Source organism: Salmo salar, chromosome ssa15 (assembly GCF_905237065.1).
Source record: "Salmo salar chromosome ssa15, Ssal_v3.1, whole genome shotgun sequence".
Lineage (NCBI taxonomy): Eukaryota > Metazoa > Chordata > Actinopteri > Salmoniformes > Salmonidae > Salmo > Salmo salar.
Window position 1 is genome coordinate 102844580 of NC_059456.1, and position 123005 is coordinate 102967584.

The 123005-nt window shown below is 36.2% G+C and overlaps 1 protein-coding gene across 3 annotated transcripts; it reads left to right on the forward strand.

Moving 5' to 3' along the window:
* Positions 1-1176: 1176 nt before the first annotated feature.
* LOC106572896 (AMP deaminase 2) lies at positions 1177-115313 on the forward strand. 3 transcript variants are annotated; one of them, XR_006759363.1, is made up of 19 exons: positions 1177-1594; positions 35732-35856; positions 36017-36147; positions 36370-36438; positions 38147-38258; positions 38485-38671; positions 41685-41832; positions 42431-42520; positions 42961-43090; positions 43738-43932; positions 98244-98375; positions 98560-98723; positions 99296-99422; positions 99890-100053; positions 102116-102236; positions 102888-102934; positions 105615-105788; positions 107216-107326; positions 114824-115012. XR_006759363.1 is itself a non-coding variant. In XM_045696459.1 (19 exons), the coding sequence occupies exons 1-19, from the start codon at positions 1489-1491 to the stop codon at positions 115208-115210; spliced, it is 2628 nt and encodes an 875-aa protein (XP_045552415.1). In that variant the 5' UTR covers positions 1178-1488; the 3' UTR covers positions 115211-115253. The 3 variants fall into 3 exon arrangements, 2 of the variants coding, with proteins under 2 accessions (XP_045552415.1, XP_014002953.2); XM_045696459.1 differs by lacking the exon at positions 102888-102934 and adding an exon at positions 115049-115253 and having other exon boundaries at positions 1178-1594; positions 114824-115003; XM_014147478.2 differs by lacking the exon at positions 102888-102934 and having other exon boundaries at positions 1182-1594; positions 114824-115313.
* The last annotated feature ends 7692 nt before the right edge of the window (positions 115314-123005 follow it).

The window sequence follows — 123005 nt, forward strand, 5'->3', positions numbered from 1 at the left end:
ACCGAAAAATAGAAAACACATTGTTCAAAACATACAATTCTCAGGGAGAAGTACATTTTTAATCTAATGTGTATACTCATCTTCTTTTATTCGGTAGAAAGAAGGAAAAACAAAACAAAACACATGTATACAAAAATAACGAAGATAAACAGTCCTGTAAGGCATACAGCTACACAAGGAACAACTACCCACAAAATCCCACAGAAAAACACCCCTCTTAAATAGGACCTTCAATTAGAAGCAACTAGGAGCAGCTGCTTCCAATTGAAGGTCAACCCCATGAACTAAACATAGAACTAGACATACTAGATAAACATAGAAATATACTAACATAGAACATAGCCCAACAAACCCCGAAACACTCTAAACAAACACACCCCTGCCACGTCCTGACCAACCTACAATAACAAATAACCCCTTATACTGGTCAGGACGTGACAGGTATACTGTACGTGTTCTCTTCTCTGAATGTCCTTACTATGGTGGACACAGAAAATCGGCTCAAATTGGGTTGCACTCTAAGTCCTGCTTCCCTCATTGTCAGTCCATGGACAAGAACATGGTCTATAACTGTTGCTCGAATTTCATCAGATATTTCCACTCTTTGTCTTCCTCTTCCTCTTCGTCCTCCTCTTCCTCTTTCTTGCCCTCCTCCTCCTCGTTCTCCTCGTCGCCCACCTCGCATACGCACTCGTCCTCTCACACTGTTTCTCTTATCCATTCTCAGACTTTCTCCTTCCCACCTTCAACAACCTGTTTGCTCTCTGAACTGGCTTATATTGGTTGTGTCGCATCATTTGAAACAGGTTAAATCAATTTTGAGTGGTTGTGTTCAATCAATGACATGTGTTCTCTATTTGTATTTGATTGTTGCCACTTGTGTTTACCAGTATGGATGACATGTGCATTAGAGTGCAGAATGTGTTTTGAGAATGTGTTTAGAGTTTTGCTGAAAAGTCTAAGTGAGATCTGCAAATTGTGTTTTACCATGTGAAATGGTTTAAGGTATTGACAACAGACTGCATAATTAGCTAAACGAGTCCAGGCAACTGAGAACTTTGTTCAGCCAATGGGTTTTAGTGTTATTAACTGATATTATCAGTCAGTCCTCTGTGACCACTTCTCCTTTTGCACATGACAGGGTTGTGGTTGCCGGGGCAACAGAACAGTACAGAGCAGAATGGAACTGTCTGCAGCCGTGTTGTGTGTGTAACGTTGAGTAGCTCTGTCACGCCCCCAGCAGCACCGTCAACACTGCATTCAGGGAAGACACACACACAGCAGAAAACCCCCAGCTCTCTGCCTCTCTCAGCATCTGTGCTGCTTCTCTCGCTCTCGCTATCTCTCTCTCTTTCTCTCTATATCTCTCTCTCTACTTCTCCCCTCTTACTCGTGGCTCTCTAACTCTCCCTCTACAGTCTGCTCCAGCTCTGCCGTGCTGCTTATTGTGTTTTCTTTATCCAGTCTTGACTTAACCAGCCAGGGAAGATGTCCTCCAACCCGTCCCCAGGAGCAGGGTCTGGGCCTGGGGCCAAACCCAAACCCCAGTCCCCCTTGAGGAAGAGGGGTAGCCTGCAGTACTCAACCAGCCCAGGTAAGGAGAGGGACCAGGGATGGGGATAGAGGGGCAGGGGATAGTTTATATACCATGATATCTGTGACTGAGTGAGTGCTGAGTATGTATGACTGATGCAGTATGAAATGTATTATTTTTCATTTAACCTTTATTTATACAGGTTATTCTCATTGAGATAAAAAAATATATATTTTTCAAGAGGGACCTGCTAATTATATTAGTGATGCTACCGATGCAGACAGATGTTGCTGCACATGTTGTCAGTTACTCAATTACCTCACAGGATGAGTTACTCTGTTCTATAACTGGGATCATGTCCTGTTTAACATCAAAGCATTCAGTCCATGTGGTAGATGTACGGAATATGATGAATGAAGACAGAGACAGTCTGCGTGAGCAATGTTTGTCCTTTGACTAGTTTGGGGAGCTAGAGACCTGTTGATCGAGGGGAATTTTCGGGAGCAATGTTTTTAGTATCCCAAAAGAAGCACTCATTTCCTTGCGCTCATTGATTTTTGGCATGCCCTTTTTTTGGGGACAAATTGTTTTTGCTCGATGGTTGTTGAAAAGTAAATACAGAACTACCAGGAAACACTGTGTGACCCACTGCAGTAAAAAAATGAAAACACCCACAGGCATATTAGACTTTATTCATACCCATAGGTCTATATGTGCCTGAAAAAAAAATGAATTTAAGTTATTATTGAGCCATTATACAATACATAGCCTGCCACATATTACGCATGGCAGAAAAACATAAAGCAAAATGTATTTAAGATGTCTTTGGTACATAGTTGGTCTAGCCTATACTCCAAAACTAAACACATTTGAGTACCGTAATTTCCGGACTATTAAGCGCACCTGAATATAAGCCGCACCCACTGAATTTAAAAAATATTATTATTTTGAACATAAATAAGCCACACATGTCTATAAGCCGCAGGTGCCTACCGGTACATTGAAACAAATGAACTTTACACAGGCTTTAACGAAACACGGCTTGTAACAAAAATAAATAGGCTTTAACGAAACACGGCTTGTAACAAAAAGTAAAAAATTAGCCCTAAGCTTTAGTTGTCTTTTTGCACTGAGTCAATTCCTCACGCTGCTGTTTCCAACGTCTTATCATCGACTCATTAAGACCAAGCTCCCGTGCAGCAGCTCTATTTCCTTTTCCAACTGCCAGATCAATCACCTTCAACTTGAAAGCTGCATCATATGCATTTCTCTGTGTCTTTGCCATGATGAGGATGACAAAATGACTACCGTAATCAGAATGATGGGAAGTTTGAGCGCGTTCGATTTAATCTAAACAGTAAACAAAAAAGTTGTTTGACCTTAACCCGTTCGGCAATTTCATTGGTCTAACGAAAAATTCATGCCGCCAAAAAACTCAGCACGTCACAGAATGTGTTTTTTATGAGAAATATATTCATATATTAGCCGCGCCATTGTTTAAGCCGCGAGGTTCAAAGCCTGGGAAAAAAGTTGCGGCTTATAGTCTGGAATTTACGGTAATCACCCTTAAGTGTAGACTGTATTATTATGCATACTGGGTGGACTGGTTACCTTATGCTACACTCCAACATGTATATCCGTGAGTCTGGGGGAGAATGTATAGGCCTAGGCGATGCTGTTGGTTCATTGATTAGCAGGGCGGCTTACAGAGTTAGCTTACAATTATAGTGAATTTGTATTTGATTTTAAATAGCCTAGTAAACAAGAATTTGTTATATTTTCATAATTAATTGGGTGACACATTACATTTAGCTGTACAGAATATCTCACCACCGTGTGTTTCCATCTCCTCACCTCTCTGTCCTTAAAAAAATATTTCACACTGTGTAGCTCAAATGAAGCACTGTGTAGCTCAAATGAAGCACTGTGTAGCTCAAATGAAGCACTGTGTAGCTCAAATGAAGCACTGTGTAGCTCAAATGAAGCACTGTGTAGCTCAAATGAAGCACTGTGTAGCTCAAATGAAGCACTGTGTAGCTGCAGGAACAAGGTTGGAGAGCCCATGGAATACGGAGTTTGGGCGGAATATCACCTGTCGCACAGAGAGAGAATGCTCCTCAAACAGTGGTTGATGCTTGGAGTGGGAGTGGGGGACGGGGACGGGGGGGACATGCCCCTCCCCCATTCTGAAATTGCTGTTTTGTCCCCTCCCCCGCTTTTATAATTGGAATGTGATACAAAACGAGGCGACGGTGTTGCTTTAGGACCATGCAGACGCCTCTGAGCGGTCGGATACGCTGTTTGGAGTGTTTATCCAACCGGATAAAAAAATATTATAATAATTATGTCACCCCCCCACTTCTAAAACCAAAGTTGTGCCCAAGAAATACATGTTGTTATATTTATATTAAGCACAGCTCTGCTATAAAAAAGAAGTAGCCTACCTGTCATCATTGAAAAATAGACCTCCATTTGCTATTCCAGTGCATACAGATGACATGCATTTTTTTCTCCTGCTCCTGTTCCTGCCCATTTCATAATGGACCGTTCTAAATCAAAACTCATTTTACATATTAGTAAAGACCAGATTACATTGAGAATAGTCTGATGGGTGAAAATATGATCACTTGATGAGAGAACAGCTGTGCAGCCTGAGGGAAGGAACAGAGAGCAAGCTTTTTTTGAGACTTTCTCAAATCATCGACAGTCTATAGTTCCATCATGCAGCCCATATATGTGTTGATTTCTGATACATTCTAAGGTTTGTATCATTCACAACTAAAGTTGCCAAATAACTCTAAATCTATCTTATAGGACCTGTTTCAAATGATGACTTTAATGCTCAACGTAGCCACTTCATATGCTCGCTCACTCCGGAATGGGAAAAAATATCCTTTCCATTTTATTAAGCTAAGTTCAATTATATTCTCCTTACTATAAACTCATACAGTATAATATAAAATAATGGCACTTATAAGCATATATTGTCTGCTAAATGAACAAGTCTACAGCCTATATCATGGGGCATAGCCAGATAACATACAGTATCTAGTCTGATAAATGAACAAGTCTACAGCCTATAACATGGAACATAGCCAGATAACATACAGTATCTAGTCTGCTAAATGAACAAGTCTACAGTCAATATCATAGCCAGATAACATACAGTATCTAGTCTGATAAATGAACAAGTCTACAGTCTATATCATGGAACATAGACAGATAACATACAGTATCTAGTCTGCTAAATGAACAAGTCTACAGTCTATATCATAGACAGATAACATACAGTATCTAGTCTGATAAATGAACAAGTCTACAGTCTATATCATAGACAGATAACATACAGTATCTAGTCTGCTAAATGAACAAGTCTACAGTCTATATCATAGACAGATAACATACAGTATCTAGTCTGATAAATGAACAAGTCTACAGCCTATATCATGGAACATAGACAGATAACATACAGTATCTAGTCTGATAAATGAACAAGTCCACAGCCTATATCATGGAACATAGACAGATAACATACAGTATCTAGTCTGATAAATGAACAAGTCCACAGTCTATATCATGGAACATAGACAGATAACATACAGTATCTAGTCTGATAAATGAACAAGTCTACAGTCTATATCATGGAACATAGACAGATAACATACAGTATCTAGTCTGCTAAATGAACAAGTCTACAGTCTATAACATGGAACATAGACAGATAACATACAGTATCTAGTCTAATAAATGAACAAGTCTACAGTCTATATCATAGACAGATAACATACAGTATCTAGTCTGATAAATGAACAAGTCTGCAGTCTATATCATGGAGCATTCTCTATCTAGTGTCCCAAATGACACCTTATTCTCTATATAGTGCACTACTGTTGGACCAGGGCTCAATATATAGGGTATTTGGGACACACTGCACCACAATTGTCTCTGATTATCTGCAGAGATGTCAGCTGACAACACTTATTACTGTAATCACACTGCAGTACGTGTCAGACTGTCTGGGACACACAGTTACACACATCAGTGACGTGCAGGCAGGGTAGGCAGTAACTCATGTTTTTTGGTCAATGATTTTTGTGGGTTTTATACTCAATGTCCCCAAATGTGCTAAAACTGCTTTGAAAGCTCTGGTCGATCTGTGGCTACCTTCCTATCCTTTCAAATCGTTGACAGGCGCGGCCATTCATGACTCCATTCCCTGCTGATGGACAGTGGTAGGCATTGGCATCAAGGTTTATACTAGCTTTGTTCATTGCATTGAGCGGATGTATTATTTTTCAAATGCGTATTGCCTTTAAGGCTTAAACATGTTGTGTGGGAAAAGCTTGCTTATTTGGCCGTCTATATAATTTTGCACGGATCCCTTGAACTGAGTAAGGAAGCTAGCCAGTGGGCAAAAACAACCTGACAAAATGGCCACAATAAAGCACGTCAAATTATTTTCTCAAATTCTCCCATCTATTTCTTTCACAAAAGTTCTGAACTTATATACGTTTTACGGACACAGTATGTTTTACATTAGTTGTTATTAGTCTCATTATCTTGTTGTTATTAGTCTCAACCTTCAGCTCCATTCAACCAATCCCATCTATCTCTTAACACCATCCATATTGGATTTTTATTGGCCATATATTGTCAACTGTGCTGTGATGTTTCACAAAAACTTCTGAACCTTTCTATTCTCATAATTTCTAAAGATTGTAAATTAAAGGTAAGCATTTTTGCTAAAGGTATTATTATATTATTGATCGATTGACAATTACTTTTCTGTTCACCCAGTAATGCTATCTGCAGAGTTAGCTCCAGATAAATGTTGCAATTCTTCAACCATTCCTGGACCTGTGACCAAAAACAAGATACATATGGACAGGTTGTATGGAAGGTTGTATCCCCCATATATATAACATATATATATATAACATTCTATTGGTTGCAAGAATTTTGTATAATAATTGAAATTGAAAAATTCTATGTTTTGAATCCGGTGTAATTTTGCGTATCAGTTCATAAACCATGTGCCATGGAATCGGAACATCGAAAATCTCTTCCCAACTATTTTTCAATCAATATGGCACAGTTGTACATTTTTTGGTCCTTAAATGAAACTGGTATACTTTTTTATTTATCACAATTAACTTTAACCAATTGTGGTCTTTAATGCAGGGCCGACAGACAAGTTCCCTACTTTTTCTCTCGAGCCGCTCTCCACTACAGCCCCATCGATGTTAAGGGGGGCCTGTTCGGCCCTCTTTTTCCTGTAGTCCACGATCAGCTCCTTTGTCTTGTTCACATTTAGGGAGAGGTTGTTGTCCTGGCACCACACTGCCAGATTTCTGACCTCCTCTCTCTACGCTGTATCATCGTTGTCGGTAATCAGGCCTAACACTGTTGTGTCGTCAGCAAACTTAATGATGGTATTGGAGTCGTTCTTGGACACGCAGTCGTGGGTGAACAGGGAGTATAGGAGGTGACTAAGCAAGCACCCCTGAGGGGTGTTGAGGATCAGGGTGGCAGATGTGTTGTTGCCTACCCTTAGCACTTGGGGGCGGCCCGTCAGTAAGTCCAGGATCCAATTGCAGGAGGTGTTTAGACCCAGGGCCCTTAGCTTCATGATGAGCTTTGTGGGCACTATGGTGTTGAACGCTGAGCTGTAGTCAATGAATAGCATTCTCACATAGGTGTTTCTTTTGTCCAGGTGGGAAAGGGCAGTGTGGAGTGCAATTTAGATTGCGTAATCTGGGATCTGTTGGAGCGGTATGCGAATTGGAGTTGTTCTAGGGTTTCCGGGATGGTGGTGTTGATGTGAGTCATGACCAGCCTTTCAAAGCACTTCATGGCTACCGACGTGAGTGCTACGGGGCAGTAGTCATTTAGCCAGGTTACCTTCGCTTTCTTGGGCACAGGGACTATGCTGGTCTGCTTGAAACATGTAGGTATTACAGACTCAGGGAGAGGTTGAAAATGTCAGTGAAGACACTTGCCAGTACACGTCCTGGTAATCTGTCTGGCCCCGTGGCCTTGTGAATGTTAACCTCTTTATAGGTCTTCTTCACATCGGCTACGGAGAGCGTGATCACACAGTCATCCAGAACAACTGGTGCTTTCATGCATGCTTTGGTGTTGCTTGCCTCAAAGCGAGCTTAAAAGGCATTTCGCTTGTCTGGTAAGCTCACATCACTGAGCAGCTTGCGGCTGGGTTTCCCTTCGTAGTCTGTAATAGTTTGCAAGCCCTGCCACATCCAAAGAGCATCAGAGCCGGTGTAGTTGGATTCAATCTTAGTCCTGTATTGACGCTTTGCCTGTTTGATAGTTCGTCTGAGGGCATAGCGGGATTTCTTATAAGTGTCCGTATTAGTGTCCCGCTCATTGAAAGTGGCAGCTCTAGCCTTTAGTTCGGTACGGATGTTGCCTGTAATCCATGGCTTGTGGTTGGAATATGTATGTACGGTCACTGTGGGGACGACGTCGTCGATGCACTTATTGATGAAGCCAGTGACTGAGGTGATATACTCCACAATGCCATCGGATGAATCTCGGAACATATTCCAGTCTGTGTTAGCAAAACAGTCCTGTAGCGTAGCATCTGCGTCATATGACCACTTCCGTATTGATCGAGTCATCGGTACTTCCTGCTTTAGTTTTTGCTTGTAAGCAGGAATCAGGAGAATATAATTATGATCAGATTTGCCAAATGGAGGGCGAGGCAGAGCTTTGTATGCATCTCTGTGTGTGGAGTAAAGGTGGTCTTCCTCTGGTTGCACACATGAAATGCTGGTAGAAATGAGGTAAAACGGATTTAAGTTAGCCTTCATTAAAGTCCCCGGCCACTAGGTGCGCCACTTCTGGATGAGCATTTTCTTGTTTGCATATGGCCTTATACAGCTCGTTGAGTGTGGTCTTCATGCCAGCATTGGTTTTCGGTGGTAAATAGACGGCTACGAATAATATAGATAAACTCTCTTGGTAGATAGTGTGGTGAACAGCTTATCATGTTTTACTCCACCTCATATGAGCAATACCTCAAGATTTTTTCAATATTAGACATTGCGCACCAGCTGCTATTGACAAATGGACACACACTCCCACCCCTCGTCTTACCAGACGTAGCTGTTCTGTCCTTGTGATGCACGGAAAACCCAGCCAGCTATATATTATCCGTGTCGTTGTTCAGCCACTGCCTACGCCACTCCCTTGGACCTCCGTGTAGTCTTGCATTCTATGTTTTCTATTCTATGTTACTTTCCACCTTTTTCGCCATTGTTAGGTCGAGTTATTTGTTTTGTTACCTTGATAATGTAAGTAAATATCTCTGATTTATGCCCTTTATTTCAATGCATTTGTCACGACTCCCACCGAAGGTGGCGCTCCCTCCTGCTCGGGTGGCGCTCAGCGGTCGTCGTTACCGGCCTACTAGCTGCCACTGATTCCTTTTTTGTTTTCCCCCTTTCTGTTATTGTTTGCACCTGTCCTTAGTTGGGTTGATTAGCGGGGATATATGAGCTAGCTGGCCCGCCTGCTCTTTGTGCGGGATTGTTTCTCTGTTGTTTGCTTGTGTACACGCTGATTGTGTTTTTGCGCTAGTGCGTGGTTTTTGCGCCGACTGTGTTTTCCCCTGTGTTTGGGGCACTTTGTTTTGTGTGCGCTCTCATCGCTGTTTGGGGTGGCTTGTGTTTTCGCCATTTGGCTCATTAAAAGCCACTACCCTGTATCGCTGCTTCCTGCGTTTGATTCCTCTCCCGCTACGCCCGAGCATTACAGCATTATGTAGATTCAGCCGTTATTTAATTTCTGTCGTTATTTTCATTTGCTGGTCTGCTGTTTAGAGAGCGGCGCCCATGGCTTTGATTTTCATGTCGACGTTTGATTTATCAAGCTAGAATTTTAAGTTTTTATGAGACGTTTTCCAGTCATTTTGATTGTTGTTATGGAAAAACTTTGAACAATATTATTTATTATATATATATATGTGTGTGTGTGTAATAATATTTGACACCATAATAATATTGTGTGTGTTTGCGTGTGCGGTGCATTGGAAGAATTGTAAATCCATTGTGAAAGAAAATTCATTGCAAACTGTTTGGATGAAATGCGTACATATATTGGTATTTTAATGCCCAGATTAGTTGTAACTGTGGATGCTACATCTATGGCTGAGTTGATCAGTGTGTCATTTTGTCTGATGCTATGAAATATGCGGCCATCGGAGGCTATCGCTTGTGTATCTTGGCTACATTGGTATTTAAGCCTACGTTTGATTAAATCTTTTTTGTCAATTTCGGTTAACAGCCTATGTCAATCTGGCTGTTGGAGCTATCTGTTGTATGGTTAACTGGGCCTTCGTCAAGGTATTTGTGAGTAAATCTGGCTTTGATTAGGGAAAGGGAAAGGGGGATACCTAGTCAGTTGTCCAACTGAATGTATTCAACTGAAATGCGTCTTCCGCATTTAACACAACCCCTCTGAATCAGAGAGATGCAGGGGGGGGGGCTGCCTTAATCGACATCAACGTCTTCGGCGCCCATTATACCCATCCACTGACCTCACTGCACGTCACTGACACACACACACACGCACACACACACAAACAACTTTTAGGAGCTCCCATGAGTCCCATCTCTTATCTGTGACAAAAGAGTTCAGAGTTGTACTAGGTCTAAGATCAGAATGTGATTATTTGGTCGGGAGGCAAGACAGCACAATCTGACCTACGATCAGGCTAGCAGAGCTGTGGTCTAAAAAGGAAGGAGACTCCCTTTTAGATGGCTCTCCAGAGATCTGTCTGATGCCCTGGGGTGAGAATTGAACGGGCTCCGCTACTGTACAGCACAGTACAGACTAAGAACACACCACCATTATGGTCCTTATAGTTGTATTAATACAGCACAGTACAGACTGAGAACACACCACCATTAACTGCTTTCTTCTGGAAAATGTGAAGTCCAAGATGGACAAAGGGGGGCGTTGTTGGGGCTGTGATTCTGGACCTAAGGAAGGCTTTTGATAACTGTTAACCATGAGGTTCTCATCACAAAATTGTCCAAGTTCAACTTTTCCCCCAATGTTTTGAGATGGATGAAATCATACCTCGAAGGCAGAACTCAGTGTGTCAGAGTGAGCAATGAGCTGTCGCCCATAGTATGTTGTTATTTTCTATGGTAGAGTAGGTCAGGGCATGACAGGGGGTGTTTGTCTATGTTTTGTATTTCTATGTTCAGTTTCTAGTTTTGTATTTCTATGTTGGTGTTGTTTGGTATGATCTCCAATTACAGGCAGCTGGTCGTCGTTGTCTCTAATTGGAGGTCATATTTAAGCTGATGTTTGTCCCACCTGTTTTTGTGGGTGAACCTCCTGAGACGGACTACAGTCCGGAACCTCCTGAGACGGACTACAGTCCGGAACCTCCTGAGACGGCCTACAGTCCGGAACCTCCTGAGACGGCCTACAGTCCGGAACCTCCTGAGACGGCCTACAGTCCGGGAACTTCCTGAGACGGACTACAGTCCGGAACCTCCTGAGACGGCCTACAGTCCGGAACCTCCTGAGACGGCCTACAGTCCGGAACCTCCTGAGACGGACTACAGTCCGGAACCTCCTGAGAAGTTCCTCAGCCCAGAGTCTTCAGCGACAGCCTGCAGTCCAGAACCTCCAGCAATGATCTACAGTCCGGTTCCTCCTCCGACGATCCACGGTCCGGTGGTACTAGAGCGGAGGGATCAATGGGTGGAGCGAGGATTTCGCCCCGAATCAGAGCCGCCTCCTCAAATGGGGGATGCGCTGGATGAGAAGGTTCTGGGTACTGCACCTGAGCCGCCATAGACATTAGTCACCCACCCTACCCTCCCTTTGTGTTTTTGTTTTTGGGGGGGTTGTTGTTTGCGGGGGGTTTTGTTGTTTGTGTAGGTGCGTTCGGAGTCCGCACCTTTGGGGGGGTACTGTCACGTCCTGACCATAGTATGTTGTTATTTTCTATGGTAGAGTAGGTCAGGGGGTGTTTGTCTATGTTTTGTATGTCTATGTTCAATTTCTAGTTTTGTATTTCTATGTTGGTGTTGCTTGGTATGATCTCCAATTAGAGGCAGCTGGTCGTCGTTGTCTCTAATTGGAGGTCATATTTAAGCTGATGTTTGTCCCACCTGTTTTTGTGGGTGATTATATTTTGTGAGTAGTGTTTGTTTCTCCTCTGCGTCATGGTTTGTTGTTTTGTCCTTCAGTTTATTTTGTATTGCGTATAGTTTCACAGTCTAATAAATATGTGGAACGAAACACACGCTGCATTTTGGTCCGATCCTTTCGACAGCCGTGACAGTGGGCGTGCACCAAGGGTCAATACTGGGGCCCCTCCTGTTCAGCCTGTACATTAATGACCTGTCTTCTGTCTGTACTGGGTCTGAAGTTCAAATGTATGCAGATGATACAGTGATATATGTGCATGCAAAGAGCAAACAACAAGCTGCACAAGAACTCACTACTGTAATGGTCCAGGTCTCAGTGATTCGTGTTTGCATCTCAATGTGAAAAAAACTGTCTGCATGTTCTTCAGAAAGAGGGCAACAGATGTTACTGAGCCAGATGTCTATGTGTCAGGGGAGAAGCTCCAGGTGGTATCTGATGCTACTGAACCAGATGTCTATGTGTCAGGGGAGAAGCTCCAGGTGGTATCTGATTTTAAGTACCTTGGCATCATACTTGATTCCAACCTCTCTTTTAAAAAGCAGGTGAAAAAGGTAATTCAAATAACCAAATCCAACCTAGCTCATTTCCGATTTATACAAAATTGTTTGACTACAGAGGTAGCAAAACTGTACTTCAAATATATGATACTCCCCTACTTAACATACTGCTTTACTAGTTGGGCCCAAGCTTGTTGTACAACATTAAAACCTATTTAGTCTGCCTACAAACAGGCTCTCAAAGTGCTTGATAGGAAGCCCAATAGACATCATCACTGTTACATCCTCAGAAAGCATGAGCTCCTGAGTTGGGAAAATCTTGTGCAATACACCGACGCATGTCTTGTATTCAAGATCCTAAATGGCCTGGCTCCCCCTCCACTCAGTACTTTTGTTAAACAGACAGGGCAGCAGATCCACAAGGTCTGCCATGAGAGGTGACTGTATAGTTCCCTTAAGGAAAAGCACCTTTAGTAAATCTGCTTTCTCTGTGAGAGCTTCCCATGTCTGGAATACACTGCCATCAGACACACATAACTGCACCACCTATCACACTTTCACAAAAAACATGGAGACATGGCTAAAGGTCAATCAGACTTGTGAACATAATCCCTAGCTGTGTATTTCCACTTTCCATGTTGTCTGTTGTCTGTAGCTTATGAGGTGTGGAAACACTTTGTTGCTTTTATGGGTTTTGTCTTGTTGCTTTATGTGCTGTGTTGCTCTGTATGCATGCTATGTGTTGCCTGTCCTATGTTTCTCTGTCTGCATGCTATGTGTTGCTTGTCCTATGTTTCTCTGTCTGCATGCTATGTGTTGCCTGTCCTGTTTCTCTGTCTGCATGCTATGTGTTGCCTGTCCTATATTTCTCTGTCTGCATGCTATGTGTTGCCTGTCCTATGTTTCTCTGTCTGCATGCTATGTGTTGCTTGTCCTATGTTTCTCTGTCTGCATGCTATGTGTTGCTTGTCCTATGTTTCTCTGTCTGCATGCTGTGTCTTGCTTGTCCTATGTTGCTCTGCGTGTGCTCACTGCTCATTGATTGTCTGTATTGTAATTGTTTTTAATAACCTGCCCAGGGACTGCGGTTGAAAATTAGCCGGTTGGCTAAAACCGGCACTTTTACTGAAACGTTGATTAATGTGCACTGTCCCTGTAAAAATAAAAATAAACTTATAGTTGTATTAATACAGCACAGTACAGATTAAGTAAATACTAGAACACCCAGGTGAGTCTGCTTTAACTGTATCACAGTCTGTCTGCCTGTCTGCCTGTCTCCATTTAAATTAGAGATAGAACAATTTCATCATCCACTCAGTGTGGAAATTGTCTTTGGATTGAATGAGGCAGCAGGTTGGAATTGGAAGAAATCTGGTAGTTGGTGTGAAATGGATGAACTGTTAGAATAAATAATAACGGTTTAAGCAGTGAAACGGTTGGCCTATATATATATATATATATATATATATATATATAGAGAGAGAGAGAGAGAGAGAGAGAGAGAGAGAGAGAGAGAGAGAGAGAGAGAGAGAGAGAGAGAGAGAGAGAGAGAGAGAAAGAAACCACTGTGACTGACCCAAACTTAAGGAAAGCTTTGACTATGTACATACTCAGTGAGCATAGCCTTGCTATTGAGAAAACCCGTGGTAGGCAGACCTGGCTCTCAAGGGAAGACAGGCTGTGTGCACAGTGCCCACAAAATGAGGTGGAAACTGAGCTGCACTTCCTAACCTCCTGCCAAATGTATGAAAATATTAGAGAGAGATATTTCCCTCAGATTACACAAATCCAAATACATTTGAAATGTCTTTATTCTTTTGGAACTTCTATGAGTGTAATGTTTACTGTACATTTTTATTGTTTATTTCACTTTTGTTTATTATCTACCTTTGGCAATGTTAACAAATGTTGAGAGTGAGCCAATAGACTTACCTGACTTAATCCTTTGAGCTGTACCCATAGGCCGGCTATGAAAGATAAGCCTTGTGTTGAGGTCAAGGAGTGTGGACACTCCCATTTATTGTAAGGTTGAATAATAACAAGGTAATAGCAGGACCCCATTGGTCATTCAATTGGTTGTTGTCGAGCTCACACCGCCATAGAGTAGTACTATAGTACCTTCAATTAGGTTTAAGGATTGCCTAATAACTGTTAATAATAACTTGTTAATAACTATTAATAAAAACTAGAGGTCGACCGATTATGATTTTTCAATGCCGATACCGATTATTGGAGGGCCAAAAATGTCGCTACCGATTAATCGGCCGATTATTATTATGATTATTTTTCCCTGTATATATATATACACACACACACACACACACACACACACACACACACACACACACACACACACACACACACACACACACAGAGCTCTGAAGTGACAACGATACTGAAGAGTCTGCTTAGGAGACAAATACTCTCAACTGTTTGAATAATAAAAATAGAGTTTAAGTTACCTGTGATGAATGCTGAAAACAAAAACTGTAATTTCTATATGCAGGATATCCTATTTTAATAATGGGCATGGTAAGAATTGACTACCAAAGTGCGAGTCATAATTCCCATGACACCTTCTAGCAAAATCTGAAAAGCGGTTCCTTCATTTATTCCATAGGATATTTTTAGATTAATTTAAAATAAGGTCTGTGTTTGGTTTAGGCTTACACCACCTTGCCAATTTTATAACTGTGCAGATATCCATAGGATATAACTCTGATCAATATAAGCGAAGATACATTTTTTTGTAGAGTGAATTTATGAAAATATGTTGACAAACGTTACCTAGTGAGATTTACATGGGTATCAAAACGCCGAGGCGGTTTAAGCACAAAACACAGACCTTATTTGAAGTAGATCAAGACATTCTCTATGGAAGACATGAACGGTAAAATAACAAAGGAACCCCTTTCAAGTTCAGCCGCAAGTTATTACAGGAATTATGACGCGTCGACTATTTCTCTCTAAACCATATACCTTTGACTATTACGAGCCTGCTGCTGCCTACCACTGCTCAGTCAGACTGCTCTATCAAATATCAAATCATAGACTTAACTATAATATAATAAACCTTAGGTCATTAATATGGTCAAATCCGGAAACTATCATCTCGAAAACATTATTCTTTCAGAACCGTTCCGTATTTTATCTAACGGGTGGCATCCATAAGTCTAAATATTCCTGTTACATCACACAACCTACAATGTTATTTCATAGTTCTGTAAAATTCTGGCAAATTAGTTCGCAACGAGACAGATTCTGTATACCCTGATTCTGCGTGCAACAAACGCAAGAGAAGTGACACAATTTCACCTGGTTAATATTGCCTGCTAACCTGGATTTCTTTTAGCTAAATACGCAGGTTTAAAAATATATACTTCTGTGTATTGATTTTAAGAAAGGCATTGATGTTTATGGTTAGGTACAGTCGTGCAACGATTGTGCTTTTTTTCACAAATGCGCTTTTGTTAAATCATCCCCCGTTTGGCGAAGTCGGCTGTCTTTGTTAGGAAGAAATAGTCTTCACAGTTCGCAACAAGCCAGGCGGCCCAAACTGCTGCATATACCCTGACTCTGTTGCAAGAGAAGTGACACATTTTCCCTAGTTAAAAGAAATTCATGTTAGCAGGCAATATTAACTAAATATGCAGGTTTAAAAATATATACTTGTGTATTGATTTTAAGAAAGACATTGATGTTTATGGTTAGGTACACGTCGGAGCAAAGACAGTCCTTTTTCGCGAATGCGCACCACATCGATTATATGCAAAGCAGGACAGGCTAGATAAACTAGTAATATCATCAACCATGTGTAGTTAACTAGTGATTATGATTGATTGATTGTTTTTTATAAGATAAGTTTAATGCTAGCTAGCAACTTACCTTGGCAACGTAAAGCAGGTGGTTAGAGCGTTGGGCTAGTTAACGTAAGGTTGCATCCCCAAGCTGACTAGGTAAAAATCTGTCGTTCTGCCCCTGAACAAGGCAGTTAACCCACCGTTCCTAGGCCGTCATTGAAAATAAGAATGTGTTCTTTAACTGACTTGCCTAGTTAAATAAAGGTTTAAAAAATAAATAAATAATAAAACATATATATATATATTTTTTAAATCGGCAAATCGGTGGCCAAAAATACCAATTACCGATTGTTATGAAAACTTGAAATCGGCCCTAATTAATCGGCCATTCTGATTAATCAGTCGACCTCTAATAAAAACTATTGATAATAACAATTGATAACAACTATTGGTAATAACTATTGGTAATAACTATTGGTAATAACTATTGATAATAACTATTGGTAATAACTATTGGTAATAACTATTGATAATACCTATTGATAATAACTATTGATCGTTCCCACTAATTGTTTAGACATGTACTGTCTGTGTGTATGTGATATCTCAGAGAGGATTTCCTAATAACTATGAATCAATACGTATGGATCATAAACCGCCAGGGTTTAGGTGTGCATGTGATCATAAACCACTATGGAACTCAGCGTATTCCCTGTTATGTGGTGTCCTCTCAGTCAGACTGGGTGGGATGTAATCTGTACAGCACAGCTTCCAGTGGGTTTCAGCAGTGATCGACAGTGTGGGGCATGATAGCTCCCACACAACAAATGATTTGCAGATGCCTACGTACAGAATGTGCGATGACCCTTAATACCCAGTAACCTCTCCATTGAAACTACTGCTCTACGGATCTCTCTCTCTCTCTCTCTGGCCCCATGTTATTGCATGTGATTAACCTGCGGACTATTGCCCCATATTGTAGGCGGGGCAACAATGTCTGCTGTCCCTCAAACAGCAGTTAATGGGGTAGGATGGGGTGTAGAGATATAGAGATCCCTTGACGGTTCAGTTCCTCCATTTTACTGTCACTCCACCTCATGTCTTTGGGGCGGCAGGTAGCCTAGTGGTTAGAGCGTTGGGCCAATAACCGAAAGGTTGCTGGTTCAAATCCCCTGAGCTGACAGGGTAAAAATCTGTCGTTCTGCCCCTGAACAAGGCACTTAACCCACAGTTCCCCTGGTAGGCTGTCATTCTAAATAAGAATTTGTTCTTAACTGACTTGCCTAGTTAAATAAATGTCTAAAGACAGTCAAACGAAGTGCACTATTTAGGGAATAGGGTGCCTTTTGATAGCATCCATAAACTCTCACAGCTGGGATGCTTGTTAAGAACTGATTGCCTCTGATGTTTGAGAGAGCTTCTGCCTTTGATCTTCTGACAGGTGCTGCTATTGAAACTGGATCAGCCCCCGATTCAGACTCCTCTTTCAGAGGAGTTTTTTCTCTACCTTTATGCAAAGCCCTGAGGAGCTCTGATGTCTGTTCTGTAAACATTTACTGTTAGATAAAATCATGATCTGTACAACCTTATATAACACATGTCATTATTTTATTTATTTGTATTTATTTATTTTGGGAAGAGGAAACAATAGAAGAGATAGAGTAGGAACATTAATCTTAACTTCTCACTACGTTTTGTTTTGATAATATAAGGCCACAGGACGAGACCCAGATGCAGACACGGGAGGCAGATGGTTTGAGTCTCTGATATTTATTGTAATCCAAGTGGCAGGCAAGAGAATGGTCGTGGACAGGCAAAAAGATCATAACAAGGTCAGAGTCAGTGTCCAGCAGGTACAGAGGGGCAGGCAGGCTCGAGGTCAGGGCAGGCAGTATGGTCAGGCAGGCAGGTTCAGAGTCAAGGCAGGCAAGGGTCAACACTGGGAGGACTAGCAAAAAAAAACAGAGAAAAGGAAAAAGCAGGAGCACGGTGTAACATGCTGCTTGACTTGACAAAATAAGACGAACTGGTACAGACAGACAGAAAACACAGGTATAAATACCCAGGGGATAATGGGGAAGATGGGTAACACCTGGGGGGGGGGGAGGAGACAAGCACAAGGACAGGTGAAACAGATCAGGGCGTGACAGAAAAGTCTTCATGTGGTTGGGTTGAGAAGGGGGTTGTGAATAAAATGAGTATTCTTGCTGTTTTTGGAATTGCCACTAGCTGTTTGGGCTTTATACGTATATACACCTGTTCTAAAAGGCCCCAGAGTCTGCAACACCACTAAGCAAGGGGCAACACCATGCAAGTGGCACCATGAAGACCAAGGAGCTCTCCAAACAGGTCAAGGACAAAGTTGTGGAGAAGTACAGATCAGGGTTGGGTTATAAAAAAAATGCAGAAACTTTGAACATCCCACGGAGCACCATTAAATCCATTATTAAAATATGGAAAGAATATGGCACCACAACAAATCTGCCAAGAGAGAGCCACCCACCAAAACTCACAGACTAGGCACGGAGGGCATTAATCAGAGAGGCAACAAAGAGACCAAAGATAACCCTGAAGGAGCTGCAAAGCTCCACAGCGGAGATTGGAGTATCTGTCCATAGGACCACTTTAAGCCGTACACTCCACAGAGCTGGGCTTTACAGAAGAGTGGCCAGAAAAAAAGCCATTGCTTAAAGAAAAATAAGCAAACACGTTTGGTGTTCGCCAAAAGGCATATGGGAGACTCCCCAAACATATGGAAGAAGGTACTCTGGTCAGATGAGACTAAAATTGAGCTCTTTGGCCATCAAGGAAGACGCTATCTCTGGCGCAAACCCAACACCTCTCATCACCCCGAGAATACCATCCCCACAGTGAAGCATGGTGATGGCAGCATCATGCTGTGGGGATGTTTTTCATTGGCAGGGACTTGGAAACTGGTCAGAATGGACGGAATGATGGATGGCACTAAATACGGGGAAATGATTGAGGGAAACCTGTTTCAGTCTTCCAGAGATTTGAGACTGGGACAGAGGTTCACCTTCCAGCAGGACAATGACCCTAAGCCTAGTCCTGGACTAGAATGTACTTTCAATGGAGTCTACACTGAGTGTACAAAACATTAGGAACACCTGCTCTTTCCATGACATAGACTGACCAGGCGAATCCAGGTGAAAGCTATGATCCCTTATTGATGTCACCTGTTAAATCCACTTCAGTCGGTGTAGATGAAGGTGAAGAGACAGGTTAAAGAAGGATTTTTAAGCCTTGAGACAATTGAGACATGTATTGTGTGTGTGTGTGTGCCATTCAGAGGGTGAATGGGCAAGACAAAATATGTAAGTGCCTTTGAACAGGGTATGTTCCAGGCATTCCGGTTTGAGTGTGTCAAGAACTGCTGGGTTTTTTAAAAAGAGGACAAAGGAGGCTGATACAAATTGTGCAGAGCAACAGAAGGGCTACAGTTAGTCAACTGACAGTCCTGTACAAAATTGATGGCCAAAGACCTATAAAAGAATGCACAACTCATCGTACCTTGACACGAATGAGGTATGGCAGGCGACGACCTTAAGAGTTCCACTTCTTTCAGCATAAAACAAGAAACTGCGGTTGCAGCGAGCTAAGGAGAAAAAACACTGGACACTAGAGGATTGGAAGACGTTGTCTGGTCTGATGAATCCCAGGTCCCTGCTGTTTCACAGTGATGGGAGGACTAGGGTACGGAGAAAACTTCATGAGTACATCTAAGGTGTATGGCTACGGTGTATGTAAACTTCCAACTTCAACTGTATGTGCTGCATAATGGTATGCATATTGGATTCTTCTGTAAACAGCTTTGTAGACAGTAGGGGATGCAGTCCGATCACATCATGAGCAGTGTCAGACATGTTTACAGTGTTAGTCAGGAGTCAGACCACAAAGAGCTGTTTTACCATCAAGAGGGGTAGGATCATTATGAGATGGTACTAAGACAATATAAGGATTTTATAAATGCTCATAACAAGTCCTATAACTGCATTACATTGCCTTACACCTGTCAACATTGAGTAAAATGTTACCAAATTATTATGTGCCTATATATTTTACCTTAGCCATGACGCCAAGAGATCCGAACCTCTTGACGAGGTTGCTAGGTGGTTGGGGCTCAGGTCGCTACAGTCCAGCATGACTCATTGAGATGAAATTATCTTTAGAGGGGTTTTTGACTGTTTTGAGCAATAGTGTGTCCCCTAAATGGCACCCTATTTCCGATATAGTGCACTACTCCCTATGGGCCCTGGTACAAACGAAGTGCACTATGTAGGGAATAGGGTGCCTTTTGATAGCATCCATAAACTCTCACAGCTGGGATGCTTGTTAAGAACTGATTGCCTCTGATGCTTGAGAGAGCTTCTGGCTTTGTTCTTCTGACAGGGGCTGCTATTGAAACTGGATCAGCCACCGAATCGTTCTCCTCTTTCAGAGGAGTTTTTTCTCTACCTTTATGCAAAGCCCTGAGGAGCCCTGATGTCTGTTCTGTAAACATTTACTGTTAGATAAAATCATGATCTGTACAACCTTATATAACACATGTCATTACTGATATGACCAGCGTATATCTCTTTTAAAAAGGTCAACAATAGCCGCTGTCTAAGAAACATTGGTTCCTCCTGACGTTGTCAAATGTCTGAATTAATTCAGTTCTTGATTGTCTGATTGAAGGAAAGAAGGAAACGTATTTAACCTTCACTCATCGATGTAGCCTCATAGCCGCGGGAAGTAAGGGGTTCTGAGGGTGCTGAAAAATTGGAATAAAATGAATAAATAATAATGCTAGTCCTGTATTAGCGGACCAATATAGAGTACCACAGTATGAGTCATAATACCCATAAAACCTAGCGGTCAAACAGGGAAATGGTTCCAATTGTTTTTCCACCATTCATTTTCTCCATATGGGATTTTAGAAACACTTAAAATAAGGGTTGTGCTTTGTGTAGGCTTACCCTGACGTGACGTTTTGATAACCACATAAATGTTTATGGGACAAGGTGACTTTGATCAATATATTCCTCTTTATTACCCCCTCCCCCCCCAAAAAAAATGTAATGCTAATGTAACCCTCTCACCAGGCTCGAATATGACTCTCACAATATTATCTTATGCAGAGTATCTCAGCAGCATGGGATGTTAGGTGAGAAGGACATCTCCAACAAGAATTCCTATTGTAAACTATCTAGGGTTATGACAATAGGGTATTAACTTCAGATGAAATTATTATAGGTTTCTGTTATTGAATCAGGATAAACATGCATTAAATTAAATTGAAACAATCAATGACTCCACCAAGGCGATATACATAACGTTCCATATGTGTATTAAAACATTTTCAAACACGAATACATTTTCAGACACAACATCAAAAGAAATAAAAAAATAATCCCCAATGAGTCGTGCACAACCCGTGTCCAAATTATTTCAAGTTTGCTTAAATAAACCGTTGGCGCGCGTTGGAGCTCAAAAACAAAATGACGACACCCAAAAATATCCAGAAGCACCTCACATTGTGGTTACTCACTACTTGGTCGATATTCCCTCAGCGAAGTATGGCAGTTCCATGCAGGTTTCCTCACAAAGTCCAAGGCAAGCACAGCTACCCATGCAGACAGTACTCCTTAGCCGTAATCGATATCCCATGGGAACACGAAATCGTTAAGCTTCCCAAGCCATTATCTCCCGGTGTCACACGATGCTAGGCTAACCTCAAGGCTGGCAAATACCTCCACGACGAGACGGTAGCTTCAGTCTTTACTAAGTTTTAACAAAATTATAACAACTCTTTTATAAAATAAAACATGTATTTCCCTTCATATCCTAGTAGGTATGGGTTTTGTTCTAGTTCTGTCGTCTTCTTTTATAATTTCTTTACCAACCGTTCTAAGGTAAAAACGTCCATCCTTTCATCAACGTCTTTTTTCCTCTCTTTTTTCCCAGGCCTCCCGTTAACCAGGTCAACTCCCATTGGCCACAACTTAACAAGCGACCTTATTGGTCAAAACTTAAACTTCAAAGTAAAACACCCTATTCACTTATACATTAAATAAATATTTCTTCAAAAAGCATAATGCATTAACAACATTACAGTTTAGGAGCAATTCAATCATCTTTTAAATATATAACCAATTAATTATAACAAATAAACTCAATACTTGGTTCAAACAAGGGTATTACACTCTCCCCCCACCAAAATTAGGCATGTCCTCATGACTTGTAAACACACAGTTGAAAAGTAATAAGTAACCGTGTCAACTCTTAACTGTCTACAACCTACAACTGAGACAAATCTTGTTAGATAATTGAAAAGGAGATACATTTGTATTTCCCTTATCCAATCCACTTGTATAGTGTGGAACAATATCTGACAACTGGGGCTAGACTTGGAACTCCAGGTTTATCATAGGTAAGTAGTACAGGAGCTTTCTTTATTTTCTGAGATCTTCGCATCCCTGGTCCTTCTATTTCCTCCGAAGTTTCCACTTCTCCTTGAACTTCTGGTTCCTCTTCTTGAATCTCCTCCATTGAATTAGATGTCTCATTATCATCTGCTTCAACTCCAGTTGCGACCTTAGCTTCTTGACTGGACTCTATTGCTTCTCCAACTTGTTCTGTTCTTTCAGGTTCCCCTGTCATTTGATTCCAGACTATGTCTAGGTCCAAGCTAAATGGTTCCGACATCAGTTTGTATTAGGCACGTCATACCATACTCCGATGTCCTCATCTTCTGAGTCAAAATCCTTCTCATCTTCTGGATTCTTAACCTCTTCAACTTTCTCATCATTCCGAGGAGTACATTTTCCAGGCAACTTTTCATTTCCCTTTCTTTTCCTCCTTCTTTGCAGGGTCCTTCTACTAGGAGTTAGTTCTATGTTAACCACAGGTTCTACGCGCACTTTCTGCCCCAGTGGTAGCAGGTGATTCCGATGAAGAATCTTATTGGGTCCATCTCCACTTTCAGGCTTCAAACGAAACACAGGTAAGTTTGACATCTGACTTTCCACCACATATGGTGTAGAAACCCAGCGATCTGCCAGCTTATGTTTTCCATGCAGTCCTAGATTCCGTATAAGGACTCTGTCTCCAGGCATAAGTTGCGTGTAGCGAATCTTCTTATCATATCGCTGTTTGTTTTCATGGTTTTGCTTTCCAGCAGTGCTCTCAGCAACTTTGCAAGCAGCTTGTAACTGTTTCTTCATATCAGATACATACTTGAGGTATGTTCTCTCTGACGAGCTATCACTCAAGACTCCAAAACAGATATCAACGGGCAATCTAGCTTCACGTCCAAACATCAGAAAATAGGGCGAGTAGCCAGTCGCTTCATTCCGAGTACAGTTATACAAGTGCACTAGATGACCAATATACTGACTCCATTTTTTCTTTTGTGTAGGGTCAAGAGTTCCAAGCATGTTCAACAAGGTTCGGTTCAATCTCTCGGGTTGTGGATCTCCCTGAGGGTGATATGGTGTTGTCCTTGACTTCTCCACTCGAAGCATATTCAGTAGCTCACGGATGAGTCGACTTTCAAAATCTCTACCTTGATCGCTATGCATCTTCTTCGGTAGACCATAATGGATGAAGAACCTTTCCCACACTACTTTGGTGACAGTGGATGCTTTCTGATCCTTCGTTGGAAAAGCTTGAGCATATCTCGTGTTATGATCCGTAATGACCAGGACATTCTCTGTGTTACTTGAGTCAGGCTCAATGGACAGGAAATCCATACACACAAGGTCCATAGGTCCATCATCTTTGGAAGTGTTTTCCTCTGTACACAGCGAGCGCAGGACTTACAGTAGTCCTCTATTTCCATCTTCATGCGTGGCCAGTAGAACCGGTCTCTGACAAGTCCATACGTCTTGTCAAATCCTAAATGACCTGAGTCATCATGCAGCAACTTGAGAACCATAGTTCTGAACTTCTCTGGAAGTAGTAACTGAGCACGATGAGTTTCGTTTGGCGGATGCGTGATCCTGTACATAACTCCATCTTCCATCTTTAGCTTCTCCCACTCTCTCAGGAGCAAAGAGATTAATGGATGTTTGATCTTTGTCACCCTGGTAACATCATGTTTATTAAGAGCAACCCACATCTCTCTCAAACAAGGGTCTTCTTGTTGCGATGCAGAAAGTTCCATAGTGCTCAATCTGGGCATTTGAGACTTCAACATGCTCAGGTTACAGTATGCTTGAGGCACAGCATGCATAGAGGCTCCCAGCTGATCAATCACTCTACTAGATGATCCAGGAGTTACTCTAACAACATTAGACATCTGGCACATGGCTCGGACACCAGATGCAGGAATGTCTCTCCAATCTTGTTCCACTGCAGATTGCTGATGAGAGCGGCGAGATAAAGCATCGGCATCTATGTTCTGCCTGCCGGGCCTGTACTTGAGACTAAAGTCATAGGTAGACAACGCAGCTAGCCAACGATGACCAGTGGCATCCAATTTTGCGGATGTGAGGACATATGTCAATGGGTTGTTGTCTGTTCTAACCTCAAACTTGGCCCCATACAGGTAATCATGTAGTTTGTCAACCACGGCCCACTTCAACGCAAGAAACTCTAACTTGTGAGCTGGGTAGTTGCGTTCAGAAGCGGTCAGGCTTCGACTCACAAATGCCACGGGACGCAGACCCTCACCTTGATCTTGGTACAGTACTCCTCCTAACCCTTCGCGGCTAGCATCTACATGGAGAACGTATGGCAACTGAGGATCAGCAAAACCCAACACAGGAGCTTTTGTGAGGCTTTCCTTCAGTGCCTCGAATGCTAATTCATACTTCGCCTCCCACCTTGATCCAAATGGTTCTGAGGGGTTAAGGTAGGCTTTCTCTTCCTTAGACTTTCTTCCTTTCTTGGCAGAGGGAAGATATCCACATAAGAGCTGATTCAGGGGGTAACTGACTTTAGAATAGTCTTTCACAAATCTTCTGTAATATCCACAGAATCCTAGGAAAGAACGCAGAGCAGTCACAGTTTCAGGCCTTGGCCATGTGGTGACAGCTTCAACCTTTGAGGGGTCTGTAGCCACTCCATTCTGGGATATGATATGTCCAACATAGTTGACAGATGTGCGGCAAAACTGACACTTGTCAAGGGACAGTTTTAGACCTTCACTTTTCAAGCGGTCTAACACCTTGAGTAACCTCTGCTCGTGTTCTTCCAGCGTCCTTCCAAACACGATTAAGTCATCGAGGTACACAAGAACTTCGAGTAGGTTCATGTCTCCAACTATCTTTTCCATGACACGTTGAAATGTTGCAGGTGCTCCGGATACACCCTGTGGCATCCTCTCAAAATCCAACTGGACAGATAAATGCAGTCTTCTCTTTATCTGTATCGCCCATCGGAATCTGATAGTATCCACTTCTGAGATCTAACACACTGAACCATTTGCTCCCGCTCAAACATGTCAGAGCGTCCTCCACACGTGGGACTGTGTACTGATCTGGAACAGTGCGCTTGTTGAGAGTCCTATAATCAACACACATACGTATGGTGCCATTTTTTTTCCTCACCACCACAATAGGAGACGCTAGGGGCTTCTCGACTCAGATATGATCCCAATACTTTTCAAGTTATTAAGATGCTTCCTCACATCTTCAACATCAGCTGGGGCCAAGCGACGAGATCTCTCCCTAAATGGTTTGTCTTCAGTAACTCTGATGGTGTGGTGAGTACGCTTTGAACAACCCACATCAAACTCATGTGTTGAGAACACTTCTTTCCATTCCATCATCTTTTCACATAAACTCTTCTTCCATCCTTCAGGCACTGAAGAATCTCCAAAGTTGAATGAAGAAGACATCAGTCTCTCAGATGAATCCTGCTTACTTTTCAATGGGACAGATGAGCAATAGGCGTACCTCGTTTCAGCGTGATCTCCTTTGTCGAGACATTCCTGACAGTAAGAGTGATTCTTTTAGATGACACAACTGCAACCGTCTGGATTTCAGGCCTCACTAGAAGTTCGTCGGGGAACTGGGGTTCTTCAGGCCTCTCTACCAGAATGGCTTGAGTAGAAGGTATCACAGGAAACTTTGGAATTCCAGTAACTCTCATCTGGCCACCAGGTGGCAGGGTGACAGGTTTTGTCTGTGCGAACCAGACCGTTCCTCTCTTCTTGTCATCATCAGTTGAGCTTTCTATCAGCCTCTCATATGCCTCTTTGATAGCAGGATGAACTTGTAGTGTGCTAAGGAAACCTTCACCTTCCTTTTCTTTGCAAGCAGTCATAAGTCTCTTCACTACAGATGTATTGGTGCCGACCAGAATAGAAACGTTACCTTTCATGGCCGGATCTGGACATACCAACACAAGTGCTTCCATGGTCTCTGCTACACCCAAAACCGATCCTGAGAACTCAAGCTTGAGTGACAAATAGCCATCATATGGATACTGATCAGAGCTAAGGCCTCATATCTCTAAGTTTCCTATAGGAATCAATGGCAAATGCGTCAAGTACTTGTCATAAAAGGATCTGTAAAGTAGAGTAATCTGAGAACCACTATCTAGCAAAGCTTTAGTATAGATACCTTCAATCTGTACAGGAACGACAGAACTTGGACCAACTAAACCTGTAGGTAGCATGTCTTTCATGTCTTCATACTTGTGGCACTTGGTGGAACGTATCTTCTCCGGGACGTCAGGCCGCTCCTTTACTGGGTCCCTCTGTAGTTTCCCATAGACCGCTTTTGTTTGATTAGGCGTGTGTTGACTTTCCTCAAGTTCTCTTCACCTTCACAGTTTCTCTTGAAATGGCCATCTTCTCCACATCTATAACAAAACACTCCGGGGTTGCTGTCGGCTTGTGTCTGTTCTTGTGATGGATTTATTCTCTTCTTTTTGCTTTTAAATGCCACATCTGACCTTTGTATGTCAGATTGAGCTGCTGTGATGTTAGCAGACATGAGACGTGTCATTTCAGTTTTTAACCTCTATGGGCTAGGTGGGACGCTTGCGTCCCACCTACGTAAACAGCCACTGCCAGCCTGTGGCGCGATTTTCAAAACCTTAAAAATCCTATTACTTCAATTTCTCAAACATATGACTATTTTACAGCCATTTAAAGACACGACTCTCGTTAATCTAACCACACTGTCCGATTTCAAAAAGGCTTTACAACGAAAGCAAAACATTAGATTATGTCAGCAGAGTACCAAGCCAGAAATAATCAGACACCCATTTTTCAAGCCAGCATATAATGTCACCAAAACCCAGAAGACAGCTAAATGCAGCACTCACCTTTGATGATCTTCATCAGATGACAACCCTAGGACATTATGTTATACAATACATGCATGTTTTGTTCAATCAAGTTCATATTTATATCAAAAACCAGCTTTTTACATTAGCATGTGACGTTCAGAACTAGCATACCCCGCAAACTTCCGGGGAATTCGCTAACATTTTACTAAATTACTCACGATAAACGTTCACAAAAAGCATAACAATTATTTTAAGAATTATAGATACAGACCTCCTCTATGCACTCGATATGTCCGATTTTAAAATAGCTTTTTGGTGAAAGCACATTTTGCAATATTCTAAGTACATAGCCCAGGCATCACGGGCTCGCTATTTAGACACCCGGCAAGTTTAGCACTCACCATAATCATATTTACTATTATAAAAGTTTCATTACCTTTTGTTGTCTTCGTCAGAATGCACACCCAGGACTGCTACTTCAATAACAAATGTTGGTTTGGTCCAAAATAATCCATCGTTATATCCGAATAGCGGCGTTTTGTTCGTGCGTTCCAGACACTATCCGAAATAGTAAAGAAGTGTCGCGCGCATGGCGCAATTCGTGACAATAAAATTCTAAATATTCCATTACCGTACTTCGAAGCATGTCAACCGCTGTTTAAAATCAATTTTTACGACATTTTTCTCGTAGAAAAGCGATAATATTCCGACAGGGAATCTCCTTTTCGGCAAACAGAGGAAAAAAATCCCAAAGGCGGGGGCGGTCGGGGTCACGAGCATAAGCCCAGTGTCCCTTGATCGGCCACTTGAGAAAGGCGATAATGTGTTTCAGCCTGGGGCTGGAATGACGACATTCTGTTTTTTCCCGGGCTCTGAGCGCCTATGGACGACGTGGGAAGTGTCACGTTAGAGCAGAGATCCTTAGTAAATGATAGAGATGGAAAAGAAGTTCAAGAAATGGTCAGACAGGCCACTTCCTGTAAAGGAATCTCTCAGGTTTTGACCTGCCATTTGAGTTCTGTTATACTCACAGACACCATTCAAACAGTTTTAGAAAATGTAGGGTGTTTTCTATCCATATGTAATAAGTATATGCATATTCTAGTTACTGGGTAGGAGTGGTAACCAGATTAAATCGGGTATGTTTTTTATCCAGCCGTGTCAATACTGCCCCCTAGCCCTAACAGGTTAAACCATTCAGCTCTTTTCTCAGCACTTCTATCTCAGAATTAGCTTCTTTGCAAACTGTGGCAACAGGAGCAACAGCTGATGACTTCACAACGCTCTTCGTTGTGGTCCTGTCTTGAATCATGTCCTCCTTCTCCCTTACTTCTTGCAGTAGTTCAGTAAAGGTTGGTGGTTCACGCAGTTTATAGGGCATGCGAATACGAAGCGCAACCATGTCATGTGAGGAGGCACCTCTCACTATTTGACCAATGCGTGTGCGATTCATTTCTGACAGCTCAATGCCTCCTTTTCGATAAACAGCATGCAGCAATTTGTCATATATAAATACACGGTGGCCCTTTAATTTCATTCATACAATATGAGGAAAGGGGAAGGAGGAGAAAGAGGATGAGGGTGAGGTCTTTTTTTATTAAACAACAACAATCATCTCTTGGCTGACCTCTGGTTCTCTGCAAGCACGTCTCAAACCATACCAGATTCCTCTTTCATACACACACACACACACACACACACACACACACACACACACACACACACACACACACACACACACACACACACACACACACAAAACACACACACACAAAAACACACACACACACAAAAACACACACACACACACACACACACACACACAAATGCAGGCAACCTCGACCTTCCCCAGAGCAAAAGAAAACATGTGAGAAAGCAAACGATGAGATAGAGGGGGGTTGATGTGAGAGAAACAGAGACTCCAGCCTTTTTCCTGAGTGATGCAGCCTGTCATCCCCCCCCCTCCACCCTGCCCCGCTGCACCACATGGTATGGTCCAGACTGATGTCACAAGCATTTAAATGAGGCAGGAAGAGCGGCAGGGACTGCTAGACAGCTGGGCCAAACCAGTCAGAAACAGGGGTGGGGGGCAGACAGATACACAGACATCGGGACAGAAAGAGAGACAGAGGGAGAGTGGATTGATCTACAGGACCAGTTCTGTGTATGTATGACATGACAGAGATTAAAGAGGACAGGGGACGTACCTGTGTGTGTGTGTGTGTGTGTGTGTGTGTGTGTGTGTGTGTGTGTGTGTGTGTGTGTGTGTGTGTGTGTGTGTGTGTGTGTGTGTGTGTGTGTGTGTGTGTTATTGTTTTGTCTGAGTGTGTATCTCGCTCACTCTCTCTCCTTCCCACCATCCCTGTCTCTCTCTCTTCGTGTGAGCCTATCTGGAAAGAAAAACTGTGTTTGACATGTTCAGTCAGGGCACAGTTTTGTGTCTCATCAGTACACGCAGCTACAGGATATAACAGGCAGAGAGGAGAGAGGCACGTATCACTACCCTGATACCAGACAAACAAAACAATGCTAGCTAGATAGCGATCTCTCTCCTCTAAACACCTTGCCTGGTCTCAGATCTGTTTGTGCTCTATAGCCAGCTCCTATGGATGTGTTAAGACACCACAAACAGATCTTGGACCAGTCTAGCTAATGCTTCGATACCCTGATCCCAGACAAACAAAACAACGCTAGCTATCTGTTTCTCTCCTCCCCTCTTAAACACCTTCTCCCTGCTGGTTAACTATCTCTAGCTATCTCTCTCCTCTTTAGCTATCTCTCCTCTCTCCCTCACCCTCTCTCTCTCTCTCTCTCTCATCTCTCCCTCACCCTCTGCTTCCCTGTCGCCAGACAGTGACTTGTGTAATATTCCGGTAGTAATGTGTGTGTGTGAGTGTGCCCATTGACCCCCCCCCCATTGTGGTAGTCTTAGCTGCACAAGTCTATGGTATCAGTAATCTCTTTGCTATCATTACTGCTGATGGTTAATGGAAACATACTCGTTGATGAATACCCACAACCCATGGTGTTGCCTGTTCCACACTCTAACCCACTGAGACACTGGAGCCACAGCTGTACAGTTGTGGACTTGACACAACAATCGGAATGTTGTTGGGGACATCTAAAACTCAAAACAGGAAACCAGTAGTGTGGACGAGTTCAGAGATCAGCCCTCTCTTTGAGGAGATTGATTACACAGTGTTGGAATTCAATATTTTGAACATTGAGATATTAAAGACATTAAAGATCAAACGCATAGTATATTAAAGGAGTGAGATCTGTAGAAAGACAGAGTGGCTTTGGAATGTGTTGGGTGGACGGGAGGAGAGAACCGTGTTGATACAGGAAAGACAGATGGACATCTGTAGATTAGGTGAAGGAGGGGTTGAGGTCAGGAGGTGAAGTCAGATCCCCTTAAGGGAGTAATAAGGGTTTAATATCCTGTTACCCTTTTCCTGTTAAACCATAAGATGTAAGGATTGGAGAGGAGGAGGAGTGTCTTAAGGGGGATATATATATCTGTGATGTGAGAAATGTTTGGCTGTCTGAATTACAGCTGTACAGAACCTTTGGGAAGAATTAAACTTGGTTAAAGCTTCTCTAGTGTCCGTGAGTTACTTACTCTGAAAAATAAGAACCTATCAACAGGAAGCGACGACCTTTCACTTTTGACCTTTACTCTCCTTAGTATCAGATGGTTTTCATTTAATCGTCGTCCCTCCCTGAGGACTTTTGACGACAACAACAAGCAACAAGCTCCGGGTGAGATAAAACAGAGCGGTCAGGTTAGTTCTCAGGTGTGCTTTTGAAATGTGAGCTTTTGGCTTGAACCAGAGAACATCCCTGGTTCGAGGAGAAAGCCCAATGAAGGTTAGGGTTTGGACCGACTATGTTCTGTGTATTGCTATTATGCATTGGATGGGAAGTCAATTAGCAAAGGAATACCATTACACCTCCTTGTCAAGCCTCACCTACAATTGAATCCAAAAAGATAATGGAGAAGTGATCATGTGTTATATATAATATAGAAATGTTCTGTACTATTTTTCCCGTAGTCTCTCATGACAGACTGTGGAACTTTAATCTACCAAATGGACTTGTTGGCCAGAGCACATGCAATATATGTTTCTGGGCACCAATGTTATGTATTAACTGTATTACCTGAATACCCGGAGACATGATAGACTGATTGTCCTAGTCGATGATTTTGCAGGGGCATGTTGTGTTTCCGGGTCAAATCTAAGTCATTGGTAAATCTGAGATTAGGTTACCTGAGGTTCCATGCAGTACAAGCAGAATCTATGATCCGTACAGATTATTGTCATGATGCCATGTATCTCGTCGAACTGTGTCCCTGTAGAGCCATAATGGAAGCTACCCTGTAGAGCCAAGTACAAAATGTAGCACCGTGTGAAACGTGCCTGCTGGGGACTAGTTTCTCCTTGGTGTGTATTGTGTGGATGGGGAGTTACGTAACCATTAGATGATCTAAATATAGAAGCCATTAAGGGATCAGTTACATACAGGCCCATAAGGCTTAGCGCTGCTATTATTGCCACTGGAAGCATACTGCCCTCCACACACACACATACAGGTAACTTAATCAAAATAAAGGAAACACCAACATATAGTGTGTTAATAGGGCGTTGGGTCATCACAAACCAGAACAGCTTCAACGCACCTCGGCATAGATTCTACAAGTGTCTGGAACTCTATTGGAGGGATACGACACCATTCTTCCATGAGTAATTCCGCTCCAGAATCTCTCATAAGTGTTCAATTGGGTTGAGATCTGGTGACTGAGAGATATACACACACTTTAAACCCCCTATGTTCCTTTGAGACCTCTCTTTCAAAGTCACTGAGATCTCTTCTTCTAGCCATGGTAGCCTAAATAAAGGGCAGCTGGGCATTTTTATACATGACCCCTAAGCATAGACATTAAGCTAAATCTCTTGAGTCCTACAGTATCTGTCGTTCTGCCCCTGAACAAGGCTGTTAACCCATTGTTCCCCGGTAGGCTGCCATTGTAAATAAGAGTTTGTTCTTAACTGACTTGCCTCGTTAAATAAAGGATAAATATATATTTTTAAATGTTTGTGGTTGAGACTGATGTTTTTTTTTGGGGGGGGGCTATTTCTTCTGCATGCGTAGATACCAACCACTAGTCTGTGTGATTAACAGGGTGTCACGACTTCCGGCGAAGTCGGCCCCTCTCCTCGTTTGGGCGGCGTTCAGCGGTCGACGTCACCGGCTTACTAGACACCACCGATCTATGTTTCCCTGTTCGTTTTGTTTTGTCTTAATTAAACACACCTGTTTATGATTCCCTGATTATGTTCATCATTTAACCCTCTGGCTTCCCTGTTTGTCTTGTCCGTGATTGTTCATGTTTTGTGGTTGTTGGAGGAGTTTCTCCCAACCCTGTTATTTTGCTGTGGGAGAAGTTTTATTGTGGTTTTTGAGTAAACACGTTTTGTTTGCACTCATCCCTGTGTCCTGCGCCTGACTCCGATACTTCTCCAAACGAAAGCGTTACAGAATCACGGACAAGACAAACAGGGAAGCCAGAGGGTTAAATAATGAACCTAATCAGGGAATCATAAACAGGTGTGTTTAATTAAGACAAAACAAAACGAACAGGGAAACATAGATCGGTGGTGTCTAGTAAGCCGGTGACGTCGACCGCTGAACGCCGCCCGAACAAGGAGAGGGGCCGACTTCGGTGGAAGTCGTGACACAGGGGCGGAGCTAGAGTTGTGTTTCTGAGACAAGGGGCGGATCCCAAAAAGAAAATGAAAAAAATCTCCCCAAAACGTCTAAAGTTTGAACGGTTTGAGCTACAAAACTATTATGACCCATCTATGAAGATCTGAGACACTCACAAGCTACACAACAGTCGTTAGAAGGTAAAGGGTTCTTCGACATAGAATATCAAAGGAAATCCCAGGACATAGTGTCTATAATACTGTAAAAGGTTCTTCTACATAGACCATAGTAAATCCCAGGACATAGTGTCTATAATACTGTAAGGGGTCCTTCTACATAGATCATAGTAAATCCCAGGACATAGTGTCTATAATACTGTAAGGGGTTCTTCTACATAGATCATAGTAAATCTCAGGTTATAGTGTCTATAATACTGTAATAAACTCACATAGTTTCTGTCACAAACTCCACACCGTGTTCTCTGACTAGTTGGATATTAATTTCCCACTGAGCAAACCATTTCTATACTTAAAGCATTCATATGAATCATTTTTTAAATCAGTTTATCTTATTTTCTTATTAACATTTCTCAATAAAACTCACGAATTCAACTGTTTATGTCAAATAGTTTTGTGTCCTACTTGTAACCCTGGTTGTCCTGAACAGAACATGGTTAAACACTTCATTGTAACCCTGGTTGTTCTGAACAGAACATGGTTAAACACTTCATTGTAACCCTGGTTGTCCTGAACAGAACATGGTTAAACACTTCATTGTAACCCTGGTTGTCCTGAACAGAACATGGTTAAACACTTCATTGTAACCCTGGTTGTTCTGAACAGAACATGGTTAAACACTTCATTGTAACTCTGGTTGTCCTGAACAGAACATGGTTAAACACTTCATTGTAACCCTGGTTGTCCTGAACAGAACATGGTTAAACACTTCATTGTAACCCTGGTTGTCCTGAACAGAACATGGTTAAACACTTCATTGTAACCCTGGTTGTCCTGAACAGAACATGGTTAAACACTTCATTGTAACCCTGGTTGTCCTGAACAGAACATGGTTAAACACTTTATTGTGAGGCTAAATATGAGGGCAGAGCAAATAGATGAATGAAAGTACTGGTTCCAGTGGACTCCAGTAGCATGTGTGTCAGGCTGTATATAGTGCTGGACAACGATCCCTCTGACATTCTACCACTTTAGGTGTCTGAGGCCGGAATTAAATATTAAACAGGAACATTCATATTTTAGATCCTGGTCCGCTGTTTGAGGGAGCAGATTACTATTGTCGCACCAGCAGACACTGATGCTGATTCCTAAGTGCACTCTGGGGGACAGGAAGGTGAAGGACATACCATATCCATCTGTCTGGCTGTCTGTCTGGCTGTCTGGATGTCTGGTTGTCTGTCGGGCTGTCTGTCTGGCTGGCTGTCTGGCTGTCTGGCTGGATGTCTGGCTGTCTGGCTGTCGGGCTGTCTGTCTGGCTGTCTGTCTGGCTGTCTGTCTGGCTGTGTATCTGGCTGTGTATCTGGCTGTCTGTCAGGCTGGCTGTCTGGCTGTCTGGCTGTCTGGCTGTCTGGCTGTCTGTCGGGCTGGCTGGCTGGCTGTCTGGCTGGATGTCTGGCTGTCTGGCTGTCTGTCTGTCTGTCGGGCTGTCTGTTGGGCTGTCTGTCTGGCTGTCTGTCTGGCTGCTTGGCTGTCTGTCTGGCTGTCTGTCAGGCTGGCTGTCTGGCTGTCTATCTGGATGTCTGGCTGTGCTGTCTGTCTGTCTGTCTGTCTGTCTGTCTGTCTGTCGGTCGGTCGGTCGGTCAGGCTGGCTGGCTGTCTGGGTGTCTGTCTGGATGTCTGTCGGGCTGTCTGTTGGGCTGTCTGGCTGTCTGGATGTCTGAACTGTTTTCAACAATGTTGTGTTCACATGTTCCTACATCAGATGTCTTTCCATCCTAGCTTGTACTGTTCAATGAGCCCCTTGACCCTTGGCCCAGGTCTTGTAACTGTAGTTAGAATGTTATTGTTTTTCTTGCAACTGCATTTGCTTAATCAACATGGAGACATTGAATCCTGTGCTGGCAACAAGGCCAGTGTATTGTTGATGGGTTTTAGGCTCCACCTGAATGGTCCATTGTGTCTGGAGGCAGAAACAGCGGCTGAGTTCAGACCTCCAGCACTGGGCTGGGTTACTGTTTTGGCTCTGCTCTGTATATTGTCCTGACCGTGGTCAGGCTGAGAACAACAAGCGTATGTGGCTTCTGTGCTTCCGGTTTATGAACTGTGGAGTAGGTAGGCTAAGCTTCGTAAAAAGGGGAAAGAAACCTCATCTTGGAAACATCTGATTTGGCACGGTGCAGATCGGCATGACAATCTCTCTCGCTCTATCTCCTCTCTCTCTCTCTCGCTCTCTTTATCTCTCTTTATCACTCTCTCTTTATCACTCTCTAACTCTATCTCCTTCCTCTCTCTCTCTCTTTATCTCTCTTTATCACTCTCTCTCTCTCTCTTTATCTCTCTTTATCACTCTCTATCTCTCTCTCTTTATCACTCTCTCTCTCTCCTTCCTTCCTTCCTTCCTTCCTTCCTTCCTTCCTTCCTTCCTTCCTTCCTTCCTTCCTTCCTTCCTTCCTTCCTTCCTTCCTTCCTTCCTTCCTTCCTTCCTTCCTTCCTTCCTTCCTTCCTTCCTTCCTTCCTTCCTCTCTCTCTCTCTCACTCTCCCTCCCTCTCCCACTTTCTCCCTCCTCTCTCTCTCTCTAGTTGATCGCCGTGGTGCCCGCCACCTCCTGACTTCCCAGCATTCTTTGCCAGGGATCCCCGTGGTGCTGAAACAGACAATTGACCTACGCACCTCCATGGACGGCAAATACAAGGAGATCGCTGAGGTAAGTGAGATCGAAAGAATGGAATTTGTGATCGTTTAACAATACAATTCCAGCCACACAGGTGGATAAATTGAATTGAAAATCGTTAATAACAAAAACGTTTTACAACTCATTTCCAAGCAAGCTCTAAACAAGCTACTCTCTCTGTGTCTCCATGTAGGAGCTGTTCTCTCGCAGCTTAGCAGAGTGTGATATGCTCAGCACCCCTTATGAGTTCCCTGAAGACAGTCCCATAGAACAGCTGGAGGAGAGACGACAACGACTAGAGAGACAGATCAGCCAGGATGTCAAGTAAGAGAGGGAGGGAGGGAGGGAGGGAGGGAGGGAGGGAGGGAGGGAGGGAGGGAGGGAGGAAGGGCAGAGGAGGGAGACAGAGAGGAAGGGCAGGGGAGGGAGAGGGAGAGAAGAGAGAGAGAAAAGAGAGAGAATTAGTAGTCAGCAACAAGTCCTCATGAATCCCAATAGAATCATGTTGGAAGTCTCTAAAAAAGCTTTTTGTTATGTCTTCTACAGGTTTGAGCCAAATATCCTTCTGCGAGCCAAACAGGAGTTAATGAAGACTGACAGCGCTACTGACCTAGAGTGAGTACAGTAAGGAGACTCACATTAGCTCCGCTAGCTACTGACCTAGAGTGAGTACAGTAAGGAGACTCACATTAGCTCCACTAGCTACTGACCTAGAGGTAGAAATACAGTATGGAGACTCAAAATCAAATCAAATTTATTTGTCACATACACATGGTTAGCAGGTGTTAATGCAAGTGTAGCGAAATGCTTATGCTTCTAGTTCCGACCATGCAGTAATAATATCTAACAAGTAATCTACCAATGCCACAACAACTACCTTGTACACACAAGTGTAAAGGAATGAATACGAATATGTACATAAAAATATATAAATGAGTGATGGCCGAACGGCATAGGCAAGATGTAATAGATGGTATGGAGTACAGTATATACATATGAGATGAGTATTGTAGGGTATGAAAACATATAAAGCAGCATTGTTTAAGGTGGCTAGTGATACATTACATCAAGATGGCAAGATGCCGTAGATGGTATAGAGTACAGTATATTCATATGAGATGAATAATGTAGGTTATGTAAACATTATCTAATATAAATAATATAAACTGGCAAGTGATAAATTGATTACATCAATTTTCCCATTATTAAAGTGGCTTGAGGTGAGTCAGTATGTTGGCAGCAGCCACTCAATGTTAGTGATGGGTGTTTAACAGTCTGATGGCCTTGAGATAGAAGCTGTTTTTCAGTCTCTCGGTCCCAGCTTTGATGTATCTGTAATGACCTCGCCTTCTGGAAGATAGCGGGGTGAACAGGCAGTGGCTCGGGTGGTTGATGTCCTTGATGATCTTTTTGGCCTTCCTGTGACATCGGGTGGTGTAGGTCACATTAGCTCTGCTAGCTACTGACCTAGAGTGAGTACAGTAAGGACACTCACATTAGCTCCGCTAGCTACTGACCTAGAGTGAGTACAGTAAGGAGACTCACATTAGCTCTGCTAGCTACTGACCTAGAGGTAGAAATACAGTAAGGAGACTCACATTAGCTCCGCTAGCTACTGACCTAGAGGTAGAAATACAGTAAGGAGACTCACATTAGCTCCGCTAGCTACTGACCTAGAGGTAGAAATACAGTAAGGAGACTCACATTAGCTCCGCTAGCTACTGACCTAGAGTGAGTACAGTAAGGACACTCACATTAGCTCCACTAGCTACTGACCTAGAGTGAGTACAGTAAGGACACTCACATTAGCTCTGCTAGCTACTGACCTAGAGTGAGTACAGTAAGGACACTCACATTAACTCTGCTAGCTACTGACCTAGAGTGAGTACAGTAAGGACACTCACATTAGCTCTGCTAGCTACTGACCTAGAGTGAGTACAGTAAGGAGACTCGCATTAGCTCCGCTAGCTAATGCATTGGCTTTAGCTCAGCAGGCTAACACAGTCTTGTGGCATGCAGAGTACACTGGTCGGTCACATATAGTTTATCTCTCATATAGTTTAGCAGTCTAGGCTTTAGCTCAGCTGGCTAACACAGTCTTGTCTATGAACCGTTTCTCTTCCCCTATCAGCCTCATATTCAACTCTGGTCCTCGAAGACAGTCCACAGTTTTTTTTCTTCTTCATTCTAGCCCTCTAATCAGGGAATGATTTAGACCTGGGACACCAGGTGGGCGCAATTAATTATCAGGTAGAATGGAAATGCAGCGGACTCCAGACCTCGTGGGGTAACATACAACACCTGGCCTATCGTCTTGTGTTAGATACCTGAAGGAGCAGAGCCAGGCATTCATGGACCTGTACCCCAAGGAGAAAGAACGGGAAGGAGAGAAGGAGTACCAGCGGGTCTCCATCTCTGGAGAGGAGAAATGTGGGGTAGGTCACAGAAATATCCCCCAAAAACCCCTCCATACCATATCCTGCTGTAGGGCCTTTGAGCAAGGCACTTAGCTAACCTCTACAAACTGTTCCAGTGGCAGCTCATGGGTGTGGGTTGAAAAGGAAAAAGATGATTGAGAAATTACAATGTAAAATAAAGTATTATTTTTCTTCTAAGGTCCAATGGCTAACCTGTGCCCTCTCTCCCGCTCCCTCTCCCCAGGTTCCCTTCACAGACCTGCTGGATGCTGCTAAGTGTGTAGTGAAGGCCTTGTTCATCAGGGAGAAGTACATCGGCCTGTCCATGCAGAGCTTTTGTCGGACCACAGCCAGCTACCTGGAGGAGCTCAGTGACAGACCTCTAGATATGGGCATATACGAGGAGATCCCGGAGACCTCTGTTACTGCAGGTAGAGAAGACAGACAGAGAAACACAGACAGACAGACAGACATGCAGACAGACACACAGAAAAACACAGGCCGACAGACAGGCAGACAGGCACGCAGGCACGCAAACAACACCTAGCACAGACTGTGTGTAAACTGGGAGAATTTTCATCATTGAAATTCAACATTTGAAACCACACGCTGTCAAAGGTTAATCTGCTGTTAGCACAACTTCAAATGGCTCTCAGCCAATCATTATGCCTCTTCAGGACTAGCGGTTTCATAATCATCAATAGAAGTCATTTTCACACTCCATCTGCTCTACCACCTAGCAGCACAGACTGTCACGCAGTGTACAAACCAGTGGGAGAATTATCACCATTGAAATGGAGTGTGGTCATTGGTATGGAGCTGGCAACATGCTTGGCCCATTCTAACCCATCTGTAGGGATTAGGAGCACAGCAAGAAGAAGAAGAAGAAGTTCTGTGTCTGACGGTCTAGCTTTCCTGGCTCCCCAGTGGTTGAACCTGCCTCCCAATTGGGGGAGCCTATGCCCATCCATAGCTGTACCCCTGCCCAGTCATGTGAAATCCATAGATTAGGTCCTAATAAATGGATTTAAACTGATTTCCTTATATGAACTGTAACTCAGTAAAATCTTTGAAATTGTTGCATGTTGCGTTTTACAGTTGAAGTTGGAAGTTGGAGTCATTAAAACTCGTTTTTCAAACACTCCACAAATTTCTTGTTAACCAACTATAGTTTTAGCAAGTCGGTTAGGACATCTACTTTGTGCATGACACAAGTAATTTTTCCAACAATTGTTTCCAGACATATTATTTCACTTATTATTCATATTATTATTTCACTGTATCACAATTCCAGTGGGTCAGAAGTTTACATACACTAATTTGACTGTGCCTTTAAACAGCTTGGAAAAATCCAGAAAATTATGTCATGGCTTTAGAAGCTTCTGACAGGCTAATTGACATAGTTTGTGTAGCGGGGTGCGTACTGGCGGCAGAGAAGTCAGGCGCAGGAGAGCGAAAACTGTTTTACAAAGGTGTCGTTTAATAAACATAAAAACTACTGTAAACAAAACAATAAATGAATGGGTCAAACAAAACCCAGTATCCACCAGCATAACATACACAAGCACTACAAGAAACAATTCCGGACAAGGACATGGGGGGAACAGAGGGTTAAATACACAACATGTAATTGATGGAATTGAAACCAGGTGTGAGGGAAGACAAGACAAAACCAATGGAAAATGAAAGGTGGATCGGCGATGGCTAGAAGGCCGGTAACTTCGAACGCCGCCCGAACTAGGAGAGGAACCGACTTCGGCGGAAGTCGTGACAGTTTGAGTCAATTGGAGGTGTACCTGTGGATGTATTTCAAGGCCTACCTTCAAACTCAGTGCCTCTTTGCTTGACATGATGGGAAAATCAAAAGAAATCAGCCAAGACATCAGAAAAAAAATTGTAGACCTCCACAACTCTGGTTCATCCTTGGGAGCAATTTCCAAACGCCTGAGGGTAGCACGTTCATCTGTACAAACAATAGTACGCAAGTATAAACACCATGGGGCCACGCAGCCATCATACCGCTCAAGAAGGAGACACATTCTGTCTCCTAGAGATGAATGTACTTTGGTGCGAAAAGTGCAAATCAATCCCAGAACAACAGCACAGGACCTTGTGAAGATGCTGGAGGAAACAGGTACAAAAGTATCTATATCCACAGTAAAATGAGTCCTATATTGACATAACCATGAAAGGCCGCTCAGCAAGGAAGAAGCCACTGCTCCAAAACCGCCATAGAGGCTTGCAAGTCGAAGAACACCATCCCAACCGTGAAGCACGGGGGTGGCAGCATCATGTTGTGGGGGTGCTTTGCTGCAGGAGGGACTGGTGCACTTCACAAAATAGATTGCATCATGAGGGAGGAAAATTATGTGGATATATTGAAGCAACATCTCAAGACATCAGTCAGGAAGTTAAAGCTTGGTCACAAATGGGTCTTCCAAATGGACAATGACCCCAAGCAAGTTGTGGCAAAATGGCTTAAGGACAACAAAGTCAAGGTATTGGAGTGGCCATCACAGGCCCTGACCTTAATCCTATAGAAAATGTGTGGGCAGAACTGAAAAAACGTGTGTGAGCAAGGAGACCTACAAACCTGACTCAGTTACACCAGCTCTGTCAAGAGGAATGGGCCAAAATTCACCCAACTTATTGTGGGAAGCTTGTGGAAGGCTACCCGAAACATTTGACCCAAGTTAAACAATTTAAAGGCAATGCTACTGTCACGTCCTGACCATGGTAAGCTGTTATTTACTATGGTAGAGTAGGTCAGGGCATGACAGGAGGGTTTATTCTATGTGTTCTATTTCTATGTTCTTAGGTTCTAGTTTTTGTATTTCTATGTTGGTTTGTTTGGGATGATCTCCAATTAGAGGCAGCTGGTCCTTGTTGTCTCTAATTGGAGATCATACTTAAGTAGGGGTTTTTCTTCCTGGGTTTTGTGGGTAATTATTTTTGAGTAGTGTTTGTTTCTCCTCTGCGTCACAGTTTGTTGTTTTGTCTATTCAGTTATTTGATGTATTGCATAGTTTCACAGAGTAAATAAAATGTGGAACTACACACACGCTGCACCTTGGTCCTCTCCTTTTGACAGTCGTGACAGCTACCGAATACTAATTGAGTGTATGTAAACTTCTGACCCACTGGGAATGAGATGTAAGATATAAAAGCTGAAATAAATCCTTCTCTCTACTATTATTCTGACATTTCACATTCTTAAAATAAAGTGGTGATCCTAACTGACCTCAGACAGGGAATTTTTACTAGGATTAAATGTCAGGAATTGTGAAAAACTGAGTTTAAATGTATTTGGTTAAGGTAAGGTGTATGTAAACTTCCGACTTGTGTTTTTGTTCAGTATATTCTTTCTAAGCTATTCTATTTGATTCTATTCTATTTAATTCTATTCTATTTGATTATATTCTATTGTACTCTATTCTATTCTAGATTTAGACCAGACAGTCCATCCTCCCGTCTCCACCACTCACCCCTACGAGAACCAGGACCCTGCCTGTATGCCTCCTGATATAGGCTATGGCTGCAAGATGGTAAACGGTGTCGTCCATATCTACACTAATAAGGACACAATGGAGAAGTGAGACATTGGTTCCTTCCATTAAATCTTTCTTCCACTTGAATTACTTTGGTTTAAAGAATTATATTCTGTTCTGTGATACGTTATAAGACTTGTCATCAGCATGTAGCAAGGCCGATTCCGATTTTTAATTTGAAATTCTAATTCGATTATTGAATTTACATATGAAGTGGAGAATTTACATTGAATTAAATGTTTATTTAAAAAAATCTTCAAGTTGTGGAATAGGAATTTAATTGGAATTAGACTGTTTGGACTTTTTGAATTGGAATTTAATTGAAATTGTAAACACATTTTAATCTTTGGAATTGAATTTAATTGGAATATACGGTATTTCCCAGTTAATGGATTTAATACACATAGCATCCAAAATTGACGGTAGGATTTGTTTTTAATAATTTCAACCTGTATTCCTTTATTTCCAGTATAGCTAGCCTATCTGAACAGTGACATGATCAGCCTGAAAGCCTGCGGGGAACTGAATTCAAAATGGAATTTGTCAAATTGTTGGAAATAATATTGATTTGGGAGTTGAATTCTTGGCATGTACAATAGATCATCTTATAATGTCCCTTTAAAACATGCACTGTGATGTCAGGAGCACAGAGTTGGAGCTTCCTTATCCAGACCTACAGGATTACATCAATGACATGAACGTTATGATGGCTCTCATCATCAACGGACCTGTGTGAGTACAGTACACAGACAGACCATGTCTTTTATTGATTTACTTTTGTACTGTGTTTTGTTCTCTTGTACACTTTTATTCTTTGTTGTTTTTTGTCTTTAATGTGTCATTGTAAAGTATTGTTAATGTATTGTTTCACTGTAAAGTATTTGGTAATGTGTTGTGTCACTGTAAAGTATTGTTAATATATTGTGTCACTGTAAAGTTATTGTTTCATTGTAAAGTATTGGTAATGTATTGTTTCACTATAAAGTATTGTTTCACTGTAAAGTATTCATCATGCATTGTTTCACTGTAAAGTATTGGTCATGTATTGTTTCACTGTAAAGTATTGGTCATGTATTGTTTCACTGTAAAGTGTATAGAGATTTTTTTATGGACCTATAGGCATAACGTTTGATTTTATTTGACACAATGTCTGTGCTTATTCACTACCACAGGAAGTCGTTCTGTTACCGTCGGTTACAGTACCTGAGTTCTAAGTTCCAGATGCACATCTTGCTGAATGAGATGAAGGAGCTGGCAGCTCAGAAGAAAGTCCCTCATAGAGACTTCTACAACATACGCAAGGTAAGTCCCACGTAACCCTAAGTCTAACCCTAAACTTAACCCTAAACCTGTCACACCAAGAAGTCTGCAACATAGGTCTCTCAAAGAGACTTCTCCAATGTATGCAAGGTCCCTCCCTCTTAACCCTAAACTTAACCCTAACCCTGAAACACTGAAATGTCTGCAACATATGCAAGGTGAGCATATCACTAATCACTGACTGTGTCTAATGTGGTTCAACCTCATCCCCAGGCTCAATTGCGATCACCGGCTGGAGACCAGATTAATTTAGCCTTATTGCAGAGGTTAGGTTAGCCTCTAAGGTTAGGTCTACCTCTGATGGTACTGAATGCTCCTGGGGAATATTAATCAGAGCAGTAAAGAAGAAAACTTGAATGGAACCAATCTCCTCAGAGCAGGAAGGAAGAAACCTTGAATGGAACCACTCTCCTCAGAGCAGGAAGGAAGAAACCTCGAATGGAACCACTCTCCTCAGAGCAGGAAGGAAGAAACCTCGAATGGAACCACTCTCCTCAGAGCAGGAAGGAAGAATCCTTGAATAGAACCACTCTCCTCAGAGCAGGGTGCCCATCCTCTGGTTGTATCGGTTGCATCATGATAAAGTGCCCTAATCCATCTTCTATGTCTGTGATTCCTTGTAAACCCAGGTGGATACCCATATCCATGCCGCGTCCTGTATGAACCAGAAACACCTGCTGAGGTTTATCAAGAGGGCCATGAAGAAGTATCCAGGGGAGATAGTGCATGTGGAGAGAGGCAAGGGACAGACGCTCATGGAGGTGTTCCAAACCATGAACCTCACAGCCTTCGACTTGAGTGTGGACACACTGGATATGCACGCTGTAAGTGGTGGTGGGTGAGGGCAACATGGTCTCCGGGTAATTCGTATTATTCTGTACGTAAACCGGTGGTTCTTCATTTAGTATGATACAGTTGAAGTCGGAAGTTTTCATACACTTATGTTGGAGTCATTAAAACTCGTTTTTAAACCACTCCATAAATTTCTTGTTAACAAACTATAGTTTGGCAAGTCGGTTAGGAAATCCACTTTGTGCATGACGCAAGTCATTTTTCCAACAATTGTTTACAGACAGATTATTTCACTTATAATTCACTGTATCACAATTCCAGTGGGTCAGAAGTTTACATTCACTAAGTTGACTGTGCCTTTAAACAGCTTGGAAAATTCCAGAAAATGATGAGTTAAATTGGTGGTGTACCTGTGGATGTATTTCAAGGCCTACCTTCAAACTCAGTGCCTCTTTGCTTGACATCATGGGAAAATCAAAAGAAATCTGCCAAGACGTCAGAAAAAAAATTGTAGACCTCCACAAGTCTGGTTCATCCTTGGGAGCAATTTCCAAACGCCTGAAGGTACCACGTTCATCTGTACAAACTACAGTACGTAAGTATAAACACCATGGTACCACGCAGCCGTCATACCGCTCAAGAAGGAGACAAATCAATTCCAGAACAATAGCAAAGGACTTTGTGAAGATGCTGGAGGAAACAGGTACAAAAGTATCTATATCCACAGTAAAACGAGTCCTATATTGACATAGCCTGAAATGCCGCTCAGCAAGGAAGAAGCACTGCTCCAAAACCGCCATAAAAAAGCCAGACTACGGTTTGCAACTGCACATGGGGACAAAGATTGTACTTTTTGGAGAAATGTCCTCTGGTCTGATGAAACTAAAATAGAACTGTTTGGCCATAATGACCATCGTTATGTTTGGAGGAAAAAGGGGGAGGCTTGCAAGCCGAAGAACACCATCCCAACCGTGATGCACGGGGGTGGCAGCATCATGTTGTGGGGATGCTTTGCTGCAGTAGAGACTGGTGCACTTCACAAAATAGATGGCTTAATGAGGAAAGAAAATTATGTGGATATATTGAAGCAACATCTCAAGACATCAGTCAGGAAGTTAAAGCTTGGTCACAAATGGGTCTTCCAAATGGACAATGACCCCAAGCATACTTCCAAAGTTGTGGCAAAATGGCTTAAGGACAACAAATTCAAGGTATTGGAGTGGCTATCACAAAGCCCTGACCTCAATCCTATAGAAAATGTGTGGGCAGAACGGGAAAAAAAACATGTGAGCAAGGAGGCCTACAAACCTGACTCAGTTACACCAGCTCTGTCAGGAGGAATGGGCCAAAATTCACCCAACTTATTGTGGGAAGCTTGTGGAAGGCTACCCGAAACGTTTGACCCAAGTTAAACAATTTAAAGGCAATGCTACCAAATACTAATGAATGTATATAAACTTATGACCCACTGGGAATGTGATGGAAAAATAAAAGCTGACATAAATCATTCTCTCTACTATTATTCTGACATTTCACATTTCACACACAATAAAGTGGTGATCCTAACTGACCTAAGACAGGGAATTTTTACTAGGATTAAATATCAGGAATTGTGAAAAACTGAACTTATATGTATTTTGCTAAGGTGTATGTAAACTTCCGACTTCAACTGTATATAATGTTACATTAGGTTACATTTTGAATGGAATAGCGGTTGTACAGTGTCACACAAATTATAGGACGTATAGTCATACCCAGTCGTACAATTGCATACAAGTTCGATGAAGTGACTTCCATACATCTTGGAGGATGTACAGTATTATACGTCTTTCTCTGAGACCAGGTTGCTTGTTGCACTGTAACAACAAAGAAGAACTACGGGAAATTTACGTTGGCATTTAGGGGAACTAACAATAAAGGTTAGGATCATTTACGTGAAAGGTTAGGAGAACTATAGCAACAAATTTACGTAGCTGGTTAGGTGAATTGGGTTAAGTTTAGAATAAGGGTTAGGGGAAGGGTTAGCTAAAATGCTACAGTTGTCCTGCACGAAACTCGAACACGCAACATTTGGATTGCTAGACTGTTGCGGATTACGCCAACCCATCCTCCCCAACCAACCTTTCTATCTAAAGTAATTAAACTAGTAGTAGGTATCATACATATATATTATAAACTAGACTAGTAGGTATCATACTGATATGGAATTTTCGAATCCCAATGCTATTAATTACCAATCAATAAGCCATGACTAATCCCCAAGGTTTGTAAGACCCTGGGTTAATAATAATTAGTCAAGTACTCAGCTTTCTGCAAAGGATCTTTACAGTTTCATCAGAGAACGTTCTGCTGTCCATTTTACAGAACATCATTATAAGCCAGGCTCCTCATTTACGCACACACATTACACACTAACATCAAGAGTTAATTGTCCTCTTCCTCAGAACTCTCAACACCGTAACTCCTGATCCTGCCGACATTTTTAGTACTCTGAGATCAGGGAAACCTGGAGGGTTCGAGCTAGGTCAGGTCAACCACAGTTTAACAGTTCTTAATGTTTACTTAAACACACAGCCCCCAATTCCTCTCTCATCCTAGTCAATCTCCTGAGACTTATGCTTAACCCTATAGTTACTCATTCTACAGGCTATATAGACCATATCTCTAAATTCAGGGTAGAATTATTTAATAATTTACACTCAAGCAGAAATCTCCTGCAACACATACATATATAATATAAACTAGACTAGTAGGTATCATACATATATAATATAAACTAGACTAGTAGGTATCATACATATATAATATAAACTAGACTAGTAGGTATCATACATATATAATATAAACTAGACTAGTAGGTATCATACATATATATTATAAACTAGACTAGTAGGTATCATACATATATATATAAAATACTAGTAGGTATCATCATATATAATATAAACTAGACTTATCATCATATATATAATAAACTAGACTAGTAGGTATCATACATATATATTATAAACTAGACTAGTAGTAGGTATCATACATATATAATATAAACTAGACTAGTAGGTATCATACATATATATTATAAACTAGACTAGTAGGTATCATACATATATAATATAAACTATACTAGTAGGTATCATACATATATAATATAAACTAGACTGGTAGGTATCATACATATATATAATAAACTAGACTAGTAGGTATCATACATATATATTATAAACTAGACTAGTAGTAGGTATCATACATATATAATATAAACTAGACCAGTAGTAGGTATCTTACATATATATTATAAACTAGACTAGTAGGTATCATACATATATAATATAAACTAGACTAGTAGTAGGTATCACACATATATATTATAAACTAGACTAGTAGTAGGTATCATACAGATATATTATAAATTAGACTAGTAGGTATCATACATATATAATATAAACTAGACTAGTAGGTATCATACATATATATTATAAACTAGACTAGTAGGTATCATACATATACAGTGCATTCAGAAAGTATTCAGACCTCTTCAATTTTTCCACATTTTGTTATGTTACAACCTTATTCTAAAATGGATTGAATACTTTTTTCCCTCATCAATCAACACACAAAACCACATAATGTCAAAATGAAAAGATGCTTTTAGTCATTTTTCCAAATTTATACAAAATAAAAAACAGAAATACCTTATTTACATTTGGACACACCTACTCATTCAAGGGTTTTTCTTTATTGTCCCTATTTTCTACATTGTAGAATAATAGTGAATACATCAAAACTATGAAATAACACATGGAATCATGTAGTAACCAAAAAAAGTGTTAAACAAATCAAAATATATTTGATAACAGCTTTGCACACTCTTGGCATTCTCTCAACCAGCTTCACCTGGAATGCTTTTCCAACAGTCTTGAAGGAGTTCCCACATATGCTGAGCACTTGTTGGCTGCTTTTGCTTCACTCTGCGGTCCAACTCTTCCCAAACCATCTCAATTGGATTGGGGTTGGGTGATTGTGGAGGCCAGGTGTTCTGATGCAGCACTCCATCACTCTCCTTCTTGGTCAAATAGCCCTTACACAGCCTGGAGGTGTGTTGGTTCATTGTCCTGTTGAAAAACACATGATAGTCCCACTAAGCGCAAACCAGATGGAAAGACGTATCGCTGCAGAATGCTGTGGTAGCCATGCTGGTTAAGTGTGCCTTGAATTCTAAATAAATCACTGACAGTGTCACCAGTAAAGCACCCCCACGCCATCACACCTCCTCCTCCATGCTTCATGGTGGGAACCACACATGCGGAGATCATCCGTTCACCTACTCTGCGTCTCACAAAGACAGAGCGGTTGGAACCAAAAATCTCAAATTTGGACTCATCAGACCAAAGGACCGATTTCCACCGGTCTAATGTCCATTGTTTGTGTTTCTTGGCACAAGCAAGTCTCTTCTTCTTATTGGTGTCCTTAAGTAGTGGTATCTTTGCAGCAATTCGACCATAAAGACCTGATTCATGTAGTCTCCTCTGAACAGTTGATGTGGAGATGTGTCTGTTACTTGAACTCTGTGATTAAACTCAAAATGTAATTTGGTAATGGATATAGGTCAAGTATATAAGGATCAGTTTCACTCTCAGGATCATAGTTCACCCTCTCCATTCACCAGGGCATGCTGAGACGTGTCAACATCTTTAGTACACAACTTCTCTGGCCATGTCACAATTAGCATAACATCAATCAATACATAATACATGAATTACTTCACTCAAATTAATTGGTCAGTTTTCAAAAAAATCATTCAGTTTTCAAATCATAATCAAAATCCTATTAATTATCATTATCTTACCTATCTACCAATTATATGTAAATCTAATATCACTATTCAATAGTTGCTTCTCCTTATCAGTATCAATGCCTTCAAATCGTTTTACAATGCCAAACTCATCTCCAAATGGCTCCATAAAAACCACACTGGAAAGTCAGGACAGAGGTCAGAGGTCACACAAACCCTTCAACTAAGTCGTTCTTACTACGTTAGACTATTTTTTGAAAAACAGTCAAACATTACATACATTTCGTATCCCAGTAAGTTTACAGTACATTTCTTATCAAAAGAATGTGTTCAAGTAAAACTCCACAAATGTCATGCGTGTGCCCCTCTAAGATACCTCGGCATTAACCCGTGAAAACCCACTAACCCAAAGGAAATAATCCACTCAATAAGTCAAACACATGTTAACACCACTAATAAATATTCAGAACAAATGTGTTGTGAGTGGGTATTTGCAAACCATATGGCAAAAACAAGCAATAATGGCCAGGCCAGTTCCCTTTACAAATCTATTTCAGAATAAGACCACATAAATCTCTAACGAGATTAAAACACCCAACTCTCTGAGTTGGCAAGGACTATTTTTTATTTATTACCCTTTAGACTCCATTGTCCTTAATTCTTGCAAGGATTGTCCAACCCCAAAATCGGGCTCCATTTCCTCCCATGTCAAATTATCCTAGTGTCGTTACTGGACCAATGTCCAATGACATTGGTAATAGCTGTATCGCCTTAGATTGTGCCCCTTTCCAGTAATGTTATCATTTTAACCTGTTGCATTGATTTAGTAGAAATATAAACCTGTTGTTTAAAACTTCTTCGGGATTGGTGTCCCTTCCAAGGGACGGTTGAGCTAACGTAGGCTAATGCGATTAGCATGAGGTTGTAAGTAACAAGAACATTTCCCAGGACATAGACATATCTGATATTGGCAGAAAGCTTATATTCTTGTTAATCTAACTGCACTGTCCAATTTACAGTAGCTATTACAGTGAAAGAATACCATGCTATTGTTTGAGGAGAGTGCACAATTCTGAACCTGATAAGTTATTAATTAACAAATTAGGCACATTTGGGCAGTCTTGATACAAAATTTTTAACAGAAATGCAATGATTTATTGGATCAGTCTAAATCTTTGCACATACACTGATGCCATCTAGTGGCCAAAATCTAAATTGCACCTGGGCTGGAATAATACATTATGGCCTTTCTCTTGCATTTCAAAGATGATGGTGCAAAAAAATACAAAAGAATAGTTGTTTTTTTTCTTTGTATTATCTTTTACCAGATCTATTGTGTTATATTCTACTACATCCCTTTCACATTTCCGTAAACTTCAAAGTGTTTCCTTTCAAATGGTACCAAGAATATGCATGTCCTTGCTTCAGGTCCTGAGCTACAGGCAGTTAGATTTGTCATTTTAGGCAAAAAAAATCCAAAAAGGGGCTAATCCTTAAGTGGTTTAACAAAGCTAGAACCTTCAGAAAGTTTGTCCTGTCTTATCAGCGTAATAGTACAAAATAAAACATTTACCTGGATCTATTTTAATTTTAAAGAATGTTCCCCTCAATGGAAATAGATTATCGTTTGAGAATACATCAACTTCTTGCTCAAATTAAATGGTGTTACCTAAGCTATAAAACCCAGCAACAGTAATCAGAAACAATCAAAGAACGTTTCCGATTCAACTATTCAGACCTCTGCTGCAAATGTCCCACTGCGTCCCTTACAGCCCGATATAGCACAGCGAGCACAACTCGCTTTCACCAGCGGACTAAAATATGGCATTAGTATTCTATCCAAAAACCACCAATAACTAATAACATATTTCAATTAAAATTATTAGATGGCATTGTTTTCATTTCAGTCTATCCAAATAATATTACTCTATTTTTTTAATACCAACCTCTGCTTCACACTTATTAAACGTCCATGACTTTAAAATGTACATGTAATGCGCCAAATAAAATACATCCATTGCTGTTGTAGCCTTGTATTATAATGCAATAATTAATACCCATATTTAGTTATCAACTATGATCATGGTCACAGATCTATCGCAATTGCCTATCCGCTATTATGAGAATTCTTTAGATTTAGTAATTGTCTCTTCTGATCAGGCTACAGGTAATAAAACAAACACTTGCAGTTTTTAACAAGCATATATTCAGTTCATATCCATATCATTAATATTTGATTCAGTGATTTAAATTATGACATCATTCCTAGTAGCCTATTCTATCAGGCGATTAAAGAGTAGTTCAATTTGAACTAAGCAAGATGCAAAATCGTCCAGTTTATATCTTAAAACAAACACTGGCTGCTATAACTTTCTAAGAAAAAAACATGGCAAAAGTTCAAATTACAATCAGAAGCAGTCAGTAACGAAGACCCAATGCTATTGAAATGACAAATAAATCCTGCATATAACCAAATTATAATGGTCTGTAGTCTTAACATCTGGCACTTAATAATGACACATTTTTGCCAGAAAATAGCCTTAAAGTTCATTAAAGTGTTTCTCCGCAGAGATTTTCACATGCACAATGGGGATTTATTAGCATATATATATATATATATATATATATATATTACCCTCAGAGTATTGCCAAATCAATGGTCCCAGAACGGGATGTTGTCTCCACACGGGAATGTTACCTATTGCAACCGCTGTGGTACAACTCCTTTTATATGTTTACCCAAATATGCAAAACTGCCTATAGAGTACCCATATCTCCTATCTAACACGGTCCCAAAATCCAATAACAAAACATTCACAATAACATCTAACAATAGTAACCCAAGGCATGCCTGTTTACATCATTTACAACAAAACATTTTATAAATTACAAACACTTTATAAATTGAGCTTTACTGAGCCGAGTGGCCTCACCCTCCAGTCCCTCCACATTATAAATTGAACTTCACCAAGTCAAATGCCCTCGCAAGGAGTCACCTGGACTATGGTCCCTCGTTCAATGAGCTTCGCCAAGCCGAGTGCACTCGCGCTCTGGTCCCTCACTCCACATTAATCTCACCAGTCCTACTGTTGATCAACCCAGTACCATGGATCTGGAGTTTTTGTTGCCTGCAACTTGCTAATTAACCATTATGTCCAAGGATACCTCACTTAAACACTCTTATCAATTCAACTCAGTCCTGTTAGTTACCTCAGCTGTGGCCCTCTTAAGGAAGACCTCGCTCTGAGCGTACCCTCAACAGGGCCTTCATTTTATTTGATTTACTATTTTCTTGACCCTATTGATTTAAATTGACCAATTTCACCTCTCTTTTTATACTATGTTCGGAGGTGGTATCCACCCACCCGTCTTCCTTTTGGATCCTTAGGCGGGTCTCAGTCTGCTCCTGTCAGTAATGCGGTTTCCCTGGGGTCTGCGGTTTCCCTGGGGTCTGGGGTTTCCCTGGTGTCTGCGGTTTCCCTGGGGTCTGGGGTTTCCCTGGTGTCTGGGGTTTCCCTGGTGTCTGGGGTTTCCCTGGGGTCTGGGGTTTCCCTGGTGTCTGGGGTTTCCCTGGTGTCTGCGGATTCCCTGGGGTCTGCGGTTTCCCTGGGGTCTGCGGTTTCCCTGGGGTCTGCGGTTTCCCTGGTGTCTGTGGATTCCCTGGGGTCTGCGGTTTCCCTGGTGTCTGCGGTTTCCCTGGGGTCTGGGGTTTCCCTGGTGTCTGGGGTTTCCCTGGTGTCTGGGGTTTCCCTGGGGTCTGGGGTTTCCCTGCGGTCTGCAGATTCCCTGGTGTCTGGGGTTTCCCTGGGGTCTGGGGTTTCCCTGGTGTCTGCGGTTTCCCTGGGGTCTGTGGTTTCCCTGGTGTCTGCGGATTCCCTGGGGTCTGGGGTTTCCCTGGGGTCTGGGGTTTCCCTGGTGTCTGCGGTTTCCCTGGGGTCTGGGGTTTCCCTGGGGTCTGCGGTTTCCCTGTGAGGGGAGACAACTGGGTGAAAAAGTTGCCTCAGTCTGTCGCAACTGAGTGAGGACAATAAGGGCCAGAATGACAGAATGTCACTCCAGACATACTTCCCTCTAACAGTACCTCAACGGTTCCCCCAAGTTGGGCAAGCAAGCGCCTTTGGCTGACGGCCAAGGCATGAATCTTTCACCCTGAGAAACAGGCTCCAAACAGGACAACAGCTTTATCACTTATGTGCAGAATATAACACTTTGCCCTGTCTTCAGTTAAGCGAAGAGGAACCAGTTAGTTTCTGTCAGCTCTTGGCTGAGCGCCCGGATGTCATGGGGTCATTCTACACACACACACAGAATCAGCCTATACTAATAAACACACACTTTTCTATCTTATATCATTTAGTTTCTTTAACAATCTCAAGCCCAATGCCTCGGCTTAAAGAATGATATTTTAGTACCCAAGCATTAGTATGGTTTAACAGAAAATGCCCTCACAATGCCAAGAGGGTGCAAAGCTGTCAAGAATATAAAATATAAAATATATTTTGATTTCTTTAACACTTTTTTTTGGTTACTACATGAATTCATAGTTTTGATGTCTTCACTATTATTCACAATGTAGAAGGTAGTAAAAATAAAGAAAAACACAGTGAGCAGGTGTGTCCAAACTTTTGACTGGTAACGTATATATTACACAATAGACTAGTAGAAGGAATCATACATATATAATATAAACTAGACTAGTAGTAGGCATCATACATATATATAACATAAACTAGACTAGTAGGTATCATACATATATATTATAAACTAGACTAGTAGTAGGTATCATACATATATATAACATAAACTAGACTAGTAGTAGGTATGATACATATATATTATAAACTAGACTAGTAGTAGGTATCACACATATATAATATAAACTAGACTAGTAGCAGGTATCATACATATATATTATAAACTAGACTAGTAGGTATCATACATATATATTATAAACTAGACTATGTAGGTATCATACATATATATTATAAACTAGACTAGTAGGTATCATACATATATAATATAAACTAGACTAGTAGCAGGTATCATACATATATAATATAAACTAGACTAGTAGTAGGTATCACACATATATATTCTAAACTAGACTAGTAGTAGGTATCATACATATATATTATAAACTAGACTAGTAGGTATCATACATATATATTATAAACTAGACTAGTAGGTATCATACATATATATTATAAACTAGACTAGTAGGTATCATACATATATAATATAAACTAGACTAGTAGCAGGTATCATACATATATAATATAAACTATACTAGTAGGAATCATACATATATATTATAAACTAGACTAGTAGTAGGTATCATACATATATATTATAAACTAGACTAGTAGGTATCATACATATATAATATAAACTAGACTAGTAGCAGGTATTATACATATATAACATAAACTAGACTAGTAGTAGGTATCATACATATATAATATAAACTAGACTAGTAGTAGGTATCATACATATATAATATAAACTAGACTAGTAGCAAGTATCATACATATATATTATAAACTAGACTAGTAGGAATCATACATATATATTATAAACTAGACTAGTAGTAGGTATCATACATATATATTATAAACTAGACTAGTAGGTATCATACATATAAAATATAAACTATACTAGTAGGTATCATACATATATATTATAAACTAGACTAGTAGGTATCATACATATATAATATAAACTATACTAGTAGGAATCATACATATATATTATAAACTAGACTAGTAGTAAGTATCGTACATATATATTATAAACTAGACTAGTAGGAGGTATCATACATATATAATATAAACTAGACTAGTAGTAGGTATCACAAATATATATTATAAACTAGACTAGTAGTAGGTATCATACATATATAATATAAACTAGACCAGTAGGTATCATACATATATATTATAAACTAGACTAGTAGTAGGTATCATACATATATATAACATAAACTAGACTAGTAGTAGGTATGATACATATATATTATAAATTAGACCAGTAGCAGGTATCATACATATATAATATAAACTAGAGTAGTAGTAGGTATCACACATATATATTATAAACTAGACTGGTAGGTATCATACATATATATTATAAACTAGACTAGTAGTAGGTATCATACATATATATAACATAAACTAGACTAGTAGTAGGTATGATACATATATATTATAAATTAGACCAGTAGCAGGTATCATACATATATAATATAAACTAGACTAGTAGTAGGTATCACACATATATATTATAAACTAGACTAGTAGTAGGTATCATACATATATATTATAAACTAGACTAGTAGGTATCATACATATATAATATAAACTAGACTAGTAGTAGGTATCACACATATATATTATAAACTAGACTAGTAGGTATCATACATATATATTATAAACTAGACTAGTAGTAGGTATCATACATATATATAACATAAACTAGACTAGTAGTAGGTATCATACATATATATTATAAACTAGACTAGTAGCAGTATCATACATATATAATATAAACTAGACTAGTAGTAGGTATCATACATATATATTATAAACTAGACTAGTAGGTATCATACATATATATTATAAACTAGACTAGTAGGTATCATACATATATAATATAAACTAGACTAGTAGGTATCATACATATATATTATAAACTAGACTAGTAGGTATCATACATATATAATATAAACTAGACTAGTAGTAGGTATCATACATATATATTATAAACTAGACTAGTAGTAGGTATCATACATATATATTATAAACTAGACTAGTAGGTATCATACATATATAATAAACTAGACTAGTAGTAGGTATCATACATATATAATATAAACTAGACTAGTAGTAGGTATCATACATATATAATATAAACTAGACTAGTAGCAGGTATCATACATATATAATATAAACTAGACTAGTAGTAGGTATCACACATATATATTATAAACTAGACTAGTAGAGGTATCATACATATATATTATAAACTAGACTAGTAGTAGGTATCATACATATATATTATAAATTAGACTAGTAGTAGGTATCATACATATATATTATAAACTAGACTAGTAGGTATCAAACATATATAATATAAACTAGACTAGTAGTAGGTATCATACATATATATTATAAACTAGACTAGTAGGTATCATACATATATATTATAAACTAGACTAGTAGGTATCATACATATATAATATAAACTAGACTAGTAGGGTATCATACATATATATTATAAACTAGACTAGTAGAGGTATCATACATATATATTATAAACTAGACTAGTAGTAGGTATCATACATATATATTATAAACTAGACTAGTAGTAGGTATCATACATATATATTATAAACTAGACTAGTAGTAGGTATCATACATATATATTATAAACTAGACTAGTAGTAGGTATCATACATATATAATATAAACTAGACTAGTAGTAGGTATCATACATATATATATATAAACTAGACTAGTAGTAGGTATCATACATATATATTATAAACTAGACTAGTAGCGTATCATACATATATATTATAAACTAGACTAGTAGGTATCATACATATATATAGTAAACTAGACTAGTAGTAGGTATCATACATATATAATATAAACTAGACTAGTAGGTATCATACATATATAATATAAACTAGACTAGTAGTAGGTATCATACATATATATTATAAACTAGACTAGTAGTAGGTATCATACATATATATTATAAACTAGACTAGTAGGTATCATACATATATAATATAAACTAGACTAGTAGCAGGTATCATACATATATAATATAAACTAGACTAGTAGTAGGTATCATACATATATATAACAAATTAGACAAGTAGTAGGTATCATACATATATATTATAAACTAGACTAGTAGCGTATCATACATATATATTATAAACTAGACTAGTAGTAGGTATCATACATATATATTATAAACTAGACTAGTAGTAGGTATCATACATATATATTATAAACTAGACTAGTAGGTATCATACATATATAATATAAACTAGACTAGTAGGTATCATACATATATAATATAAACTATACTAGTAGGTATCATACATATATATTATAAACTAGACTAGTAGTAGGTATCATACATATATATTATAAACTAGACTAGTAGGGTATCATACATATATAATATAAACTAGACTAGTAGTAGGTATCACACATATATATTATAAACTAGACTAGTAGTAGGTATCATACATATATATTATAAACTAGACTAGTAGGTATCATACATATATATTATAAACTAGACTAGTAGTAGGTATCATACATATATATTATAAACTAGACTAGTAGTAGGTATCATACATATATATCATAAACTAGACTAGTAGGTATCATACATATATATTATAAACTAGACTAGTAGGTATCATACATATATAATATAAACTATACTAGTAGTAGGTATCATACATATATAATATAAACTAGACTAGTAGTAGGTATCATACATATATAATATAAACTAGACTAGTAGTAGGTATCACACATATATATTATAAACTAGACTAGTAGCAGGTATCATACATATATAATATAAACTAGACTAGTAGTAGGTATCACACATATATATTATAAACTAGACTAGTAGTAGGTATCATACATATATATTATAAACTAGACTAGTAGGTATCATACATATATAATATAAACTATACTAGTATGAATCATACATATATATTATAAATTAGACTAGTAGTAGGTATCATACATATATATTATAAACTAGACTAGTAGTAGGTATCATACATATATATTATAAACTAGACTAGTAGCGTATCATACATATATAAATAAACTAGACTAGTAGTAGGTATCATACATATATATTATAAACTAGACTAGTAGTAGGTATCATACATATATATTATAAACTAGACTAGTAGCGTATCATACATATATAATATAAACTAGACTAGTAGTAGGTATCACACATATATATTATAAACTAGACTAGTAGAGTATCATACATATATATTATAAACTAGACTAGTAGTAGGTATCATACATATATATAATAAACTAGACTAGTAGGTATCATACATATATAATATAAACTAGACTAGTAGGTATCATACATATATAATATAAACTAGACTAGTAGGAATCATACATATATATTATAAACTAGACTAGTAGTAGGTATCATACATATATATTATAAACTAGACTAGTAGGGTATCATACATATATAATATAAACTAGACTAGTAGTAGGTATCACACATATATATTATAAACTAGACTAGTAGTAGGTATCATACATATATATTATAAACTAGACTAGTAGTAGGTATCATACATATATAAACTAGACTAGTAGTAGGTATCATACATATATATTATAAACTAGACTAGTAGGTATCATACATATATATTATAAACTAGACTAGTAGGTATCATACATATATATTATAAACTAGACTAGTAGGTATCCTACATATATAAACTAGACTAGTAGTAGGTATCATACATATATAATATAAACTAGACCAGTAGGTATCATACATATATATTATAAACTAGACTAGTAGTAGGTATCATACATATATATTATAAACTAGACTAGTAGTAGGTATCATACATATATATTATAAACTAGACTAGTAGGTATCATACATATATATTATAAACTAGACTAGTAGTAGGTATCATACATATATAATATAAACTAGACTAGTAGTAGGTATCACACATATATATTATAAACTAGACTAGTAGTAGGTATCACACATATATATTATAAACTAGACTAGTAGGTATCATACATATATATTATAAACTAGACTAGTAGTGGTATCATACATATATATTATAAACTAGACTAGTAGGTATCATACATATATATTATAAACTAGACTAGTAGGAATCATACATATATAATATAAACTAGACTAGTAGGAATCATACATATATAATAAACTAGACTAGTAGGTATCATACATATATATTATAAACTAGACTAGTAGTAGGTATCATACATATATATTATAAACTAGACTAGTAGCAGGTATCATACATATATATTATAAACTAGACTAGTAGTAGGTATCATACATATATAATATAAACTAGACTAGTAGTAGGTATCATACATATATATTATAAACTAGACTAGTAGAGGTATCATACATATATATTATAAACTAGACTAGTAGTAGGTATCATACATATATATTATAAACTAGACTAGTAGTGTATCATACATATATATTATAAACTAGACTAGTAGGTATCATACATATATAATATAAACTATACTAGTAGGAATCATACATATATAATATAAACTATACTAGTAGGAATCATACATATATATTATAAACTAGACTAGTAGTAGGTATCATACATATATATTATAAACTAGACTAGTAGTAGGTATCATACATATATATTATAAACTAGACTAGTAGTAGGTATCATACATATATAATATAAACTAGACTAGTAGTAGGTATCATACATATATATTATAAACTAGACTAGTAGTAGGTATCATACATATATATTATAAACTAGACTAGTAGTAGGTATCATACATATATAATATAAACTATACTAGTAGCGTATCATACATATATATTATAAACTAGACTAGTAGTAGGTATCATACATATATATTATAAACTAGACTAGTAGTAGGTATCATACATATATATTATAAACTAGACTAGTAGAGGTATCATACATATATAAAACTAGACTAGTAGTAGGTATCATACATATATATAACATAAACTAGACTAGTAGTAGGTATCATACATATATATTATAAACTAGACTAGTAGTGTATCATACATATATAATATAAACTAGACTAGTAGTAGGTATCATACATATATATTATAAACTAGACTAGTAGGTATCCTACATATATAAACTAGACTAGTAGTAGGTATCATACATATATATAACATAAACTAGACTAGTAGGAATCATACATATATAATATAAACTAGACTAGTAGGAATCATACATATATAATATAACTAGACTAGTAGGAATCATACATATATATTATAAACTAGACTAGTAGTGGTATCATACATATATATTATAAACTAGAGTAGTACTAGGTATCATACATATATATTATAAACTAGACTAGTAGTAGGTATCACACATATATATTATAAACTAGACTAGTAGTAGGTATCATACATATATATTATAAACTAGACTAGTAGGTATCATGCATATATATTATAAACGAGACTAGTAGTTATCATACATATATATTATAAACGAGACTAGTAGGTATCATACATATATATTATAAACTAGACTAGTAGGAATCATACATATATAATATAAACTATACTAGTAGGAATCATACATATATAATAAACTATACTAGTAGGAATCATACATATATATTATAAACTAGACTAGTAGTAGGTATCACACATATATATTATAAACTAGACTAGTAGTAGGTATCATACATATATATTATAAACTAGACTAGTAGGTATCATACATATATAATATAAACTATACTAGTATGAATCATACATATATATTATAAATTAGACTAGTAGTAGGTATCATACATATGTAATATAAACTAGACTAGTAGTAGGTATCATACATATATAATATAAACTAGACTAGTAGGTATCATACATATATAATATAAACTAGACTAGTAGTAGGTATCATACATATATAATATAAACTAGACTAGTAGGTATCATACATATATATTATAAACTAGACTAGTAGTAGGTATCACACATATATATTATAAACTAGACTAGTAGTAGGTATCATACATATATATTATAAACTAGACTAGTAGGTATCATACATATATAATATAAACTATACTAGTATGAATCATACATATATATTATAAATTAGACTAGTAGTAGGTATCATACATATATATTATAAACTAGACTAGTAGGTATCAAAGATATATAATATAAACTAGACTAGTAGCAGGTATCATACATATATAATATAAACTAGACTAGTAGTAGGTATCATACATATGTAATATAAACTAGACTAGTAGTAGGTATCATACATATATATTATAAACTAGACTAGTAGGTATCATACATATATATATTATAAACTAGACTAGTAGGTATCATACATATATAATATAAACTATACTAGTAGGAATCATACATATATATTATAAACTAGACTAGTAGTAGGTATCATACATATATATTATAAACTAGACTAGTAGGTATCATACATATATATTATAAACTAGACTAGTAGCAGGTATCATACATATATAATATATACTAGACTAGTAGTAGGTATCACACATATATATTATAAACTAGACTAGTAGTAGGTATCATACATATATATTATAAACTAGACTAGTAGTAGGTATCATACATATATAAACTAGACTAGTAGTACGTATCATACATATATATAACAAACTAGACAAGTAGTAGGTATGATACATATGTATTATAAACTAGACTAGTAGGTATCATACATATATAATATAAACTAGACTAGTAGTGGGTATCATACATATATATTATAAACTAGACTAGTAGGTATCCTACATATATATAAACTAGACTAGTAGTAGGTATCATACATATATAATATAAACTAGACTAGTAGGTATCATACATATATAATAAACTATACTAGTAGGTATCATACATATATATTATAAACTAGACTAGTAGTAGGTATCATACATATATATTATAAACTAGACTAGTAGTAGGTATCATACATATATATTATAAACTAGACTAGTAGCAGGTATCATACATATATAATATAAACTAGACTAGTAGTAGGTATCACACATATATAATATAAACTAGACTAGTAGTAGGTATCATACATATATATTATAAACTAGACTAGTAGTAGGTATCATACATATATATTATAAACTAGACTAGTAGTAGTATCATACATATATATTATAAACTAGACTAGTAGTAGGTATCATACATATATATTATAAACTAGACTAGTAGGTATCATACATATATATTATAAACTAGACTAGTAGGTATCATACATATATAAACTAGACTAGTAGTAGGTATCATACATATATATTATAAACTAGACTAGTAGTAGGTATCATACATATATATATTATAAACTAGACTAGTAGCGGTATCATACATATATAATATAAACTATACTAGTAGGAATCATACATATATATTATAAACTAGACTAGTAGTAGGTATCATACATATATATTATAAACTAGACTAGTAGGTATCATACATATATATTATAAACTAGACTAGTAGCAGGTATCATACATATATAATATAAACTAGACTAGTAGTAGGTATCACACATATATATTATAAACTAGACTAGTAGTAGGTATCATACATATATATTATAAACTAGACTAGTAGTAGGTATCATACATATATAATATAAACTAGACTAGTAGTACGTATCACACATATATATTATAAACTAGACTAGTAGTAGGTATCATACATATGTATTATAAACTAGACTAGTAGGTATCATGCATATATATTATAAACGAGACTAGTAGGTATCATACATATATATTATAAACGAGACTAGTAGGTATCATACATATGTATTATAAACTAGACTAGTAGGAATCATACATATATAATATAAACTATACTAGTAGGAATCATACATATATAATAAACTAGACTAGTAGGAATCATACATATATATTATAAACTAGACTAGTAGTAGGTATCATACATATATATTATAAACTAGACTAGTAGTAGGTATCATACATATATATTATAAACTAGACTAGTAGTAGGTATCATACATATATAATATAAACTAGACTAGTAGTAGGTATCATACATATATAATATAAACTAGACTAGTAGTAGGTATCATACATATATAATATAAACTAGACTAGTAGTAGGTATCATACATATATATTATAAACTAGACTAGTAGGTATCATACATATATATTATAAACTAGACTAGTAGTAGGTATCATACATATATATTATAAACTAGACTAGTAGGTATCATACATATATATTATAAACTAGACTAGTAGGTATCATACATATATAAACTAGACTAGTAGTAGGTATCATACATATATAACATAAACTCGACTAGTAGTAGGTATGATACATATATATTATAAACTAGACTAGTAGGTATCATACATATATAATATAAACTAGACTATTAGTAGGTATCATACATATATATTATAAACTAGACTAGTAGGTATCATACATATATAATATAAACTAGACTAGTAGTAGGTATCATAAATATATATTATAAACTAGACTAGTAGGTATCCTACATATATAATATAAACTAGACTAGTAGTAGGTATCACACATATATAACATAAACTAGACTAGTAGGTATCCTACATATATATGATAAACTAGACTAGTAGATATCATACATATCTAACATAAACTAGACTAGTAGGTATCATACATATAAAATATAAACTATACTAGTAGGTATCATACATATATATTATAAACTAGACTAGTAGGTATCATACATATATAATATAAACTATACTAGTAGGAATCATACATATATATTATAAACTAGACTAGTAGTAAGTATCGTACATATATATTATAAACTAGACTAGTAGGAGGTATCATACATATATAATATAAACTAGACTAGTAGTAGGTATCACAAATATATATTATAAACTAGACTAGTAGTAGGTATCATACATATATAATATAAACTAGACCAGTAGGTATCATACATATATATTATAAACTAGACTAGTAGTAGGTATCATACATATATATAACATAAACTAGACTAGTAGTAGGTATGATACATATATATTATAAATTAGACTAGTAGTAGGTATCATACATATATAATATAAACTAGAGTAGTACTAGGTATCATACATATATATTATGAACTAGACTAGTAGTAGGTATCATACATATATAATATAAACTAGACTAGTAGCAGGTATCATACATATATAATATAAACTAGACTAGTAGTAGGTATCACACATATATATTATAAACTAGACTAGTAGTAGGTATCATACATATATATTATAAACTAGACTAGTAGGTATCATACATATATATAGTAAACTAGACTAGTAGGTATCATACATATATATTATAAACTAGACTAGTAGGTATCATACATTTATAATATAAACTATACTAGTAGGAGTCATACATATATATTATAAACTAGACTAGTAGTAGGTATCATACATATATATATTATAAACTAGACTAGTAGGTATCATACATATATAATATAAACTAGACTAGTAGCAGGTATTATACATATATAATATAAACTAGACTAGTAGTAGGTATCATACATATATAATATAAACTAGACTAGTATGAATCATACATATATATTATAAATTAGACTAGTAGTAGGTATCATACATATATATTATAAACTAGACTAGTAGGTATCAAAGATATATAATATAAACTAGACTAGTAGCAGGTATCATACATATATAATATAAACTAGACTAGTAGTAGGTATCATACATATGTAATATAAACTAGACTAGTAGTAGGTATCATACATATATATTATAAACTAGACTAGTAGGTATCATACATATATATATTATAAACTAGACTAGTAGGTATCATACATATATAATATAAACTATACTAGTAGGAATCATACATATATATTATAAACTAGACTAGTAGTAGGTATCATACATATATATTATAAACTAGACTAGTAGGTATCATACATATATATTATAAACCAGACTAGTAGCAGGTATCATACATATATAATATATACTAGACTAGTAGTAGGTATCACACATATATATTATAAACTAGACTAGTAGTAGGTATCATACATATATATTATAAACTAGACTAGTAGTACGTATCATACATATATATAACAAACTAGACTAGTAGTAGGTATCATACATATGTATTATAAACTAGACTAGTAGGTATCATACATATATAATATAAACTAGACTAGTAGTAGGTATCATACATATATATTATAAACTAGACTAGTAGGTATCCTACATATATAAACTAGACTAGTAGAAGGTATCACACATATATAACATAAACTAGACTAGTAGGTATCCTACATATATATTATAAACTAGACTAGTAGGTATCATACATGTATAATATAAACTAGACTAGTAGTAGGTATCATACATATATAATATAAACTAGACTAGTAGGTATCATACATATATATTATAAACTAGACTAGTAGCAGGTATCATACATATATAATATAAACTAGACTAGTAGTAGGTATCACACATATATATTATAAACTAGACTAGTAGTAGGTATCATACATATATATTATAAACTAGACTAGTAGGTATCATGCATATATATTATAAACTAGACTAGTAGTTATCATACATATATATTATAAACGAGACTAGTAGGTATCATACATATATATTATAAACTAGACTAGTAGGAATCATACATATATAATATAAACTATACTAGTAGGAATCATACATATATAATAAACTATACTAGTAGGAATCATACATATATATTATAAACTAGACTAGTAGTAGGTATCATACATATATATTATAAACTAGACTAGTAGCAGGAATCATACATATATAATATAAACTAGACTAGTAGTAGGTATCACACATATATATTATAAACTAGACTAGTAGTAGGTATCATACATATATATTATAAACTAGACTAGTAGGTATCATGCATATATATTATAAACGAGACTAGTAGGTATCATACATATATATTATAAACGAGACTAGTAGGTATCATACATATGTATTATAAACTAGACTAGTAGGAATCATACATATATAATATAAACTATACTAGTAGGAATCATACATATATATTATAAACTAGACTAGTAGTAGGTATCATACATATATATTATAATCTAGACTAGTAGTAGGTATCATACATATATATTATAAACTAGACTAGTAGTAGGTATCATACATATATAATATAAACTAGACTAGTAGTAGGTATCATACATATATATATATAAACTAGACCAGTAGTAGGTATCATACATATATAATATAAACTAGACTAGTAGTAGGTATCATACATATATAAGATAAACTATACTAGTAGGAATCATACATATATAGTATAAACTAGACTAGTAGTAGGTATCATACATATATATTATAAACTAGACTAGTAGGTATCATACATATATATTATAAACTAGACTAGTAGGTATCATACATATATAAACTAGACTAGTAGTAGGTATCATACATATATATAACATAAACTAGACTAGTAGTAGGTATGATACATATATATTATAAACTAGACTAGTAGGTATCATACATATATTATATAAACTAGACTAGTAGTAGGTATCATACATATATATTATAAACGAGACTAGTAGGTATCATACATATGTATTATAAACTAGACTAGTAGGAATCATACATATATAATATAAACTATACTAGTAGGAATCATACATATATAATAAACTATACTAGTAGGAATCATACATATATATTATAAACTAGACTAGTAGTAGGTATCATACATATATATTATAATCTAGACTAGTAGTAGGTATCATACATATATATTATAAACTAGACTAGTAGTAGGTATCATACATATATAATATAAACTAGACTAGTAGTAGGTATCATACATATATAATATAAACTAGACCAGTAGTAGGTATCACACATATATAATATAAACTAGACTAGTAGTAGGTATCATACATATATAAGATAAACTAGACTAGTAGGAATCATACATATATAGTATAAACTAGACTAGTAGTAGGTATCATACATATATATTATAAACTAGACTAGTAGGTATCATACATATATATTATAAACTAGACTAGTAGGTATCATACATATATAAACTAGACTAGTAGTAGGTATCATACCTATATAACATAAACTCGACTAGTAGTAGGTATGATACATATATATTATCAACTAGACTAGTAGGTATCATACATATATAATATAAACTAGACTATTAGTAGGTATCATACATATATATTATAAACTAGACTAGTAGGTATCATACATATATAATATAAACTAGACTAGTAGTAGGTATCATAAATATATATTATAAACTAGACTAGTAGGTATCCTACATATATAATATAAACTAGACTAGTAGTAGGTATCACACATATATAACATAAACTAGACTAGTAGGTATCCTACATATATATGATAAACTAGACTAGTAGATATCATACATATCTAACATAAACTAGACTAGTAGGTATCATACATATATAATATAAACTATACTAGTAGGTATCATACATATATATTATAAACTAGACTAGTAGGTATCATACATATATAATATAAACTATACTAGTAGGAATCATACATATATATTATAAACTAGACTAGTAGTAAGTATCGTACATATATATTATAAACTAGACTAGTAGGAGGTATCATACATATATAATATAAACTAGACTAGTAGTAGGTATCACAAATATATATTATAAACTAGACTAGTAGTAGGTATCATACATATATAATATAAACTAGACCAGTAGGTATCATACATATATATTATAAACTAGACTAGTAGTAGGTATCATACATATATATAACATAAACTAGACTAGTAGTAGGTATGATACATATATATTATAAATTAGACCAGTAGCAGGTATCATACATATATAATATAAACTAGAGTAGTACTAGGTATCATACATATATATTATGAACTAGACTAGTAGTAGGTATAACACATATATATTATAAACTAGACTAGTAGTAGGTATCATACATATATATTATAAACTAGACTAGTAGGTATCATGCATATATATTATAAACGAGACTAGTAGTAGGTATCATACATATATATTATAAACGAGACTAGTAGGTATCATACATATATAATATAAACTAGACTAGTAGGAATCATACATATATAATATAAACTATACTAGTAGGAATCATACATATATAATAAACTATACTAGTAGGAATCATACATATATATTATAAACTAGACTAGTAGTAGGTATCATACATATATATTATAAACTAGACTAGTAGCAGGTATCATACATATATAATATAAACTAGACTAGTAGTAGGTATAACACATATATATTATAAACTAGACTAGTAGTAGGTATCATACATATATATTATAAACTAGACTAGTAGGTATCATACATATATATTATAAACGAGACTAGTAGGTATCATACATATATATTATAAACGAGACTAGTAGGTATCATACATATATATTATAAACTAGACTAGTAGGTATCATACATATATAATATAAACTATACTAGTAGGAATCATACATATATATTATAAACTAGACTAGTAGTAGGTATCATACATATATATTATAATCTAGACTAGTAGTAGGTATCATACATATATATTATAAACTAGACTAGTAGTAGGTATCATACATATATAATATAAACTAGACTAGTAGTAGGTATCATACATATATATATATAAACTAGACCAGTAGTAGGTATCATACATATATAATATAAACTAGACTAGTAGTAGGTATCATACATATATAATATAAACTATACTAGTAGGTATCATACATATATAGTATAAACTAGACTAGTAGTAGGTATCATACATATATATTATAAACTAGACTAGTAGGTATCATACATATATATTATAAACTAGACTAGTAGGTATCATACATATATAAACTAGACTAGTAGTAGGTATCATACATATATATAACATAAACTAGACTAGTAGTAGGTATGATACATATATATTATAAACTAGACTAGTAGGTATCATACATATATTATATAAACTAGACTAGTAGTAGGTATCATACATATATATTATAAACGAGACTAGTAGGTATCATACATATATATTATAAACTAGACTAGTAGGAATCATACATATATAATATAAACTATACTAGTAGGAATCATACATATATATATAAACTAGACTAGTAGGAATCATACATATATATTATAAACTAGACTAGTAGTAGGTATCATACATATATAATATAAACTAGACTAGTAGTAGGTATCATACATATATAATATAAACTAGACTAGTAGTAGGTATCATACATATATAATATAAACTAGACTAGTAGTAGGTATCATACATATATAAGATAAACTATACTAGTAGGTATCATACATATATATTATAAACTAGACTAGTAGTAGGTATCATACATATATATTATAAACTAGACTAGTAGGTATCATACATATATATTATAAACTAGACTAGTAGGTATCATACATATATAAACTAGACTAGTAGTAGGTATCATACATATATAACATAAACTCGACTAGTAGTAGGTATGATACATATATATTATCAACTAGACTAGTAGAGTATCATACATATATAATATAAACTAGACTATTAGTAGGTATCATACATATATATTATAAACTAGACTAGTAGGTATCATACATATATAATATAAACTAGACTAGTAGTAGGTATCATACATATATATTATAAACTAGACTAGTAGGTATCCTACATATATAATATAAACTAGACTAGTAGTAGGTATCACACATATATAACATAAACTAGACTAGTAGGTATCCTACATATATATGATAAACTAGACTAGTAGATATCATACATATCTAACATAAACTAGACTAGTAGGTATCATACATATAAAATATAAACTAGACTAGTAGGTATCATACATATATATTATAAACTAGACTAGTAGGTATCATACATATATAATATAAACTAGACTAGTAGGAATCATACATATATATTATAAACTAGACTAGTAGTAAGTATCGTACATATATATTATAAACTAGACTAGTAGGAGGTATCATACATATATAATATAAACTAGACTAGTAGTAGGTATCACACATATATATTATAAACTAGACTAGTAGTAGGTATCATACATATATAATATAATCTAGACCAGTAGGTATCATACATATATATTATAAACTAGACTAGTAGTAGGTATCATACATATATATAACATAAACTAGACTAGTAGTAGGTATGATACATATATATTATAAATTAGACTAGTAGTAGGTATCATAAATATATAATATAAACTAGACTAGTACTAGGTATCATACATATATATTATGAACTAGACTAGTAGTAGGTATCATACATATATAATATAAACTAGACTAGTAGCAGGTATCATACATATATAATATAAACTAGACTAGTAGTAGGTATCACACATATATATTATAAACTAGACTAGTAGTAGGTATCATACATATATATTATAAACTAGACTAGTAGGTATCATTCATATATATTATAAACGAGACTAGTAGTTATCATACATATATATTATAAACGAGACTAGTAGGTATCATACATATATATTATAAACTAGACTAGTAGGAATCATACATATATAATATAAACTATACTAGTAGGAATCATACATATATAATAAACTATACTAGTAGGAATCATACATATATATTATAAACTAGACTAGTAGTAGGTATCATACATATATATTATAAACTAGACTAGTAGCAGGTATCATACATATATAATATAAACTAGACTAGTAGTAGGTATCACACATATATATTATAAACTAGACTAGTAGTAGGTATCATACATATATATTATAAACTAGACTAGTAGGTATCATACATATATATTATAAACTAGACTAGTAGGTATCATACATATATATTATAAACTAGACTAGTAGGTATCATACATATATATTATAAACTAGACTAGTAGGTATCATACATATATAATATAAACTATACTAGTAGGAATCATACATATATATTATAAACTAGACTAGTAGTAGGTATCATACATATATATTATAAACTAGACTAGTAGTAGGTATCATACATATATATTATAAACTAGACTAGTAGAGGTATCATACATATATAATATAAACTAGACTAGTAGTAGGTATCATACATATATATAATATAAACTAGACCAGTAGTAGGTATCATACATATATAATATAAACTAGACTAGTAGTAGGTATCATACATATATAATATAAACTAGACTAGTAGGAATCATACATATATAGTATAAACTAGACTAGTAGTAGGTATCATACATATATATTATAAACTAGACTAGTAGGTATCATACATATATATTATAAACTAGACTAGTAGCGTATCATACATATATAATACTAGACTAGTAGTAGGTATCATACATATATATAACATAAACTAGACTAGTAGTAGGTATCATACATATATATTATAAACTAGACTAGTAGGTATCATACATATATTATATAAACTAGACTAGTAGTAGGTATCATACATATATATTATAAACGAGACTAGTAGGTATCATACATATGTATTATAAACTAGACTAGTAGGAATCATACATATATAATATAAACTATACTAGTAGGAATCATACATATATAATAAACTAGACTAGTAGGAATCATACATATATATTATAAACTAGACTAGTAGTAGGTATCATACATATATATTATAATCTAGACTAGTAGTAGGTATCATACATATATATTATAAACTAGACTAGTAGTAGGTATCATACATATATAATATAAACTAGACTAGTAGTAGGTATCATACATATATAATATAAACTAGACCAGTAGTAGGTATCATACATATATATTATAAACTAGACTAGTAGTAGGTATCATACATATATAAGATAAACTAGACTAGTAGGAATCATACATATATAGTATAAACTAGACTAGTAGTAGGTATCATACATATATATTATAAACTAGACTAGTAGGTATCATACATATATATTATAAACTAGACTAGTAGGTATCATACATATATAAACTAGACTAGTAGTAGGTATCATACATATATAACATAAACTCGACTAGTAGTAGGTATGATACATATATATATCAACTAGACTAGTAGGTATCATACATATATAATATAAACTAGACTATTAGTAGGTATCATACATATATATTATAAACTAGACTAGTAGGTATCATACATATATAATATAAACTAGACTAGTAGTAGGTATCATAAATATATATTATAAACTAGACTAGTAGGTATCCTACATATATAATATAAACTAGACTAGTAGTAGGTATCACACATATATAACATAAACTAGACTAGTAGGTATCCTACATATATATGATAAACTAGACTAGTAGATATCATACATATCTAACATAAACTAGACTAGTAGGTATCATACATATAAAATATAAACTATACTAGTAGGTATCATACATATATATTATAAACTAGACTAGTAGGTATCATACATATATAATATAAACTATACTAGTAGGAATCATACATATATATTATAAACTAGACTAGTAGTAAGTATCGTACATATATATTATAAACTAGACTAGTAGGAGGTATCATACATATATAATATAAACTAGACTAGTAGTAGGTATCACAAATATATATTATAAACTAGACTAGTAGTAGGTATCATACATATATAATATAATCTAGACCAGTAGGTATCATACATATATATTATAAACTAGACTAGTAGTAGGTATCATACATATATATAACATAAACTAGACTAGTAGTAGGTATGATACATATATATTATAAATTAGACCAGTAGCAGGTATCATACATATATAATATAAACTAGAGTAGTACTAGGTATCATACATATATATTATGAACTAGACTAGTAGTAGGTATCATACATATATAATATAAACTAGACTAGTAGCAGGTATCATACATATATAATATAAACTAGACTAGTAGTAGGTATCACACATATATATTATAAACTAGACTAGTAGTAGGTATCATACATATATATTATAAACTAGACTAGTAGGTATCATACATATATATAGTAAACTAGACTAGTAGGTATCATACATATATATTATAAACTAGACTAGTAGGTATCATACATTTATAATATAAACTATACTAGTAGGAGTCATACATATATTTTATAAACTAGACTAGTAGTAGGTATCATACATATATATATTATAAACTAGACTAGTAGGTATCATACATATATAATATAAACTAGACTAGTAGCAGGTATTATACATATATAATATAAACTAGACTAGTAGTAGGTATCATACATATATAATATAAACTATACTAGTATAGGAATCATACATATATATTATAAACTAGACTAGTAGTAGGTATCATACATATATATTATAAACTAGACTAGTAGGTATCAAACATATATAATATAAACTAGACTACTAGCAGGTATCATACATATATAATATAAACTAGACTAGTAGTGGTATCATACATATGTAATATAAACTTGACTAGTAGTAGGAATCATACATATATATTATAAACTAGACTAGTAGGTATCATACATATATATATTATAAACTAGACTAGTAGGTATCATACATATATAATATAAACTATACTAGTATGAATCATACATATATATTATAAATTAGACTAGTAGTAGGTATCATACATATATATTATAAACTAGACTAGTAGGTATCATACATATATATTATAAACCAGACTAGTAGCAGGTATCATACATATATAATATATACTAGACTAGTAGTAGGTATCACACATATATATTATAAACTAGACTAGTAGTAGGTATCATACATATATAATATAAACTAGACTAGTAGTAGGTATCATACATATATATAACAAATTAGACAAGTAGTAGGTATGATACATATGTATTATAAACTAGACTAGTAGGTATCATACATATATAATATAAACTAGACTAGTAGTAGGTATCATACATATATATTATAAACTAGACTAGTAGGTATCCTACATATATATAAAACTAGACTAGTAGTAGGTATCACACATATATAACATAAACTAGACTAGTAGGTATCCTACATATATATGATAAACTAGACTAGTAGGTATCATACATGTATAACATAAACTAGACTAGTAGTAGGTATCATACATATATTATATAAACTAGACTAGTAGGGTATCATACATATATATTATAAACTAGACTAGTAGCAGGTATCATACATATATAATATAAACTAGACTAGTAGTAGGTATCACACATATATATTATAAACTAGACTAGTAGTAGGTATCATACATATATATTATAAACTAGACTAGTAGGTATCATACATATATAGTATAAACTATACTAGTAGTTATCATACATATATATTATAAACGAGACTAGTAGGTATCATACATATATATTATAAACTAGACTAGTAGGAATCATACATATATAATATAAACTAGACTAGTAGGTATCATACATATATAATAAACTATACTAGTAGGAATCATACATATATATTATAAACTAGACTAGTAGTAGGTATCATACATATATATTATAAACTAGACTAGTAGCAGGTATCATACATATATAATATAAACTAGACTAGTAGTAGGTATCACACATATATATTATAAACTAGACTAGTAGTAGGTATCATACATATATATTATAAACTAGACTAGTAGGTATCATACATATATATTATAAACGAGACTAGTAGGTATCATACATATATATTATAAACGAGACTAGTAGGTATCATACATATATATTATAAACTAGACTAGTAGGAATCATACATATATAATAAACTATACTAGTAGGAATCATACATATATATTATAAACTAGACTAGTAGTAGGTATCATACATATATATTATAATCTAGACTAGTAGTAGGTATCATACATATATATTATAAACTAGACTAGTAGTAGGTATCATACATATATAATATAAACTAGACTAGTAGTAGGTATCATACATATATATATATAAACTAGACCAGTAGTAGGTATCATACATATATAATATAAACTAGACTAGTAGTAGGTATCATACATATATAATATAAACTATACTAGTAGGAATCATACATATATAGTATAAACTAGACTAGTAGTAGGTATCATACATATATATTATAAACTAGACTAGTAGGTATCATACATATATATTATAAACTAGACTAGTAGGTATCATACATATATATAAACTAGACTAGTAGTAGGTATCATACATATATATACATAAACTAGACTAGTAGTAGGTATCATACATATATATTATAAACTAGACTAGTAGGTATCATACATATATTATATAAACTAGACTAGTAGTAGGTATCATACATATATATTATAAACTAGACTTGTAGGTATCATACATATATAAACTAGACTAGTAGTAGGTATCATACATATATATAACATAAACTAGACTAGTAGTAGGTATGATACATATATATTAGAAACTAGACTAGTAGGTATCATACATATATAATATAAACTAGACTAGTAGTAGGTATCATAAATATATATTATAAACTAGACTAGTAGGTATCCTACATATATAATATAAACTAGACTAGTAGTAGGTATCACACATATATAACATAAACTAGACTAGTAGGTATCCTACATATATATGATAAACTAGACTAGTAGGTATCATACATGCATAATATAAACTAGACTAGTAGTAGGTATCATACATATATAATATAAACTAGACTAGTAGTAGGTATCATACATATATATTATAAACTAGACTTGTAGGTATCATACATATATAAACTAGACTAGTAGTAGGTATCATACATATATATAACATAAACTAGACTAGTAGTAGGTATGATACATATATATTATAAACTAGACTAGTAGGTATCATACATATATAATATAAACTAGACTAGTAGTAGGTATCATAAATATATATTATAAACTAGACTAGTAGGTATCCTACATATATAATATAAACTAGACTAGTAGTAGGTATCACACATATATAACATAAACTAGACTAGTAGGTATCCTACATATATATGATAAACTAGACTAGTAGGTATCATACATATAAAATATAAACTATACTAGTAGGTATCATACATATATATTATAAACTAGACTAGTAGGTATCATACATATATAATATAAACTATACTAGTAGGAATCAAACTAGACTAGTAGTAGGTATCATACATATATATTATAAACTAGACTAGTAGGTATCATACATATATATTATAAACCAGACTAGTAGCAGGTATCATACATATATAATATATACTAGACTAGTAGTAGGTATCACACATATATATTATAAACTAGACTAGTAGTAGGTATCATACATATACATTATAAACTAGACTAGTAGTAGGTATCATACATATATAAACTAGACTAGTAGTACGTATCATACATATATATAACAAACTAGACTAGTAGTAGGTATGATACATATGTATTATAAACTAGACTAGTAGGTATCATACATATATATTATAAACTAGACTAGTAGGTATCCTACATATAAACTAGACTAGTAGAAGGTATCACACATATATAACATAAACTAGACTAGTAGGTATCCTACATATATATTATAAACTAGACTAGTAGGTATCATACATATATAATATAAACTAGACTAGTAGTAGGTATCATACATATATAATATAAACTAGACTAGTAGGTATCATACATATATATTATAAACTAGACTAGTAGCAGGTATCTTACATATATAATATAAACTAGACTAGTAGTAGGTATCACACATATATATTATAAACTAGACTAGTAGTAGGTATCATACATATATATTATAAACTAGACTAGTAGGTATCATGCATATATATTATAAACGAGACTAGTAGTTATCATACATATATATTATAAACGAGACTAGTAGGTATCATACATATATATTATAAACTAGACTAGTAGGAATCATACATATATAATATAAACTATACTAGTAGGAATCATACATATATAATAAACTAGACTAGTAGGAATCATACATATATATTATAAACTAGACTAGTAGTAGGTATCATACATATATATTATAAACTAGACTAGTAGCAGGTATCATACATATATAATATAAACTAGACTAGTAGTAGGTATAACACATATATATTATAAACTAGACTAGTAGTAGGTATCATACATATATATTATAAACTAGACTAGTAGGTATCATGCATATATATTATAAACGAGACTAGTAGGTATCATACATATATATTATAAACTAGACTAGTAGGTATCATACATATATATTATAAACTAGACTAGTAGGAATCATACATATATAATATAAACTAGACTAGTAGGAATCATACATATATAATAAACTATACTAGTAGGAATCATACATATATATTATAAACTAGACTAGTAGTAGGTATCATACATATATATTATAATCTAGACTAGTAGTAGGTATCATACATATATATTATAAACTAGACTAGTAGTAGGTATCATACATATATAATATAAACTAGACTAGTAGTAGGTATCATACATATATAATATAAACTAGACCAGTAGTAGGTATCATACATATATAATATAAACTAGACTAGTAGTAGGTATCATACATATATAATATAAACTATACTAGTAGGTATCATACATATATAGTATAAACTAGACTAGTAGTAGGTATCATACATATATATTATAAACTAGACTAGTAGGTATCATACATATATATTATAAACTAGACTAGTAGGTATCATACATATATAAACTAGACTAGTAGTAGGTATCATACATATATATAACATAAACTAGACTAGTAGTAGGTATGATACATATATATTATAAACTAGACTAGTAGGTATCATACATATATTATATAAACTAGACTAGTAGTAGGTATCATACATATATATTATAAACTAGACTAGTAGGTATCATACATATATAAACTAGACTAGTAGTAGGTATCATACATATATATAACATAAACTAGACTAGTAGGAATCATACATATATAATATAAACTATACTAGTAGGAATCATACATATATAATAAACTATACTAGTAGGAATCATACATATATATTATAAACTAGACTAGTAGTAGGTATCATACATATATATTATAAACTAGACTAGTAGCAGGTATCATACATATATAATATAAACTAGACTAGTAGTAGGTATAACACATATATATTATAAACTAGACTAGTAGTAGGTATCATACATATATATTATAAACTAGACTAGTAGGTATCATGCATATATATTATAAACGAGACTAGTAGGTATCATACATATATATTATAAACGAGACTAGTAGGTATCATACATATGTATTATAAACTAGACTAGTAGGAATCATACATATATAATATAAACTATACTAGTAGGAATCATACATATATAATAAACTATACTAGTAGGAATCATACATATATATTATAAACTAGACTAGTAGTAGGTATCATACATATATATTATAATCTAGACTAGTAGTAGGTATCATACATATATATTATAAACTAGACTAGTAGTAGGTATCATACATATATAATATAAACTAGACTAGTAGTAGGTATCATACATATATAATATAAACTAGACTAGTAGTAGGTATCATACATATATAATATAAACTAGACTAGTAGTAGGTATCATACATATATATTATAAACTAGACTAGTAGGAATCATACATATATATTATAAACTAGACTAGTAGTAGGTATCATACATATATATTATAAACTAGACTAGTAGGTATCATACATATATATTATAAACTAGACTAGTAGGTATCATACATATATAAACTAGACTAGTAGTAGGTATCATACATATATATAACATAAACTAGACTAGTAGTAGGTATGATACATATATATTATAAACTAGACTAGTAGGTATCATACATATATAATATAAACTAGACTAGTAGTAGGTATCATACATATATATTATAAACTAGACTAGTAGGTATCATACATATATAAACTAGACTAGTAGTAGGTATCATACATATATATAACATAAACTAGACTAGTAGTAGGTATGATACATATATATTATAAACTAGACTAGTAGTAGGTATCATACATATGTAATATAAACTAGACTAGTAGTAGGTATCATAAATATATATTATAAACTAGACTAGTAGGTATCCTACATATATAATATAAACTAGACTAGTAGTAGGTATCACACATATATAACATAAACTAGACTAGTAGGTATCCTACATATATATGATAAACTAGACTAGTAGGTATCATACATATCTAACATAAACTAGACTAGTCGGTATCATACATGTATAATATAAACTAGACTAGTAGTAGGTATCATACATATATAATATAAACTAGACTAGTAGTAGGTATCATACATATATAAACTATACTAGTAGTTGGTATCACACATATATTTTATAAACTAGTAGTTTGTATCATACATATAATATAAACTAGACTAGTAGTAGGTATCATACATTTATATTATAAACTAGACTACTAGGTATCATACATATATATTATAAACTAGACTAGTAGTAGGTATCATACATATATAATATCAACTAGACTAGTAGTAGGTGTCATACATATATATTATAAACTAGACTAGTAGTAGGTATCACACATATATATTATAAACTAGACTAGTAGTAGGTATCATACATATATATTATAAACTAGACTAGTAGATATCATACATATCTAACATAAACTAGACTAGTAGGTATCATACATATAAAATATAAACTATACTAGTAGTGTATCATACATATATATTATAAACTAGACTAGTAGGTATCATACATATATAATATAAACTATACTAGTAGGAACTAGACTAGTAGTAGGTATCATACATATATATTATAAACTAGACTAGTAGGTATCATACATATATATTATAAACTAGACTAGTAGCAGGTATCATACATATATAATATAAACTAGACTAGTAGTAGGTATCACACATATATATTATAAACTAGACTAGTAGTAGGTATCATACATATATATTATAAACTAGACTAGTAGTAGGTATCATACATATATAAACTAGACTAGTAGTACGTATCATACATATATATAACAAACTAGACTAGTAGTAGGTATGATACATATATATTATAAACTAGACTAGTAGGTATCATACATATATATTATAAACTAGACTAGTAGGTATCCTACATATAAACTAGACTAGTAGTAGGTATCACACATATATAACATAAACTAGACTAGTAGGTATCCTACATATATATGATAAACTAGACTAGTAGGTATCATACATATATAATATAAACTAGACTAGTAGTAGGTATCATACATATATAATATAAACTAGACTAGTAGGTATCATACATATATATTATAAACTAGACTAGTAGCAGGTATCATACATATATAATATAAACTAGACTAGTAGTAGGTATCACACATATATATTATAAACTAGACTAGTAGTAGGTATCACACATATATAACATAAACTAGACTAGTAGGTATCCTACATATATATTATAAACTAGACTAGTAGTTATCATACATATATATTATAAACGAGACTAGTAGGTATCATACATATATATTATAAACTAGACTAGTAGGAATCATACATATATAATATAAACTATACTAGTAGGAATCATACATATATAATAAACTATACTAGTAGGAATCATACATATATATTATAAACTAGACTAGTAGTAGGTATCATACATATATATTATAAACTAGACTAGTAGCAGGTATCATACATATATAATATAAACTAGACTAGTAGTAGGTATAACACATATATATTATAAACTAGACTAGTAGTAGGTATCATACATATATATTATAAACTAGACTAGTAGGTATCATGCATATATATTATAAACGAGACTAGTAGGTATCATACATATATATTATAAACGAGACTAGTAGGTATCATACATATATATTATAATCTAGACTAGTAGGAATCATACATATATAATAAACTATACTAGTAGGAATCATACATATATATTATAAACTAGACTAGTAGTAGGTATCATACATATATATTATAATCTAGACTAGTAGTAGGTATCATACATATATATTATAAACTAGACTAGTAGTAGGTATCATACATATATAATATAAACTAGACTAGTAGTAGGTATCATACATATATAATATAAACTAGACCAGTAGTAGGTATCATACATATATAATATAAACTAGACTAGTAGTAGGTATCATACATATATAAGATAAACTATACTAGTAGGAATCATACATATATAGTATAAACTAGACTAGTAGTAGGTATCATACATATATATTATAAACTAGACTAGTAGGTATCATACATATATATTATAAACTAGACTAGTAGGTATCATACATATATAATTAAACTAGACTAGTAGTAGGTATCATACATATATATAACATAAACTAGACTAGTAGTAGGTATGATACATATATATTATAAACTAGACTAGTAGGTATCATACATATATTATATAAACTAGACTAGTAGTAGGTATCATACATATATATTATAAACTAGACTAGTAGGTATCATACATATATATAAACTAGACTAGTAGTAGGTATCATACATATATATAACATAAACTAGACTAGTAGGAATCATACATATATAATATAAACTATACTAGTAGGAATCATACATATATAATAAACTATACTAGTAGGAATCATACATATATATTATAAACTAGACTAGTAGTAGGTATCATACATATATATTATAAACTAGACTAGTAGCAGGTATCATACATATATAATATAAACTAGACTAGTAGTAGGTATAACACATATATATTATAAACTAGACTAGTAGTAGGTATCATACATATATATTATAAACTAGACTAGTAGGTATCATGCATATATATTATAAACTAGACTAGTAGGTATCATACATATATATTATAAACGAGACTAGTAGGTATCATACATATATATTATAATCTAGACTAGTAGGAATCATACATATATAATATAAACTATACTAGTAGGAATCATACATATATAATAAACTATACTAGTAGGAATCATACATATATATTATAAACTAGACTAGTAGTAGGTATCATACATATATATTATAATCTAGACTAGTAGTAGGTATCATACATATATATTATAAACTAGACTAGTAGTAGGTATCATACATATATAATATAAACTAGACTAGTAGTAGGTATCATACATATATAATATAAACTAGACCAGTAGTAGGTATCATACATATATAATATAAACTAGACTAGTAGTAGGTATCATACATATATAAGATAAACTATACTAGTAGGAATCATACATATATAGTATAAACTAGACTAGTAGTAGGTATCATACATATATATTATAAACTAGACTAGTAGGTATCATACATATATATTATAAACCAGACTAGTAGTAGGAATCATACATATATATTATAAACTACACTAGTAGGTATCATACATATATATATTATAAACTAGACTAGTAGGTATCATACATATATAATATAAACTAGACTAGTAGGAATCATACATATATATTATAAACTAGACTAGTAGTAGGTATCATACATATATATTATAAACTAGACTAGTAGGTATCATACATATATATTATAAACCAGACTAGTAGCAGGTATCATACATATATAATATATACTAGACTAGTAGTAGGTATCACACATATATATTATAAACTAGACTAGTAGTAGGTATCATACATATATATTATAAACTAGACTAGTAGTAGGTATCATACATATATAATACTAGACTAGTAGTACGTATCATACATATATATAACAAACTAGACTAGTAGTAGGTATGATACATATGTATTATAAACTAGACTAGTAGGTATCATACATATATATTATAAACGAGACTAGTAGGTATCATACATATATATTATAAACGAGACTAGTAGGTATCATACATATGTATTATAAACTAGACTAGTAGGAATCATACATATATAATATAAACTAGACTAGTAGGAATCATACATATATAATAAACTATACTAGTAGGAATCATACATATATATTATAAACTAGACTAGTAGTAGGTATCATACATATATATTATAAACTAGACTAGTAGTAGGTATCATACATATATATTATAAACTAGACTAGTAGTAGGTATCATACATATATAATATAAACTAGACTAGTAGTAGGTATCATACATATATAATATAAACTAGACCAGTAGTAGGTATCATACATATATAATATAAACTAGACTAGTAGTAGGTATCATACATATATAATATAAACTAGACTAGTAGGAATCATACATATATAGTATAAACTAGACTAGTAGTAGGTATCATACATATATATTATAAACTAGACTAGTAGGTATCATACATATATATTATAAACTAGACTAGTAGGTATCATACATATATAAACTAGACTAGTAGTAGGTATCATACATATATAACATAAACTCGACTAGTAGTAGGTATGATACATATATATTATCAACTAGACTAGTAGGTATCATACATATATAATATAAACTAGACTAGTAGTAGGTATCATACATATATATTATAAACTAGACTAGTAGGTATCATACATATATAATATAAACTAGACTAGTAGTAGGTATCATAAATATATATTATAAACTAGACTAGTAGGTATCCTACATATATAATATAAACTAGACTAGTAGTAGGTATCACACATATATAACATAAACTAGACTAGTAGGTATCCTACATATATATGATAAACTAGACTAGTAGATATCATACATATCTAACATAAACTAGACTAGTAGGTATCATACATATAAAATATAAACTATACTAGTAGGTATCATACATATATATTATAAACTAGACTAGTAGGTATCATACATATATAATATAAACTATACTAGTAGGAATCATACATATATATTATAAACTAGACTAGTAGTAAGTATCGTACATATATATTATAAACTAGACTAGTAGGAGGTATCATACATATATAATATAAACTAGACTAGTAGTAGGTATCACAAATATATATTATAAACTAGACTAGTAGTAGGTATCATACATATATAATATAATCTAGACCAGTAGGTATCATACATATATATTATAAACTAGACTAGTAGTAGGTATCATACATATATATAACATAAACTAGACTAGTAGTAGGTATGATACATATATATTATAAATTAGACTAGTAGTAGGTATCATAAATATATATTATAAACTAGAGTAGTACTAGGTATCATACATATATATTATGAACTAGACTAGTAGTAGGTATCATACATATATAATATAAACTAGACTAGTAGCAGGTATCATACATATATAATATAAACTAGACTAGTAGTAGGTATCACACATATATATTATAAACTAGACTAGTAGTAGGTATCATACATATATATTATAAACTAGACTAGTAGGTATCATACATATATATAGTAAACTAGACTAGTAGGTATCATACATATATATTATAAACTAGACTAGTAGGTATCATACATTTATAATATAAACTATACTAGTAGGAGTCATACATATATTTTATAAACTAGACTAGTAGTAGGTATCATACATATATATATTATAAACTAGACTAGTAGGTATCATACATATATAATATAAACTAGACTAGTAGCAGGTATTATACATATATAATATAAACTAGACTAGTAGTAGGTATCATACATATATAATATAAACTAGACTAGTAGTAGGTATCATACATATATAATATAAACTAGACTAGTAGTAGGTATCATACATATATATTATAAACTAGACTAGTAGTGTATCAAACATATATAATATAAACTAGACTACTAGCAGGTATCATACATATATAATATAAACTAGACTAGTAGTAGGTATCATACATATGTAATATAAACTAGACTAGTAGTAGGTATCATACATATATATTATAAACTACACTAGTAGGTATCATACATATATATATTATAAACTAGACTAGTAGGTATCATACATATATAATATAAACTAGACTAGTAGGAATCATACATATATATTATAAACTAGACTAGTAGTAGGTATCATACATATATATTATAAACTAGACTAGTAGGTATCATACATATATATTATAAACCAGACTAGTAGCAGGTATCATACATATATAATATATACTAGACTAGTAGTAGGTATCACACATATATATTATAAACTAGACTAGTAGTAGGTATCATACATATATATTATAAACTAGACTAGTAGTACGTATCATACATATATATAACAAACTAGACTAGTAGTAGGTATCATACATATGTATTATAAACTAGACTAGTAGGTATCATACATATATAATATAAACTAGACTAGTAGTAGGTATCATACATATATATTATAAACTAGACTAGTAGGTATCCTACATATATAAACTAGACTAGTAGAAGGTATCACACATATATAACATAAACTAGACTAGTAGGTATCCTACATATATATTATAAACTAGACTAGTAGGTATCATACATGTATAATATAAACTAGACTAGTAGTAGGTATCATACATATATAATATAAACTAGACTAGTAGGTATCATACATATATATTATAAACTAGACTAGTAGCAGGTATCATACATATATAATATAAACTAGACTAGTAGTAGGTATCACACATATATAATATAAACTAGACTAGTAGTAGGTATAACACATATATATTATAAACTAGACTAGTAGGTATCATGCATATATATTATAAAAGAGACTAGTAGTTATCATACATATATATTATAAACGAGACTAGTAGGTATCATACATATATATTATAAACTAGACTAGTAGGAATCATACATATATAATATAAACTAGACTAGTAGGAATCATACATATATAATAAACTATACTAGTAGGAATCATACATATATATTATAAACTAGACTAGTAGTAGGTATCATACATATATATTATAAACTAGACTAGTAGCAGGTATCATACATATATAATATAAACTAGACTAGTAGTAGGTATCACACATATATATTATAAACTAGACTAGTAGCAGGTATCATACATATATATTATAAACTAGACTAGTAGGTATCATGCATATATATTATAAACTAGACTAGTAGGTATCATACATATATATTATAAACGAGACTAGTAGGTATCATACATATATATTATAAACTAGACTAGTAGGAATCATACATATATAATAAACTATACTAGTAGGAATCATACATATATATTATAAACTAGACTAGTAGTAGGTATCATACATATATATTATAATCTAGACTAGTAGTAGGTATCATACATATATATTATAAACTAGACTAGTAGTAGGTATCATACATATATAATATAAACTAGACTAGTAGTAGGTATCATACATATATATAATATAAACTAGACCAGTAGTAGGTATCATACATATATAATATAAACTAGACTAGTAGTAGGTATCATACATATATAAGATAAACTATACTAGTAGGAATCATACATATATAGTATAAACTAGACTAGTAGTAGGTATCATACATATATATTATAAACTAGACTAGTAGGTATCATACATATATATTATAAACTAGACTAGTAGGTATCATACATATATAAACTAGACTAGTAGTAGGTATCATACATATATATAACATAAACTAGACTAGTAGTAGGTATGATACATATATATTATAAACTAGACTAGTAGGTATCATACATATATTATATAAACTAGACTAGTAGTAGGTATCATACATATATATTATAAACTAGACTAGTAGGTATCATACATATATAAACTAGACTAGTAGTAGGTATCATACATATATATAACATAAACTAGACTAGTAGTAGGTATGATACATATATATTAGAAACTAGACTAGTAGGTATCATACATATATAATATAAACTAGACTAGTAGTAGGTATCATAAATATATATTATAAACTAGACTAGTAGGTATCCTACATATATAATATAAACTAGACTAGTAGTAGGTATCACACATATATAACATAAACTAGACTAGTAGGTATCCTACATATATATGATAAACTAGACTAGTAGGTATCATACATATAAAATATAAACTATACTAGTAGGTATCATACATATATATTATAAACTAGACTAGTAGGTATCATACATATATAATATAAACTATACTAGTAGGATCAAACTAGACTAGTAGTAGGTATCATACATATATATTATAAACTAGACTAGTAGTAGGTATCATACATATATATTATAAACTAGACTAGTAGTAGGTATCATACATATATAATATAAACTAGACTAGTAGTAGGTATCACACATATATATTATAAACTAGACTAGTAGTAGGTATCATACATATATATTATAAACTAGACTAGTAGTAGGTATCATACATATATAAACTAGACTAGTAGTACGTATCATACATATATATAACAAACTAGACTAGTAGTAGGTATGATACATATGTATTATAAACTAGACTAGTAGGTATCATAAATATATATTATAAACTAGACTAGTAGGTATCCTACATATAAACTAGACTAGTAGTAGGTATCACACATATATAACATAAACTAGACTAGTAGGTATCATACATATATATTATAAACTAGACTAGTAGGTATCATACATGATAATATAAACTAGACTAGTAGTAGGTATCATACATATATAATATAAACTAGACTAGTAGGTATCATACATATATATTATAAACTAGACTAGTAGCAGGTATCATACATATATAATATAAACTAGACTAGTAGTAGGTATCACACATATATATTATAAACTAGACTAGTAGTAGGTATCATACATATATATTATAAACTAGACTAGTAGGTATCATGCATATATATTATAAACGAGACTAGTAGTTATCATACATATATATTATAAACTAGACTAGTAGGTATCATACATATATATTATAAACTAGACTAGTAGAAATCATACATATATAATATAAACTATACTAGTAGGAATCATACATATATATATAAACTATACTAGTAGGAATCATACATATATATTATAAACTAGACTAGTAGTAGGTATCATACATATATATTATAAACTAGACTAGTAGCAGGTATCATACATATATAATATAAACTAGATTAGTAGTAGGTATCACACATATATATTATAAACTAGACTAGTAGTAGGTATCATACATATATATTATAAACTAGACTAGTAGGTATCATGCATATATATTATAAACGAGACTAGTAGGTATCATACATATATATTATAAACGAGACTAGTAGGTATCATACATATATATTATAATCTAGACTAGTAGGAATCATACATATATAATATAAACTATACTAGTAGGAATCATACATATATAATAAACTAGACTAGTAGGTATCATACATATATATTATAAACTAGACTAGTAGTAGGTATCATACATATATATTATAAACTAGACTAGTAGTAGGTATCATACATATATATTATAAACTAGACTAGTAGTAGGTATCATACATATATAATATAAACTAGACTAGTAGTAGGTATCATACATATATAATATAAACTAGACCAGTAGTAGGTATCATACATATATAATATAAACTAGACTAGTAGTAGGTATCATACATATATAATATAAACTAGACTAGTAGGAATCATACATATATAGTATAAACTAGACTAGTAGTAGGTATCATACATATATATTATAAACTAGACTAGTAGGTATCATACATATATATTATAAACTAGACTAGTAGGTATCATACATATATAAACTAGACTAGTAGTAGGTATCATACATATATATAACATAAACTAGACTAGTAGTAGGTATGACACATATATATTATAAACTAGACTAGTAGGTATCATACATATATTATATAAACTAGACTAGTAGTAGGTATCATACATATATATCATAAACTAGACTAGTAGGTATCATACATATATAAACTAGACTAGTAGTAGGTATCATACATATATATAACATAAACTAGACTAGTAGGAATCATACATATATAATATAAACTAGACTAGTAGGAATCATACATATATAATAAACTATACTAGTAGGAATCATACATATATATTATAAACTAGACTAGTAGTAGGTATCATACATATATATTATAAACTAGACTAGTAGCAGGTATCATACATATATAATATAAACTAGACTAGTAGTAGGTATCACACATATATATTATAAACTAGACTAGTAGTAGGTATCATACATATATATTATAAACTAGACTAGTAGGTATCATGCATATATATTATAAACGAGACTAGTAGTAGGTATCATACATATATATTATAATCTAGACTAGTAGTAGGTATCATACATATATATTATAAACTAGACTAGTAGTAGGTATCATACATATATAATATAAACTAGACTAGTAGTAGGTATCATACATATATAATATAAACTAGACCAGTAGTAGGTATCATACATATATAATATAAACTAGACTAGTAGTAGGTATCATACATATATAAGATAAACTAGACTAGTAGGAATCATACATATATAGTATAAACTAGACTAGTAGTAGGTATCATACATATATATTATAAACTAGACTAGTAGGTATCATACATATATATTATAAACTAGACTAGTAGGTATCATACATATATAAACTAGACTAGTAGTAGGTATCATACATATATATAACATAAACTAGACTAGTAGTAGGTATGATACATATATATTATAAACTAGACTAGTAGGTATCATACATATATTATATAAACTAGACTAGTAGTAGGTATCATACATATATATCATAAACTAGACTAGTAGGTATCATACATATATAAACTAGACTAGTAGTAGGTATCATACATATATATAACATAAACTAGACTAGTAGTAGGTATGATACATATATATTATAAACTAGACTAGTAGGTATCATACATATATAATATCAACTAGACTAGTAGTAGGTATCATAAATATATATTATAAACTAGACTAGTAGGTATCCTACATATATAATATAAACTAGACTAGTAGTAGGTATCACACATATATAACATAAACTAGACTAGTAGGTATCCTACATATATATGATAAACTAGACTAGTAGGTATCATACATATCTAACATAAACTAGACTATTCGGTATCATACATGTATAATATAAACTAGACTAGTAGTAGGTATCATACATATATAATATAAACTAGACTAGTAGTAGGTATCATACATATATAAACTATACTAGTAGTTGGTATCACACATATATTTTATAAACTAGTAGTTTGTATCATACATATAATATAAACTAGACTAGTAGTAGGTATCATACATTTATATTATAAACTAGACTACTAGGTATCATACATATATATTATAAACTAGACTAGTAGTAGGTATCATACATATATAATATCAACTAGACTAGTAGTAGGTGTCATACATATATATTATAAACTAGACTAGTAGTAGGTATCACACATATATATTATAAACTAGACTAGTAGTAGGTATCATACATATATATTATAAACTAGACTAGTAGATATCATACATATATATTATAAACTAGACTAGTAGCAGGTATCATACATATATAATATAAAGTAGACTAGTAGTAGGTATCACACATATATATTATGAACAAGACTAGTAGTAGGTATCATACATATATATTATAAACTAGACTAGTAGGTATCATACATATATATTATAAACTAGACTAGTAGGTATCATACATATATATTATAAACTAGACTAGTAGGTATCATACATATATAATATAAACTATACTAGTAGGAATCATACATATATATTATAAACCTGACTAGTAGTAGGTATCATACATATATATTATAAACTAGACTAGTAGTAGGTATCATACATATATAATATAAACTAGACTAGTAGTAGGTATCATACATATATAATATAAACTAGACCAGTAGTAGGTATCATACATATATAATATAAACTAGATTAGCAGTAGGTATCATACCTATATAATATAAACTAGACTAGTAGCAGGTATCATACATATATAATATAAACTAGACTAGTAGGTATCATACATATATAATATAAACTATACTAGTAGGAATCATACATATATATTATAAACTAGACTAGTAGTAGGTATCATACATATATATTATAAACTAGACTAGTAGGTATCATACATATATAATATAAACTAGACTAGTAGCAGGTATCATACATATATAATATCATCTAGACTAGTAGTAGGTATCACACATATATATATTAAACTAGACTAGTAGTAGGTATCATACATATATATTATAAACTAGACTAGTAGGTATCATACATATATAAACTAGACTAGTAGTAGGTATCATACATATATATAACATAAACTAGACTAGTAGTAGGTATGATACATATATATATTATAAACTAGACTAGTAGGTATCATACATATATTATATAAACTAGACTAGTAGTAGGTATCATACATATATATCATAAACTAGACTAGTAGGTATCATACATATATAAACTAGACTAGTAGTAGGTATCATACATATATATAACATAAACTAGACTAGTAGTAGGTATGATACATATATATTATAAACTAGACTAGTAGGTATCATACATATATAATATAAACTAGACTAGTAGTAGGTATCATAAATATATATTATAAACTAGACTAGTAGGTATCCTACATATATAATATAAACTAGACTAGTAGTAGGTATCACACATATATAACATAAACTAGACTAGTAGGTATCCTACATATATATGATAAACTAGACTAGTAGGTATCATACATATCTAACATAAACTAGACTAGTCGGTATCATACATGTATAATATAAACTAGACTAGTAGTAGGTATCATACATATATAATATAAACTAGACTAGTAGTAGGTATCATACATTTATATTATAAACTAGACTACTAGGTATCATACATATATATTATAAACTAGACTAGTAGTAGGTATCATACATATATAATATAAACTATACTAGTAGTAGGTATCATACATATATATTATAAACCTGACTAGTAGTAGGTAACATACATATATATTATAAACTAGACTAGTAGTAGGTATCATACATATATAATATAAACTAGACTAGTAGTAGGTATCATACATATATAATATAAACTAGATTAGCAGTAGGTATCATACCTATATAATATAAACTAGACTAGTAGCAGGTATCATACATATATAATATAAACTAGACTAGTAGGTATCATACATATATAATATAAACTATACTAGTAGTTGAATCATACATATATAATATAAACTAGACTAGTAGTGGTATCATACATATATATTATAAACTAGACTAGTAGTGTATCATACATATATAATATAAACTAGACTAGTAGCAGGTATCATACATATATAATATAAACTAGACTAGTAGTAGGTATCACACATATATATTATAAACTAGACTAGTAGTAGGTATCATACATTTATAATATAAACTAGACTACTAGGTATCATACATATATATTATAAACTTGACTAGTAGTAGGTATCATACATATATAATATCAACTAGACTAGTAGTAGGTATCATACATATATAATATAAACTATACTAGTAGTTGGTATCACTCATATATTTTATAAACTAGTAGTTTGTATCATACATATAATATAAACTAGACTAGTAGTAGGTATCATACATTTATATTATAAACTAGACTACTAGGTATCATACATATATATTATAAACTAGACTGGTAGTAGGTATCTTACATATATAATATAAACTATACTAGTTGGTATCATACATATATAATATAAACTAGACTAGTAGTAGGTATCATACATATATAATATCAACTAGACTAGTAGTAAGTATCATACATATATAATATCAACTAGACTAGTAGTAGGTATCATACATATATAATATAAACTATATTAGTAGTTGGTATCACACATATATATTATAAACTAGACTAGTAGGTATCATACATATATAATATAAACTATATTAGTAGTAGGTATCACACATATATATTATAAACTAGACTGGTAGTAGGTATCATATATATATAATATAAACTATACTAGTAGGTATCATACATATATAATATAAACTAGACCAGTAGTAGGTATCATACATATATATTATAAACTAGACTAGTAGGTATCATACATATATATTATAAACTAGACTAGTAGTAGGTATCACACATATAGATTATAAACTAGACTGGTAGTAGGTATCATACATATATAATATAATCTTGACTAGTAGTAGGTATCATACATATATAATATAAACTAGACTAGTAGGTATCATACATATATATTATAAACGACTAGTAGTAGGTATCATACATATATAATATAAACTAGACTAGTAGTAGGTATCATACATATATAATATAAACTAGACCAGTAATAGGTATCACACATATATAATATAAACTAGACTAGTAGTAGGTATCATACATATATATTATAAGCTAGACTAGTACTAGGTATCATACATATATATTATAAACGACTAGTAGTAGGTATCATACATATATAATATAAACTAGACTAGTAGTAGGTATCATACATATATAATATAAACTAGACTAGTAGTAGGTATCATACATATATATTATAAACTAGACTAGTAGTAGGTATCATACATATATAATATAAACTAGACTAGTAGTAGGTATCATACATATATATTATAAACTAGACTAGTAGTAGGTATCATACATATATATTATAAACTATACTAGTAGGAATCATACATATATAATATCAACTAGACTAGTAGTAGGTATCATACATATATAATATAAACTAGACTAGTAATAGGTATCACACATATATATTATAAACTAGACTAGTAGTAGGTATCACACATATATAATATAAACTAGACTAGTAGTAGGTATCATGCGTCTTGGAGGTGCCCAGACATACTTAAAGTATGACTAGAGGGAGTGAACAATGAGAAGACAGAGGGTGCCTGTCAATAGTCATTAGTAGCTACAGTACCTCTCCTTCATCCTTGCTATTTGTACAAGATTTGGTTTTCAGTTTCTATATTTAAAGGGCAAGCAGCAGTTGCTACATCCATATTTTGACTTATACATGAATGATATGTACCCAATGATTCTTGAAGAATATTATTTATTTATAAATGAGCTCATGAGTTCAACTGTTGTCCCCCATCAGAACCCCAAATATAATCTTGTTTTACTCCAAGGTTTGTAAACAAAGTAAATGCAAACAAACACTACATAGCCTCAAAACATGGTTAAAACTATAATGTTGATATCATGGATGGTCAGTCCTGTATAGCCTCATAACATGGTTAAAACTATAATGTTGATATCATGGATGGTCAGTCCTGTATAGCCTCATAACATGGTTAAAACTATAATGTTGATATCATGGATGGTCAGTCCTGTATAGCCTCATAACATGGTTAAAACTATAATGTTGATATCATGGATGGTCAGTCCTGTATAGCCTCATAACATGGTTAAAACTATAATGTTGATATCATGGATGGTCAGTCCTGTATAGCCTCATAACATGGTTAAAACTATAATGTTGATATCATGGATGGTCAGTCCTGTATAGCCTCATAACATGGTTAAAACTATAATGTTGATATCATGGATGGTCAGTCCTGTATAGCCTCAAAACATGGTTAAAACTATAATGTTGATATCATGGATGGTCAGTCCTGTATAGCCTCATAACATGGTTAAAACTATAATGTTGATATCATGGATGGTCAGTCCTGTATAGCCTCATAACATGGTTAAAACTATAATGTTGATATCATGGATGGTCAGTCCTGTATAGCCTCATAACATGGTTAAAACTATAATGTTGATATCATGGATGGTCAGTCCTGTATAGCCTCATAACATGGTTAAAACTATAATGTTGATATAATGGATGGTCAGTCCTGTATAGCCTCATAACATGGTTATAACTATAATGTTGATATAATGGATATTCAGTCCTGTATAGCCTCATAACATGGTTAAAACTATAATGTTGATATCATGGATGGTCAGTCCTGTATAGCCTCATAACATGGTTATAACTATAATGTTGATATCATGGATGGTCAGTCCTCTATAGCCTCATAACATGGTTATAACTATAATGTTGATATCATGGATGGTCAGTCCTGTATAGCCTCATAACATGGTTAAAACTATAATGTTGATATAATGGATGGTCAGTCCTGTATAGCCTCATAACATGGTTATAACTATAATGTTGATATCATGGATGGTCAGTCCTGTATAGCCTCATAACATGGTTAAAACTATAATGTTGATATCATGGATGGTCAGTCCTGTATAGCCTCATAACATGGTTAAAACTATAATGTTGATATCATGGATGGTCAGTCCTGTATAGCCTCATAACATGGTTATAACTATAATGTTGATATCATGGATGGTCAGTCCTGTATAGCCTCATAACATGGTTAAAACTATAATGTTGATATCATGGATGGTCAGTCCTGTATAGCCTCATAACATGGTTAAAACTATAATGTTGATATCATGGATGGTCAGTCCTGTATAGCCTCATAACATGGTTAAAACTATAATGTTGATATCATGGATGGTCAGTCCTGTATAGCCTCATAACATGGTTAAAACTATAATGTTGATATCATGGATGGTCAGTCCTGTATAGCCTCATAACATGGTTATAACTATAATGTTGATATCATGGATGGTCAGTCCTGTATAGCCTCATAACATGGTTAAAACTATAATGTTGATATCATGGATGGTCAGTCCTGTATAGCCTCATAACATGGTTAAAACTAGAATGTTGATATCATGGATGGTCAGTCCTGTATAGCCTCATAACATGGTTAAAACTAGAATGTTGATATCATGGATGGTCAGTCCTGTATAGCCTCATAACATGGTTAAAACTATAATGTTGATATCATGGATGGTCAGTCCTGTATAGCCTCATAACATGGTTATAACTATAATGTTGATATCATGGATGGTCAGTCCTGTATAGCCTCATAACATGGTTATAACTATAATGTTGATATCATGGATGGTCAGTCCTGTATAGCCTCATAACATGGTTAAAACTATAATGTTGATATCATGGATGGTCAGTCCTGTATAGCCTCATAACATGGTTAAAACTATAATGTTGATATCATGGATGGTCAGTCCTGTATAGCCTCATAACATGGTTAAAACTATAATGTTGATATCATGGATGGTCAGTCCTGTATAGCCTCATAACATGGTTAAAACTATAATGTTGATATCATGGATGGTCAGTCCTGTATAGCCTCATAACATGGTTAAAACTATAATGTTGATATCATGGATGGTCAGTCCTGTATAGCCTCATAACATGGTTATAACTATAATGTTGATATCATGGATGGTCAGTCCTGTATAGCCTCATAACATGGTTAAAACTATAATGTTGATATCATGGATGGTCAGTCCTGTATAGCCTCATAACATGGTTAAAACTATAATGTTGATATCATGGATGGTCAGTCCTGTATAGCCTCATAACATGGTTAAAACTATAATGTTGATATCATGGATGGTCAGTCCTGTATAGCCTCATAACATGGTTATAACTATAATGTTGATATCATGGATGGTCAGTCCTGTATAGCCTCATAACATGGTTAAAACTATAATGTTGATATCATGGATGGTCAGTCCTGTATAGCCTCATAACATGGTTAAAACTATAATGTTGATATCATGGATGGTCAGTCCTGTATAGCCTCATAACATGGTTAAAACTATAATGTTGATATCATGGATGGTCAGTCCTGTATAGCCTCATAACATGGTTAAATCTATAATGTTGATATCATGGATGGTCAGTCCTGTATAGCCTCATAACATGGTTAAAACTATAATGTTGATATCATGGATGGTCAGTCCTGTATAGCCTCATAACATGGTTAAAACTATAATGTTGATATCATGGATGGTCAGTCCTGTATAGCCTCATAACATGGTTAAAACTATAATGTTGATATCATGGATGGTCAGTCCTGTATAGCCTCATAACATGGTTATAACTATAATGTTGATATCATGGATGGTCAGTCCTGTATAGCCTCATAACATGGTTATAACTATAATGTTGATATCATGGATGGTCAGTCCTGTATAGCCTCATAACATGGTTAAAACTATAATGTTGATATCATGGATGGTCAGTCCTGTATAGCCTCATAACATGGTTAAAACTATAATGTTGATATCATGGATGGTCAGTCCTGTATAGCCTCATAACATGGTTAAAACTATAATGTTGATATCATGGATGGTCAGTCCTGTATAGCCTCATAACATGGTTAAAACTATAATGTTGATATCATGGATGGTCAGTCCTGTATAGCCTCATAACATGGTTAAAACTATAATGTTGATATCATGGATGGTCAGTCCTGTATAGCCTCATAACATGGTTAAAACTATAATGTTGATATCATGGATGGTCAGTCCTGTATAGCCTCATAACATGGTTAAAACTATAATGTTGATATCATGGATGGTCAGTCCTGTATAGCCTCATAACATGGTTAAAACTATAATGTTGATATCATGGATGGTCAGTCCTGTATAGCCTCATAACATGGTTAAAACTATAATGTTGATATCATGGATGGTCAGTCCTGTATAGCCTCATAACATGGTTATAACTATAATGTTGATATCATGGATGGTCAGTCCTGTATAGCCTCATAACATGGTTATAACTATAATGTTGATATCATGGATGGTCAGTCCTGTATAGCCTCATAACATGGTTAAAACTATAATGTTGATATCATGGATGGTCAGTCCTGTATAGCCTCATAACATGGTTAAAACTATAATGTTGATATCATGGATGGTCAGTCCTGTATAGCCTCATAACATGGTTAAAACTATAATGTTGATATCATGGATGGTCAGTCCTGTATAGCCTCATAACATGGTTAAATCTATAATGTTGATATCATCGATGGTCAGTCCTGTATAGCCTCATAACATGGTTAAAACTATAATGTTGATATCATGGATGGTCAGTCCTGTATAGCCTCATAACATGGTTAAAACTATAATGTTGATATCATGGATGGTCAGTCCTGTATAGCCTCATAACATGGTTAAAACTATAATGTTGATATCATGGATGGTCAGTCCTGTATAGCCTCATAACATGGTTAAAACTATAATGTTGATATATCATGGATGGTCAGTCCTGTATAGCCTCATAACATGGTTAAAACTATAATGTTGATATCATGGATGGTCAGTCATGTATAGCCTCATAACATGGTTAAAACTATAATGTTGATATAATGGATGGTCAGTCCTGTATAGCCTCATAACATGGTTAAAACTATAATGTTGATATAATGGATGGTCAGTCCTGTATAGCCTCATAACATGGTTAAAACTATAATGTTGATATCATGGATGGTCAGTCCTTACATTCATAGCTCTGTCTGAGAGTTTTGCGAAGAAATATGGATGAACAGTCGTTCTATTTCTGAGAGCTTTTTCGTTGAACTTGTCGATCACCACCGCACTTTGAAGACAGACGACTAGCTGACTTGAAATCTTAACATTGATTGAGTCTTACTGTCCCCCTTTCTCATCACAGGACCGCAACACTTTCCATCGTTTTGACAAGTTCAACGCCAAATACAACCCCATTGGGGAGTCCATCCTGAGAGAGATCTTCATCAAGACAGACAACCACGTACAGGGGAAATACTTTGGACACATCATCAAGGTGCCTGCTGAATGAGTGCATCATCAATATAGTAAATACTCTACTTGTCCAATAAGGACAAGTGTTTGAATTCTTAGTCCTAGTTCCAGCAGTTGTCTATATAGCTGAGTGTTGTACTGTATTCTAGTAAAGTTGTGTAGTACTTGGCGCCCCCTGCTGACCGGTGTGTGTCTCTGCTCCTCAGGAGGTGATGGCTGACCTGGAGGAGAGTAAATACCAGAACGTGGAGCTGCGTCTGTCCATCTGCGGCCGCTCCAGAGGCGAATGGGACAAGCTGGCCCAGTGGGCCGTCAAACACCAAGTCTACTCTAACAACGTACGCTGGCTGGTGCAGGTCCCACGACTCTTGTGAGTACAACTAACTTCTATTCAAGGAGAACTCTGTCTTGTGAGTACAACTAATCTCTATTCAAGGAGAACACTGTCTTGTGAGTACAACTAACCTCTATTCAAGGAGAAAACTGTCTTGTGAGTACAACTAACCTCTATCAAGGAGAAAACTGTCTTGTGAGTACAACTATTCCTCTATTCAAGGAGAAGTCTGTCTTGTGAGTACAACTAACCTCTACTCAAGGAGAACTCTGTCTTGTGAGTACAACTATTCCTCTATTCAAGGAGAAGTCTGTCTTGTGAGTACAACTAACTTCTATTCAAGGAGAAAACTGTCTTGTGAGTACAACTAACCTCTATTCAAGGAGAAAACTGTCTTGTGAGTACAACTAACCTCTATCAAGGAGAACTGTCTTGTGAGTACAGCTAACCTCTATTCAAGGAGAACTCTGTCTTGTGAGTACAACTAACCTCTATTCAAGGAGAACTGTATTGTGAGTACAACTAACTTCTATTCAAGGAGAACTTGGTTTTCCCCTACTTCACTTCCTGCCTCTCTCTTTGTGAGACTTTTGTCTCTCTCTCCACAGTGATGTGTACCACACCAAGAAGCAGCTGTGTAACTTCCAGGAGCTGCTGGATAACATCTTCATGCCTCTGTTCGAGGTCACCATCGACCCCGCCAGCCACCGTGAGCTGCACCTCTTCCTACAACACGTGAGTAAACAACAAGGTTCAGTGGTTCAGAGGACCCTGTATTTGATGATGATATAGAAGAATATAGGGCTCCCGAGTGGCGCAGTGGTCTAAGGCACTGCATCTCAGTGCTAGAGGCATCACCACAGACCCTGGTTCGAATCCCGGGCTGTATTACAACCCATAGGGCGGCGCAAAATTGGCCCAGCGTCGTCTGTGTTATTGGAGTGTTTGGCTGGGGTAGGCCGTCATTGGAAAATAAGAATTTGTTCTTAACTGACTTGCCTAGTTAAATAAAGGTTTAATAAAAAAATATAAAAAAATATGCCATAGCAGATGTTTTTATCCAAAGTAACGTACAGTAGTGCATGGATACATTTTCGTACAGGTGGCCAAAGTGGAAATCAAACACACAATCCTCATGATACCATCTGAGCCACACAGAACCACGATGATGACCATGACAGTGCATGTCTGTATGTGTTCAGGTGGTGGGCCTCGACAGTGTGGACGATGAGTCTAAACCAGAACAACACTGCTTCAACATGGAGAGTCCTCTGCCAGCCAACTGGACTGTGGAAGACAACCCTCCTTATGCCTACTACCTGTACTATATGTACGCTAACATGGCCGTGCTCAACCACCTGCGCAGGTACGGGACTACATGACACTATACCATTTACACCGATTCTGTCATTACATTGACGTGTTATCTTATCACTGTAAACGCTTGGCTATGTGTGGGAAAATTAGCTAGATCAGGGCTCTTGTGGAGAGCCACCTCTCCTGTAGGTATTTCAGTCCAACCCTAATCTAGTGGTGTACATATTTCTAATAATCAGCTGATTGATAAACTGAATCCGGTTAGTTATAACCACGGATGTATAAAAACCCTAGATTGCTGATGCTATGTATTGGCCAATGAGAGGCTTAGATAGCTACCGGTCGGCCATATTGGCACTCCCCAGAAGAAGCAGTCCTCCATAGGAATGAATAGAATTCTACAGTATTTCAATTAAATGTTTCGAGGACAAAAATTACATGTATTTAAACGCCCACACCAGTAGAAATCCACTTTTTCGAAAGGCGATGACCAGAGTTTACCCATGGTGTTGCACAGCAACTTACAGTGCCTTCAGAAAGTATTCAAACCCCTTGACTTATTCCACATTTTGTTGTGTTACAACCTGAAGTCAAAATGGAATACATAGATTTTCTAACTCTTTCTATGGCAGATGTTTTATTTTTTATTTTATTTTAAATGTAACCTTTATTTAACAAGGCAAGTCAGTTAAGAACAAATTCTTATTTTCAATGACGGCCTAGGAACAGTAAGGGCCATGCCACGCTAAAAGGTATAAGGGTTATTCAACGATAAAGGTATAAGGGTCATTCCGCGGTAATGGTATAAGGGTCATACCACGAAAAAGGTATAAGGGTCATTCCACGATAAAGGTATAAGGGTCATTCCACGATAAAGGTATGAGGATCATTCCATGAAAAGGTATAAGGGTCATTCCACGAAAAAGGTATAAGGGTCATTCCACGGTAAAATAATAGTAATCATTTACAAGGTTTCTTATATCTCTCAGATATAGGACAGACACTTCAAAACATACTTTCCTTAGATGTATTTTTTGACTATCTGTTATTCCATGTATAACTGTATTATTCAATGTGTTTCTATGGGCTAATAGCAGTAAGACCTTATTCAATGTTTGATCAAAAATTCTATATATTTTTATATACCTACAGGGGTCCTAAAATTGTAAATCATGGTATGGCCATCTTAAAACAATTCCATATGTTAGTTTAGTAGAACACCTTAGTAGAAGTGACAAATCCGAATTGCCCACTTCGTACAAATCCTTGTGAATGCGGTGTCTTTTCCTATAATATGGCATACTAACGCTTTACAGCCTATGTTTCGGTTCAGGGCTGGGTTTTATTTGAAGGTTACCACCCACCCACCAGCATGGCATTGTTTATTATTCAGAAACAGCTGTTTTGGCATCTTCCATAAACTGTGGCCGCGAATCCTGAGTGGCGCAGCGGTCTAAGGCACTGCATCTCAGTGCTTTAGGCGTCAATACGTACACCCTGATTCGAATCCAGGCTGTATCACAACCGGCCGTGATTGGGTGTCCCATAGGGCGGCGCACAATTGGCCCAGCGTCGTCCGGGTTTGGCCGTTGTAGGCAGTCATTGTAAATAAAAATGTGTTCTTAACTGACTTGCCTAGTTAAATAAAGGTCAAAATAAATAAAAATCATTGTCATATTGGTTTGTGGCCCAAACCGTTTGAACCCTGCATACATTTTTTTGTGAGAAGACAGATGTTTGGGATGTCTCCTGGTCTGACAAACACCGCTGTTGATGCGGAAGGGCCACTGGCGAATGTGGTGGATTGAGACACAGCCCATGTAAAAAGCAGATATCTGTAGCTTAAAAAGATGGATTTTGGTAAAAAAATTCAATAATAATCTAATTAGATTTCCGTTTGGACATGGACATTGACTCTTGGGGGATTTATACTGTGTTGCTAAAGTCTTATACAGACCCTCTCTCTTTCTCTGTCTGTGTAGTTGAGTTACAGTATATATGGTTGAATCTCATCCACATCGTACCTCTGTGACTGTGTGTACAACCAATCAATAAATCAATCCATCGATCAATCTATCGATCAATCAATGATATCTCTATGTGTATTATAGGCAGAGAGGTTTCAACACCTTGGTGCTGCGTCCTCACTGTGGGGAGGCGGGGCCTATCCATCACCTGGTGTCAGGTTTCATGCTGTCAGAGAACATCTCCCATGGACTGCTGCTCAGGAAGGTACTGTACACCTTAGCACCTAGCCCCCAACTCTTATCCCCTCGCCCCTAACTCTTACCCCCTAGCCCCTAACTCCTAGCACCTAGCCCCTAACTACTAGCACCTAACTACTAGCCCCTAACTACTAGCCCCTAACTACTAGCACCTAACTACTAGCCCCTAACTACTAGCCCCTAACTACTAGCACCTAGCCCCTAACTACTAGCCCCTAACTACTAGCCACTAACTACTAGCCCCTAACTACTAGCACCTAGCCCCTAACTACTAGCCCCTAACTACTAGCCCCTAACTACTAGCCCCTAACTCCTAGCACCTAACTACTAGAACCGAGCCCCTAACTACTAGCCCCTAACTCCTAGCACCTAGCTCTAACTACTATCCCCTAACTACTAGCCCCTAACTACTAGCACCTAGCCCCTAACTACTAGCCCCTAACTACTAGCCCCTAACTCCTAGCCCCTAACTACTAGCCCCTAACTACTAGCCCCTAACTACTAGCACCTAGCCCCTAACTACTAGCCCCTAACTCCTAGCACCTAGCCCCTAACTACTAGCCCCTAACTCCTAGCACCTAACTACTAGAACCGAGCCCCTAACTACTAGCCCCTAACTCCTAGCACCTAGCTCTAACTACTATCCCCTACACCCTAGGTTTCATTGTGTCAGAGAACATCTCCCATGGACTGCTGCTCTGGAAGGTAGGCACTGGTTGGACAGCCCTCTCACAGTCACACCAGCACCTGGTCACACTGGTCCTCACGCTCACTCATACCAGTCTCTCTATCAGACACTAATACAGAGAACATGGACTGCTCCTGAGGAAGGTACTGTACACTCCTCTTCAACCCCAAATCCCTTAGCACCTAGCACCTAGAACCTACCACCGACCACCTACCATCTCCCACCTACTCTCTAAACAATAGACACTGGTGTTGAGTTGAACAACTACCATGGACTGCTGCTGAGGAAGGTACCGTATGGTTCTCTCTCCCTCTCACTGACTCACTAAGTTGCTCTGGACATCTCCCGTGAACTACTGCTTAGAAAGGTACTGACTGGATGGTCTCTCTATTTCACACACTACAACGAGGACAAGGCCTCAGTCATCTACACTCCAGTACAGTGCTAATCAACTCTTACCCTATGAGGTCCAGAGGCCTCAGTCATCTACACTCCAGTACAGTGCTAATCAACTCTTACCCTATGAGGTCCGGAGGCCTCAGTCATCTACACTCCAGTACAGTGCTAATCAACTCTTACCCTATGAGGTCCGGAGGCCTCAGTCATCTACACTCTAGTACAGTGCTAATCAACTCTTACCCTATGAGGTCCGGAGGCCTCAGTCATCTACACTCTAGTACAGTGCTAATCAACTCTTACCTTACGAGGTCCTGCTGGTTTTCTGTTCTACCTGATAATTAATTGCACACGCCTGGTGTCCCAGGTCTAAATGAGTTCCTAAATGAGACTTATACCCATCCTGCCCTGCCTTTCTAAGGTCTTCGAAAGCCAAGTTACTAAACAGATCACTGACCATTTCGAATCCCACCGTACCTTCTCCGCTGTGCAATCCGGTTTCCGAGCTGGTCATGGGTGCACCTCAGCCACGCTCAAGGTACTGAACGATATCATAACCGCCATCGATAAAAGACAATACTGTGCAGCCGTCTTCATCGACCTGGCCAAGGCTTTCGACTCTGTCAATCACCGTATTCTTATCGGCAGACTCAACAGCCTTGGTTTCTCAAATGATTGCCTCGCCTGGTTCACCAACTACTTCTCAGACAGAGTTCAGTGTGTCAAATTGGAGGGCCTGTTGTCCGGACCTCTGGAAGTCTCTATGGGTGTGCCACAGGGTTCAATTCTCGGGCAGACTCTTTTCTCTGTATATATCAACGATGTCACTCTTGCTGCGGGTGATTCCCTGATCCACCTCTACGCAGACGACACCATTCTGTATACATCTGGCCCTTCTTTGGACACTGTGTTAACTAACCTCCAAACGAGCTTCAATGCCATACAACACGCCTTCCGTGGCCTCCAACTGCTCTTAAACGCTAGTAAAACCAAATGCATGCTTTTCAACTGTTCGCTGCCTGCACCCGCCCGCCCGACTAGCATCACTACTCTGGACGGTTCTGAATATGTGGACAACTACAAATACCTAGGTGTCTGGCTAGACTGTAAACTCTCCTTCCAACTCTCCTTCCAGACTCATATTAAACATCTCCAATCCAAAATTAAATCTAGAATTGGCTTCCTATTTCGCAACAAAGCCTCTTTCACTCATGCCGCCAAACATACCCTCGTAAAACTGACTATCCTACCGATCCTCGACTTCGGCGATGTCATTTACAAAATAGCTTCCAATACTCTACTCAGCAAACTGGATGCAGTCTATCACAGTGCCATTCGTTTTGTCACCAAAGCCCCTTATACCACCCACCACTGCGACCTGTGTGCTCTAGTTGGCTGGCCCTCACTACATATTCGTTGCCAGACCCACTGGCTCCAGGTCATCTATAAGTCTATGCTAGGTAAAGCTCCGCCTTATCTCAGCTCACTGGTCACGATAACAACAGCCACCCGTAGCACGCGCTCCAGCAGGTATATCTCACTGGTCACCCCCAAAGCCAACACCTGCTTTGGCCGCCTTTCCTTCCAGTTCTCTGCTGTCAATGACTGGAATGAATTGCAAAAATCGCTGAAGTTGGAGACCTATATCTCCCTCACTAACTTTAAACATCAGCTATCTAACCGATCGCTGCAGCTGTACGTAGCCCATCTGTAAATAGCCCACCCAATCTACCTACCTCATCCCCATATTGTTTTATTTACTTTGCTGCTCTTTTGCACACCAGTATTTCTACTTGCACATCATCATCTGCTCATCTACCACTCCAGTGTTAATTTGCTAAACTGTAATTACTTTGCTACTATGGCCTATTTATTGCCTTATCTCCTCATGCCATTTGCACACACTGTATATAGACTTTTTTTTTTTCTATTGTGTTATTGACTGTACGCTTGTTTATTCCATGTGTAACTCTGTATTGTTGTTTTCTGTCGCACTGCTTTGCTTTGTCTTGGCCAGGTCGCAGTTGTAAATGAGAACGTGTTCTCAACTAGCCTACCTGGCTAAATAAAGGTGAAATAAAAAATAAAATAATAAAATAATTTGTAGGGAACAATGAAAAAATGCAGTGGAACTGGCTTCGAGGTCCAGAGTTGAGTTTGAGGGCTCTAGTATGATCTTGTGAACAATCTAAGCCTAATTGTTGTTCTTCTGTATCAACAATGTTTTCAGTCACAAGGGATTACGGACCACAACAGAACATATAACACAACCCATCTCCTCCCCTCTCTTCTCTCCTTCAGGCCCCTGTGCTGCAGTACCTGTACTACCTGGCTCAGATCGGCATCGCCATGTCTCCTCTCAGCAACAACAGCCTGTTCCTCAGCTACCACCGTAACCCCCTGCCTGAATATCTGTCCAGAGGACTCATGGTGTCACTGTCCACTGACGACCCTCTACAGTTCCACTTCACTAAGGTTGGTGATTTGACTCGACTGCAAATGACGGAGTGCTCCACACAACATTATGCCTGCATCCTAAATGGCATAGGGCTTTGGTCGGAAAATAATGCACTATACTGTTTAGGGAAGTGCAGTATACAGTGCCTTCGGAAAGTATTCAGACCACTTGACTTTTTCCACATTTTGTTACGTTACAGCCTTATTCTAAAATCGATTAAATAAATAAAAAATCCTCAGCAATCTACACACAATAGATCATAATGACAAAGTGAAAACAGGTTTTTAGAAATTGTTCCAAATGTATTGAAAAATAAAAACAGATACCTTATTTACATAAGTATTCAGACTCTTTGCTATGAGACTCGAAATTGAGCTCAGGTTAATCCTGTTTCCATTATTCATCCTTGATATGTTTCTACAACTTGATTGGAGTCCACTTGTGGTAAATTCAATTGATTGGACATGATTTGGAAAGGCACACACCTGTCTGTATAAGGTCCCAAAGTTGACAGTGCACATCAGAGTAAAAACCAAGCCATGAGTCAAAGGAATTGTCCATAGAGCTCCGAGACAGAATTGTGTCGAGGCACAGATCTGGGGATGGGTACTAAAAAATGTCTGCAGCATTGAAGAAAATTGTATTGTTACTTACAACCTCATGCTAATCGCATTAGCCTACGTTAGCTCAACCGTCCCGAGGTGGACCCACTAATCCTGTAGAGGATATATACACATTTTTCTATTTTTAATTTTATTCCATCAGAAATTATTGCTTATGGGTACCTTCACAAGTGTGTAAAATATTACTGTTCTCTGGTTTTGAATTCATAGATCTTACGCTAGCTAGATATCCATTGTTTATCTGGAATGGAATCTTTGCAAATTAACATTGTTACTGTATTTGTCTCTCTGAAATGAAACCATCAAGTGATAGATTTTAAACAAATACATGTCTGTCATTGAACAACCCCATGCTATCATTAAGAGTGAAAAAAAAAAAACATTAATCTCTTCTCATCTTTAGCCAATAAATGCTCATTTACCAAAATGTCTGAAAATGGATAAAAAGCGTTTTGGAATAAAACTCTTCATGTGCTCTACACACAAAAGACAGTAAGTGTAGATGACGGTCGGTGACGTAATGACTACTTAACACAACACAATGAATGGATAAAAACCCTTGCTGTGCACACAAAAGACAAAATCCTAGATATGTGTAACATACTATAACAGTAAAGGGTGGAATCAATCCGTATCGTGAAAGAATTGCGGACGATCCGTGTCAACATTTAAAAGTGTTCACCGGGAATGCATTCTCCGCGAAAGCAGGAACATTGCCTTTACATTTCAACCGAGCTATAATGTGGATCTTCTGCGATACGGATTGAATCCAGCCCTACGTCTGTAAATGATTGTCTTGTATCGATACTGTCCCTTTCCAGGAGCCCCTGATGGAGGAGTACAGCATCGCTGCTCAGGTGTGGAAGCTCAGCTCCTGTGACATGTGTGAGCTGGCCAGGAATAGTGTTCTGATGAGCGGATTCTCCCATAAGGTACACTTACCACTGCTGTTCAGAGCAATATCTTCTCTCTACATTACCTACATTGTTATGGATGTATCCAAATAAATGTCACTAGAAAACAGCTTAAACAAATTAAAATGCAGCTACTTTGTTGTTATCCTGGGGGCACTGTTTGACGTGACTGTAAATTAGTCGTAGTTGGCTAGCTAGCAAGCAAGGGATATGAACGTTGTCAGTCTGTATGGCAATAGAATATTTAGAATGAACGGCTTGGTCAAACAAAAAGACTAAACAACTGGGTCGCGTTTCTGGCAACCGCACGCATAGAACGAACGACCAGCCAGTGTGGTGGAAAATTGTCCTTAAGTTTCCCTCAAAAAAACAAAGCACCTCCGAGTTTGTGGAATCAAGATAGACTTTATTACAAAAGCAATAGAGGCAAGCTGGTCTGCAGAGCAACTGTCTTCCTAGTCTCGGCAAACACCTTTTATACAGTTTCATCCTTACATCACAGACATAGCCATTTATTTTTTATGTAAATGATCCATACCCCTTGGCTTCCCGCCACCATTATCTCTCTGCCTTGGTTCCGTTTACGTCCATCTTAACCTGATTACACCTCCTCTTAATAGCCCAGATTTCCAACCATAGATTATATTGGTGGCATAACCATAGCAATGATGTTGTCACGAGAATGTTCAATCCCAATGATAATAACTAACAATCAATAAGCTTTGACTAATCCCCAAGGTTTGTAAGACACTGGGTTAATAATAATTAGGCAAAGACTCCGCTTATGCAAAAGGTTTGTACAGTTTATTCACGAGAACGTTCTGAAGTCCATAATACAGAGACATTCATGTTATAACTTGCTTCTTCCTTACGCACATACATACATACACACAAACAGTAGGTGGGATGTATCCCTCCCCAGAGTTCTCTCCACTGTTAATCACTACCCAGCGCTGGCCGTTCCATTCCCCCGAGATTAGAGGAACCTTGAGAAGTACTCCCTGTCCTATCATAAGTTTCGTTTCTAGCCAGGTCGAGCCAAACACAGTCTTCATTGTTCTCGGTATTCTCATAGGCACACACATACACACATACATTTCTCTTCCTCACGGGTCTCTACTAAACCTTATGGGACTTACGTTTAGTACTTTAATTATTCATTATTATTCATTATACATGCTACATAAACTACTAAACTACTAATTACTAATTAGTTACGTTTCAGGGTGGGATTCTTTAATCATTACCTTTAAACATATAATTCCCTTATCAGATACAAAAAAGAATATGGACACACACAGTATGTGGTGAATGTCTACTGGTACCCATAGGTTTGGTCAATGGCTTCCGAGCACAGGTCTAATGGCCTCCCGGGACTGGGTAATGACTTCCCTTAGCCTAATGACCCTGACACACACATACAGTAAAACCTATTAAGAAGCATAACACATATACTGAAGATACTGGAAAATCCCCTGTACCGGCTTGGGTAGTAACCCTAGATTTGTGTCAGGACTATATCTCGTGGAAGGATAAAATGGTATGAATAAATTCATTCTCCACCAAATTTCACAGTGGGTGCTAGACACTGTGGCTTGTAGGCCTCTCCAGGTCTCGCACCCAAGTGAAATTTGGTGGAGGATCGGTGATGATCTGGGGGTGCTTTAGCAAGGCTGGAATCAGGCAAATTTGTCTTTGTGAAGGACACATGAATCAAGCCACGTACAAGGTTGTCCTGGAAGAAAACTTGCTTCCTTCTGCTCTGACAATGTTCCCCAACTCTGAAGATTGGTTTTTCCACCAGGACAAAACTCCATGCAACACAGCCAGGTCAATCAAGGTGTGGATGGAGGACCACCAGATCAAGACCCTGTCATGGCCAGCCCAATCTCCAGACCTGAAACCTATTAAAAACCTCTGGGAATGTGATCAAGAGGAAGATGGATGGTCACAAGTCATCAAACAAAGCCAAGCTGCTTGAATTTTTGCACCAGGAGTGGCATAAAGTCACCCAACATCAATGTGAAAGACTGGTGGAGAGCATGCCAAGACGCATGAAAGCTGTGATTAAAAATCAGGGTTATTCCACCAAATATTGATTTCTGAACTCTTCCTGAGTTAAAACATTAGTATTGTGTTGTTTAAAAATGAATATGAATGTATTTTCTTTGCATTATCCCAGGTCTGACAACACAGCATCTTTTTTTGTTATTTTGACCAGTTGTCATTTTCTGCAAATAAATGCTCTAAATGACAACATTGTTATTTGGGAATTGGGAGAAATGTTGTCAGTAGTTAATAGAATAAAACAGAAATGTTTATTTTACCCCCCAAAAAACACACACCTATAAACAGTAAAACCAGAGAAACTGATCATTTTGGTCTCTTAATTTTATCCAGAGCTGTATATACAGTTGAAGTCGGAAGCTTACATACAGTCGTGGCCAAAAGCTTTGAGAATGTCACAAATGTTAATTTTCACCAAGCCTGCTGCCTCAGTTTCTTTAGATATTTTTGTCAGATGTTACTATGGAATACTGAAGTATAATTACAAGCATTTCATAAGTGTCAAAGGCTTTTATGGACAATTACATGAAGTTGATGCAAAGAGTCAATTTTGCAGTTGACCCTTCTTTTTCAAGACCTCTGCAATCCACCCTGGCATGCTGTCAATTAACTTCTGGGCCACATCCTGACTGATGGCAGCCCATTCTTGCATAATCAATGCTTGGAGTTTGTCCGAATTTGTGGGTTTTTGTTTGTCCACCCGCCCCTTGAGGATTGACCACAAGTTCTCAATGGGATTAAGGTCTGGGGAGTTTCCTGGCCATGGACCCAAATTATTGATGTTTTGTTCCCCGAGCCACTTAGTTATCACTTTTGCCTTATGGCAAGGTGCTCCATCATGCTGGAAAAGGCATTGTTCGTCACCAAACTGTTCCTGGATGGTTGAGAGAAGTTGCTCTCGGAGGATGTGTTGGTACCATTCTTTATTCATGGCTGTGTTCTTAGGCAAAATTGTGAGGGAGCCCACTCCTTTGGCTGAGAAGCAACTCCACACATGAATGGTCTCAGGATGCTTTACTGTTGGCATGACACAGGACTGATGGTAGCGCTCACCTTGTCTTCTCCGGACCATCTTTTTTCCGGATGCCACAAACAATCGGAAAGGGGATTCATCAGAGAAAATGACTTTACCCCAGTCCTCAGCAGTCCAATCCCTGTACCTTTTGCAGAATATCAGTCTGTCCCTGATGTTTTTCCAGGAGAGAAGTGGCTTCTTTGCTGCCCTTCTTGACACCAGGCCATCCTCCAAAAGTCTTTGCCTCATTGTGCGTGCAGATGCACACACCTGCCTGCTGCCATTCCTGAGCAAGCTCTGTACTGGTGGTGCCCCGATCCCGCAGTTAAATCAACTTTAGGAGACGGTCCTGGTGCTTGCTGGGTGTCCTGAAGCCTTCTTCACAACAATTGAACTGCTCTCCTTGAAGTTCTTGATGATGATAAATGATTGATTTAGGTGCAATCTTACTGGCAGCAATATCCTTGCCTGTGAAGCCCTTTTTTGTGCAAAGCAATGATGACGGTACATGTTTCCTTGCAGGTAACCATGGTTGACAGAGGAAGAACAATCATTCCATGCACCACCCTGTAACGCCTGTCATAATGATCGGACCAACGCGCAGCATGGTTGTAGTTCCACATCTTTTTATTTATAGTGAAACGTTGCAATACACCAAATACTAGAAATACAAAAACAACAAAACGTGACGCAGAGAGGAAAACACACTACTCAAAATTAACAACCCACAAACCCAAAAGGAAAAACCCAAGGGGAGGGTAGGGAGGGTGACAAAAGTCTATGGTGGCTCTGGTGCTAAACCCAGAACCTTCCTATCCCTCTGATCCTCCAGCAACGGAGGTGGCTCCGGCTCCGGGCGTAACCCCCGTTCCGCCCGCAGAGGCGTCATCAAAGGTTCCGTACTAGTGACCGTTGCTGCTGGCTCCATGCCATGGATCATCTCTACAGGTTCCACGCCAAGGATCATCACTGGAGGCTTCTTACCATGGATTATCTCTACAGGTGCCGGGCCATGGATTATTCCTACAGGCTTCGTGCCATGGTTTATCGCTACAGGCTCTGGACCATTTATAATCCCTCCAGGCTTTTTGCCAAGGATTATTTCTTCAGGTTCCGGGCTATGGATTACCTCTTCAGGCTTTGTGCCATGGCATATCCCTACAGGCTCCGGGCCATGGATCATCACTAGAGGCTAAGTGCCATGGATCATCTCTACAGGTGTCGGACCATCGATTATCACTGGAGGCTTTGTACGTGGAGCAGGAACCGGTCTCACCGGACTGGGGAGACGCACTGAGAACCGAGTGCTCAAAGCAGGCACCGGCCTTACTGGGTTATGGATGCACACTGGAGGGAGAGTGCGAGGAGCAGGTACAGGACGTACTGGATGATGGAGGCGCACTGGAGGGAGAGCGTGAGGAGCAGGCACAGGACGTACTGTGCTATGGAGGCGCACTGGAGAGAGAGTGCGAGAAGCAGGCACATGCTCACCACAATAAGCATGGGGAGTTGACTCAGGTCTCACCCCTGGCCCAGCCAAACTACCCGTGTGCCCCCCCAAAATTTATTTTGGGGGGGCTCCCTCTCGTAATTCCCCGGTAGGCTCCGATATCGCTCGATTACCTGGCCCCAAGTCCAGTTTCTCCTCTCCGTCCACTCCTTATGAAACCAGGTGTCCATTTCTGCCTGGGCACGCCGCTTGATCCAATCATGGTGGGTAGTTCTGTAACGCCTGTCAGAATGATCGGACCAACGCGCAGCATGGTTGTAGTTCCACATCTTTTTATTTATAGTGAAACGTTGCAATACACCAAATACTAGAAATACAAAAACAACAAAACGTGACGCAGAGAGGAAAACACACTACTCAAAATTAACAACCCACAAACCCAAAAGGAAAAACCCCCTACTTAAATATGATCTCAAATCTTCTGCTCCTCCTTGCACAAAGGCGGAGGTAGCGGTCCTGCTGCTGGGTTGTTGCCCTCCTACGGCCTCCTCCACATCTCCTGATGTACTGGCCTGTCTCCTGGTAGCGCCTCCATGCTCTGGACACTACGCTGACAGACACAGCAAACCTTCTTGCCACAGCTCGCATTGATGTGCCATCCTGGATGAGCTGCACTACCTGAGCCACTTGTGTGGGTTGTAGACTCTGTCTCATGCTACCACTAGAGTGAAAGCACCGCCAGCATTCAAAAGTGACCAAAACATCAGCCAGGAAGCATAGGAACTGAGAAGTGGTGTGTGGTTACCACCTGCAGAACCACTCCTTTATTGGGGGTGTCTTGCTAATTGCCTATAATTTCCATCTGTTATCTATTCCATTTGCACAACAGCATGTGAAATTTATTGTAAATCAGTGTTGCTTCCTAAGTGGACAGTTTGATTTCACAGAAGTGTGATTGACTTGGAGTTACATTGTGTTGTTTAAGTGTCCCCTTTATTTTTTTGAGCAGTATATATTATTTTTAAGGAACTCATTCTGGCTTTCAACATATTCTTGAAAGTTGTAATAAACTCAGCAAAAAAAGAAATGTCCTCTCACTGTCAACTGCGTTTATTTTCAGCAAACTTAACATGTGTAAATATTTGTATGAACATGACAAGATTCAACAACTGAGACATAAACTGAACAAGTTCCACAGACATGTGACTAACAGAAATGGAATAATGTGTACCTGAACAAAGGGGGGATCAAAATCAAAAGTAACAGTCAGTATCTGGTGTGGCCACCAGCTGCATTAAGTACTGCAGTGCATCTCCTCCTCATGGACTGCACCAGATTTGCCAGTTCTTGCTGTGAGATGTTACCCCACTCTTCCACCAAGGCACCTGCAATTTCCCGGACATTTCTGAGGAGAATGGCCCTAGTCCTCACCCTCCGATCCAACAGGTCCCAGACGTGCTCAATGGGATTGCGATCCGGGCTCCTCGCTGGCCATGGCAGAACACTGACATTCCTGTCTTGCAGGAAATCATGTGCAGAAAGAGCAGTATGGCTGGTGGCATTGAGCCTGAATGATGAGCAGGATGAGCCTGCAGGAAGGGTACCACATGAGGGAGGAGGATGTCTTCCCTGTAACGCACAGCATTGAGATTGCCTGCAATGACAACAAGCTCAGTCCGATGATGCTGTGACACACCGCCCCAGACCATGACGGACCCTCCACCTCCAAATCGATCCCGCTCCAGAGTACAGGCCTCGGTGTAACACTCACTCCTTCAACGATAAATGCGAATCCGACCATCACCCCTGGTGAGACAAAACCGCGACTCGTCAGTGAAGAGCACTTTTTGCCAGTCCTGTCTGTTCCAGCGAAGGTGGGTTTGTGCCCATAGGCGACGTTGTTGGCGGTGATGTCTGGTGAGGACCTGCCTTACAACAGGCCTACAAGCCCTCAGTCCAGCCTCTCTCAGCTTATTGTGTATAGTCTGAGAACTGATGGAGGGATTGTGTGTTCCTGGTGTAGCTCGGGCAGTTGTTGTTGCCATCCTGTACCTGTCCCACAGGTGTGATGTTCGGATGTACCGATCCTGTGCAGGTGTTGTTACACGTTGTCTGCCACTGCGAGGACGATCAGCTGTCCGTCCTGTCTCCCTGTAGCGCTGTCTCACAGTACGGACATTGCAATTTATTGCCCTGGCCACATCTGCAGTCCTCATGCCTCCTTGCAGCATGACTAAGGCACATTCACGCAGATGAGCAGGGAGCCTGGACATCTTTCTTTGGTGTTTTTCAGAGTCAGTAGAAAGGCCTCTTTAGTGTCCTGAGTTTTCATAACTGTGACCTTAATTGCCTACCGTCTGTAAGCTGTCAGTGTCTTAACAACCCTTCCACAGGTGCATGTTCATTAATTGGTTATGGTTCATTGAACAAGCATAGGAAACAGTGTTTAAACCCTTTACAATGAAGATCTGTCAAGTTATTTTGATTTTTATGAATTATCTTTGAAAGACAGGGTCCTGAAAAAGGGACGTTTCTTTTTTTGCTGAGTTTAGTAGAATAGGAAGGTGCAACTTTTAATTGGATAGTGCATCAGCAGTTTTCCTCTTGTCAAGTTAGTCATTACATACCTTAGAGATATTTATAACTTGCCAGAAATGTCCAGATCAACTAGCCCATGTCAGTTCATGTTTTTTTTAGCTAGTTTTTTTAGCCCTTAGATTTTGTTGTAATGTTTGAGTCACTCAGATATCATCACATGAATACACATTAGACAAAATTTATAGACGTGGCGCTTGCAGGGGGGGGAGGGGGGCACGGGATGTTCCCCAATGCTGCAAGAGGGGCCTGAGTGAAAAAGTTTACTCAATTATTTCTTCTTCATGTACCTAGGCCTTTTCCCCAAAAACGTTTTACTCTTCATTTCTCATGTTAATGTCTCCAGAGGAGTTCCATTTCATCATGCCCCTCCCCTTTCTCTCCCCAGGTGAAGAGTTACTGGCTGGGCCCTCACTACATCAAGGAGGGCCAGGAGGGCAACGACATCCGACGCACCAACGTCCCCGACATCCGTGTGGAGTACCGCTATGAGACCATGTGTGAAGAGCTTAACCTCATCACCCAGGCCATCCACACAGAGGAGCTGGCCATCCACACAGAGGAGCTGGCCATCCACACAGAGGAGCTGGCCATCCACACAGAGGAGCTGGAGGCCATCCACACAGAGGAGCTGGCCATCCACACAGAGGAGCTGGAGGCCATCCACACAGAGGAGCTGGAGGCCATCCACACAGAGGAGCTGGAGGCCATCCACACAGAGGAGCTGGAGGCCATCCACACAGAGGAGGAGAGGCTGTGTAGGGGGACTGTTTAAGGGGAGAGAGGAGGAGGGGAGGCTGTGCATGGAACCTGTGTAGGGGGAGAGAGGAGGAGGGGGGGCTGTGTATGGGGCCTGTGTAGGGGGAGAGAGGAGGAGGGGGAGGCTGTGTATGGGGCCTGTGTAGGGGGAGAGAGTAGGAAGGAGGAGGAGTAATAGGGAGGAGGAGTAACAGGGAGGAGGGCAATCTTCGTATGGGGCCTGTGTAGGAAGAGGAGGGACGAGGAGCAGGGAGGAGGGGGGAAGAGGAGGAAAGAGGAGGAGGGAGGAGGAGCATGGAAGAGGAGCAGGGAGGAGAAGGGAGGAGGAGCAGGGAAGAGGATGAGGGAGGAAGAGCATGGAAGAGGAGGGAGGAGGAGCAGGGAGAAGGAGGGAGGAGGAGCAGGGAAGAGAAGGGAGGAGGAGCAGGGAGGAGGAGGAGCAGGGAAGAGGAGGGAGGAGGAGGAGGAGGAGGGAGGAGGAGGGAAGAGAAGGGAGGAAGAGCAGGGAAGAGAAGGGAGGAGGAGGGGAGGAAGTGGAGGGAGGAGGAGGAGCAGGGAAGAGGAGGCAGGAGCAGGGAGGAGGGAGGAGCAGGGAAGAGGAGGGAGCAGGAGCAGGGAGGAGGAGGGAAGAGGAGCAGGGAGGGAGGAAGTGGAGGGAGTAAGTGGAGGGAGGCGGAAAAGACTAGAGCTGTGCCACACTAGAATAGCAGAATACATCCCCAGAACATTGTTTCATACTAAGTGGTATGTGAGTGTGGATATTGGAAGAGACCCTATCATTCACTTCATATCTCTTTATATCTCTTCTTATCAAACCCATTGCCAGGACAGAGTAGGGAATATATGTACTTTTTTTAAGGAAAATCTTTGCACAGACTTTACTGGCAGATATGGTTTGATAGAAAGAACTGTGTGTGAGAGGCCTGGACAATGCAGTATGAGAGAATTAATCTATTCCTGTCGGTCAAAATCATTTGTACATTTTAACTGTGTAAATGTTACTGTAATATCATTTCTGAATGTATTTATTTGCAAGTGAATAGGCTAACATGTTATTTTTAAGAAAAAAAAATTCTGCCAGTATAAAAAAACACTATATTCTCACTCCTGGTTCTTGTGTTAACCAACCCATATTTCCTGGTCCTTGTGTTAACCAACCCGTATCTCCTGGTTCTTGTGTTAACCAACCCGTATCTCCTGGTTCTTGTGTTAACCAACCCGTATCTCCTGGTCGTTGTGCTAACCAACCCATATCTCCTGGTCGTTGTGTTATCCGACCCGTATCTCCTGGTCGTTGTGTTATCCGACCCGTATCTCCTGGTTCCTTGTGTTATCCGACCCATGTATTTCTGGAAATATTTCTTAAGCCTTTATGGTTTTATACTAACCTGGAGAATTCCAGTCTGTGCTAACATTCCACTCCTTACCACACCAAACAACATTTTTGGCAATGACGAGTACAAGGAGTGGAATGTTGGCACAAAACAGGTTCTTGATTTCAGGCTAGTTTTATACCTGGGCGGCATTAAGACACTTTGAGCTGTTGCTACGGTAACTTATCTTTTGGCTCAGATTCATCAGACTCAACCTGACAATGGACTTTCATAATAGTGACTATCATATCTTATATCATATCGTTGCATATTACACCACTCTGTGAACATTATATCTGAACTGGGGTCAGTGTCCTGCAAACAAAACAAATAAAGGTCCATGTTCGCATCATCTACTTTAGATGGAGATACTGCATCACGTTCTGTTTTACAATCAATAATAACGGATAGATTTGTCTGTATTTCCATAAAACTCAAATGTAAGGTGAACGCACTCAACTTGTGCCAAAACGCTATAATAGCTTTGTATTACCGGTAGTGACATATTGTAGCGTCATAATGGTCTCTTTTCAGACTTGTGTATGCCTGTGGTAAACGAACTGTATGACTGTTGTGTTCATTTATTTTCCCAACCTTCTGACTTGGTTCACTATGTCCTGTTGAAGAGAACTGTTTATTTATATTTCAGTGTTTGTTTATCTGTGAAATAAATGTCTCTGAGACGTAGGAATTCATTGCAGTTGTTGAAGTGTGTGTGATTCATTTAGCAATTTCTAAGGCCGGGATTCAATCTGATCGCGGGTTTGTCGACAATGCAGCTTTTAATGTTTATGTTCTGCAAACGTCTGCTCAATCAGTTTGAATCCCAGTCAAAGTTTATAAGTCTGTGGAAAATATTTATTTGTTCTGTTAAAGGTCCATTAAAGTCATTTTTGTTTCAACATCAAATCATTTCTGGGTAACAATTAAGTACCTTACTGGGATTGTTTTCAATTAAAATGGTAAAAAGAAATATCCAAAAATTGCTTTTTAGCTAAAGTTTCTGAAGCAAGAATTTTTCTAGGACTTTTCTGGGAGTTGTTTGAGTGGGAAGGGGAAACTTTTGGTTTGGAACTCTCTTATTGGTCTATTAACTAACTGACCGCATGGTGATGTCACCAGTCAGGCTAAAACTCCATCCAACTACTACAGGCTGAAGTTTCAGGTGTTTTTTTCAAACAGCTCTTATCAAATTTTCACAATATTCTCCAACCTCATAGTGTGGAAATATTTATATAAAACACAGGAAAATCACATTTTTGACTGTACTGGGCCTTTCTGTCACTCATAGGTCATTGTTGGGTCATCATTTTCACACAGAATGGCGCTCAGATACTATGTAAGCCTAGTCTAGCTGTCACAGAGTTCAACAGGTATTTATGACAGATAAGGTGTGTGCCCAGACAAGGGCAAGGCACAAGAAAGAGAGAAAATGTTAATCCCAAAGTCTGCAGACAGTTCAATGGGTTTAGTCATTTTAGATAGGGAGAAGAGAGAGAACTAGATGGAGAGAAAGAGAGTTATGTTAATGACATCTAGTAATTAAACAAGAAACAACAACAACAAGGTTTTGTTTGAACTTTCAAACACCATGTAAATTGTTCAGGACAGTTTTAGGGAAATCCATCCAAACTTTTCCATGTGAATTTAGTTAAAAAGAGAAAGCCCTCTAACCTCTTAACCAGAAAGTGGATGAAAAATGACTGGCTTGTGTTGAGCAGACACAGAGCTTATTGTCTAGACCATTCCAGTCTTGTGGGCCGACTAAGGAGTATTGGTGTCTCTGAGGAGTCTTTGACCTGGTTTGTTAACTACCTCTCTCAAAGAGTGCAGTGTATAAAGTCAGAACATCTGCTGTCTCAGCCACCGCCTGTCACCAAGGGTGTACCCCAAGGTTTGATCCTAGGCCCCAAGCTCTTTTCAATTTACAACATAGCTCAGGCAGTAGGAAGCTCTCTCATCCATTTATATGCAGATGATACAGTATTATACTCAACTGGCCCCTCCCCAGATTTTGTGTTAAACGTTCTACAAAAAGCTATCTTAGTGTTCAACAAGCTTTCTCTACCCTTAACCTTGTTCTGAACACCTCCAAAACAAAGGTCATGTGGTTTGGTAAGAAGAATGCCCCTCTCCCTACAGGTGTGATTTCTACCTCTGACGGTTTAGAGCTTGAGGTAGTCACCTCATACAAGTACTTGGGAGTATGGCTAGACGGTACACAGACCTTCTCTCAGCACATATAAAAACTGCAGGCTAAAGGTATATCTAGACTTGGTTTCCTCTATTGTAATCGCTCCTCTTTCACCCCAGCTGCCAAACTAACCCTGATTCAGATGACCATCCTACCCATGCTAGATTATGGAGACGTAATTTATAGATCGGCAGGTAAGCGTGCTCTCGAGCGGCTAGATGTTCTTTACCATTCGGCCATAAGATTTTCTACCAATGCTCCTTATAGGACACATCACTGCACTCTTTCCTCTTCTGTAAACTGGTCATCTCTGTAGACCCGTCACAAGACCCACAAGTTGTTGCTTATTTATAAAACCCTCTTATGCCTCACTCCCCCCTACCTGAGATATCTACTGCAGCCCTCATCCTCCACATACATACGTAAGGCGATCGTTCTTCTGTATATTATGAGTACAGCGACTGCACGTCCGGGGTGAAAAAGTTAAATGAAAAAAGTCAAGCGAGGGAATTTTTTAAAATATAAAACGGTAATTAAAAACCATAAAGCTAGCAGGTAGCAAAGTAAGGTTAGCAACAAACCGCACAGCAGCACGTAAACAAGTCTACAAAATACAGACCTCTCCAGTGCCCAGCATATATAAAAGAATGTCACAACTGTGGCATGAATAACCAAATGCAGGCAGCGAAGACAACAAAATACAGTACACTGTACAGTGAGGGGGCTTTGGGTGACCTCTTTGTGGGAACAATCATGCTTGCAGGACCAGACGAGGACTGGACTGCTACCTACAAGACTAATGGAACTGACATTGTGTTCAAACTTGACACTTGAGCACAGGTCAACATCATTCCAGAGACTGAATTGTTACGGTTACAGGTAAAACCAGTGGTGAACACAAAACAAAGGATAAGACTGAAAGCTTACAGTGCTGAAGCAATTGCCACTTCAGGGACATGAACATTGGTGCTGGAGGAAGATGATGAATCTCACAAGGTTCTGTTTGTGATAGTAAAGGGAGAAAAAAAAACAGCCATCGTTGTGTTAAAGTACATTCATCTCTAGGAGACAGAACGCGTCTTCTTCCTGAGTGGTATGATGGCTGTGTGGTCCTATGGTGTTTATATGTGCGTACTATTGTTTGTACAGATGAACATGGTACCTTCAGGCATTTGGAAATTGCTCCCAAGGATGAACCAGACTTGTGGAGGTCTACAATTTTTTTTCTGAGGTCTTGCCTGATTTCTTTTCATTTTCCCATGATGTCAAGCAAAGAGGCACTGAGTTTGAAGGTAGGCCTTGAAATACATCCACAGGTACAATTCCAATTGACTCAAATGATGTCAATTAGCCTATCAGAAGCTTCTAAAGCCATGACATCATTTTCTGGAATTTTCCAAGCTGTTTAAAGGCACAGTCAACTTAGTGAATGTAAACTTCTGACCCACTGGAATTGTGATACAGTGAATTCTAAGTGAAATAATCTGTCTGTAAACAATTGTTGGAAAAGAAAATGTCATGCATAAAGTAGATGTCCTAACCGACTTTCCAAAACAATAGTTTGTTAACAATACATTTGTGGAGTGGTTTAAAAACAAGTTTAAATAACTCCAAACTACGTGTATGTAAACCTCCAACTTCAACTATATATTTTTTTTAATTCACATTTTCAAACAGTCCATTTATATTTTCCAACAGGTCTATACATTTGGGTGAGTTTTTTTTCTCACCTGAGTTGCCTCGTTTCACTGCCACAAATACAATGAAACCATCTAGGTGTTCAGCGAAAAAACAACAGGTAGCCTAGTCAAATAATTAACATCCAATCACATTAACCATTACTCTCTCGCGGAAATTCCACTAACGGTCTGTATATAGCCAAACGTAGCTGCTGCTCATTCCATTTGCTCAAAAATGTATAAATGGTTAAAAAAAAGTAAGGCCCGCGTTCATAGAGAAACATATCAGCTCTACTGGTAGTACTGCTACTACCAGCAGTACGACACCTGCACCTGTCGGCGACACAAGTTGTTCTGCTTCCACGAGCTCATCCAATGCTAGCATCAGTAAGGGAGAAACTCCCCAAATACAAGTGTGCCAAGCTTGTAGCGTCATACCCAAGAAAACTCAAGGCTGTAATCGCTGCCAAATGTGCTTCAACAAAGTAAAGCGTCAGAATACTTATGTAAGTGTGATATCTCATTTTTAAATTTTATCTAAAAACCTGTTTTCACTATGTGATTATGGGGTATTGTGTGTAGATTGATGACGGGGAAAAAACGATTTAATCCATTTTAGAATAAGTCTGAAATGTAACAAAACATGTAAAAAGTCAAGGGGTCTGAATACTTTCCAAATGCACTGTATATGCAAATTAATTAGTCATATTACATTTTTGGAAAGCCTGAATTGTCATTAAAATATAGGGAACACCAGTGACATAAAGATAACACAAGCCTTTATTTATTTATTTGTTCAATGTAGTAAAAATATAAAAATACATTAAACTGTCATTTATGTTGATTTACATTGTTAAGGGGTATTATCTGACTACGTTTTGATTTTAGAAAAATTATCTGCTAGCAAATTCATTTTAGATTTTTTTTTTTTTTACTGTTACAACATTGGACATTTTTGTCACCATTAATAGACATTAGAAATGTAACTGCAGCGGGTAGTGCCGTGTCTCTGACTTATCATTAAATGTGAAGACTGTTATTTTATCAAATCAATTCTCTGTAATTATTATTACGTGATTAAATTAATCATGTAAATTGAATTAACTAGGAAGTCGGGGCACCACGGAAAATGTTGGTTTACAGGGTCATAATTTTCTGAATATAACTGATATTTTAATATCTGATCATTTAGTCTTCTATTAATGAGTTCTTATTATTACCTTCCGTCAGTTTCATCTGAACGACGTCAAATTCTTGGTTATCTGAATGAACCCAGCCTCTACTATGAATCATCCATACACCAATTGCCTCAATTATTTATTTACTAACTAATTAAACAATTACAGAATATACAATACATAATAACATTATACAGTAAATACCATCCCTAGTGGACTAAACAAAAACAGCTTGGTTATAACACCATAGATTCAGAGAGAAGAGAAAGGGGTTTTGGAAGGAAGACTAAGGACCATAGGTCTCTATTGGACCTGGGAAGCTATTCTCACATAAATACATATGCCACTAACGATCGCTCATTCAGAAAAGTAATGCATTGTATTTACGTGAAGCTGGCTTCGATAGTTGAGCTGGTGATGTGAGGCTCTGGAGCGCCCAGTCAATGTCGCCGTTGTCCTTTGTAGATTCTTCTGGGTTGTCATGTGACAGGTTCACATGGTCCGAAAGGTTAATCTCACTCTGGAGATTCGTCCACGTTGGTCAGTGTTCTCGTACTAGATTTGCGCATATGTTCAGCTGCAGTCTGATATACGCTAGTTTAGTATGCACTTCTTCTTTAGGTGATCAATAGTTCAGAGTTCATACCATTTCACGTGTGGAGCAAGCTCTCGTTTCCTGGACTGTATAGTTGAAATTAGCACTTTTCAACGTGGAGGACAAGTTCTCCCATTATTTGGAACTGAGGTGACTTTTCGTCACAGGGCTTTTATAGAAAGGTAGAAAAGGGGTTGGTTCATCATTTCCAACCAATGTTTATTCACTTGGGCGTGGCCGCTGAGTGAGCACCAGTTTACTTATGAAAACAATTCTCTCATTTAGAAGACTAAATATCACATTACATCATTTCGCAAATAGTTTCATTTTTACTCATTCATTTTATACAATAATTAGATGCAAGCCTCATAACTGAGGAACCTGTATAAACAGAGTTAGGGTAATGTTGCTGTATTGTTTTTCATGAGGTCCCAAACTTGAAACAAAATGGACCTGGCTTCTCTACCGACCGTTTCCACATTCTCCAGAATAGGAATATTGTTCAATTCTCAAATTCTGGGATGTAGTAGAATTTGGCGGGAGAGTTCCTTTGTTCTACTGTGAGCCTCTCTCTCCCATATTGCATGGTCAGGGAGACAAGCATCTCTGCAAGGAATTTACGATGTGGTTGTAAAGTCGTAAAATTGCCCCCCCTCCCCTCCTAACAGGAGAGAGAGGGGGGTTGTTCACATCTCTGCTAGCCAATTCACTGAAACGGCTAGTGTCATGACAGTAGGATGTCATTAACCTTCAGCACTCCAGTCGGTGAAGCTCCAGTATAAAAACGGACAA

Bases quoted from the DNA above. Each gene is read 5' to 3' on its own strand.
- LOC106572896 (XM_014147478.2), top strand. From the start codon at position 1,489: ATGTCCTCCAACCCGTCCCCAGGAGCAGGGTCTGGGCCTGGGGCCAAA. The intron at 1,595-35,731 runs GTAAGGAGAGGG...CTCTCTCTCTAG, and splicing joins GCAGTACTCAACCAGCCCAG to TTGATCGCCGTGGTGCCCGC. The intron at 36,148-36,369 runs GTAAGAGAGGGA...TGTCTTCTACAG, and splicing joins CAGATCAGCCAGGATGTCAA to GTTTGAGCCAAATATCCTTC.